Raw genomic sequence first — 142174 nt, 5'->3', positions numbered from 1 at the left:
ACATAAAGCAAAAGAAATACTAACAACAACCGATTAAGAAATATTAATAAATGGTTATCTTTTATTTTTAAACATATTAGATTCATAACTGAATGTTAAATGACACACATCCATCCTTTTATTGAAAAAAACAACTAATCATCTTGTCTCAGAGGCGGGTACACCTCGGATGCGTTGCCAGTGCATTGCTGGGCCCTTTCATATTCTAAACTTTTGTAAAATAAGATGATATTCATGTAACATTTATGTCAACACCAGAGGAAGTGAGAAACGTTTGCAGGAGTGATTTTTTATTTATTATTGACCTCTTTCCTTAAAGCTAGAATTCACAGCAGCTCCTGAGTGACTTCCTGAAATAAATATAAAACAGGTAACAGATTTTTTTTCAGTAACACTTTCTTGAGGGACAGTTGCCGAGCACCTGATGGAGTGTTTCTGCCGGGTCAGACATGATACTTCAGTTACACAAACATGAAATCAGAAGGCTTTAGCAGAACACACAAGATCCACCAGGACAGCAGTCAACATAGACAAAGAGCTCCAAACAGACTCAGAGACGTCTTTGGTTTATAAGCAGGTTGACTTTTGGTGATTGTCGAGGGGTTCTGGTGGGAAAGGTCCAGTTTCCAATCATTGTTTTGTTGTTCCAGTCTTACAAGCTCTTGGTCTTGTCCTTGTTGTTTGTGTATTTCTGGTAAACCACCCCCAGTGTGGTGAAGAAGTTCCCCAAGAAGAGCACCATGTAAGAGCAGCCACACATCGCAACCTAAACCACACACACACACACACGCACACACACGCAATAAACCCATCAGGTGATCTGCAACTCATAGAATTTAAAAAAAAAAGTAAAAATAGAGAACAAACACAAACATAAATGATCTGCATTCACCTTTGTCTCTTGTAGTTTAGAATAAAGGAATGAAAAGATGAAGCCTGATCTCTGATCCTAATGGATTTCTGATCAGAATGGAAATAATTTATTGGAAAGCTAATAAAAAAAAGTGAAAGGCTTTTTTCATTGTCCTTCAACATGAAGGGTAATTATTTTTTATGTCTGTTTTTATTGCTTTAGATTTCATATCTGATTGGTGGAGAGTCAGGCTGTTCAGGCCGGCTCTTCCTGTTTGTGACATGTGGACTAACTTATGACCAGACACACAACGTATCAGTCAGGAGGTGAATCTGTGGCGGTTCCACATTGTGAAAAACAAGCGAAATAAAACTGCATGCACCAACCTGCCACTCTTTACACTCTGGGAGCTGCGACATCTTGAACAAAGTTATGCTGTTGAAGAGCTGCCAGAACTGGAACCAGGAGGAACAAAGTCAATAAATCTTCCGCGGAGGCTTAGGGGGACGTAAGCTAAGAGCTCCGCTAAGTGGGAAACTACTCACTTGACCAAAGAACAGGAAAGGAAGGAGGAAGGTCAGGCCTCTCCACATCCAGGACTGGAAACCCTCTGAGAGGAGGAAGAGGAGGGAGGGGACACGTTAGCTGCTGATGCTCCTCTAGCACAAAGCGCTAGCATTACTGTTGTCACTCACCGACTGTCAGGTCCATGTTGTGTCGTTCTCCCAGCGCTCTGAGGCGGTACAAGCAGCCGCTCTGGTAGTAGTACTGCAGGAACTGGACGCAGCCTGTTCAACCAGGAAACAGTTTGATATGCGTGTTAAAGAAAGACTTTATTTGTGCTGAAGAAGCAGCATCAAGACTTTTAACGCTCAGATTTATACTGCTAGGTTTTTCCTTTTCATGGAGATCAAGAAAATAAATATTCATGCTAAGCTAATAAGCTTTCTCTCAGCTAGCGTTTAAATTATTCTTTCCCACTCTCACCACCAGGATCAGGAGTTCACACCGTCGAAGTTAAGAGTGTGAAACAGAATTTAAACAGGTGACTCACATGAAGATGAACTTTATGTGAGTCATCACCACTAAACCCTGCAGGACTAAACTTGATCCAATACTGATTAACACACAGTATAAATATTCCATTAGTGTTGTCTGCAGCGTGGGACCGGGACACAGCTGGAATCTCTTACTCTGGTAGAGACAGTATGTGAGGAACTGGTCCCTGAACATCTGGTACAGAGCGCCTTCAGGCCTGAGAACAGACATACATCTGATGAGACGCCAGCAGCAACACAATCAGCCAAAGATTCAACACCAACAGGTGACAGCAGGTTTATAATAATATGCATCAGTATAGGAAAGAAGGTCACTCACCATGTTAGCATGACTCCGGAGAGGAAGGTGGACACGTAGTGATGAAAAACCCACCAGCCTTTGATTCTGAAACAACAGGGAGGACGAAACGGGTCACTCAAAAGTGTCGAGGGTTTCTCTTCATGACAGGAAGCGCTTCTACGATTATAAACACACAGGAGACAGAAGCGGACCTGGAGCCGTTGCTGATGAGGATGCTCTCCCTGATGGTGAGGGTGCAGTAGTACCACACCAACAGGAAGTTGAACAGGGCATCCAGGACTCTGAACACAAACACAAGTTTAGAAAGATGTCAAGAACTCATTTTCCACTAAAGCACAGTAAGGACACAAAAGGAGGCGTACCTGTAGCTGAACAGGAAGCGACACGTGAAAGAGAAGATGAAGATGATGACTGTGAGGATCAGCTTGAACTTCTCGTATTCGTCTTTGTAGGCGAATCTGTCCGGTGAACAGAACCCTTGTCATTATTTTGAAGTGACTGTTTCCAACGTAAATGTTAGTCTTTACAGTTAAAACATGGAAATAAAAGAGATTTACTTTGACTGTTTGTTGAGGAGCGTAACGTTGACGTTTCCCAACACGAGATTGAGGTACAACCTAAAAAGGGAGAGGAATCAGACTTTCAGTCTAATATTTCTTCTGCGGTGTGGTAAAAATAGCAACACTACTAAAACACAGAACCAATCAAACGAGGGAAGCGAACCCATTCTTCTTTGGTAGGAAAGCTTCCATCTCAGAGAAGGAAGTTATTCTGTCCTTCACGGACTCCTGGATTTCAGCGATGGTCTCCATCTCCTCTGTACTTAATTTGGGTGTCGGATGATTTTCTTGACATCTGATTACAGAAAAGCAATTATGGCATGTTCAATTTTTACATTATTTACAGCTTGTTTCATACAAAGAACCCATTTTATATAAATCTTTATGACTCTCTTCCAGTTCTTAGTTTTCTCTCTTAACTTAAAAATGAAAACTTGTTTCTGATTGGTGCGGTTGCGGATCAATATATACTCTTTCAGCGCAACAGTGAGGTCCTTCAGCTTCTTCCTCTGACGGGAGATAGCACCGGAGCAGCCGTTCTGCAGTTTGGTCACCTCCTCAAGCTTCTGTTTGTAGAGACGATGGGTGTCCTGGAGGTGAAAGAAGGAGCTTTAAATTTTGATTCAACTACAGGTAGAGAGCAGCGCCTGTGATGATGGGTCACATGATCACACCAGTGCTGTACCGTTACCTGTGATGTAACAGTGGTTCTGTTTCGCCATCCGCAATTAGTCATGTGATGATGGTTTGAATCACAATTCAACTATCTGACTGGCTGTTCGTGTCCCAGCATGCAATTCAGGGAAAACCGATTTGTTTTCTAGTACATGTTTATTGTACAAATACCACAAACATAAAGATTTAACACACAAAGCAAACAGGAAGGTATAAACTGTAAAATATCATTTAAATGACATTAACTTGAGGTTGGACAATACGTTTTATGATCATGCATTGATGTCATGTAATTAGTAATAATGTTATGATGTGAAATAATATTTATACTGGTCAAACAATGTAAAAATACATCAAATAAAAGTTGAAGTACCCCCAGCTGCCATAATATAGGTTTTTAGTCATTTAGTAGTTAAAAACTCTCGGGAAGAAGAAGAGGAAGAAGAAGATTGATACAACAGAAATTAGGATTATATGTCGGATTAGACAAGATGGTTTTCAAAACTTTTCTATACAGTCAGCCAAACCGACACACCGGTTGGCTCCACGGTGCGTCCTCAATCGGTGCCGTGCTGCAACATTGTGACAACAGTTCCGCTGATATTTATCTACATTAAAATCATAAATCCTTTATTCATGCTTTTAGTTTGGCACATCAGACTTATTTTTAGCGGCCGACGGCGGCTGACCGTGAGTTAGTGTACTCATCCACGCCTACAGTGTTAGCTTTCCGGGTGGAACTCACGTCCATGGGGTAACATGTAGTCGAGGAGGGGCGTTCCGTTTGACTTACCAGAATTTGTTGGTGGTTCTTCTCTAAATCATCCCATTCGCGTAAACATTCAGTTAAACCAGTTGGACTGAACAACATTTTCTACTAAATTATGAAGGTACCGTTCAGGAACTGAGGACAACCACGTCAAACCCCACCGTGTTGTCAAAAGAAGTGATAATCCGACAAGCAATACTTCCGGTTTAGCCTTCAAAATATATTTCAAAATAAAATCACTTCCTACGCTCCTGAATGAAGAATCTACAGCTTGACAAACTTTATTGTAATTCGTAGACGTTGATTATATATTAGAGATGCTCAAATTTAATACAAGTAGTATTTATGAATTTATCTTTTCTTTGCTGTAAGTCCAAAGTGATACTGGAATGTAGAATTTTTTTTGTCTTGTATGGCTGGGAGATGTGAAGCTAGAAATTACTAGAAAATGTAATCACATTTGTTCCTCCAAGCACCGAATTATGTCACATGGATGTTTATTTTTAAACGTTTCAAGGGCAAGGCAAGCGCTTTTATTGCGAAACATCAAATGTAGCATTTCGAAAACATCCGGTTACGTATGCTAGCGATCTGTCTCCGTGTGCTAATTTGCTGAGAGTTGGTTCAATCGAAGATCGCCTTACGTTCAGCCAATCAGCACCAGGACCTATAAGCGACTCATTAATATGCAAATTTAACCCTGAGTTTTGTCTTTCAAGTACAGTAACATTTTATTGAAGTTCCACAGTTTACTTAACTAACTTTTAATATTACCTCATTCTTTCTACCTTTATCTTTCTGTCTGAAATGTGATTATAGCGGCTATTTGGTTGCTCATCTATAAGGACCACGTTTCTGCCTTGCAAATTAACTATCAGGGCATAATTTACCAACGTTTTTTTGGCTTGTGACCTTAAAAATGTTATACAACTTACTGTGCAGGGGAAACTTCTGCATAGTTCCTCTGATAGAGCCATGCATGGATTGAAAATAATGTAATTTATTCATAAATAACATTGTTTACATTGATTCTGAGAGCAGCAGAGTAGCCTTAAAGATTTTTTTTTTTAAAGAAAGATAAAATAACATTGAGTATTGAAAAGATGCTCTGATTTTAAGAAAGCTTAAAGTGATGAAAAATTGATTTTAAAGTTCATAAATTAGGTTAATATGTAAAATATACAACTGTCATAAATCACACAAAACTACCATAAGCAAATACTGTACATAAACAAAGATTGAATTTAATTCATTTGATTGCATTTTTTTTTTACAACAGGAAGTGAATATGACCAATCAGATTCACCATCTTAGTTGTTCATTCCCTTCTTTAAAAAAGACTTTTAGAGATATCTGTGACTTTTGTTCCCTTGGTGTGAAGCTCCCACTCAGACAGCTGCTGCAGGAACCCTGTGTTTGGCCTCATGCTGGGCTTACATTTAAGTGTTTGCCTCCAGGCCTCCTGAAAAAAAGTCAAAACAATCATCTTATCTCAAGTGTCTGTGAAAATCCCCATTGCAAAGATTTTGATGTGTAGATTGATTGAACATGTATCCAAAACAATTTTGTTCCTGAAAATTTCTGAGTGAAATATTCAAACTCACCCTCAAAGCATACCGTTTTTTAAAGTTTGCATTCTCTATTTATTAAAAAAACCATACTGGCTAGTTACAAGTCAAGGACGTAGATGTTGTGCTGATATTTAAATTAAATTCTGCACCTCCTGGGAACAAACTTAATGAGCCCCACTTGCCTCCAGTGTATATTTTAGGTGGTGCATGAGAAAAGCAATGGTTGCAGCGCTGCATCGGCTTGTGCCCTGCTTGGAGACTATCATTACTCGAGAACCAGTGCTGATGTGTGAATCTGAAAATAGAATAAAGAAAAAACTGCTTTTCTTAAACCATTGCCCATAAATTCTGTATTTTTATTCCATGAAATAAAATGTGAGCATGACTTACCAATGAAACTACAAAGCCTGTCAAACCATGAATATAAGTCAGAATCCACTGAGTCAGCCACGGGGATGTTCAGGACAGTCTGGTTCGTCTTTGAGGGTCTAAACAATTTAAAAGAAATTCAGTGGCAGTAAAACATCACATCCAGACTCTTCTCTAACGATGTGATTCCATCTTGCCGTACTCCAGAGCATCGGTCTCTGAGATGCTGATCACAGCACTGATTTTAAGGTCTTTGAGGATCCCAACATCTCCGTATTGTTTCTGGTCACCCATGTACATCAGTCCAGCTAAGACCTCCACCGGATAGGCCTTCAGGTCCTCCAGCTCCTGAGATGATCCAGAAATAGATCCAGAAAACAGCCAACAAAGCGAGTAATCATCAAAGACTTAATCAGGAGTGTATCAGGTGGACTATACTCACTGTGATGGTGTAGAGGATTTTCTCAGTCCTTAAAAAAGTGTAAATTGCAGAGAACCTCTGAAAGCCTCCTCTCACTATGCGGACCGGGTAGAGGCTAGCTTCAGCAAGCATCAGGGCACATCCAAGGGCTCGACCTATGATCACGGCCGATAGTCGAACCAGAGAACGTAAATGAAACTTATGGAACATCATCTTTTTGTCAGCTAAATCATCCTGAGACGCTCACCTTGTTCCTGCAAACAACTTGTGCTGCTGTCATAGACTACAATGTGCTGCATGCTGTCCACCTCCACGGCCTCTGGGGGGAGGAATGTTCCCTCTGCATTCTGGGAGGAGATGCCAAACAGTTCTTATAGTTCACATCCAGAATAATCTCACATGCCGAAGGAACTGCAGTAATAAGATGCACTAATTAAACATTTACAGCAGCAACATTATTTGCACTATAAACGTGTCCCCTCTGTGTGATCACTTGAAATGCATGTAGACCACCTCATCAATAATGCTACTAATGCTTCAACAGGTTTGATATTTTACATAAATCTCCTTACCGTTTTGATATTTTTAGCCGTTATGATGTGATTTATTCTGTAATCTTGAATCTCGCGAGCATCTGGAAAAGAGACATGCAAAAAAACAAGTTAAATTGAGCACAAATGCAACTCTGAGTGGTCAGACATGAGCTGCCAGGATGAACATCTACGACCTAAACCCACCGATCAAACAGAGGTAGTTGACCTCTGCCAGCCTGGACACACAGCAGCGCTGGTTGAGGAGATTATAGAGTTCAAACGGTTCACACAACACAACGCCTGCCATCGCACAGGAAACAGGAAAACACACCAAACAGAAAAGTATGGGTCCTGCTGCTGTTTGCATGGGTTCTGTTGCTAAGCAACTCAGCATCTTCCCTCATTGGTGGTTGGTAATGATGTGGAATCTTAAAGTTACAGCTACCAAGCTGTGCAACAGGTCTTGAAACAATTTTTTTTTTTAATTTATTGCTTTTTTGGTTACTCAGCAGATGAAATATGACTGAATTTGTGCTTCATTTTGGGTTTAAAAGATGTTATTAGGAAATACCCATTTTTAAAAATGCATTCAACACTTTGGTCCAGGTCAAGGTACAGTACTAAATCTGTATGACCATTCATTGTCTCCAGAGTTGATAGAAATCTTCAGAGAGCTGTCATGAACTCTCAAGCTTTTGTTGGATGCTGGAAAAAGAAAAAAACCCCGCAACAACCTGCACATGGACGAAACTAAAGGTAATACTCTCCAACAACATTCATGCTTTACAGAGGATAAACCTTTGTCAAATGACCCCACTGACTTTTCAATAAAGCCTCTCCTGAGGCCAAACCACAAACAAGACAAACGGACATCCAGGCACACACACACACACACACACACACACACACACACACACACACACACACACACACACACACACACACACACACACACACACACACACACACACACACACACACACACACACACACACACACACACACACTTACTTTTGTCCTGAGAACAACACGTACCCAGTCCCCCCAGAGCCTGAATGAGTGACTGTTCTCCGTCCCGTTCAGGGACACAAATCATGCTGCTTCTCTGTGACCAAAACAAAGCTTCAGACCCACGATGAAGGCGGAGAAGAGGGCTCCAGTAAAAATCAAATTCATTATCAAAATTTTATTTCTTGCGTGTTTTGGTTCATTCAATGCAGGTAAGTCAAATTTTCTTCTTGCTGATATGTTGCTGATATGAATGCATGACACAGTAGCATCAGGTTTCATTTGCATGTTTGACAAAAAGTGTCTGCAAATTCATATTTTACTTGCATCACTGCAAAGGATTAACAGATCATTTGTGATGACTTTTGGTGATTTATTTATTGGTTAATAAATACTACAAATTCCTTTAATAATTTCTGCAGTAACCTTTTGCTTCTTAGAAATGCAGCAGCTAAATGAATGAAACCAGGTTCTATTATTGGGAATAAAAACTGCTGTTTTAAATCTATTAGACGGCTGTGTTCCAGTATGAACTGAGTTTGTGAGGGGAACATGAACATAGATGGAGTATCTGCATGGTTTGATCCAATATGAAATTAACCTTTAGGACATTACATGATGCATAAAGTTAGAACATGTTGAAATCAAATTCAGTATCAACACAACACACAGACGTCACACTGTTAGCACTTGTTATCGGGGTTGACATCAGATTGTGTGGGCGCTGTAACATTCCTGTGTCATCCTGTTTTAAAACAATCATGCAATTGTGCCCACAGGTTGCCACCAGCGCTGCCGTACCCACAACCAGTGTTTCCAGCAGTTGATTTATTTACAGCTGCATCCCATTGCCGTTGTTCTGTTATTGTGATGAGCAGCTGAGTCACTGATGCTCTCTCTGTAAAGCTAACCCATGAAAGGAAACATGAGTGAACAATCCCCACTTTTGTTTGTTCATGTTGGCCCATCCCAACAACTGACACCTGTTACCATGGTGATGTGCATTTGCTGTGCAAGCTGGGGCCAGTGTGCAACACGTATGGAGAGATTGAACTGAATTGAATAGTGTCTGGAACTGTAGCCAACATGGTTCCAGTGGCAGGATTTGATGCACGATTCATCAGATTTAGCTGAAAAAAAGAATGGATGCATTTTGCACATCTAACTTTGTGCATCTCCTTCCAGGAGGAGTGCTGGCGGTGAACATAACAGTCCCCAAAAGCCTCATCAGAGGGACGGTAGGGGGGGAGGCCGTCCTCTCTGTCCTCTACAGCAGCTTCAGCCTCGACCTGCCGGTCATCAAGTGGCAGCTGGAGAAGGAGAAATCTGTCACCGTCGTCCAGTCGATCGGAACCGACATCATCGGGACCCTGAGGCCGGAGTATCGGGATCGCATCCTGGTGTTTGAGAACGGGACTCTGCTTCTTCACAACCTCAGACTGTCCGATGATGGAATTTATGAGGTGGAGATTTCCATTACAGATGATACCTTTACAGGAGAGGGCAGCATCACGCTCACTGTGGATGGTAGGACGTCACTGAAAGCACAGATCCGGAACATTTAACTCCCAGATTCTAGTGTCCTGGGTTTAAAAATGATTATAAAAGTGTTTTAATTAACATATTTTGTAATATATTAAATTATTATACAATGATTAGTTTGGAAATCAAATTTGAATTTAAATTTTAAATATTAAGAATTAATTCATTTTTATCATAGCTACAGTTGTTTAACTAAATCTGCACAGTAATTCTGAAATAAAGCTGTAAATCATTGCGGTAAAGACAAAAATAGTCTAAAAACTGGAAGGAAATGGAAAATAAATTAATAGTTATATAATGTATAAGTTTATAAGGTACTTTGGATATACTCGAAAGTACTCACACAAGGTTAAAGGTCATGTGCTTCTCTTAGTTCAAGGGGAAGTAATTGAACATTTGTCTAATTTGTGATGTCATGTTTTCTGAAAACAACAAGGCTTAAGGCGGAGTCTTGTGGTGCGCCGCATAACACGTGAACTATTCTTTATATCCAGAGTCCATATCCAGGCCTTACATCCACACGGCAGCGTTGTCCGTCCTGGAGCTCAGCGAAAACATCACCCTGAACTGTTCCCATGACAACGGCACCAGGACCTCATACAAGTGGTTCAAAGGCGGAAAGCCGCTGGCTAACGTGACGAGATTCTTGATGTCACCTGACCAGAAGGTTCTGACCATCACGCGGGTGTTGATGGCAGACGATGACGTCTACAGCTGCGAGGTGGAGAACCCAGTAAGCGTCATGACGAGCCTCCCCATCAGGCTGACTGTCTACAGTAAGTAAAGCAGCTCAACTGTTCAGAGTTCATGTTCTAGTGCTGCTCTGTTCAGTATAAACACAAACTGAACCCACCAGGGAGGAGTTCCCTCTACATCATCCTTTCCACCGGAGGCATCTTCCTCCTCATCACCTTGGTAACCGTATGCGCCTGCTGGACACCATCCAAAAAGTAAGAGTTGTGGATTAACTAGTATAACAGTAATTACAAATTACTCCCATTTTATTTTCTTTTTCAGGACCAAGCATCCATCTAGAAAGCCTCTGTCCAGGGTTTCTTGCCACTCACCAAGCAGTCACACAGGTCTGGTATCATTTACTGCATGATGACTCCACTGTGTCGACTGACTGTTCACACACCATCTGATGCTTTGCTGCAGGTGATGAGCTTCCAAAGAGGACAAAACACAAGGGGATCAATGCAGTGACTTCACTTTACGTTCTGCAGAAAAAGGTATCCAGGAAACACTGAAATAAAAACACTAATGAATAACTTTATTGATAACAGTGAATGGGTTTTGTTGGGCAGGACCCCTCCAGGGATGACTCATCCATGAACAGCGGTGGATCACCTTCAGAACTCGACAGCATGCTATGCTTTACAAACTCCCCCAAAAAGCCCACTTCCTGGTCCACCCACAGGTATATCTGAACGCTGTCAGCAGGTGGGAGGACAGACCGACTTATTCCTGCCTGCAGCTTCCTGTTTGGAAAGATCGTAACACTCTTTTCTTGGCCTTTACAGCGATGTCTGTTGACCTTTTCTATTACATGAAACTGAATATGAGTTGCTGTTCAAGTTGGCGTGACGTCAGATGTGCTTTCTAGAGTGTATCTGGATTTAAATGGTGACTGAAGCTGGAGTGTTATCAGGTCAAAATCCATCAAAAAATAAATAGTTTGTTAATGTTTGTTTGATAAATCATGTTTTCTGTGGTGAAATGAAATGCAGCAGTTATTGTGCAATGTTAGTGTAATTATAGAGGATTTTAGATGTATACAAAATGACATTTGATTAAAAATCTATTCCAAAAAAAAAGATGACAGATCATAATGACAGAATAAAGATTACAAATCATAAACCTCTTCTGTTTTAACGTCATTTTGGATGAATGGAGAACAAAGGAAAGGTTTCCAAATGAGCTGCCGTAAGAAAGAAATAACCACTGAAACGTGAATTAGAATAAGCTTCTTTATTGAAGTTTCAAACTAAAATGCTAAAAGATTTCAAAGTATTGCACGCATGGATCCCTCACTGGGTTTTACACATGTCCTCTTCGGTTGGAAACTGAGGCCAATCGTCCTTAGTGTGCAACCCCCCAGCAGCGTCTGCAACACAAGAGATGGTTGGAAGAAAATTGTTCAGGGTAAGAACCGTGACTGGTCTCCGACCAGGTGAATTTGGAAACCGACCCCGTGTGCATCACAAATCACATCCACGATTGATCCTCAGTGGGTGTCGAAAAGAAACAGGAGAGGCTGTCAACAAGTGTGTTTACCTTCAGTAAACATGTCTATTAATAAAATTTATAAAGTAAATGAAGTCATTAAAAGACTCAGCAGCGATTTAACCTGCTGTCGTATCACACATTCAATGAATGAGCCAGAGAATTATTTCACTTTTAACTGATCAGAGCCTTTCATGTTCTTTTTTCTTTTACATCCCAAATGTTGTTTCCAGTTTGGTGAGAAATATAAATCCTGATCAGGTTATAATGACAAATAATCCTTATATTAAATGAGGAAAAGAGCCTCGGTCCTCGTTAGTTGAATCTGGTGGAATCACTGCACCTCATGCCTGTTAGTGAACCCTCAGTGACCCAAACATATAGCGATGTTACAGCAGTTACCTGTCTCTTCTTCTGGTGTTTCAGGAACCTGGGAAACCTCTGGTAAAACAAACATCTCAGGTCTTTATGGTGGTAAAGAACCAGACCCTTAACCGTACAGTGAGGGGAACTTTGTAGCGTGTCTTACCTGGAATGGTTCCAAGACTGGAGTTGTCAAAGAACTGCTTGGGGCAGGTTCTGGACAGGACCTCTGAGCTCCCGTCCACGTCAAAAAATCTGCTTTTTGGGGAGTTGAGCTGAGATACATTTGGTGAGTCCAGGACCTTCCTTGGAGAGTCCAGGACCTTCCTTGGAGAGTCCAGGACCTTCCCCGGAGTAATGAGAAACTTCTTAGGCGAGCTGAAGAAGTTTGAGGAGTCTGAGGTCAAGGGAGGACCCCTCTTGTTGGGGGTGCTGGGTGGCGAAGGCTTGTCCAGCTCGGTCTTGTTTTTCACCTTCAGCTTGATGGCTCTGCTCTTCCATTTGCTGATCTCAGCCTGCTGACTCATCACCAAGCTGTTACGACAGGAGGACAGATCTCGGATCAGGACTGAAGGATTAACTGCATCGCTCTCCATCGGGTTCATCTTACCTTTCCAACGATGTTATTTTCAGTTTAAGCTGCTGGACTTCCTCTTCCAGTTTGGTCTTCTCCAGCCCGATGGTGCTCTTGATCATCAAACCTTTGGGATTAGTAAGTCGGGCGTGAAGGTCCTCCCCCTGCAGGACTGGATTCAACACAACCATGTCAGTGTTGGCGTCCTATCTAAACTGCTAACAAAGATAATTCCCCCTTTAAAGCTTGACTCATGCTAGCAGCCTCACATGACTCCTCTCCTTGTTGCTGGGACGTCCTCAGAGTCTCCTTCAGCTTCCTTAGAGAATCTTCCTTCACGCTCAGCAGCGTTTTCATCCTCTGGACCCTGGGAAGTACAGTCAGAAAGTAACGCAGTGAGTTTACCAGCCCACGGCGTGAAGGGGGTGAGGAGGACATGACAGCCCAAACAAAAGGTTGACGTTCATCCTTACTCTTGTTGGTGTCGATCGGATGCTGAATTCATCTCCACCTCCATTTTGAAAAGTTTATTTTTCAGTTTTTCCAGCTCCACAGCACTGGGCGGGGTTTTTTCCTAAACCAGAAGAGGAGAACGGAAAAACAAAAAGCAACTTCCATGTGAAACATGAGGGCGGTTTTAATTTACAACAGGCAGGTAACTGGGATCACCAGACAAACCTCCGACTCTCGCAGTTTGGTCCTGAGGGTTCGGATCACGTTTTCCTTCTCCTCCACCTCTGCTCGGCTGTCTTGCAGCTCCGTCTGCAGGAGCTGGGTGGCCTCTTTATGGTTGGATACCCTGTCGCTGGCCGTGATATGAGCCTCCTCCAGCTGACCGTTTTGGATCCTGAGAGCCTGAAAAGAAAAAAGAAAAAGACTTCCTGTTAGCGCGTGTGGAAACGCATCAAAATGGGAATGAAGAATATGTTCCAGTGCAATGTGGAACAGAAGGTAGTGAGTGAAAACCCACTCCATGATACTTATGGAGTTCTAACAAAACATGAAACACACGGCAGACATACTTTGACTTCTTGTTGAGTTTGCTGGAGCTTGAGGACGAGTTGCTGATTGTCATTTAGCAGGGAGAGCTCTGTCTTTAGGGCGCCCCCCTCCAGCGCCTGCAGCAGAGTAGAAGTCTTGCTTCTCTCCTCTTCGAGTTGATCGTATGTCTGACCCTCCAGGAGCTTCAGCTCCTCACACGGACCTTTGTGGGAACCGGTAATGTCCTGCAGGAGTCAAGTGGATGTCATGACGTTAGAACGATGAGAAAACATCCACTAAAAAAAAAAAACAACAACAACAACAACAGGACAACTGATTCACACCACCTGTAGAGTCGTCTTCATTCTCTGGACCACCGCAGCTCTGTGTTCTAGCTCACAGGTCAGGATGCTGTCCAGCCCGGCGATGTTGACTGGCTGGGTGCTTAAGGAGGCCTGCAGCTGCTCCTTGAACCTTTCACTCTCTCTGATCACAGCGGACAGCTCGCCGGGTAAATACGACATGTTGGACCAGAGCTTCTCTAAAATGTTGGGCATTTTCTACAGAAGTAAAATTGTGGAAAAAGTTCCAGTCAAACTGGGAGAAAAGCTAAAGTACAGCATTTATTCCTAAACATATCCTGTAACTTTGCAGTGGTTGAAAACCCACGGTGAACAGATGAGGGGCTCCAGACGTTTGGAGAGCTCACCTGCAAGTACAGCTGCCTCTTGTCCAGCAGCTCCTTCAACCTCTGTTCCCACAATCTGCTGAAGTCCTCGTCCTTCACAGAGTACGGCGGCGCCTGCGCTCTGCACAGCAGGACGTCCTGCAGACGCCTCTCCTCAAACACGGCTAAATCTTTCTTCACTAGCTCCTCCAACAGTTTCATGTAGATACGTGCCTGCACCTCTAGGTACTCCTAAAGGAAGCAGGGCAGGGTTGTCAGCTGGCCAGAAGTAAGAACCTTCATGATGTTTGAGGGAGATGAAATGTGGATATTTACCATAATGTATCCCAGGGTTATAACGGCCTGATCTCCCAGATGACGGATGGCGCCGTAGGATTTCAAGCTGGATAGAGACGTCACATTGGTCGGTCTCTCCACGCTCATCGCCTTGTCCATTACTGACCAATCATACTTGGAACAAGTGTCTTTAAAGTGCTGGAATTTTCTGAGCATCTCCTGCAATCACACATTTATACTGAACTCTTAGCTCTGGACATCTTTATTCTGTAGCAGCGGATGACTAAAGGTTGACAGCTGGACGAACCTGAAGCTGTGCAGCAGAGTCTTGCAGCTGTGAGGATGCGGTCTCCTTGACGACGCTGGCGCTCTGATTCAAACTGCTCAGCTGCTCTCTCAGAGCAGAGATGGTTTCATTCGCGTCGCTGAGCAACTGAAAGAAAAACACAAACAGAAAACATTGAAACCTTTTGACGAGGAGGACGTCATGCTCTAAATACACTCCACCGAATCCACACCTCAACATTTTAGACCAGTCATGTGGACGAAGCAGTAAATGAACCACATTGTGAGCTTCAGAGATGCACTGAGCTAACCAAATCAACTGCAGCTTCATCTTCACAAGACATCCTCCATCCTATTTCCCTACCGTAGTAATAAAGCTGAGCTATTTCTATTAATAATATGGGAATAAATGATGAGGTCCTACTTGTTTCTGCAGCTTGGCCTCTTGTTCTCTGCTCTCAGCCTGTTGTATGTTCAACATCTGCTCGCTCAACTTCTCCTGCATGGTTGACATCTGCAGATAAAAATCAGATCTTGACGTGGTCTGCTATGTGTCTTCATCAAGCATCCATTTGACCTCTGTTAGTGACTATTATTTCATAAATATACCATCTCCATCCTGTCCTCCATCTCCTTGTGGAGCTGCTGTTTCTCTTGTCTCAGGCCCTCCAGCATCTCCTGCAGCTGATCTCTCTCCTCACTGAGAGACTTCACTCTACCCAGCAGTTCCTCCACCTCCCCTGTGGAGGTCTGATGGCTGGCCTCCTTCTCAGAGAGCAGAAGATCTCTCTCTGCTTTAATGATCTCCAGCTTCTCACTCTGATCCCACATCTAAGCAGAAAGAACAGTTTAAAAGAATAATGTCAATGGCTCGTAAAAGTGATCTCGATATCCCATTAATGTTGGCCCTATGAGCTCAGCTCTATAATGGTTTTCACATTGAAGAAAGGTGTGACACGAACCTCAGTCTGCAGAGTCTCCATCCTGTCCTCCAGCTCCTTTTGGAGCTGCAGTTTCTCTTGTCTCAAGCCCTCCAGCATCTCCTGTAGCTGATCTCTCTCCTCACTGAGAGACTTCACTCTACCCAGCAGCTCCTCCACCTCCTCTGTGGAGGTCTGATGGCTGGCCTCCTTCTCAGACAGCAGAAGATCTCTCTCTGCTCTGATAATCTCCAGCTTCTCACTTAGATCCCATGTCTAAACAAAAGGCAGAGGTTAAAAAATGCCAGTGGTTCCTGAACTCCAGCTGTACATTAGTTAGTGATCCAAATATCCCCTTCATGTTGGCCCCGTGAGCTCAGCTCTATAATGGATCTCACTTTGTTGAATAAAGGTGTAAAACAAACCTCAGTCTGTAGGGTCTCCATCCTGTCCTCCATCTCCTTGTGGAGCTGCTGCTTCTCCTGTCTCAGGCCCTCCAGCATCTCCTGCAGCTGATCTCTCTCCTCACTGAGAGACTTCACTCTACCCAGCAGCTCCTCCGCCTCCTCTGTGGAGGTCTGATGGCTGGACTCCTTCTCAGAGAGCAGAAGATCTCTCTCTGCTTTAATGATCTCCAGCTTCTCACTTAGATCCCATGTCTAAACAGAAGGCAGCGGTTAAAAGAATAATGTCAATAACTCTTTAACTCCAGTTGGACATTAGTTCGTGTTCTAAATACAGTAATCCCTCGCTTATTCGAGCTTCAAGATAAGTGGCTTCACTACGTCGCGGATTTTTAAACTTATATATTTATTAAACATCGTTCTCTATGAGATGTAAGTTTCATCTCATCGAGAACAAGGAAGAGAGCAAGAGGCGAGGAGCAAGTGTCTCCTACGAGCTGTAGTCACATGAGACTGTACGCGCATGCTATTGGCTGACAGCATCCGTGTGTGTGCTGCATTCTGAGAGTCACAGTTCATAAATGTTTAAATTATTATACGTAAATAAAACAATAAATATTTGGTCGTTATATTGCGGATTTTCGTTTATCAGGGGTGGTCCTGGAAAAACATGAACCGCAAGTAATGAGGGATTACTGTATCTAATTCTGGTTGCTCCTAGGAGCTCAGTTCTTTCATGGATTTCACTTTGTAGGAGAAAGGTGTGACACAAACCTCAGTCTGTAGGGTCTCCATCCTGTCCCCCATCTCCTTGTGGAGCTGCTGCTTCTCTTGTCTGAGTCCTTCCAGCATCTCCTCCAGCTGATCTCTCTCCTCACTGAGAGACTTCACTCTACCCAGCAGCTCCTCCACCTCCTCTGTGGAGGTCTGATGGCTGGACTCCTTCTCAGAGAGCAGAAGATCTCTCTCTGCTTTAATGATCTCCAGCTTCTCACTTAGATCCCATGTCTAAACAGAAGGCAGAAGTTAATAGAATAATGTCAATGGCTTTTTAACTCTAGTTTGTGATCTAAATATCTCATTCATGTTGCTCCTATGAGCTCAGCTCTATAACGGATATCACTTTGTTGAAGAAAGGTGTGGCACAAACCTCAGTCTGCAGAGTCTCCATCCTGTCCTCCATCTCCTTGTGGAGCTGCTGCTTCTCCTGTCTGAGTCCCTCCAGCATCTCCTGCAGCTGATCTCTCTCCTCACTGAGAGACTTTACTCTACCCAGCAGCCCCTCCACCTCCCCTGTGGAGGTCTGATGGCTGGTCTTCTCAAGCAGCAGGATGTCCCTCTCTGTTTGAGCGCTCTGCAGCTGCTCTGTTAAACTGTTTGTCTGTGAAATGAGAACAATTCACAGTTGGCTGTCAGAACACAGACGACACAGAATCAGTGTCTAGAATCAGGTCAGCCATTAATATTGGAACTCACTTGTTGCTGCAGATCACGTTCTTTCTGCTCACATAATATCATTTGATCAGAGTTCTTTTGTTTCTGCTCTTGGAGCTCCTCTTGAAGAGAACGTAGAAGAGTCTGGTTCTCTGCAAACTAACGTCAGAACAAACCTTGTAATTCATCATCAAAGAGACATAGCTACCTTCATAAACATACAGCTTTAGTGAAATGAGTCTCAAACCTGTTGCTCCAGCTCAGTCTGCCTCTCTTGGTTTAGTCTTTCCATTTCGTTGTTTCTTTGATTCTGATCCTGGAGCTGCTGTTGAAGTGAGTCTAACTGGGTTTGAGCCTCTGAAGCCTTCAAACAAGAAAACAGTTTGAAACAAGTGAGTCATCACAATCAGAAGAGGGACATGGGATTTAAAGTGACTGGTAGTGATTTTCCACAACACTTAAGATATCAGTCTGACTAAAACCATCGTCCTCTCACCATATCCATGTTACACTGCAGATCTTTTTCCAGTTGGCTCTTCTGCTCACTGACAGCCAGGAGAGAAGCCTGGAGCTCCTCAATCTGGAGGGAAAATGTCTCATTCTTTAATTCAGCTTTTAAACAAGGACTAAAATAATGAAGGACAGGGCTGCTGCAACCTGTACTTTTGTCAATGTCATCAAATCCCAAGAGACCAAAACACATGTTTCATTTAATATATTTGCAGCAGATTAACATACTGTAACGTAAAATAGTCAAGGTTTCGGAGATTTACAGCAACAGGAAGATTATCTGGTGTGATTGAGTGTCCACTGTGATGGAAGAATATATTACCCACTGCAAATAATATATATCAAAATTGTAATCTGCCTCGTGTTGTTGTGTGGTCTTTTTGTGTTGTTACCTCCTGCTGAAGTTTGAAGGTTGCTGTCTCATCGTGGGTTAGTAGTTCTGAAGGTAGCTGGTTGAACCCGCTGTGGGCCATCGCAACCTGCAGCGTAAAAGTACAAAGGGTGTTGCAGACAGACAGATTCACTGGACATGATACACTCATACGCAACATAACACAACATACCATCTCCATCCTGTCCTCCATCTCCTCTCTGAGCTGCTGTTTCTCCTGTGTCAGGCCCTCCAGCATCTCCTGCAGCTGATCTCTCTCCTCACTGAGAGACTTCACTCTACCCAGCAGTTCCTCCACCTCCTCTGTGGAGGTCTGATGGCTGGCCTCCTTCTCAGAGAGCAGAAGATCTCTCTCTGCTTTAATGATCTCCAGGTCCTCAGTCAGAGCCTTCATCTGTTTAATTATTATTATTATCATCATTAAAACAGCAGGGCTTCATCCGTTCACGTGGAAGGTTTTAGATCAAATAGCACTGATTCATCAAGACGCTCTCACCTGTGTGTGCAGCTCCTCCAGCTGTGCTCTTGTTTCAACGGGAAGCTCGTCCTGTATCGACGTCTGTCCTGTCTGCAGCTCTTTGATCAGCTCTTTCTGTTTGCGAATCTTCTCCAGGGACGTTCTCAGCTCCTCCTGATTCTCAATCGCCTGTTTGGTAAAAACAGATTTCCTTTGATAGGCAGAAGCAAAAGAAAATGTGGAGGCCCTGGATAGAAGCGAGTTTGTGACAGTCTTTATGCAAACCCACCATCTCCACGTTTTCCTGCAGGTCCATTTTGAGCTGGTCTCTCTCTTCGGTCAGAGATGCCACAGCAGAGAGGAGCTTCTCCATCTCCTCTGTTGAGCTTTGAGCGCTGTCCAGCAAGAGGGACTCCTTCTCATCCTGCAGGCACTGAAGCTGCTGCGAGAGACTCCGTATCTGTCGAGAGGATCCAAAACCATCAGTCAGAATGCAGACAGCGGAGCGCAAAGCTAAAGACCTGCTTCTTAACACTCCACTCACATCAGAGTTCTTCTGCTCAAAGGAGTCCATCAAATCACAGTTCTTCTGCCTCTGTTCCAGGAGGTCGTCTTGAAGAGATTGGAGAAGGACTTGTGTCTCTGCAGCCTAAAAGAAAAAAAAAAAGTGAATATATGTTTAATAGAAATTTAAAAAATCACAAGGGCTCATGTAAAGAACAGGAGATCTAATTAGCTGGCTCTGCTTAAAACAGAAAGATGTTATGAGAACAGAATCAGACCCTAAACAGAAACGCAGTCATTCACCATCTCCAGGTGTTCCTGCAGTTCTCCTCTGAGCTGGTCTCTCTCTGTGGCAGCCAGGTTCTCCTCCTCCAACCTCTGTTCACCAGCATTCTGCTCCTTCTCAGCTTGTGCCTCCTGAAGCTCCTCAGTCAGCTGATCGAGCTACAATTTTCCCAATAAAAAAACCTGTTACATCTACGGCATTGCTACCGAAAACGAGATCTGATCGGAGAAAGGTTCCAACACAGCAAAAGGTTTTGATGAGGAATGTCACGTCTAATCCAGCGTCAAACCTTTTCTTGAAGCTCCTTGCTGATCTCCTCCTCCGTGACTCTCGCCGTTTCACTGTCAGAGAGCTTCTCCTCCAAATCCTTCATCATTTGTTGCATCTCAGTCACGTTTTCCTCCAGTGATGCTGTGTGTTGTTCAAGCTTGTCAAGCTAAAATTAAAACATTAAAGTGACGTCCTTATGAGTTTTTTCTTTTTGTCTGTGTGCATGCTCCTTCTTATATTCCACAGCTTACCTTCAGGCGTGTATTTCCAGCTGTGGCCATCAGCTGACTCTTCTCAGCCTCGGAGCTCTCCAGGTCTGAGCGAAGTGAATCCAGCTGCTGTGACGAGTCAGCACACTGCTGACTCAGCTCCTTCTCCCTCAGAGCAGCAGAGCTCAGTTCTGCTCGGACGGTCAGAATCTCCTCCTCTGACGTTTGCAGAGAGTCTCTGAGTCGCTGAGCGTCCTCCTGCTGCTGAGCGGTGGTTGATAGGAGGACGTCTCTTTGAGTTTCAGCGGCGTGCAGCTGCTCGGTCACCTCACACACCTGGGAAGATAGACAAAGATCACACGATCGTGTCTGACTCCTGGGAATGTGTTCCCCATCTCAGTCTGGATCCACAGACGACGTTTGGAGGACTGACCTGCTTCCTCAAATCGTCCACCGTATCAGGAAGACCCTTGAGCGAGTTCAGTTCATCCAACTGAGCTCTGAGCTCCGCCTCTGCTCCACAGGATGCTGTCAGCGCTTTCTTTAGGTCGGCCACCGTTCTCTCAAGTTCAACACTGTCGACCAGATCTGGAGGCAGAACAGGTCAAAGGTTTTACATGATTTAACAGAACATAACAGTGCTTCATAGTGACACCTTGACTTTCACCTACTTTTTGGAACTTTTCCATCCAGCAAACTGGTGAGCTTTGTGTTCTCATCAAAGGCCACATTCAGCTCTTTTTGGAGGTCGCTCTGCATCTTTTTGTAGCGCGTCTTCTCCGTCTCCAGTTGGAAACGCAGGCTGTTCACTTCGGCATCCATCTTCTCATGGCTGGCAGTGAGATTCGCCTGAAGAAGAGATCACAAGAAGTGCTAAGAAGGGCAGGAATTAAGCACAAACCATTTTGACAGATCACTGGATGGTGTTTGTTCCACTCACCACTGTCTCTTCCAGAGAGATCTTTTGGCTGCGTAGGACGGCCCATTCCTTCTTTGTGTCTCGGCTCAGCCCCTCGGCATCATCCAGAGAGCGACGCAGCTTCGCCACTTCCTGAACCAGGTCCTTACCATTCTGTGAAGAACAGACAATGAGACCCTCGCCACAGATGTTACACGCCATCCCTGAGGAACTCCAGCTAACGGCAGCAGCATCTACCGATCACTGATAAAAGGAGTCGTCTAATAGATCGATTTCGTACCTGGTTATGATTTTATGAGTGAAAAGAAAATGAAAACGCTGGTGTACCATATTCTGAAGCTCGTCTGCGAAGTCACTTTTCTGCTTCAGCTGCGTCGACAGTCTTTCTATTTTTTCCTTGAAAAAACAACAACAAGAGAATGTTGAAGGACACGCGACAGTTTCATGACCAGGTTTGTAAAGAATTTGTGAATTTTATAGTTTAAAAGTTCAGAATTTACCCCTTTTCCAATATCTTAACAGTCTGTCATTCAGATGCGCTCTTTTGCTGAGTATATCAGAGGAGGGACACGCTGTCTTACCTGCAGCTCCAGTCGCTGAAGGTCAGAGGATTCCATCAACTTCTTTAGGTTAGACATTTCATTTTGTTTTTCTATCTGCAGAATCACACAAACAAATAAATAAATACCATACAAATCACTGCACAACTATAAAAAGCCAAGTGACACACCTGCCTCTACTGCTCATATAACTATTATATCTATACATGAAAAACAGTTTTACCTCCTGCTCCTTCCTGATCTCCTCCTCCAGGGACTTGAACTCATCCAGTTCTTTCTTCTCCTTCAGCTCCCTGGAGAGAGCAACACTCTCCTTCTCCAGACCTGCGATCTGCTCCATGTACGTGTTCAGCTCCTGCTTCAGATATCGCTGCTCGTTCAGCACCATCTCCTATAAACACACGCCTTCTTCAATTCACGCAGTGGCACGCATTTTCACTCTAGCAAAGCTACGCTAATGTTTTTGTTTCTTAGGTAAAATGTGTCCCTTTCCTGGATCGCTGGTAACTTGAACTTTAACCTCTGGAATCCATCAACATAAATAGATTAAGGAGGACAGATTATAAAGCTGTCATTGGTGTGTACCAAGAAGAATATGATCATTCCTCCAGTGAATGACTTCAGATTAAAGTACAGTGTGTTGATGGTGTGTTTTATTCCTCTTTCCATGTCTGTAAGATGTTCTAGCCATCAGTACTGACCTTCTCTGAAGCTAGCGTTTCACACAGCTGGACGGCTTCGGCAAATTCTCTTCTCATCTGGAAAACAAAGTGTGAACATCAGCACTAAAACGTTTACCTTTGTTTTCAGGTGTATAAGTTTTCAACGTCAGCATCTTAAAACACACCTGTTCATCAGTTTCACCCTTAGCTTGGCTCTGTTCTGCCAACTGTGCCTCCAGGTCTGCCACTCTGAACTCAAACATCTCCACCTTTTCTGACACCTCCTGTTTCTCCTGGACCTTCGTCTGCAGCTGCAGCTCCAGTTCTGCTACCCGTTGTTCTGCTGTCTGTATTTTCTCCCAGGCTTCCTGTTTCCGCTGGACCTCCGTCTGCAGCTGGACCTCCAACTTTGCCACCTGGTCATCCAATTCTTCTGCCTTTGCTGTGGCCTGCTCCTTCTGTTGACTCTCCATGTCCAGCTGCAGTTCAAGGTTGGACACTTTCCCTGACAGCTCACGCACGCGTTCTTCATACATGTAGTCTTTGGGACTGGAAAAAAAGAAATAATAAATTGGTAATGTTCTCAATCAAAGCAAACTAGGGAAAAACCCACATTAGACATTCACCTATCCTGAAAGCTCCGAACAGTCACTGTGCTCTGACTCATCTCCATGTCATCCAATGGCTCATCAGGAATCTCCCAGTGAGAGTCAAACTCTTCATCGTCTGTTAAAATATCCCACAAATGCATTCAGCTTCTCTATAGATTTTGGTTTGTAGCGAACATAAACTAGACTCAAAGCATCCTCACCGTCACCCAGCTCCATCAGACAGGACCGATCAGCTTTCCTCTTCCGAGAGAAAGGCTCTGCAAAGCTGAGGTCAGATGATCCACAGCCGAAGGCTGAGGGACGGGCCAGTTTGAGCATCTTTCCTCCCCATGTGACCCGACGTTTTGGCATCTAAAGACAGGATGTGAGTCTCATTGAGAATCAAAAAGTGGTTTTCTAAGCACAGATTTATTTCCTGTCTTATTTACCTTGTGAACAGAAACAAGATTGGAGCTGGTGACCAGAAGTTTGGTTAAGTTCTTTATCCTGTCCTGCTGCTCTCTCTGGAGCTGATCCTTCTCCAGGAGAAGCTGGGAGAGAACCTCCTTCTCCATGGCTGTGGTTTGTGTGCTTGAAGAAACCTGTTATGAGGTCATCAGATATCAGTGGAGAGAAAAGGCCACCGCCATGAAACTTCAAGACAACACAGAACATGACTAAGGAAGAAAGAAAGTGACGAGACTTGCCTCATGAAGTCGTCGCTTGAGGTCCACAATTTCATTCCTGTACCTTTTGAGCAGAGCGCCGTCATCAGAAACCTCCGTTACATGAGGGTCGTTCTTCATTTTTTTTGCAGTACTGGCAAACTAAAGATAAAAATTTATATCAAGAAACTCATCTCTACCATTAAGTTTGAATATTGACTTGTTAATGAGACATTAAGCAGATATTAGATGGTGTGCAGGACGGTTCTGCAGAGTTCGCCAACCTGCAGCGTGCTGAGGGTCTCGTCTAAAGTAACAGGGGTCACAGTGCAGATAATGACTGTTTTGGCGTTCCCACCCAAGGAGTTCTGCAGGATGCGGGTCAGCTTACTGTCCCTGTAGTTGGTGAAACCCCTGAAGAGAGGAGGGCATTTAGCAAAATCAATCTTCAATGCAAATAAAGAGGTTTGGGCTGCAAATAAGCAAAGTTCAAAAACAGCAAACAAGATTTTAAAACTACTGTATACAAATCAAAAGGTAAATTAACAAAAATTAAATAACTTATAGTCCAAATTTAAGCCTCTTGGCAAGGACTAGAGACATGAGGACTCACACTGCCTGATAAGCTGGGATATATTCACTGCACTCTACATACACGTGTATTACATGTCTTATTTTTGTAATTCAAAGAAGAAACTAAAAATAATGTTGCAAACTTAAAGCAAGCGAGCTGAAAACGCTTTGTCTACTCACTTCTGGCTCTCGTCAGTAAGTTTCTTCATCACTTGGCCAAGTGTGAACAGGCTGCGATTGATGTTGCAGCCCTCTTTGAAACGAGCACCTTAAATACAGAAACAAATGGATTATTTCTAATGCAACATACATTTTAGTGTATTGTCAGGTTTTGGAATGATATCATGCCGCTGCAATCAATAATCTATCAGAGATCTTTCATTTAAACGTACCTTCTGCTCCGGTTTGACTTGCTCTCTCAGATCCCGCTAGATCAACTAAATTCTGGAATGTCAAGGAAAAACACTTGTGACCACTTCAAAGCAAAAACGCAGAGGAGCAGGAGAGAAAGTGAAGTTCACAGAAAGACAAAACACTATAATGAAAAAATTTTTACCAAATGAGACACAATAATTGCCGAATCAGCATTTTCGCCAGACGCTGGGTCACTCCGTTCTCTGCTTTCCAGGATCTAAAAGACAATAAATCACATGAAATTTACATGTCCCCAGAGCCCTCACATGATGCGTGTTCTATTTCTTACCATTCGGAAGATGGTGTGTGACCGGCTGCTCCGCTGGTTCATTTTAGTCTTTCCGTAGTGACGATTCTCTACAGAGGCACATGGTTGCACAATAATCAGTCAAATAAAATCTGCAGTGCAATCCAGTGTAGAAATATTCCTCATGTTCAGTAACAACGTCAGATCTTACTTTCTCCTTTACGAATCCAAGCCAGGGCTTGTGCAGGAGATGTCACAAGCTCCTCAGTCAAGTCAGCCACATAAACGTTTTTCTGCAAACAGACATGATCAAAAGAAATAAGTACTGTACGAGTCTTTTCACATATAGTTGTTCCTTCAGTTGCAGATATAAGTTCATATAAGTGCATGATGTTTGGCTCAGAACCTGTTGAATGCCGTCTCTGCACTTTACAACCGACGTGCATGATAAAACAATTTCAGAAGACTGTGTGTGTATCAGTTGTATTTGTTGGATTTGGTTATAATACTACACCTGTTATCAAATGTGTCAGATACATTTAATAATACTTAATATCCAATGGAGAATATTTCATCTACGGGATATAAAACCTAATAAAAAGGCGTAGAGGTTTAGTCAAAGGCCATTGAACCCACAAATAGCCCACTTACATTGAGTGCCTCTCGGACTTCTAGGGGCTTTCTCTTCCAGCTGTCAACAAGCAGGTCTGTCACAGTCTCGTTGTAGATTTCCATGTAAGACACTCTGAGAAGGAACTCCTTCTTTGGACACTTTGGGAAAAAGAATAATCACAATTTAGAATCAACGCTTATCGCTGGACACCAACAAACACTTGGGTGTTGGGATTAGTGCCAATAATTTAAGCTGTCTTTAATCACATTTAAGGGATCAGGAAAACATGAAGAACTGATTGGTAAAAATGTTGACCTAAATGACTTCTGTATAACTAAACACTATGAAACAAAGGGCTCTTTTTCTAGTATGCTAAATGGAATAAATACAAAAAACAAGTTTTGATCACTGACTGACGCTGACATATCTGTGCTAGCCATTATTATCAACAGGTAAAATATCTGGTATCTATCAGACTTTGGTAATTACACAGCTGACTGTGGCATTATTCAACTAAATAGCACAAACTGCTATAAATATATTTCTTTATCTTACATTTTTAATGGTATGGAAGACATCTTCCACAGCCAGAGGTATCACTCCTGGATTATGGTTACTCCCCATCATGGTGAAAGTCTTTCCAGAGGATGTCTGCCCATAAGCAAATATGGTTCCTGTTGAATAAACAGATATAACAAATACATAAAAAGAATAAACACTGTGCAATATGTTAGTTCAAGTAAGTACAAGTGTATAGAACCACATTTTAAAAGCATTACAAACCATTGTATCCTTCAACAGAGGAAACAACCAAGGGCTTTGCTATATCCTGGTACAGCTGACTTGTTGTTTCATCAGCGGTGAATACTCGATCTGTGAATTATACCAATGATGATACCAATCAATATACAAAATATCAATGAAATCATTAAGTCAACTCAAGAGTAATTAATGAAGCTGAAAAACATACCAAAACTAAAGCTTTTAGTGGAATTTCCATCATCAATAAGATTAATTGATTTCTTGTCAGCTTTCCAAAAGACTTGGACAGGTGGTGCATTCTCTGAGTCGGCAGTTTCTTCTCTGTAACACGAACACACAATCAGCATGAGGGGAAACATGATCCGGCTTTCAAAAGACACAAACTTCAGAAAATTCTAATTCAGAAATGCGTAACCATCATCTGTCCAGCAGCTGGACTAGTATATAGTTACACAAAGCTATATGCAAGAAAGGGCAAGAATATAAACACACGTACAGACTTATATACGCATTTAAAACGAAATTATTCTTTAAACGGAGAAATCCTATAAAAGTTTAATTACAGTACGATGCTAGCTTCCTTTTTTAGCATGTGCGCTAGCATTTAGATAACCACTAAAACAGTTGCTAGCTGTTGTCTTAACTTACCTCTCGATGAAGGGACGGACACGAACACAGACTTTAACAGCTGACTCTTCCGTCATTTTTATTACTTAAAGTCATCCAAATGACAAACATAAATTGGAACGCAAATTAATATTCCTTTAAAATGGTAACAGTACACCTAAAAACAGCGAGCCACCTTGAAGGGAACCCTCTCGTTTGTTTGAATTTCATACACTTTTATTTGATTGGTCAACGTCATCGGAAGAACTGTCCAACCAGCACGACCCAAAAATTTGTCAAGTTTCGTTTTATTTAGTGTTTGCTTTTATAAATTAATTTTCCCAATCATTTGTATGTCACACATTAAAAAATAAACCATAAATTACTGTATTAACAGTTAAAAAAATGAGGCAAAAGTGTCACTGCGCCCAACTACTGAATTTCAAAAAGGTGACGTTTCGTGACGTCATCAATACGCGCCTGTTACAGTATGGAAACACACGAGAAAGTAGTGGTCCTGGTATTTGAGTCGAAGTTAAGTGTTTGAAGTACTTCAGAACTGTCATTTACGAATGTAGACGAGCTTAACTGATATTTATAGTTATTAGCATCCAAAGGCGGGATAGTTGGAAAGTCTAAAAAAAACTTAGACCGTTAAAATGTCTCTATTTCATGTGGACAGGTAAGTTTTCTTCACTACTTCACATTATTAATATTTTTTTTATTGTCAAGCTGTCTCACAGATAAGTTACATTTACATTTCTAAATGTAGTTAATTTAAATGTTTTGACAACTAGCTATATTTGGATGATACTTGGATCAATAATATGGCGACATTTTCGTGTCATTATTATTATTATTTTTTTAGTAATCACAGTAATTTAGACAAGTTAATATTAAAAGCAGTAGCATTTATAATGTGCAGCTGTGCTTTTAAGGAACAAGTGGACTGAAGAATCTGTTATGTGGTTGACAGATATCTTGGAGAGGAAGAACAGGAAGATGGGTCTGTCTCAAAGGAGTCTCGGTCTCAGCTGTTGCTGGCTAGGCTGCAGCAGAAGGCAAAAGAGAAGCAGAAACAGAGTTTGTCAGAGCAGATGAAACAGTCACCTGAAAAACAGACAGAAAAGGAGCTTCTCAAAAAGAGAAAAGGAGATGACAATGACTGTAGTCGAGAGCCTCCACAACGGAAAAAGAGGAACTCAGAAATGGAGTCTGCATTACTTTCTGACAATGATAACCACAATGAACCCGTTAAAAAGAAGAAGAAAAAAACAGGTGCAGATGAGAAAGAGAGGAAAAAGAAGGCTAAGTCAAGTATGTGTTTACTTTTTAGACACTTATACTTTAACACCAGAATTGTGTTATGTAATTCATATGATGAGTATAACAACATAATAAACCACTGCCAGTTACTGGCTTTTTACTTTTGTATAGATCCACTGTACTGTATATGGAATTATTTTATCTATTATCACATTAAATGAATATGGTTTTGTACAGTACTTAGAATGAGCCTTAATTCTGTACATTTGCAGTTTTTAACTTCACCACTCAACAGCATCTTTTCAGTATAATGCAATTCATGTATTCCAGATGTTACGAATCCTAATCTCTGTGATGTAACTTCTGGGACACCCTTACTATTTGCATAACAAAACGGTACCTGAGATGATGAGATTGTCTTTCTTTGGACTTCAGGCAGTTTAGGTAAAAGTCTTGCAGATGGTTGTGAGACAGGAGAAGATGGGCAGGAGGATGCAGGAAGAGAAGAGGAAGCAAAGACAGAAGATGAAAAACCAAAAGAAACTGCAGAGAAAACTTCAGCTCCAATTGGATTCAAGGTTCTGGGAGGGTTTGAGAACAAACCAGTCCAAAAGGTACAATGATTTCATAACAATACTAAAGAGTCAGAGGTCACCAATACTACAAATATTTATCTACAATGTGTGTTCTTCTGATCACAGGTCCACAGGGTCCTGCCTCAGTGGCTCGCTCAGCCTGATGTGATTCACAGAGACATTAAAAGCAACCTGGTTTCCGTCTCAGATGTCCCAGAACTTTCTGCTCAACTTGTGAAAAAACTACATACTAATGGAATTCACCACCTTTTTCCAGGTAATAACAATAACACAGGAGTGATTTGAAAAGTTTTCAAACTAGGACGTGGAGGATCCTTTGACCTTTTTTACAGTACAAAAGGAGGTCATTCCAGCCATCTTGGAGAGTGCTCAGCAGGGGCTGCTGATTGGGCGGGGCGGGTACAAACCCAGAGATATTTGTGTGTCTGCACCAACAGGCAGCGGCAAAACTCTTGCATTTGTCCTACCTGTCATACAGGTGAGCCATCCACCATCACTGAAATATTCGTAGATAGATAGATATATACTTTAATAATTCCGAAGGAACCAGTGTATTTATACAGTGTAGTGTATTTATATATTCATAGTGTATTTATAACCACTGATTTATGTCTGAGAATGAAGAAGAATGAATGCATCGTCAGTTGAAACAGTAATGGTCTCTGCTATAAGGTGCTGATGAAGAGAGTGATCTGTGAGGTCCGGGCTTTGGCCGTGTTGCCTACTAAAGAGCTCGCCCAGCAGGTCAGAATTTTAAAAAAACCATCATTATGGATTGATCCAGTCAAGTTTACTCCGTGTTCTGAAAAGGCTCACCCAAAACATTTTCCTGTGTAGGTTTGCAAGGTGTTCACATCATACTCTGAGGGAACGACACTGAAGGTAGTAATGCTGGCTGGTCAGAAGACCTTTGCTGCAGAGCAGGCTTCACTTTCAGAACACAGGTAAGTTCTGACAGGGAGCCTTCAACATCTGTCCCAGCAGGCATTAATGCTTTTATAATGGGTTTTAAGGTCCATATGTTGAATGTAATTCTGACTTTAGTTCACAGATTTTTTGTTGCAACACGTTTTTTTTACACTCTTCATTGTGCTCTTCTCGGTGCCTACACCAGGGGCGCTAAATGTTATTTAGAAATTTCGTCTATTTTTAAAAAGGAGCTTTAATTTAACACTTATTTTAAGAGAAATAAAAATATCTGATCTGATACTTAATTTTTTTCCAGAGGAGGAATGAGACGCAGTTTGGCAGATATTGTTGTCGCCACTCCAGGTCGACTGGTTGATCACATCAACAAGAATTCAGGCTTTTGTCTGGAACACCTCAGGTTTCTTGTGAGTTAATAAGTTAATTAAACCAATATTACAAAGCACAGCAGATACGATTTACATTGAAATCTGCCAATTTGTGTACTTTAATATATTTTCTGTCTTAGATTATTGATGAGGCTGACAGAATGATTGACAGCATGCACCAGTCGTGGCTCACTCAGGTGGTGAAGGCGGTTTATAGATCAGGAAGTGGACCAGAAGCCCTGTCCATATTTAGGCGGACTGAACCAGCCTATGTGACAGCAGCCAGGTGAGACTGTGTTCATCTATTACCACGTGACTCAGTGCAGCTGTAGCACAGAAACTAGAGGGAGCTTTTAAATGACTCTCTTTGTTCTTTTAGTCTATCTCCGCCTCAGATGCCGCTGCAGAAGTTGTTGTTTTCTGCCACGCTTACACAGAACCCAGAGAAGCTGCAGCTGCTGGGCCTCCACCAGCCGAGGCTCTTCAGCTCCATCCACAGTCAGACTAACGCCACCAGCAACACCAACCAGAAACAAGACCGCTTCGACTTCCCCGAAGGTCTGACGGTAAGAGATAACCTTTAACCTTCGAGAAGCTGAGGCATATATAGATGTGCTGAAACATGCAGGTTCAGTAATGACTGTAAATGTTTTTCATGAGTGTATGTTTGCTTTAGGAGTTTTATGTGCCATGTACATTAAGCAAAAAGCCTCTCCTCATCTTCCACTTCATTCTGCGGATGAAGCTGAGCCCCATCCTTTGCTTCACCAATTCCAGGGAGACTGCACACAGGTCAGAGAACACAGCAGCTATGAGACAGATTTTTTTTACATGTAGAAAGTGCAAACTTGATAGAAATGTTTTCTACTCCTCAGACTTTATCTCCTGGTGCAGCTTTTTGGTGGAATCCAGGCCGCTGAGTTCTCCTCTCGTCTCTCACCTGGTGAGAGAAAGAAAACCCTCAAGGAATTTGAACAAGGGAAGATCCAGCTGTGAGTTCTTTGCATTATTCTACACCTGATTGCAGGCGGTTGCGTTGGAGAATAAATGATTTTTTAAACAAATAGCTGCTTCACCTGTCAACATCTATCGTGTTCAACAGTCATGGGTATGAATTAAACTGAAATGTCTCTGAAGGTTGATCAGCACGGATGCAGCTGCCAGAGGCATCGACATCAACGGAGTCAAGTGTGTACTGAATTATGATGCACCTCAGTACATCAGGACCTACATTCACAGGTAAGTCGTCCGTCAAACTAACTCCAGTCTGGTGTTCATCCGTCGCTACAAATTGTGCTTTTATCAAACATCCAGAGGAGCCAGTCCTCCACAGTGACGCCAATATTTTTACTCAGGATTGGAAGAACAGCACGAGCGGGGAAAGCAGGCCTGGCGTTTACATTTCTGCTGGGAGTGCAGGTGAAACACACAACACACTGTATATAAAGTAAAAATATAATGGCGCGTGTGAGAAATGAAAGAAGACACTGCATGACAAATGACATTTTTCTTCCTGCACAGGAGAAAAACTTCCTCCAGATGGTGGTGGAAGCAGGAAGCCCCGGGATTCAGAAGCAGATCGTCAAACCTGAGAACCTGAAGGGCATGGAAGCCCGATATGAACAAACACTGCAGGAGCTGGCGGATGTCATCAAGGTACTGTCTCCGTGTTTGTTATGCAATGGAATGCAAATCTTGAGTTTATAAGATTGCTTCCCTTTTTTAATAATAAACTCAAAGGATAACAATGACTGCCAATTTCAAAATGCAGTACGTCTTCAGCAGGAATGAATATATCACTATTTTTATAAGCTCAGGCTGAAAGACATTTCACCTTTTCTGTAGAACAACCACTACAATTTTATTTTATTTTTTTTCTCTACAGGATGAGAAAGCCAAATAATGGACCAACATCTGTGCTGCATGAAGATCTCATTTCATTTGTACATGTTTTTTGGGAATGACTGTATATTGTTCAATAAAACACTGTTGTCTGTCTGTGAACATGTTTTCATCTTCAACATTTGGTAAAAAATTTCATGTCAGATGCACCTTCAGAAATATATTTATTGAGAAAAATACTGACGTGTTCAATACTTACTGTACCTGCTGTATGTCTATATGTGTGTGTGAAAAAAGAGTGAAACAAAGGTGAAGAAAACATTGAAGGATTATTCAATCTTTTCTGTAATAACACTTGATCAATTCATAAATAAACAAGTAATATCACTATTAATTGGCCAATATATTAATTATAAAACATTGCTAAAAATTTTACGATGCATTCACTGCCACAGATACACATGTGGCACATGCAGGAAGGAGACACAATGGGAGTGCCAGACTTGTGATTTGTGATTTGACTGCTGAAATGTACTCACTCACTGCCACTCAAACACAACACACATGTACAAAGACACACTGTATCTTGATAATGCAATTTTTTAAAATTGTAAATGTTTATTGTACCCTTTTTTTGCTATTGTTGTCAAAAATCCTCGATTCAGGTTGTTTGCTAAAAGCCTTCCAGCCCATCTCTGCCCTGTGAATTTTAGAGGTAGAAAAGTCAAATGGCTGTTCTGTGTCAGGCTGGCATAAACTGACACCACAGAACAACTATTCATGCATATCTGTGTATGCCATGAGAAAAGAATTGATCTCCCCAATGAGAAGAACAAAATTTATTTGAGGAACAGCATCGCAATTTTTTTTTCAACAATGTAGAAAGTTTAGAAATTCTTCTGAAGCCATTGCTATCAGCGTGTTTTGCAACAAAAATTTGCAAAGGTCTTGCTTCATCTTTTCAATACTTGCTCCTTGCATAATTCCACTCTTTAAACATGAAACCCTATTTTTACACAATTTTATTAAAAATATTTAAAAAAATTTTATTTTAATGAAACCATGATTTAAAAAAGGCCAAGTAAGAAACATTTGAAAGAATCAGAAACCAAATATTTAAGATAATTTAGCCCTGGATATCAGTATTTTTTCTCAACTAATACATGCTAAAGATTCAGGACACGACACATGTATTCTAAAAGATTCAGGTTTATTTAGATCGAAACCATTCAAGAAAAATCATAGGAATCGTAACTAAAGTCTGTTGAAGGTGCCATCAAAACATTGTTAAATATCTGAACTTTGTACACAACATGCAATTTATGATTATATAAAAGAAAAGCATCATATTCCTTACACCATTTTATTTATAGCTTGATTTAGAGTGAAACTGCTTTTTGTATCAACAGATATGAGAACCTGTCAAAATTTTAATTTAAATTCACTTTGTTCTTGAACACACACACACACACACAAAATCAGTCCCATTTGGAAGTTTTCCTCCTTGTGTATTTCTCTCCTTCACTGTCGATGGCCTCATACAGCTGCTGGTCATTTTCTTTCATTGCATGCATGTAGCCCAGGTAGCCCACACACAAGGTGATGGCCAGCAGTCCAAACGCCATCACCGGTTTGTTCTGCAGGATCACAGCATTTAAACATCTCATTGTATATAATGCATGAAAGAGACACGTCTGGATTGACTTTATCTGTAACTGGACATTATAGGAAGAAATATGAGGCAATGATAACACGTCAATTCAAAAGCAATTGCACCGATTAAAAGGTACTTTTAGAAGGATTTATGGCTTGTTATAATAGCTACGAGAAGCCTTACTGCTATGCTAGTTTTACCAACAGACACAATGTTATGAAACTTACGGGTTTTATGAAAAGTTCAGGGTTGACAGCACGGAACAGAGAGGTTGTCTGTATGCTGCTCAGCCCGGGCGTCCTGAAACCTTTCTTCTCGGGAATTTCCTTCCCTTTCCCGACTTCTTTATTCGTCATATCCAGCCAAACCTACGTACAACCACTTTCGTAAAAATACATAACAAGACGTCCGACAAACAGGTGCTACGCTATCAGCAGGGCGCAGCCATGTTTCACCTCCGATAGAGAAGCGAAGAAGAACGAGAGGATTATAGCTGTCGTGCAACAGCGCCCCTGGTGGCCATTAGTGGGACACGCCACTGTTTGTGGGAGCGTGTAGCGTAATGCGGGGGCCGCTGGTGATGGTGAGTCGCCCCGCCCCCTATAAGCTGATTGGTTTAGCTGTCATGTCATTGCCCCATTTCGCTCCCTCACTGACCAATAGGAACAGAGCCCTTTCTGTACCCTCTCTACTGTACTTAGATACGTGCCTTTGTGCACCATTATACCACGGTCGCAATGGCCTCTCAACAACAGTAGAATTTAGTGCTTGTATGAGAACAGGGCCGCCCTGTTCACTCACAGCTCGTCCCCTAATGCGTCCGATATTGACGGTCAAAGCGGTGGAGATGCTGAGCAGTGCAACTCGCAGGGCCGCGACGAGGTTCGGCAGCCTCTCGGTGGCCCCCATCACCTCAACACCACCGCCGATATCAGGCACAGCGAGCAACAGATTTCGGTCCACCTCCTCGATGCAAGGATTTTCAGAGTTGGCCAGGGAACGGTCGAAAACTGTCACGTCATTTTACAACCAGTCCGCCATTGACGTTTCAGCCGAGAAGGTAAGAATTTGACGCTTGGTCGACGTGCCAATTCTGAAACCGTGGTCCTACGACTGCTGCTGCAAGGATGTAAGCTAGCAGTAGCTCGGTGGTAATGCTAGCGTTAGCGAGGCTGCTGTTGAGTTCAATGACATTGAGAAGGTAGTAAATGCGAACCCCCCCTCCCGACGACCGTTTCACCGTAGTGGTTAAAGCCAGCTGGCCGAATAAAGTTTCTTCTTTGGGTTATTAGACAACATAACTTAACTTCTGTCTCGATCTTGGAAAAGCTATTATCAATAAATACATACATATGGTCAAAGCTAACCAAGAGATTTTCCTTAAACCCACAAAGGAAACGTACAACATACGTCAAGTTAACATTCATAAATGTAAGCGTAAACCTTTTCATACGTTTTTTTTTGGTGCCATTTCCATATGTATTACGTTCACAATGTGTACCGTTGCTAATTTATAATAAGCCAAATGCATCAATCCGGCTGCGTTGATTTTGTTTACCACCGTTTTGCTCTGGCCGTGAACGCAACATTTCGGTAAAATCTGAGATCATTATTTTGCTCGATGATTTCAAACCAATTCATATCTGAAGATTTACCATCAGAAGATTTGTTTGTTGCTAAAAAATGGTTGTTTAATCTGCCCATTGTGACCGACTGAAGAAACATGTTCTTGTATTTTTAATACATAAATTGATTATTCATTTTAGGTATTAAAATGAATAATCATAATGCATTATGTATCTAAGTCAGTGTGGCTTTGATAACCTTGTTTAGTTGTAAGTCTTATAAATGTTCAGGAATTAGTAAGTGGGGTTAATCAGCAGCTCCAGTACTTTAATTTGCTGTCAAACATGGGTAGCTCTGTAAACTTCTTCTAAATTCTGCGTCACATTTTTCCTGTAATGTTTTACATCTGCTTACCATCTGCCTGTGACACATGTTGATGAGCTGACTCAGAGAGACGCAACCCAGTGTATTTCTTCATAGTGAAATAGGGACGGAATTTTTGCAGCTCCACGTCATCTTCAAATATTGAAATAAAACACCTCCCTGCTGTAAAACTGTCCTTCAAACGACTAGTGGGGAGTTCCAGAACTTTTAACTTAGTTGGACTCGTCCAGGTCGTTCGGTTCAGGCTTTACCGCTGAGCTGATGGCCCCCGCCTGAGGGAGGATGGAGTCACCTGAAAGTCAGATGATGGTTGAGTTGTTTGGTCCCCACATTTGTGCAAAGAGTATCTGAGTTTGAGACGGCTTCCTCCTCCGTCAGGGGTGGACCAGTCCAGTTTGATCGTAATGGATTTAACCCCTCTGTCAAAGAGAGTTGTAAACATGTTCATCAAAGATCAATCTTCTACAGATAAGCTGTCGACACGTGTTTGAATCCCATCATGCCGCTGATGACATCAGATTGTTGACAGATGTGGTTTTTATCTTGTGTCGATTCATCAGCAGTCCTGCAAGGAAAACATGCCGGAACATTTCGAAGCATCGCGCTGAATTCGCCGGATAGAAAGTCAAACAATCGCTAATGGAAAACTGCAAGAAGAATGAAAGTGATGCAAAACATTCAATAAAACAAATAATGAGCATTATTGTCTGTCAAGAATGATTGATATAGATTCATATAGTCAGGGAGAACAGCTTGGAAGATCTCTGACACTATTGACATTCTATGTCAATCCGGCTCCATTGATGAGGTGCAAACATGAAAATCAGGTTGAAATGTATTTGTGAACTCATTGTTCATTAAAATGAAGGAACGAGTGACAAAATTACACTTGAATGCCGTTAATGACACGAGTGTTTGCCGCATCGACGTCACATTCGTCACGTCAAGCAGAATCAACAATCCTGAACAGTTGGTCGTGTAGACGGAGTGCTGACGTCTGGGGAATTAAAACTTTATGCAGAGAATTTTTTTTTTCTGATTGCGTTGTGTCAGTGGGAACCGGCCCCGGGCGCCGCTTTGAAAGTGAGCCAGCAGATGTTCTTTGAATCAAGTGTTTCGGAGAAGGATCGCGAGATCCTGACTGTGACTCTGATCGTACGCGTTCATGTCTCCACAGGCCTCCATGCGACTGACGCTCGCAACCCTGCTGTATTCTGGGAAGTCGCCAGATGGACATCACATCCTGGTAAATATCTCAGCCACATTTAAGCAGCTGCCGAGTCTGTGTGTCATGATTTGTTTACGCGTTACCTGCTGCCTCTCTCTGTGTAACACCTCAGAGCAGCGCCAAGTATCTCCACAAGGAGCTGCCCGTACGGATCGCCCATCGCATCAAGGGCTTCCGTAGTTTGCCGTTCATCATCGGTTGCAATCCAACCATTCTACAAGTGGTAAGAACACGAACCTGACACGCAGCACATTTTATTATAAGAAAGACCCGACTGGGCGACAACACAGCAGGACGATATGTGAACTTTGGGTTAAAGGAAGGAAACGCTCCTTTGTTCCCAGCGTAAGGAATCCCGGGGGGTTCAGGAAGCAGTTTGACAGCAACGCATTGAAAAGACAGAACATGACATCGTGTGAAAAAATGGGCTCGGATTACTCGTTCATTCAGTGGGAAACGAACCGCTGAGATCCACGTTCAACACGTCTTTGCTCAGAGTTCCGACGTGAACCTGAACGCCCCCGTTTTGTTTTAATAGCACAAACTAACGTGGCTGCCGGCAGACGTAACCTTCAGTATGTGGGTCAATGTGACACAGTTCTTGACTGATAAGGCAAGATTTTAATGAAACAAGAGCGGGAAATGTCAGGGGGAATTTCTCACACTTCACTGGACAAAAATCTGTTGTCTGTTGGTCGTTTGTTTTCAGGATTGTCTGGGAAATGGAAGTTGGTGGAAAGTGATCAGATCTGTAAACTCAGACCCAGAAGTTGTTTTCTCAGTGAGAGGAAGGCGTTCCCCATTTCCCGTAATTAGAAACACATGTCGGACCGTTAGGATTCCACTGAGCTTGTTTGTTTGTTTGTTGGTTTGTTTCTTATTGTGTTTGCACAATAAGAAATCCAATGAAGCCGCGTAACAAGTTGAGCAAGGGAAGACGTGGTTTTGTGAAGTTTGGATAGAGGAATCTGTATCCACCCACTCAATGCACGAACACACAGAACCAGACCTATTCTGATTCCCTATAAATAGATTTTTCTCCGCTGTAACAACATTCCTGAGTGTCCTTGTGCGGAATGGAAACAACGATCTTTGGTTTTCAGCTGATTCTCCACTTCAAACTCTTCCATTGAGTGGACGACTCGGGCTTCTTCCTGGAATCACACATGGCTTCCAGTTTCTCTGAAACGTCCCCCGTGCACTGATGCCTGAAAACCTCAGCTACTGGCTGTTAGCTGTTAGCACACACCGCTAGCAGGAGCAGGACTTTAACATCAGCTGAAAGATTCTGGCCTCACTCTGGGTTCTGGATGAAGGAAGAGACGTTTTTCTCTCTCTCTCGCTGTTTCTCTCTCTTACTCCGTCTCTCCGTCTGTCCGTCTGTCCGTCTCTCGCTCTGTGTTGATGAACTTTCACCTAGATTCCTTGTTTCTTTCTCTGCTGATTACATAAGAGCAGTTCCTTTTGTGTGTGTGTGTGTGTGTGTGTGTGTGTGTGTGTGTGTGTGTGTGGAGAACACAACTGGAGGAGATTTTCGTCCAAGTCATGCGTCCTAATTTTGTGCAGATAATTGTTTTGCGGTGAGGAGACGGAGGAGAGAGAGTTCATTACTGAATGTAACACACATGTGAACCTGTGGCTCCGGGGCCCCACTGGGGGCCGGCGGGGCGCGGCGCGGCGCGGCGCTCCGTTCTCTGTGGCTGGATAGACCGTCTGGCTAACGCTAGTTTCTGTCCCTCCTTACAGCATGAACTGTACATCAGAGCCTATCACATGGTCAGTGACTTTCCCCCGGTGAGTCACACACACACACACACACACACACACACACACACACACACACACACACACACACACACACACACACACACACACACACACACACACACACACACACACACACACACACACACATCTTTATATTTTCCTAAATCTGGAGAAAATGAAACAGGAATGAAATAATAAACAGGAATGATGACATAGATTCCACATCAACAGTGTCAACAGTTCCAGTTAGCGTGTTTGGAACGGTTTGCGTGACGTCTGTCCCTCAGATCAACGATCAGGAGGCGGATGCTCGTTTCTGTAAGCTGGTGCAGCAGCTGCTGGACGACCATAAGGACGTGGTGACCCGGCTGGCCCAGGGCTTCAAGGAGTGTCGCAGACACCTCCAGGTAATGGAGGGATTCTGGATCCAACCCGCTTTAAATCCTTTGTCTCTATTTGATGGGTTTCTCTGTATTTTTGTACTGATGTTGTAACTTTTACGAGTTCGATAGAAACAGACGTTTCCTGTCACTGCAGGATGAAACAATCCTTCGGAACTTCCTGGACACGACGCTCTGCTCCCGCCTGGGAATCCGAATGTTGGCCACGCACCATCTGGCCCTCCATGAGGAGAACGTACGTACGACTGTGCCTGGCAGTCAGATGACCTCTGACCTTTGCCTTCACGTGTGCTGGGGTCATTGTCACACATCTGAGGAGATGAGATAAGATAAACCTTGAAGGTTGATTGGTTTATTTGCCTATCAGTCACGTTTCTGATGACATCATGAAGTCACCAAAGGTCGTCTTGAGGAGAGCTGAGGAGAAATATTTTTCCAATGTCTTGCAGCCTTAAATGACTTTGTTTGCTTTTTGTCAGATTAAATAGTGTTTTAATGCATCACAGAAAAATTAATTTAGCATATTTAAAGGGGAGATAGAAATAACGTGAGATAGAGATGTTCTCTTCATGATGTACTTGTGTTTTTATTCCAGCCGGATTTCGTCGGGATCATCTGCAGACGTCTCTCTCCCAAAAAAATCATCGAGAAGTGGGTGGACTTCGCCAGGTGAGCGTTATATTTATTCACGGCCGTCAGATGACTTTCTGACTCCGGATAGAGATTACAGAGGCGAGGGGTTAGCAGGAACAAACATGTTAGAGCCTTCGGAGCTGTGAATGAGTTACGATTCATCTCACCTGTTTATTTTTGGTAATCTTATCGAATGACCTTTTATGAAGGCGGCAAATCTGACCGAGTTCAGGGGAAAGTTCAAACTGTTTGGAGATGATAATATGTAAATAATCTGTTGGAGGTGAGCCTCTGTGGGAGGGTAGATCAGAAAAGTCCTCTGATTCCTCTTGTTTTGCATGATTTCTTTAGCTGTATTAGGCCTAGCCTAGCCTAGCCTAGCAGCTGTAAACATCTCCTGGTGTGTTCCTCAGGCGTCTGTGTGAGCATCAGTACGGGAACGCTCCCAGAGTGCGAATCAACGGACACGTTGCGGCACGCTTCCCCTTCATCCCTCTGCCTTTGGACTACATCCTGCCTGAGCTCCTCAAGAACGCCATGAGGTAGCGCTCCATGTGTTCACACTGATCCGCGGATGTTTGTTCATTCCCAGGAATCTCCATCAATCAGAAACAGATGACGTTTGGCTGGAGACGGTGCGGTCGGTACGAAGGAAGACGAAGCACAGACGTCTCATTTCTACACTTTAAAACATGCAAAGCTGTTCAAATTGTTAACTTCTTCCTTCTTGCTCAATCAGCTGGTCGAACCCCTCAGATCACAGAAAAATCTCCATTTCAAATGTAATCAATAAATAAATAAATCATCTGTTGACACAGTAAACATATTTCTGGAGCCAAATGAATATTTTCATTAAAATCTGTTTTCTAATTCACAATTTTTTGCTCTTCAAATTTTGTTTGAGCTTCACTGATCCCATCTTATTTTGTCCCCTCAGGGCCACCATGGAAAGCCATCTGGACACCCCGTACAACGTGCCCGACGTGGTCGTCACCATTGCCAATAACGACATTGATTTTGTTATCAGGTGAGCGGATCAATCGGACGCTTTATCGCTGAACAGACCGGACCGGTTCCTCCTGAGGGAACCTGGATGAGTTCCTGAAGAATTTGTTGCTCACCGCTTCCATTGACAAAAACATATTTTCTTCTCCTCTTTCAGGATTTCCGACCGCGGCGGCGGCATTCCTCACAACATCATCGACAAAGTGACGGATTACCACTTCAGCACGGCGGAGGAGAGCGCTCAGGACCCCCGCATGAGCAACATCTTCAACACCATCACCAACAGTGGGAACCACTCCAACCCCATGCACGGGTAGGAACGTCCTTCCTTCATCTGGATTCCAAACGTTCATCATTTAAAATAAAAACCGGCTGTAACATGTCATTCTATATTTTCTGTGCGTGCTGCAGGTTTGGCTTCGGTCTGCCTACATCCAGGGCCTACGCCGAGTACCTGGGCGGCTCTCTGTCCATACAGTCTATGCAGGGCATCGGCACCGATGTCTACCTGCGTCTGCGCCACATCGACGGCAAAGGAGAGAGCTTCAGGGTGTAGAGCGCTCCGCCGGTAGATTCCAAGCTAGGAATCGGGCCGTGTAAGTACCGAAGGATTCCCACGAGGAAGGCTGGACTACAGGATGAAGAGAAGACCGACGCCGTCTGTTGTCAGAAAGTCACACCCCACTACTCGTTTCTTTCCTGTCGATCCATAGACTGATTATAAGCTATGTTAGCTCTCACGCTGATGATCTCAGATGCTCTCCTCTGTGTTTTGTATCCTGTGGTGTGTCATCTTGACTTTTTAAGGGGTGTATGAACTCTTGAATATTTACGTTCAGTCCACGATTACTGAGATTGATGTTACTTTGGAAGGAAGGAAGGAAGGAAAGGAAGGAGAAAACGGAGCTTCAGTTTTAAAGAAGTTCACATCATCAAGCCTCAATGAAGAAACGGACGTTTGATTGGTAGAATTTTCAGATGAAACTTCAGACACACTCCAGCAATCCTGTCATAACTCCTCCTGGTTCTCACAGCTGCGTGTTGCATACATCCAGTATTGATCAGCTGTTTGTTCTAAACCCCCGTTAGCTCTTAGCATTTCATAAAAAAATGCCTTTTTCTCAATCGGGCTGTGGCTGATTCGAGCAGCACCAACTGCCAAAACCTCATCAAACCTCATGCGTTCTTCTTGTTCCGCTGTGAGAACGCGCCGTATTTTTTTAAATTTTTTTTTGGTGGGGAGGGAAGCTGAAGGATGTTCAGTGGCCTTACTTTTGTTGCCTTCACGGGTTCAAACAGAGGCTCAACACGTCGGCTGGTTCCACTGTCGACACGGTAAACAGATCGTCTCCAGACTCCACCGATCAGTCATAGCAGCTTTCTAATACCGTCGAAGTATTGTCTCCTTTTTTTTTGTTTTTTTTCTCTTATGTCTGTAAAAGAGAACATTTCATGTTGACTCAGTGGTTTCTACCCCGGAACTGCAGCTCTGTTTATTTCAACTGATCCATTTCCACTGTTGACATTGCTTTCGCCTGCAGGACTCAAAGCGATCTCACGTTTTTCCTCCTGACAGCTCGAGGTCTCTGGCGTTGCGCGAATTGTCCCGCAGTGTCAAAACGCAAAAGTGCCGACGCCTATTTCAGATGGCTGCACCCAAACCTGTGGGGTGGAGTGTTAGGGTTGGGGTTCCTCTGCGCTTCACGGTCTAAATCTGTTTATTTTAGTCATTCCTCTTGACCTGAAGCCAAACAGCACCATAAATAGCCTGCAGTTAAGCTAATGACGCTGTGAGACGGTCACAAATGTTTCCAGTTCGTTGTCAGGAATTGAAGCGTCCCTCTGAGCCGTCACCTGAAGCACTCCTCTCGGTTACACATTTCCCGCTGGTTATTAGTCAAGCAGGACCTGAATATTTCCGTTACTTCCGTCAGGCCTCGTATTTCATTAGATAACATCTTTGTTTCAGTGAAAGACCTGGAGAATCAACGGAAGTCGTTTTCCTTTCACTCAACTAGCTGTCTACTAGTTACTCATTTTAAAACACTGATAGTTCTGTCTGTCACATAAAAAAAAACTTTATTTAAAATTCAAGAGATTATGAAGTGTTTTGTAACTTAAACTCACAGATTCGATTTGATTTGCACTTACAAAGTTACTGGTGTTAAAATGAGATTTTGTTTTCCTAAAACCGTATTTGAATCTGATCCCCATCCAGAGGCCGTTTGTGTTCATCTTTGTGTATATAGTGGCTTGAGAGGTCTGGAGGATGTAGTATATGTGTACCTTATGCATGTCGAGTTGGGGGGGTGGGAGGGGTCAGCGACACATGGCCGCCAGATGCTGCTTTAAAGCCCACGTCCGTCCGGAGACGCGGCAGCATCACAGGTTTTCTCTACTATTCCAAAAATGTTGAAGGCGGTTTTTGACGCCTGGATTCGGCAGCTTGGCTTTTATGAAACATGGAAGAAGCGCTTTTGGCCCCCCCCCCCCCGGCCTGAAAGCAAACATGAAGCAGACTTAAATGTATTTAACCCATTGGTGGTTACAGTTTCTGAAGGGGAGGAGAAACATTTGAGATTCTGAATTTTTGATTTTCCGGGTTTCTGATTTTGTCACTTTTGCAAATACAAATAAGGATCAAGCAAAGATAATATTTATTTCGCCATCATCGCCAGTGCAAAGCCAAACACGTTACTGATTAAATGTGCTGCCAGTGAGTGTTCTGTCTCAACTGAAATTTCTCGTTTGTTTTTTTTTTTTTGTGTGTGTGTTCAGGAATCTGTCAACATTAAATTTTACTTGACTGGACAAACAAATCCTGACTACATTTTTTCCATTCATGGCTGTTAACTGTTTTCACACATTTATTAAAAATGATATCTGGATATTTAAAGACTGCAGTCAATCGTTAATACTTTTCACACCCGGTTGATAACGTGGCAGATACAGATTCGGGTAAATACGGCAAATTAATCAAACAACAGATTTAATCTACAGTATTTGTGTCTGAATCTATTCTCTCAGTTGCAGTGAAGCGGCAGCGCCCTCTGCTGGCTCCTCTGTGTTACTGCAGCGACCCAAGTGAATAAACTTAATACCCGTGGATAAATTATTTTCAGTTTTATATAATACAGTGACTTAATTAAAATAGGTTTGTTTTTTTTCTGTTACCATTTTTCTGGCTGCAAGGGTACCAAACTTCACACCCTTTTTCATTTCTAGCAAATTTACCTATTTCTCTAAATTTTATTCCCGCTTCAATTTTGGTTGAAATTTAAATCCATTTTCAGTTGCACCAACAATTCACAAGATTATACAAAGGTCTTCCAGTTGCTCTATTATCAATGAAAGCTTCCATGAATGTGAAGATATCTAAATTTGTTTATGAACATCCTTTTAACATGAGATATCTTATTGTACCTGCTTGTAGACCCACAGGACACAAGAGAAACTTTAATATTTGCTTTTATTGTGAAAATCTGTTGCAGGATGTGAATTCCATCTTCTCACACAGGTTTTATGGCCTCTGATACCAAAACCCACACAAACCAAACAAAGCACGCGACCAACATCTCCTCTAACTGATCAACACTTTGATCGGTCCTGTTATTTTTGGAATGTGACAACAGGTTGGTGAATTTTCCGTTTTCAAGACAGTGGCGCACTTTGAACCCATTGAACGTCACACGGACTTAATGACCAGCAAACATCTGCTTGTGTTGTATAACAAGGGTTCATAAAAGGCCATGTAAATTCTCTTAAGACAAATAAAACATTAAGAACTTTGAGTAGCATCGACCTGAGGGCTGACGGCGTCCACACAGGCTCCACGGTCTTTGTAAAAGACAATAAACGTGACATGAAGAAAGAAAATGGCAAAATATTCAAAGTTTGTCCCAGATTCAGTAAAAAAAACAACAACCCAGTGACTTTATAAGATGTAACATCATTTAAGATCCTCAAATAGAACCTTAAACACGTAACAGAAACACCATCAGTCGGCATGGAGAGTGAAAACGACGCAGCTAAATGCAGCATTTGAAGCTTTATGCCCTAAACAACCTGATCAATAGTCTCATCAAATCTGACGACTCTTTCCGATCCCTTATTGAATCCGTTTGACTTTAAACGTCTGCAGAAAACCTGTAAATATTAACAGAAGCAGCTTAAAGCTTCTTTCTCTGTAAACAATCTGCACAGAAACCATCAAACAACTTTCTGGATACACTTAGCGTTACAACAATTTATGTACGGCGTTAAAAGTGTCATTATTTAGCTTAAAATCCCAGCAGGCTTTGCTTTTCCCTCTGATGAAAGTCACAGCCTCACTTTCCTACCAAAATAAATCCATGATTCCTTCTCTTCTGAGGGAATCCGGGGACTTTAAACCTGCGACCGTTGACCTGAACATAAAAAAAGACAACATTTCAAGGCAACAGCCATCCTGTAAACCTTTTGACATCAACCCCGACGGACGAAACAGATCTAAAACACACACGACTTTGCCGCACAAACGCGGCCGTCGGTGCTGCGGAGCGTCGGTCTTTAAGCTCGCTGCTCAGGCGTGACCGAAACAAACGCCAGAGAACGGATAAATAAGATGATAAATACATGACAGGAAGTCCGTACAAAGCCGCCGTGGCGTCGTCACACGTTGTGGAGGCCTCTCTCGTGGCCGTCCAGCTGCACCTTAATCTTGTGCAGTTCCTCTATCTCCTGGTGGTGGCGCTCCGTCTTGTGGCGGACCAGAGAGCGATAGAAGTGAACGGTGAACACCAGGAAAATCACCCCCACCGGGACCATGATGATGGTGGAGGCCAGCGCCGCCTGCCAGCCGCTGTCCTGCGGCGTGGGCGTGGCGGGCTGGATGGCGTTGGTGGCGTTGGTGTCGGCGCAGCAGATCGGCGCCTTTTTGACCCCGCTGGAGTCGACGGGCAGGAACTTGATCCAGCACAGGAGCACCACCTCGGCCAGGAAGAGCAGGATGCCCAGCGCCGTGGAGAAGCCCCACGCCAGCTCGATGTAGTGGTGCATGCGCTCGTGCGGCGACTCGCTGACAGAGTTGAGGTTGTGGATGTTGCTGACGGCCTCCACGTTGGGCAGGATGCAGGTGCTGATCAGCAGGGCGAAGAGGTGCACCGCCACCAGCACCGTGGTGCAGATGCTGAAGGCGATGAGGAGAACGCGGGGGTAACTGTACTGCATCTCCAGCTCCACCTCCACCATGGCCACCTGTGACACGGACCGAAAGGTTAGCGTACGTGACGTCACGATGACATCACACAGACAACACTTCCTCAGTTCTGTAGTGTTTCTAATCAATAAACTCTTACAAAGATGCTGTTTCTGGACTGATGTTGTCATGAATCAATGATTTTATGTAAAAACTTTTATAGTTGCCGTTTGGCAGGAAACTCCTACGTCTTCAAATCACAAACAGGAAGTTGAAACCAGTTCCTGTCAACAACTGCACTTCCCCATATCAAACACGCCGCTTGATCGGGCTAATCTGGGTCAAGCTGCTGGAACCATGAGCTGTCTGGAGACGTCAGGAGCAACACTTTGTTGCCATGACGCCGGTTCTGACCATGGCAAACCCAGAGAGCAGCGCCGAGGTCCGGCTGGAGGCCTTCAGCTTGGCCCGGCTCAGGTACAGCTTCCTCCAGGACAGGGCCTGCACCGAGTGGTGGTTGGAGCTGACCAGCTCCAGGTAGCTGCGCCGCACCCAGTCCCTGTAGTCCATCCCCCCGCCGTCAGGGGCCCGCTCGGCGACCCCTGGGGCCGGAGAGCCCATGGGCACATTCAGCTCGCTGCTCATGGCGCCTGGAGGCTCCTAAAGGAAAGGAAGAGGAGAAAATAGGTGAAATAATCCTGCACTCAAGGGTAAGAGATAAAATACCTGCAGATGCAGCCCTTGTGGGGGCGAGAGAACAACAGCGCCCCCTCCTGGGAAAACGGTGAAAAGTTTTTCTCAGGCCTTTATTTTGTTTATCTTCTCTTTGTCAGAATAAACTATCTTGCTTTCTAATCTATCCTATTAATCCCACCCTCACAGTGAACTTCAGAAACCATAAACAGTTTAATCTCCACAGTTTCAGGAAAGGCTGTGGGAAGCTGTCAAAACGGACACCAAAAATACCCTCCCACCCCCCTTTGGGACAGCTTGTCATTTATCTACCATAATAATATTCAACTGATGCAATTTGTGGGCAAAGAACCAAACTCAGAAATCCCAAGAGCGGCTCATAACAGACAGCCAAGAAAGAAAGTTCTTATCTGAATTTATTTATCATGCTTTGCTCCGTCTGCATGTTCTGACTTCCATAATTAGCTTCTCTTTTGGATGGACGGTCTATCAACAGCCTAAACTGGGAAGTAGTGCCCAGTCTGTGTGAGAGAATTCCAAATACAAATGGTTTATGATTGTTGTTGTTTTTTTTAAAGTGATTTATGAATTCGGTGAAAAGGGGATTAAAAAAGTATTTTAAATTCAACGAAATGAACATAACTACATTTCAATCTAGGTTAGGCTCATTCTGGGATTTTCCAGTTCTAATGCGCCCATATTTAACTCTGGCACATAAAGCAACCGACTAACCCACATACACAGACTCGAAACTCATCCGACACACTTTGGGACAAACTGGAAAACAATCTCATTACTGACTGTTTGAGTCGGAGGAAATTCCTGCAGCCGGGCTCCGAAAGGAAAAAAAAAATGGTGGAGTTCGTTACGGCAGTGATCCAGTTCATCAGAACCCAAAGAGGAAGCATGAAGAGCAAACACATCCATTCTGTATCATCATCATCATCATCATCATCATCTGCCAAGGAGGCTGTTTCTACAGACGTCCGTTTGTTTGTTTACAACATTACACCAAAACCACCTACAGAATTTCCCGTAACTTGATGGCAGACGTGTGAATATTCTTATTTATCTAACATATATAAAGATATACTTGTTTCTTTTTATTATTTGCAAGTATTGTGCAAAATTCAGAAGATCTGACCCAAATTTTAGGGGTTCAAGTTTTTAAATCATGGGACTGTTGCATTCGGGTCTCACTAAATAATAGGAAAACTGAACTGTCAAATAATTACCACAGGAGAAATAGTTTTTTTTTTTTTTTGTGTGTGTGTCCACATACTTCTGGCCACGTGTCTGGCAGGTGTGTGTGAAGTTGTGACGTGTCAGCGAAGCCCCGCCCCTCCAGCTCACGAGCCTCTGTCCAAACAAACGACAGGTTTTTCACGTTCTCTTCAAACACACTCCTGCTTCACCTGCACAGGTAACAATGTCAGCCAGACAAATAATAATAATAATAATAATAATAATAATAAAAAAAACAAACCTAAATATATATTTTTATACATTTATTCATCAGGAGAAATCTTAAAAGTCTTCCAAAACCCACAAAGCTATAAAGTAAATATTATTCTCTAGTGATGCATCTGCGCGTTAATAATATGATATAACTAAACAGTTTAGCTTGGCTCGGAGTCCTCCTGTCAGCGTTTTTATGCCTCTATATATATTTAGAACACTGGATCCGTTTACCGACTGAAGCTAACAGACAGCTAGTGGAACACACTTCTGCTGCTACTTTAACCTGCGTGTGTGTGGAGATGCTAACATTAACCTGAAACGGGACTCATGTTGACGCTTCACGTCAGCTTTGAGTCCGACTTGTGCTTCTTAACGCGCAGTGACATCTAAAGTCCTGTTGCTAGCTAAACTTTAACGAGCTAACGCGAACGAAGAGCAACCTGTCGGAGCTCGTCTGCCCGGCTGTCAGTCTTCTTCCTACCTGTCTGGAGAAGAGCCTTCTGAGCAAACTCCCGAGCTTTTCTCCCCAAACTGCTCGGAACGATAAATGAACAGCCGCCCGGGAGCCGTCCGGCTGTTCCGGTGGAATAACTTCCGCTGTTCGGCTGCGACTGTCAAACCCACCGGGTCAGAACCAGCAGGACACCCGGAGTCTAAACGCACTATTCAACCGCATATTTTGCATTCCAGAATGATGAGTTTCCTCCTCACTGCGTGGCGAATTCACGCAGATCGGTCTGTGCGGCGTCTTCGGGCGATTTAAACCGCGGACCTGAGGAAGGTGCGGGAAATAGTTGTGGAGCAACGACTTCCGGTTGGGTGTGTGCCCTTCAAAATAAAAGCACTAAATATTGAGCCCGAACAAGCACGGGTGTTCTCAGACATAGAGCCGTACTGTGGCACAATAAATCAGATCATTACGCAGTAATATTTTTTTGTGTGACAAATTTGTGGTTGCATTCAACCGGTATTCTGCTTAATTATCATCGTGTCACTCTTTTTAACCGCAGTTTTTTTCTGGTTAACCGGGCGGAGGGACTGGCTGCTCTGGCTCCCCCTGCTGGGGGATGGGTGTATCATCTGTGTCATCTTCTGTATTTGATCATCTAATTGATGGTCATCTGTTTTACTTATTCCAGGGTGACATTATTGGGTGAGGAAGGTTTGAGGAAGGGGATCAGTTTGTTTATCCTCCTCATCGTTCCATGTGGAAATGTATCGTTATTAAAAGTGTTATTTAAACTGTTTGTGTGGTGTGTTAATTCATGTCTAGTAGTCCAGTTGGATTCATGGAAAGACGGTCACTGTTCTCAGAGGGGGAGAATTGTGGTAGCTGGGTGTGTATCAAAGGTGAAAATTTGTTTTTGAGGGTTGTTTACATTTTGTTGTCACCATGGAACTCGAGAATTTCCTGGGAACTGCTTTATTTCAAGATTAAAATAAAGTCCCTGCTGACAGACACTCCACCGCAAAAGAAAGAATGATGTTATTATTTTGAACCGCAGAGCCAGAGAATACCATATAAAGAGAGGAGGGGGGAGAAAAATTGAGTCAAGATAAACTTAAAGAGAGGTCAGACTGGAGGATGGACACAATTTATAGTTATACAGTATGTCCACATGCAGTGGTATGAAAAAGTTTGGACACCCCTCATAATTTCCCAGATTTTTATAAATCACTGGTTGTTCGCATCAGCAATTTATCATATAGCAGATGAACACGGTGATATTTGAAAAGTGAAATTAAGTTTATAAGATTTTCAAATAGTGTGCAAAAATTATTTATACAAAAGTAGGCGGGTGCATAAATTTGGGTGCCTCAACACAAATTACATCACTATTTAGTAGATCCTCATTTTTCAGGAATAATAGCCTCTAAATGTTTCCAAATGGGGATCTGGATTTTGGTTGAAAAGTGTAATTTTTTCTTTACAAATCATCTCCAGTTCAGTTGGTCTGATGGTTTCTGAACATGGGACAGCCAGATTTAAATCACAACCACAGATTTTCAATGATATTCAGGTCTGGGGACTGAGATGATTGTTCCAGAACATTGTACTTGCTCCTCTGCATGAATGCCTTAGTAAAATTTGATCAGTTTGGGGTCCATGCGACAGGATTCCCAGTAATGGTCAAAAAGCTCTAAACATGATGCAACCACCACCAGTCACCATGCACAACCACCCCTTATGTTCAAATAACTCATTTTCAGTTTCATCAGTCCACAGCGCCTTAAATGAAGCTGGCTTGTCTAAAGGTGCTTTAGCATTCTGTTTGAGACATGTGCGAAGAAAAGCCCCGGTGTAACTTCAACATTACTTTCCAATACAGAAACCCCTTGTGCAAAGTGTGCTGAATCTCTAGGCCTTCACTGGAACTATGTCTGTGGTTTTCATTTCCTCACTGTGCCCCCCCACAGTGGAAAGTGACAGCTGAAATCTGTGATAGCTTTTCATATCCTCCCCCTAAACCATGATGTTAAACAATCTTTGCTTTCAGGTTATTTGATAGTTGTTTTGAGTCTCCCATGTTATCCCCGTTCAGAGAAGAGGCAACAAGAGAACACCTTCCAACTGGCCACCTTAAATACTCCTTTTCATGATTGGTTTCACCTGTATGTAGTTGGAGGCTCAACAAGCTTACCAAACAAATTTTGTGTTCCAATAATTACTGCTACAGGTGTTCAAATCAATAAAACAGGAAATATGCCTACGTTTGTTTAAATTATTATGGCACACTTTCTGTAAATTCAATAAATTTCATTTCACTTCTTTAAAAATAAAATTGGAAGTTTCCCCACTGTGGGACTTAAAGGAAAAGGAATATCTTATCTTAAATATGAATGTATTCGTCTGCTTTAATAACAAATTTAACTGAAACTGCTGATCCGAACAACCAGTGATTTATCAACGAAAATCTTGAAAACTATCACTGTAGATCAGTGAGGTGAGGTTTATGGCTGGTGAGGCACAGACTTCATCATAATCAAATGAAGGTGTTTGCAAACATATGAACCTACAGTGTAGCTTAATATTCACCATTTAATAGGCAACAGTAAGTGGGTTATTCTTAAAAGTCTCATAGTATAATTATTTACACACAAAAGCATATTTGATTAAAAAAAATTTGATCCCCTCTTGTGGGCATTTTATCATGTGGTTTGTAAATAGCATTTTATTATACTCTCCATAACTAGAGTGCTATTCATCTTATAATGCTAAAACCTAGCCTTAGTTTTTTAAAGTTTTCCTGTTTTTTTTTTTTTTTGTTTTCTTTCGGGTTTAAAAAAAAAAAATCATCCAGGTGTCCTACGAGCATTATTTTAGAAATCTGTGAATCCACTGGTTGGTTGAATCGTTAGTTGATCTCAATCATTTACTTTTCTTATTTTTATGTTAAAGACATAAAGGCATCCATTCTAGAATCACCCATGTTCATTCGCTAAACGCATGTTGTTTATTTGATTTAAGACACAGATGTGGGTATTGAAGATCAATGAATGAATGAATGAATGAATGAATGAATGAATGAATGAATGAATTTTCACCTTTGTAAGGAGGTCAAGATATTGACTAAATGGATGCATCTCGGATTAAAACCATAAATTTAAAGTTACACAAGGGCAAAAAAACTCTTTACATGCATCTTTGTTAAAAAATGACTCAATGAATTCCAATTTGAAATTTCCTTTACTTAAAAAAGATAAAATAAAGATGTACACCTGAACCAAAATAAGACGCCATGTTACACTTCAGCTCTTAATGACAGACGGCGGGACAAAAACAAAGCAGCATCCCATCCCAGCTACATCATGTGTTGAGGGACCGGGTCAGAACTCGGAACAAACAAAAACACTCAGCAACCAGTTGGCTGATGTTGCTGAAGATGTGGCGTCTTGTATTGCAGATTGTCCAGTAGAAACAAGGACGCCTGGTTTTGGCGGCTACAGAGCATCTCCAGCCTCCTCGAAGGATCCACAGTGCCTTTTAAGGACGAGGGGGGGGGGGTCCAACAGTTTAAAAGTGGCTTCATCTGCTCGGGTTCGACATCTCAACAGACATACACACTTCCAATAACGACAAATGGTTTTCTTTTTTTTTTCTTTTTTTTTCAAATTCCCATCTTTATCTGGACTCTGGACAAACACATTGGTCTAAAAGCTCTACCTAGATAACATTTTATTGTCCACGTTTAAAACCGGGAGACAGACAGCGTTTTATTTCTCAGTACAAAAAAAATGTCATCCAAAAATGAAAAAAAAAATAAAATAAAAAAAATTCTATTCCGAATGCAGAAACTTGATTCGTAACGCTCTACATACGAGCAACCGTCTGCATCTACGTCAGCACAGTGAGGGGTGTGGCTTAAGGATTGGGGGCGGAGCTACGTCACATTCATTGTGAATATATTCATGAGTTTGTATGCAACAGGTATCAGAATATCTGGGCAGTTGATACCCGTTAACATTTCGAGCTTAGTTTGAATGTTCCTATATAACACCTAACAAGCTTCAACAGCGCCTCCTACAGGCGGCATCGTCTTTTTTCTTTATTGCAATGATTAAAATCTTTAAAGATGATTTAGAAAATTAAATAATAGAACCGTCTGTCTGTTCACCACAGTATCTGCTATGTACATCTGTTTAAAAAGCAAGCATGTTACACAGTCGTCCCTATGTACATCTCAATTCTTCAATTTGATTTAAACGGAATATACATATTTACTTATTTTCACAGTTTGCTATGTTTGCTCGTATATTCAGCATCAATAGATTCCATTTTTCTTACTATGTATACAAATAGTTCTCATCGTATCTTCATGGCACTGAGCTGCAACCCTCCTGGAGTACCTTGATATCTAAAGAGATCATCGTCTGTCCAGAGCTGCAGCAAATGCTGTCCGTTGAAAACAATCTTGATTGCGTCTTTTACGCTAATTTCACAGCAGTCCAAAAAATACACAGTTTTAAGTTTACAGTTTTCTGGTCTTCGTGGTTATCATATGTCATATTACTTGTCTGCTCTCCCATCGCTCCATCGCCGGAGCGTCAAAGGTGGAACACTTCCGCCGGGTTCCCGCGATCCCTTTTGATACCAATCACGCCTCTGGAAAAAATAATCAAGATTGTTCTGCCTCTGGTTTCCACAGATCTCTGAGAGAAGTCACTGATCTGCAGCGAGCCGCAACTCGCAGCGGGACTTATTGTTCGCGCCTCAGTCGGCCCCGTCTCGCCCACCGGAGGCGACCTGTCGGGTGTGTGAATCCTGCCTCTCTGCCGTTAGGTTCTGGTCGTATCGTGGGCGGTGTGATGTTGGGGTTTCTTGTGATTGGATTAAGGCACTTGAAGGGTTTTTGGTTTTCACGGGAGCTCGGAGGAGACCAGGGCGAGGCCGGAGCTCTGACGGAGGGGGGGTCCAGCGTGGACGGCCTTGGGACAGTCGGGCGTCAGCACCCGTCCGTTCTCCCCGACGCTGCCCGTGATGGACAGACGGGCCTTGTTCCTCATGGCTTCTGTAAATGTGAGCTGAGAAGACAAGCAGAGACACAGGTTCACGGGGGGAGCAGGTGGAAGGAGACAGAATGATGGGGGTGCAGGTTGGAGCTACATGATGTGTCCGGATTTGGTTTGGGAGTGACGCCCGCCACAAGGTTCTCCTATAGGTCCATAAAATTAGGATATAGAAAGGTCCCAAATCTGGATTAAGAATGTTCCAACCTATAACAGTTATGGATCATTTATGACTATTAAGATTAACTTGATGAGGAATCATTTTTAAGCATCTTAAAGTTTTGGACCCTGAAGAAAATCACTTTTTTCTAAAAAATCTTTTTTTATACAAGCGTCAAAGTAGTCACGGGAATGCTATTTCAAAATTGTCAGTTTTAAAAATCAGTGTTAAATTTTCCTGCGTGTTCACAAAAAGCCAATTTAGAGGTGCGGGTGAGTGGAAACCTAAACCCCAAATCAGCTGTAACATTATTTGTCGAACAGTCTCACAACAGCGGCGCAATTAAATACACAGCTAATGTGGCAGAAGACACCGGTGCAGTTTAAAACCAGCCCCATTCTACATGTAAACCCATTAGTGACAGCATTTATTACACAGTAAGTGATAGCTGCAGGTCGTGTGACAGGGAAGCTGACTTAGCAACAGACAAGCTAATGAAGAGTCTGTAGTGCTGATGGGGGACACATCACCATGGTGGACAGAAACACACAGAGCACAAAAAGATGTCTTAAAGCCGACCGATGGTGGACCTGAGGGAAATATCCCGAGGAAACGGATCACGTTGATACAGCCTTTAAATTTGAATTCCCAGGCACTCAGGGAGGGTATTTGTTCATTGCAGCATCCCTGTAGCTGCATCCTGTCCTAGTCGGGTTTAAGCGCACACATGTGGTCTCACAAAGATCCTAAAGAGCGTAATCCACTCGGATGACACGTCAGCTTAGACATTGGTCCTCATTTAGCATTCCTCTCCTACATCTCAACGTACGCATCAACACTCAGATCCTGTCGGGTAACGGGATAAGCAGAGGTAAATGGACCCCTGAGGAGCGCGCCTTTGGCGGAGCACGAGTCTGTTGGAATATGAAGTTAAATTGAAGGTGTTGCATTAATTCCTGCTCAAAAAAAAAAGAAAAAAGATTTTGAAAGTGTGATCAGTCATTCTTGAATTCTAATAAACGTCACATTTTCGTTTAATTGCGTTCACGTCGGGGGGGAGGGGGGTGCATTTCGGATTTTCACCACGCTAAATGAGGGCTAAGCCTCTGCAGCCACACAAATTACAAAATAATGCACAGCAGGACGTCACATGACCACATAGTGAGCAGGTAACACAGAGACGTGGGAAGCGTTGGGCCACCGGTCACGACAGCATGGTGAAGCTAGCATAGCGCGGACACAGGGGTTCACTTACAGTCTGTGCCGGGATGGAAAACTACAACTACATCTGATCAGCTTCCCCGTGGCTGCCATACTCATTGAAACCCTCGCTAAACTCGGCTAATATGGGGACGCTGGTGCCGGCCCCCGGCCCCTGGCTGGGCTCAAGGCTACGGCAGGGGCTGTCTGTCTGGCAAGGGTAGCAGTGAGGGTGGTGGGAAAGGGACTGGGGTCGGGACGGGTCCTCCACCTTCATTCTCTTGGCCTCGTTGCGCGACTTGTAGCAGAATTCAATGAGGGCCACCAGCATGGCGAGGCCCAGGCCCCCCACCAGGATGTAGAAGACCCCCGCCACATTGCTCAGGCTGAGGGCCTGAGACGACTTGTCCTGTCGCCGGCAGAGAGAGGAAGAAACATTTAAGTTAGCGCTGGTTTGAGTGGAAGTGTAGTAACTAAGTGCATACAAACACTAATAACACACACGTCTACTATACTTCATGCACACACACAGACACAGACACACACACACACACACACACACACACACACACACAAATCAGTGGTCACATTCCTGCCACAGGTTTCATTTATCTCTACCCTGACTCGAACCATGTTAGCAATATGAGCTCTCTGCATTAAAGTTCAACCAAAAACAGTCTCCTGCTAATTTCTCCGTCTACATAATTCCGGTTTTATTTGCCCAGGATTTAAAATGTGAAGTTCATGGAAGTCAAAGTTGTCTTATTTAAAGCTGAGGCGACTCAAATCCACCGGAAACATTTCTGTCCAGGAACAATGTCCACCCGAGTCGGGATAATCCTCCGGAGAGGATTCTATTTGACACTTTATGAAATTGTTTTTTTTTTGTTCTTTTAATTTTCAATTCACCTGCTCGCATGAAGAAACTGACAGAATTACAAAAATGAAACGTTGAATCATCTAAAGGAAAGAAAAAGCAACCTTTTCCTTTATATTTGTAAGGAAAAATTATTAATTAAAGCATAATAAACCCTGGAAACATGTATTGAGTGAAAATGCAAAAATAAAAATCTATATCATACATTAAATTTAGCAAATTCATATCTGGGGATTTCACTGTTAATTTTATCTCTATAAAAACTCCATCCAGGCTTCTATAATATATATGACAAGGAACTTAATAATAAATAATACTATAAAGTGATGCATCCCTAAAAAAAGTCATATAAAATACCTTTCTACCTTTATTTTTCGACATTCTATCAGTAGGTGGCTTCGATTGTTCCCGAATGAAACATTCCTGTCACCAAAAAAATGGCCTTACGATCATCTGTGCTGCTTTTTTTTTCCCCAATCTGGATAAACGAAGCCTTCAACTCCCCTCCATTCTCTGACAGGCTGTCCCGCCGTTCACCTCTGACCCCTTTTATTCAAATGTATGCATCTCCTCCCTCTGAGCTGTGACTCCTGCTCCTTCCTGCCACTTCTCTCACTCTGATAAATCACCTGCATCCTTTAGCGCAAAACCTCCACACAGAAAGACCGCCTGTCATGCATCGCCTCATTTGCAGGTGTGTGTGTGTGTGTGTGTGTCCTGCACTTAAAGACCTAATTGAGTAAAGAGGTGGAGGATGCATGCTGCTGTATTAACGTCTCCATGCTACGGTGAATCAGGTGATCGGACTGGGGGTGTGCGACTACAGCTGAGGCTCACAGTGGTTCTGACATCTAGGTGCGGCATTCAGTAACGTCTGAACATGCCCCTGCCCCCCTGGCCCGGAGACCAGCTGAGGTGACAACCGACGTGAGAGGGATCCTTCATCTGCAGTTGCAACACACGGATAAGCTGCTGTCCGCCTGGAAGCGCCGCGACATGCCTTGTTTCTCTCATGCAGTATCCCTCAGGCTACGCCTCAAGTCTCTACCTGCACGTCTGTCGCTCGCTGTTTCTCAGTGTTATGTGTGTGCGCCGCGTCAGCCAGCCTGCTGCAATAACACAACAGTCCTGCCAGCGTTATAACAAGTGTGCACAGAGACAAAGACGGGGAGGGGAAGCTCCCCGGGGGCCGCTGGAGACTGACCTTACTTCCCGAGTCCTTGGGTCCACACTCCCCTTTATCGTACCACCATTTGTTTTTCAGTTTGTCTAAGACTCCTGCTTCACTCAGTTTCAATACGGCAAGGTTTACAGGCGTTCTTCAATTCACATGGGGGTGGGTGGGGTAGGGAGGGGTTGGGGAAATAACATAAATAACATCATAGGACATGTTATTTTATGTTATTCAATCAGAAGACGCCCAGTAAGGGCCAAGCTCAGTACTCTTGTCAAAGTGACAAAGCCGGGGAGGAACCCAACGTTCGCTACATGTCTCTTTGCTCATTGGTGAGATATGACTTTAAAGGGTGGGGTTTAATGGGTCTAGGGGGCGGAGCTAACAGACATATAAAGATAGGGGCCCCCCCCCTGGCTGCATCGCTTTTCTTGAACGGGCGCATGCTGCCGAGACATTTTCAGAACAAACACAGAGGTTCATACTGTCGACCCAAAACTATTGGCTCCAGGAACGCTCAGTGACTTAGAATATGAGGCTGTTGTCATGGGCTACGATTCCTACTTCAAGCTAAGTGCTAACAGGAACCCTCTCTGAGACGCTTTGGATTGGGCGAATATTTCTGCTTCGACAGTACTCGCGCTCTCCTCTCAGTTTCCTGGTCGGTTGGGTAACCGATGGCGATCGACCCGGCAGATGCTCCCGTTACACACAAAACACATTTCTCTTTTACCCGCATCAAGGTCACATGGGCACAGCGACATAGCGGCTAACCTTCTCGCCACCGCCTCCGCTGCCACACTCTCCTTTGTCGTACCACCACTTGTTTTTCAATTTGTCCAACAGGCCTTGCTCATTGAGTTTTAACACGGCCAGGTTAACTGAACTTCTTGAAAACGATAAGAAATATTTGGTTAGAGGGGGGGTGAGTATGCTGTCCAATTTGGGAGGGGGAGGAAGAGGAGGGGAGGGAAAGGGAGGAGTAGCAGTAAAAGAGGGACAAGGGTGGAAAAGTGCATTAATGCTCTCAACGGTTTTCATCCCGGGACCCAAACGCAAACCGAGCACCAAACTCTCCCTTTAATGTGTTAATAGAAGATTAACATGTTTTATTAAAGGGGCGGTTCAGCTCAGATTGGCTTGCCCCCCCGCGCGCCGGGGGAGGACTGAGGTGAACATTTTATGACCTTGTAAATTTTACAAGAAGTCAAAAGTCCATGTGAATAAAGTTAGAATATTAAAAACAATCATTTTAGGATAGTATGCTGAAGATTGTGCCAAAATGAAGTGTGTGTAGCGGACACCTCTGAAACATCAATCTTTCAGGAGATTCAGCGGATATAGAAAAAAATCTGTTTATACAAGTGTGTGTGTTAATTTCCTGACATTAGAGCAGGTAGAGATCCGTCTCGGCGTGCGTTTAGATCCCTCCCACTCAATTGCGTCACTGCCATGACATGAAAACGGATGCAGACGCATCAGAATCACAAAGCGACACAGCTGATATCTCAACGCTAGTTGGCGGTGTTTGAGGAGCCACGTGAAACCACAGGTCTGCCTGCTACCGGACGTCGCTGGTGTGTTTCCTCGCTGATATCTGGAGGAATGACTGACAGAAGATGATAATCCCCAAAAATACCAACATGGACAACCCGGTTGAGGACTAACTGATCTGTCAGGGACTCCTCCTGGTCAAAGTGGCGGCTGAAAACTGGCACCAGCTTCGCTGCCAAACAAACCAGCCACTGCATAGGCGTCACAGGAAGAGCAATTTACAGAAAATAATGAACGGGGTGTGAGGAGTCGGATGATTTGGAACAAATTACCTTAGATCCTGCTATTGCTTTTAAAGTACTCTCTAATGGCCAAGCTCTCATATAAATACAGTAGAGCTGCTTAGAGCGTTTAGAAGAACTACTTTCTAACATGCATTATGCAAGCTTTAAAGCTGCACCTTTAATATATTTATCCATCCCCATCAGCGAGACCATGCCGGAGGGTTTTGATCGATGAGTGTGTGGATTGAAAGTGTGACTCCCCACTGTAATGACTCCGTATTCTATGGCAGGTCTGTAAATTCCTTTATGTGTGGGAAGCAGTGACAGAGTCTGGCAGAGTTACCCAAGGCTGAGCCTTCAGATGGCTCCCAAAACACTCTTTCAGTCACTTAGTTGAAAAAGAAAGAGCCAGTCAACCGTGAAGGAAAGCTGAAGCAGCACTTTTGGAGCAATATCTCAACTAATTTATGAAAAAAAAAAAGCAAATGCTTTTTAAAAGAGCATTTTCTAAATCAGACATTATCAGATGATTTCGCTGCAGCCTGGAGCATGCTAGTCTCAACATCCCAAAGATTTTTACCTGATATGGAGAGCTGTAAAGAAAGAAAAGAGGAAAGAGCCCCCACTGCATCATCACCATCACCCTCACATGCATGCAACAAACACAGATGGCGCTACTTCTGCCCTACGATGCACACAGAATGCCCCCACCGACCCACATCAAGCAGTAGTGATACAAAAGGCGGCACGCCAGGGAAGGTGGAATACCATAACAACACGTAGAACATATTGTTACACTATTCCACCCACCTTAACTGTGAACCCTTGGGTGTGGCTACTCCGTAGCCTTTGGAGTCCAGGTTGCCCCCCACTTTCATTGTGTCGCACGGCTTTCGCTGCTCCGTGTATTCGTTCATCGTGGACTCCAGCAGGAAGGCGTATTTCCCTTTGGACTTCCGGACCCGCGCCACGCCTTCCGCCGTGGTCTTGGTGAAGACTGTGGGCTCGGCAGACTTCATGTATCCCCACATCTTCTCGTAGACGGCGATTTTGGACCGCTGTGGGGATTTTGAGGGGAGATTGGATATTCAGAGGTAGAGGTGGTGTAAGAGAGGAGGGGGGAGGATGGAGAAAGCACATCTTCATACAACACTGTGACCTTTGTACAAGGCTATGTACAGGAGAGTGGTTCGAAATGAGACAGACTTAGACCTGCCCAAAGTCAAGCTACTGTATGTAGACACTCTTTACAGAACAAATTTGGAACCACATAGTTGCAGCTTCCAGGACAAAGTTCTCTGCAGATGTGTGGACCAACCTCAGGAACTTTAACTCACTCTGAAGAACTCTTTGGTCGAGCCGGAGTCCAAAGTGCCGTAGGCGATGTCTGTCTGCTTGGCCAGATCCTCTGCGCTCTCGATGGGGGACACCATCCTCTCCACCGTGAGGAAGGCAGCCAGGTTCGCCGTGTAGGACGAGATGATGATGAGGGTGAAGAACCACCACACTCCACCCACGATTCGACCAGATAATGATCTTTGGGGAGCGAAAGGAAGGCGGTGTAAGAAAGAGAAGGGATATTGTGGGAATGGTTTGGAAGAGTTGGGTTGAGGTGATTGTGGAGGATGGACAGGATTAAAAATGAGAAAGAAAGGGATAAAGCGGAGGCAGGGAATGATTATTGGGGAGGTGTTGGAGGTAAATTAGGAGAGGGAGGAGAGGAGGAGGAGGAGGAGGAGGGATCAGTGTGATAAGATAAAAAGACAGAGAAAATCCAATCAGTGTTGGAAGAACAATGAGAACCTCGATGATCAAAGGGAATGGAGTATGAGTGTGTCGTCACACCACCAGGGGGAGCTCTGACAACGCTCAAACCTCCTGCAGATGGATTTGCCCCCTCATTAGAGCAGATCGCCTTGGAGGCGGGAAAAATGCATATGTTGACCACCTCCGATAAACAAATGGTTGACCACCGCTGGCCTCCCGCCCCTCCCCACCTCCCACTCTTTTTTTTCATCGGCGGGTTGAAGAGTTGCGGGTCCTTTTGGGCGGCATGGCGGCGGCTGTACTGTTCTTTTCTTGTTTGTTTGCTCAGAGGAGACAGATAGCCCGTTGCTCAGAAGCAGCACAAGGTCGTGAGGAGACTCTTAAAGCATAAATGCTGCATTGAGGAGAACAAACAAGATCTCCCCTTGGTGCAAATCAAACAGCGGAGGAGACAAAACCCTCAGGCCTCCTTGTCAGATGGAGAGCGAGGAAGAGACAGGGATAAGAGAAGGGGAGGCATCTGCAACAGTCAGTGTTTTCTTGGCTGGTATTTCCACTCTGTCTCATTCCAATCTGGCCGTATTCCACTGTACCCACTACACACACTTGGCATACTATTATCTCCAAGCATGTGCACCATTTCCAGAATCCTCCTTTCAACGGATTCTGCAGGGCCCAATGTTCCAATACCTGAAAAACCTTGACGAGCAGCTTTGCTTCCGTTTGAAGGACCGTATTTAAACAAACTCTATCTGCCAAAGATGCTCTGACCAAAGAATCGGCGAGGAAACTTAAGGTTTCTATTTCTGGGCTGATGTGGCGGCTAAGGAGGCTTCTGATGGAGCAGCAGCTCGTGCCCACTTCCACCATAAGAAGGCGGTTTTTACCCATGAAATAGACTTAATGTATTAGCTGTGGACATGAATACAAATGATTCCCCTGTCTTTTTCTCCCCACTCTCCATTTTCCTCCTCCTTGAGATGAGTAATTCTGAAACTTTTGAGTGCAGATGATTTAACTGTAAAATAATGACTAATGGGAGGACGGCGCTTGTGAAAAGACGCACAGATGAGTTGCATCCTCTCTTTTCTGCTCTATTGCCACTCATCTCAACTATTAAATTCCCCTCATCTCCTCACCAGACCATCTCCATCTTTTGTTTCTTTTTTTTTCTTTTTTTTTTTGCTCTGCCGGCAGAAGCAGAAGATTGTGGGAGTGTAATAGCGGGACCGGAGGAGGAGGAGGAGGAGGAGGAGGAGGAGCGTCTCCGTCATCCCTCCAACCCTCTGTGCTGCGTTTGCTGGCTGATACCACTGACTTTCATCCACAGTGACACACTGCTGTGTCTTCATGGGCCTGCAGAACACAGAGGTTGGGTTTAGTGGGCGAGAGAAGCTTATCGCTGCATGGGAGTTTGGGTAATTTTCAGGCCACGTTGGGTTCTGCTGATGTACGCCGCTAAAGACGCTTTGACATGTAGATTAAGATGATAAGACTCATGGATATGCAGATGATGAAACTGTAATGTAACGCCTTCATTGTATCTGTTTAGAGGTCATGAAAACAGCTGCTTCACACACTTTTAAATTGTGGGTATTAAATGTGAGGACATGGCAGCGAAAACTACGTGTCTGTTGTTTATCGTTCTGTATTTCTCACATCCAAAGAGCAACAGACACCAAACTGACCAGAAATGAGAAACGCCAGGACGACCAGGTGAAAGGTGGCACTTGAACACATCACATTACACAGAATAGCCTCCATACCAGCAGGTGGTGCTAGTCTCTTGAAGAGACACCAAATTTTCTTTCTTCACTTGTGTTTCCGAATTTAAATTGTTGTCCTCCCACCTCAGCAGCGACCTCTTCAACTCACAGTCCAACTTGTCATTTGGAACAATGCTTCATTGATGGATTCTCCCGGAAAAATATGGGATATAAACTATAAACTGAGAATAGATAGTCCCTCATGGGTGTGAAATATTACAGATTACAGTATAATTATTATAAATCTACAATTGCCTGGATCATCCCAAACTAACTGCTATATATTTAATCTGAAACCATCGACTTCTGAGAATCTGAAGTCATCTAAAACCTTTGGTTGGTCCGGCTTTATGTGTGAAACCAGCAGCTTTTTAAGCATCACAAAGCAAAAAGCCAAAAAAATATGATGAAGGAGATATGTTTGTAAAAGCAGGAGATTTTAAAGTCAGAGAATGTTTTCATCTCTGAGTTTCTGTTCACTAGAAAACTCTAAAAACTCTTTGACTGCAGTTGGATCTTGTAAACGTTGGGGAGAACTTGACTGTAATGATGTATGTGCTCAGCTTTCCCACGAGTGGAGGAAACAAGAAAACCAGACGGGGAAGTAATAAAAGAAATAAAGTGGAAACAAAACAGAAATTGGCTTCAGTGGAAGGGGAATTGGATTCTTCGCAGCAGTCCAGGGAGCCTTAGGGTAAAAAAAAAAAGGCCAAAAAAATTATAATTTCAGCAGTTACACAGCAATTAGTCAGCGCTTTCCCCTAATGGGGAGCTGGCTTAAGTTAAATCAATTTGTATTCATTAAATTCTGGCTAGGTGGTCCGCGCTCATCTGCAGCTATTTATGTCTTTATGTCAGTGATCGCCTTGGAATACGTAAGAAGTCTTCACACTGAAACATCGGCCAAATGTAATCCTCAAGCATTTGGTCTGCTGACGTTCCTCACGAAGCAACAAAGCGACGCACGACAGCCAACGGTTCAAATTCTGATTGTGTTATTACCTGTAAAGATGGAGGCAAACATCGAAGAAACACTGAATCAAGTCTTCTGTCTCTGCTCTACATCAAACGTTTTAACCCTCAATTTGAATAAACATTTAATTTCTTAACATCAGAAACAATCACGTATCTTTCCTGTATTTGTGACAGGAAACAGGTAATTATGACTTATCTGACTCAGTTGAACAGAATGATTGAAAACAATTAAGTCCCCATCAACGGTGCGACTGCTGGCCTGTGGGTAACAACATAAACTTACCATCATAAGTTATTTGTCTAAATTATTTCAGTGAAACGTGATAAAATGATGTGTGTGCTTCACATCTACACACACTGCTGTTGTATTGTGACATACTTTTAAACTTTAATGGCCCACTTCTCTCTTCGGTTTCCTTTGAAGTGCGAGAACAAGCGGAATAATGAGATGCTGTCTCAGATAATTCTATGCAGAGGATGTGTAGGTTTTCCTTGGGATTTAAAGCATGTTTGTGGGGCGGAGGGAAAGAAACGGGGACGGAGGAGAAGAGAGTGGAAGATATGGAGAGAGAGAGTAGAGTTCTGACCTTGGGCTGAGTCTACATAAATGAGAAGGTGCTGTTTTGCCCCCAGGGTGACACCTGGGGCACATCCACACCATCTGACTTATTCATAGCAGACAAACCATCATCACTCCATGAACCATTTTCTGCTTCCTCCTCAACTTCATGCTCTCGATTTCTGTCTCCACCTCAACCACAGCCTGATATTGAATTTTAAATCCTCTGCGTTGCTGTAAATTCTTAAATAAATAAAGCAGGGACTGGATATCGATTGGCTACAAGGCAAACTTTGGGGTGGAATTATCTTTGCTCTGTCATCACATGATCGTTCAAGAGAAATGTACATTCCAGCTGTTCCAAAAACAATAGAAAGGTGCAACATTTCTCGTGCTTTTTAAAGCTCCTCAGCTGATTCTTCTTTCGCTTTCTGATTTTTCACAAAAAAAGCCTGGCAGAAATTTGTTGGCCTAAGCCCTTAAAAACAGCTGGAAAGAGAACACATTGTATGAAATACAGGAAGCGGTCAGCTTCATGGACGGTTGCAATGATAATGACAAAACCTGCAAATGCAGATTAGAAGCAAATGAAAGGGGAGGGGTGAATCTGATTGAGCAGAAATCAGTCTCTTGTGTTGAATTCACATTTTAAGCATCAGTGTGTTACCTTAATTTACCCAGTCTGCTAATTGGATGGGAAAATGCAAAGCAAAGAAACAACAAGGACTGCTGGACATGTAATTTGTAATGCATAATAAGTATAATAATAATAATAATAATAATAATAATAATAATAATAATAATAATAATAATAATAATAATAATAATAATAATAATAATAATAATAATAATGCATAAGTCTGACTTTTTAAAAATCTCATATTACTGTTTGGTGCTTTTTTTTACATGACTTAAAAAATGACATTTGCTGAAATTTGGATTAAAAAAATGGTACCCATGATTCCATTATTAAACATTTTCAATGGGTTAGAAATATTTAACACATCATTTCAAAACCAAAAAGATATATTGTTCAGTTTGACCTCTAAAATCGGATGACACAAAGCACGACTTAGCTGAAAACTCACAGACATGGACTGATATTAAGATTTCCAACAGTTGAACCGAGGCCAAACAACATGCTGCTGCTCGTCGACAGCGTCCGACCTCACATTGCCGGCACAAGATCGAAGCAGGAAACTGAAATGGATGTTGACTTAGTAGCTGGAGGCTGCTGCTGTGCATACAGATGCCTCAAGTAACACCCATAATTTTAAAGAATAGTGCAGCAAATCAATTGAGCGTAACGAAGGACAAGCGCTGCTGACACAAGCACTGAGCAGTGCAGCAGAACTCCTGCGTCGGCCGGATAACAAAGCTAATTGGCATTGAATTAATAATCTTCCAGATTGACCACTTCAAAGTCATTTCTCCTGCTCAAACACAGCCATTGTTGTCCTCAAATCTAAAATGGAAAGTTACGCTTCATCTGTCGCCATCAGGAAATTCATCATCAGTCTGCACGCGCCGCGAGCTAATCAGGACTAATCAAGCCAATCGCTGCATTCTCATTAGCTCCATGTGAGACGCGGCAAACGCAACCCAGCGGTGGAGACAAAGATAATCTGTCCGAAGCAATCGAAGGGAAGCGACTGACGGCACCTGGAACAGCCATGACCAATTTCCCCATAATGGAGTGGCAGATGGCGGCCTCGATATCTGGGATGATATTTTCAGACTTCGGGTTCGGCAAGGTGACGACCTGGAGTCTCAGGAGAAAAGAGCAGAGGAGCTGGAACCATTCCCACCTGGGATTTGCAGTCAATTAAAAAGACTATCATGCCACCTTTTCATTCAAGCTCCCCCCTTGATTCACAGAGACTTTCACCGACGGGACCAAGACGTTAATCACTGAATTAATTATGGTGGGTTACCTCTAGGGAGCAGACGGGAGTGTTAACCCTTCAGAGAGAGAAGGAATTCAATGCTACTGTCTCCTCTGCCTCTCCTTGTGGCGTCCCACCAGAAATGGATTTATTATGGAAACTTCAATTTTTTTTCAAGAACAGTTTTCCACAAAATACCTCAAAAGTATTAAAAATTTTGTTCTTAAATCATCCCAAATGGTTCAAACGATATCAAGAATCATCGCGCTACGTTTCTCGCAGTTCGCCTGTTCTCCTATCTGCTGTGAGAGCTTTACAGCACGGGTGAAGGAAGTCGTAGAATATGACAGAACATACAAAAGAAACTGTCGCCTCCTCCGTATTTCCTGCTCGCGACTGTAACGGATGATTGATTGCCGCTTCCTTCGCCCCAAATTCGTCCCATTCACCTCTGGCCTTGTCGCTCCCTCTGCGAGGTCTAATCTCCCCCAGTGTTATGGGATTCGCGTGTTGCCCTGTCAAACTAAACTGGAGTGGAAGTGCTCCTGAGCTGTGGGGCCCGGTGCTGATGGACCGGGAGGGGCCCGTGGGATTAGCAGTGACAGGTGGAATGCAGCCAGAGAGGGTTGAAATGTAGACTCCTAATTTTGTTGCCGACATTGTTGTCCAGCAACTTAAGTCCTTATCTGGAGCTCGCAGGCGGAGATGTGGTGGGCTGGGGGGTGGTTATGGTTGGTGAGCGTGGGGTCGCCTACAGACATGTGAACAAAGCGAGGTGTGCTCCTTAAATGAAAGGCCTTAATCACAGTCACAGGTCCACTATAGTCTCCTCTAAAGGTTGCTTACGTGAGGCCGGGCTATAATTTACTTCGGGATCCTCCATCTTGTGTTTCCATCTGGCGAGGAGGGGGGGGGGTTGGCTGAAAGATACAGGTTGGTTTGGTCCTCTTTTCATCTCCCACATTATTACCAACTCTATTACAGTATAAGATCCATAAGGGCTTAAAGGAGATAAAAGAAAGCTATGCAAACACCTTAAAACAACTATAGGAGCAGAATGTAGAACTTAAAGCTTGACAACGCCATTCATCCAGTGGAGAAACAGTTCAGAGATGAGAAACTTAAGAATTGCAGGCTTTGCCAGAGTGTGATGACAGACAAGAAGCCTGATCTTTGAACAACAACAACCCAAAAAAATAAAAAAAATACACACACAATGAGCACTTGCAGACCGGAGAGGAACAATCCCCACTTTCTCCACCCTCCTGTCAAAAGCAGGTCATGCTGACTGGACACCGGTTTGCAAAGATTGCTCCGTTTGTGTCTCATTATTTGGACAAAGAGAAGAGAGAATTGACAGACAAGGCGAACACAAGGAGACCTTCGCGGTGTGATCTCACACTGCGGAGCGTCCAGCGGCTCGAGTGTGAAGCCACAACTGCCAAAGCTGACAGACAACCTAATTCCCGTACAGGCAGACAGTGAATAGCGATGCGGCTTGGAGTAGCAGACACATGAGACGAGTGTAGCCGACAACACAGAGAGCTGTTCTGACCAAATGTCTCCACATTTACAGCAACAGTTTCATGCAGATAAGAACTGCTGCTGAAGTGTTTGTCTTCATCTTATAGAGGACTACATGTAGTTAGCATCTTAGAAGCACATGCATACCTGGTTTCTTCAAGGAAGTGAGATGAGTTTGTTAGCACACTAGCATGTAACCTGCTAAATTCTTGTCATAGCGGTGAAAATAATTCCTGCTACACCTTTAGCATTGTCATTATTGGTATGTCAACAGATGCAGAAGTCACAGTAACCGATGCTAACAGCGTTCAGGTATAAAACATAAATCTAATGATATTGAGCTTTTTATCCTCCCCTTCACAAAACAAACCAACAGGTTTGTTTGTCTGCTTGTTTATGGTGGTGATGGGAACTCTGGGCTGCCATCCTGAAGAGAACTAAATAACCTCATTTAATTAAATGAGATTTTTACGTGATTGAAGCGATTGTAAAATGTAATTAAACAATACAGTCACTCTGTAAATTCAACTTTTATGTGTTTGCAGCTGAAACCCGTGGTATATAAAGGAGAATTCTACTTCAGGTCAGCTGCTGATCGCCAAGAATCAGTCGGCTCTCTGCCATCAATGGGCAGGAAATGGAGGAGTTTTGAATTACTGCCATGGGTTATGATAGAGGATGCAGATTAAATGTGACTCAAACTATGGACACACTACACAGCTGTCAGAAGGGGGGGTCGGGGAGGTTGGGGTTGGGGTGGGGGGGACTTTAAATATAACACTCAAAGTCACTTTCAAACAGTTTTCTCTACCTCCTGTGGCACAGATGAGAGGAATCTGAAAACTAGTGACTTCAATAATCATTTCTCAGCCATTTTCAGTTTGTCTTTCCTGAACATTGGTGGGTGTGAGATTTTAACACTTTTCCAGATTAACGCAATCCAGTTGGATGTGAAGACAAACAGTCATTCTGCCCGGTTTAAAGTCAAGTAACTTGTCCTGAGCCGGAGGACATAAAGTAATAACACACCAGAGACTCAGCAGCAAATGTTCACCAACTGTAATCTTCTGAGATGAAAACCTGTGACAGTCTAATAAAAGCGTGTCTTACCTGGGGGAGATGTCACAGCCCTGCTGCATGAAGGCGCCCAGGGAGAACCAGAGGGAGTTGAAGATGCCGAACTCATTGGGGGGCTGGTCGCTTGGCGGACCGTCGGTGCCCTCTTCGGGCTCCTCGGTGTGCCATTCGTACGGGCTGAAGCGGCTGACCAGGAAGAGCACCACGCTCACGCCGATATAGGCAAACACGATGCACATCCAGATCTCGTAGGCCAATGGGTCCAGGAAGGAGAACACCCCAGGTTTAGATTTCTGGGGCTTCTTGATCATGATGGAAATGCCCAGCGACATGAAGGGCTTAGAGAAGTCGATCACCTCCTCCCGGACTAATGTGATAGTCAAAGGGGCCACAGCGATTTCCGCTTTCTGTGGATGGAGAGGAATCTGATTAGCAGTCCGAACGAGCCTCTATGAGAGCAACTCTGAATCCAAATGATGACGGATAAACAAAATGCAAATGATGGATCATCTCTCGGAGCTGGGCCCTGCAGCCATCAAACATCACTTAGTCGTAGATATTACAAAGTTAAGGCCAGCAGCCGGCCGGCCATCAGTAAACAAAACCACAACAACCAGCCAGTTTTCTCTCGCCACAGCTCGTGTTATTTTATCTGAATTTCTCCCTTGGCTGAGCAAATCTCAATGTGATCGAGTTCAGACCTGGGCTGAATACATCTAAGAGAGATCAAGTCGAGTCTGAGAATGAAAGGAAATTGAAAAAGACATTCTGAGGCCCTCTCCAAAGCTGAGAGGCTTAGATGAAAGTCTGAGAGAATCAGCAGGGAGAGTAAAATAACGTGTCAGGCAAAAACGCTGCTACCGCAGGACAGCATAGGATGGGATGCAGAGGTCTACAGCTGTAGAGAAGTGCAAACTGGCTCGCTGGAAATCCGCATCCCAGATTATGGCTAGCGACTTAGCTACACTCGTCTGACCTTGTCCGCCTGGCTTTGGAGGGAGGCAAAAGGACTTAATATCAGCACTAAAGTGGAACTTTCATTACGACCATCTGAAACTAAAGAGGGATGAGGGATAAGGAAGGATGGAATCCAAGTTCTTTCATCAGAAACAAACCGCAATGAGACAAAAGCCTCAGGCCATTCTGTGGGCACTAAAATATGTGGCAGGTTAATGAGAGGAATGGCTTTTGTGGTGGCAGGGGGGGCTTTTCTGGGCAGGAAATGAATGGGCTATGACAGGAAAGTGCTGACAACTGTCAGCTAGCTCCCATTTTCCCAGTCACACACACTCTGATATTATCAAACACACACCCACGCATATTACTTATTACGTATTACTACAAGATCCTCTTACTGGATCGGTTCCAGCCTTCTGGTCCTCATAGATTCTGAGTCACGAGGTTTGGTGATTTTGCATTTACATTATTTCGTCACTCTATCCTGAACACATCTGGAGAAATCGTTCCATAAATCATTCTAAAATTGCATCACAAAGAACACAGTCGCACATTTTTCTTCATGCGTTGTCGACCACCACTTGTTCGTTTTTTGCACCAGGAGTGCATTGTAATGCTTGATCAGTCCTGACACATCCCGAACCGAGCCTCCCTCCGTCGCTGCCGTTGACTTTTGGTGAGTCACCGCAACACTGAAGAGGCGCGAGTGAGAAAAATGTCACTTTTTGTGAAAATGCCACTTAGCTCATCACAAAAGAAGGGACAGTTATAACAAGTTATTACAGCCATTTGTTGGAGATGTAAATATGAAATGCTTCTTTTGGGGAGAACTTACACTTGAATTTGCTTTATTCATTGTTGTTACTGTTGAATCAGAAGCAAACCTCTAACAAGAACCAATGCAGTCAGAGACTGCAACACCCTTGAATTCAAAATTTTACCCTGACCTACTTGCATAGGTCAAAGATCAAAGCTACTGCTCTGACCTAATTTCATAGATCAAAGCACTAGCTTTGATCTACGGTCTAACTCGCACTGGCCTTCTCACTTGTCTTTCTATCTTATGTGGTTCCTGAGTGTACAAAAGTTACAATTTGACCTTGACGTAGTTTTCTCAAGGTCAAGATCATCATCTCATTTTCATCCCCTTTGCTGCCTGAGTAATGTGCTTTTTGTTTCATCTTTCTCTCTGCAACGGTTGCAAAGATATTTGGTGGACTAACAGACAGACGGAAGCGACTAACACTGACCATTACGATACATCACCGCTTTGAAGCGGAATGTAAAAATCAACATCAAATTACACTTTCATGTAGCTGAAAAAGTCTTAACTTGTAAAGATAGTCTTTATCTTTCCAGCCATGCAAGGATGTCTTCGACCTTGAAAACATTCAGGATGAAGAACACTCCTCTTGTTCCTCACTTCTTTGTAAGCCATTAATTCCCTTCATCATCCCACACCCCAAGCTTCCATCCACTGTGATCCCACAGCAAGGTCAGCTGCACAAAGACGACTCAACCCTGAATCAAATCGCCACCTCAGAGGTTCTCTAACTAGCTCTGCACACACTCACTTTCCCAAACCACCGCCTCCAAAAGATCAGTGGTAAGGCTCTGCTAATTCCTTTCTCCTGCTAGCATTAACACCACCAGAGCCCAGCAGACCATTTACATCTTCACTCCAGATGGAATTAATTACCTACACCGCAAACAATGCACCAGAGTGGCCATTCAGTCAGAAACGATGTTTGCACGGTAGAATGTTTGTTCAAAACACAACAGTCACTCCAGGTCTCGCTCACAGTTATGTTACTGTTGACATTTAAAAACTTCCTGCACAGACAGTCAACAATAAGAAGTCTTTTAGCAGCTTAAACTTGTTAATCATCGTTCTTTGTAATTGACTTTTATTTTGAAACAGTACAACTTTAATTTGAGAACATTTCAAATATCAGAACTTGAAAATGACATTTTAATGAAGACAAATATATAAGGTCTACATCAATGTGACTTTACTGTGAATATCACAAGGCTATCAGGCTAGAACTGAAGAACAAATTCTTCAATTTCATCTATCTGGCTTTTATGGACTGTCTACAGTTTGAATGAATTGATGACTAATTTCCAGCTTTAAGAAACCCAAAAACTAATTTTTCTGTCACCAGCCAAGCCGCTGTATAAATCTGTTCAAAGTATAGATTAGAAAAAGACAGAGTGTTGTCTCTAATTACCATCATGAATCTTACTGACAGCCTAGAATTAAACTTTGAATGAGATGAGTCAGCATCAGAAAAAGCTCATGCAGTTCTTTGGGATGTGGGAGATGAACCATTTCCTGTCATCCAAAGAGACAAAACAAAAGTTCTTACCCCGTACACCAGCTCCCCGACCATGCCGTTCCAGATCTTCGTCTCCGGGTCCCTGGCGCCGTATTTGCCGTCGGGAACAATGGAGATTTTGTACTTGATGCCAATGTGTTTGGCGATCTCAGAGGCGAGGTCCACACAGTAGCCCTCGTACTGGTCGTTGCCTTCGTACATCTCCCAGTTCTTCTTAAGCATCACATAGGGACCCTCCTACACAAAGGACCATAACCAGTGAACCAAACCATCAGACAGACAGACATGCAAACACGAGGGCTGGCACAATGATTCATTAACAAACCAACAGACAACAGAATGACAAACAAGAGCCTAAACTCACTAACACCAACCCGGGTTCATGTTACAGTGTTCCACCACTAGGAGTGCTATGGAGCAATGCTCTTAGCAATGGAGTCGGGACTTCCTGAAAGTCATGCACATACATGCAGATGAAGAAATGATGGGTTCATGCAATTTGGTTGATAGACATTTGATGACATCCGTAGATGTTGGAACAAAGTAGTAGGAAATTGTTAGCTAACAAACATTAACAAAAAACCCCCCCTGCTTGAAACAGTTTTTGGCAAATCAGTGTGATTTTTTTGTCAACCTCAAAGACGCAAATGATTGATAAAATGATTGTTCTACAAGAAAACCCCATGAAGAACTTTCAGATTCGGATAAAAATTTAGCAACAAACATGAAATAATTGGTGAACAAGGCTAAAATCTTCTAAGAATTATAGTTAGACAGACTCAATCTTGTGATCCTCTCATCAACTCAAGATGCGAATGCTTTAGAGCAGCATAGATGGGAGTTTAGGCAGGAGCAGAAAGAAATCAGTGTTAATCTGAATGGTGACACACAGAACATCAAACCAAAGGTGGAAAGGTGGACACTGAACATTAATTTCTCTGAAGGACATCAAACCACCACACACTTACAGGAATGAGAGTAAGGGTGACCAGTGGAAAGTTCTACATCGATGGACTGGGCAGGGCGGGATTTCATATTTCCAGACAAAATTTTTTTTTAATGTGCATATGCAATTTATTCTCAAGATGTGTTTCCTGGCCCCGGGACGAAACCAGGCACCCAAAGACAGCTCAGTGGAGTGGGAGTGCAAATAGTGAGCCGAGCCCGAAGCAGCACATTAAACACAATGATGACACAATCTAGCAGCTTCATGCCAACATTGCTAATGAGAAATGCACGTTCTGGACCGCTCTTGTGGGAGAATGTCAATTTGATAAGTGCGATCTAAGTGCGTTATTAAAACTCGCAGGTTTTACACATGCCAAATATTCCCTGCTGCTTGAAGACCATCCTGGTGCTTCAGGAATGAATAAAGAAGCAATGAAATGAGAATCGAAAGCAGATAAAACGGCTACAAAGGCCTTGCAGCAGCATCGAGCTGTGTGACCGTTTACACATCACAATAAATGTGGTTGTTTTCCTTAAAACCTCATCTTGGAGTAATAATGTCCTTCTGTATGTTTGCTGTGTGAAATCTGTAATAAATGGATTGAAGTGAGTTCATCCAGGAATGTAAACACAAACATACTTAAAAGTATATTTTAACGTTTTCACATATTCTTGTGAGACACTATTGCTTCTGTCGCTGAACCAGAGCTGAATTTAGTTTTCCCCAATGCAGTTCCTGGTATTCTAGCATTCAGCAATCAGAACATGGGGTGACTTTTAGATGCAACCCATCACACACAAAAAAAATTGAATTAAAATATGTCTGCAAAATGGGAAAAGTTTAATTCCTGCAGGGCAATGAGACTGGAGAGAAGGAGAATGCAGTCTGATCTGTTAGAGAAGGTAACAACTTCCTCTACGTCTTGTTTTTGTGGCATCGGACGAAGTAAAGCTGTGATTTCATGAACCCCCAGATTATCACAGGTCTGAATGGTCTGTATGAGATCCTCTGGTCTAAGGGGAATTTCCTAATCATCTTCCAGCTCTTCCTGTTCTTAACCTTGTGCCGAAGCAGCACGGCTGTAGCTTAGCAACACAGACAACTGGATGAGGTGAGAAACAGTTGTACTATAAGTAGTAGTAATGGTAGTAGTAGTAGTAAAGTTATTTACCACTTTTGTAGTAGTGGAAGCATTAGATATAGTAATAATCCAAACACCATCTTGACTCCTTGATTAGAGCCTCTGAAATGGGATGGAACCCATTATGATCAAGACTGAAATCAGAAGTTTTTGCTCAAATCTGGTGGTCAAAATTGAAACAGAACTGTTAGATGAACTTTTACCACAAACGAGTCAGTCTGGACATCTTGAAAATAACTAACTAAAATAACTAAAAAAAGAAATCTACAAATTTTCTTCTGCTGAAGATTTAGCCTACAAAAACGAAACCCATGATCCGCTTTTAACAAATCTCTATTAAATGAATGATGACATACAGTAGACTGCAGTCACGAGTGGATATTTGTGGATGTTTTGGCTGTAAATCAGAGTGAAATAACTGCTAATCCGTCTGATTTGTGATTGCAGGCCGTCTGACAGCGCTGGCAGCCGTGGTGCTGGGGGAGGGGCAGCGATGAAGGATGCTGGCGTGAGAAGAGAGCAGAGGTCTTCACAGCAAAGGCCAGCTCCACTGACAGATGGGTCAATAATCCCAAGCATGTTGCTTCACTAGAAGCCTAATGAGACTAATTACCATGCCATTAAATGCATACATACACACAAACACACATACACACACACACACACACACACACACACACACACACACACACACACACACACACACACACACACACACACACACACACATGCATACACATCAGAGTTATCAGACAGCCTGAGATCTGGCTGCTTGTTGCATATTTTGTGTAGATAAACAACAAACAACACTGTGAATACGAGCGATAACAAGCGGCGAACAATGGCTCATTTTCTACGATGAGAAAAATATTTGATGAAGCACAAACAGAAACGCTTCTCAGTTAAGTGAGTCATTGTTGGGTCTCAGTCATCAGCAGCCACTTAAGGTAATAATGACATTTTTATTTGATATAATGAAACTGTACATTAAAAAGAGGGCGGCACACATAAAGCACAAATGGAACAGAACAACTTATTTTCATATGTGCAAAAAAGAAAAAAGTACAACTGGCTGAGCTCAACCTCAGATGCAACCTGTTACTTCATATGTGGAATAACAAAGGGTGCACAAAAACTAAGTTAGTCAAACTTGTTTATTAGTTGCTACTAATAGCCTGTAGTCTTTTTAACTAAGATCAGAGCAAGTGCAAAGTCATTTGCATTGAGTTACCTTTACCAAGAAAATTAAGTTTATGTAACTATGCAGTATCCCTAGTTTTAGTTAACTCAACTTGATTTTGTTTGGTTTGTGATAAGTAATGTTAAAGAGTTCATTCTACTTAAAAAACTTGATTTTGAAGTTGATTTAACTCAAAAAGTGCTATGTAACCGAGTTACTTATTGACAATAAGTTGTCATTTTTTACAGTGTACAAAGAACTGTTGTGTTTTTTGTTTATGCAATAGAATCTTTTAAGTACACATGCGCGCGCGCACACACACACACACACACACACACACACACACACACACACACACACACGCACACGCACACACAGACCTGCATCACACTGTAAAAGCTGTATTTGTCACTCTTCATTAATTTGCTGTAATTTGGTCCTGGTCTCTATGATATCCAACTTAATTCAGTTTTAGCTCTGGACTGTATTTGTAAATAAACCATAAACATTTTTTATGCTTGAAAATAACTACGCTGTCTGAAATAATGTGCATGTGCTACTACTGCTATAAATTCTGCCCAAACAGCGGATTTCTGCTTTGCAGTTGCGTTGCCAGGAGAGATTTTGATATTAAAACAGTCTTTATCCACAATGTCCGGACATGTTCCCACAGAATTCCTTCAAGAGGAGCTAAACAAAAACATAATTACGGCAGGATCTTTACGACATTCCCTCTGGCAGATTTAGATAGTGCTAGGCTTTGAGTGCAGTGGAGGAGTTCAGAGCCGAGACACACTTCATAAAAGCTTTTGGCCTCATCTCGTCAATAAGTTGACCGTCAAACATTGTCCTTGACTATCGGAGTGTCTCTCTTAATGCATCGTGTTCCAAGCAGCTGCAGCCTGAGACGTCCCAGAGGACCGCTGACATCCTCAGACAAAGACGACAAATAATTACATAAACCATCAATTGAATTGAATCACCTAATATAATAAAAAGGTACAGATTTATTATCAGCCGCGGCCAAAACCTGTTGCCGCTGCTATCTACGTCAGATTCTCATGGCACTAAGAAGCAGTTTTCTGATTACCTCCTTCGTAGATGTTTGCGATGGATTTGATTGTCTTTCATAGCTTTTAAGGTCATCTTTTTGTGCCAGAATACATATTTGAACTGCTTTCCCAACCAACAAGTAAGAACCCAACACAAACCTGAAGACTAAACTGTAATCATCATAAAACATCTGCCTTGAACTACAAATATACTAAGGAACCACCTGCATGAGAAACCATTTGCCTGAAGAACCACCTACTGGACAACAGTTATTTGGAGATCACTTGCATGAGGAACCATTTACATGAGGAACGCTCTGCTTGAACATCTCCTACTTTGTGACTGATATCTTCATTGGATGTCAGTTGTAAAGCTGTGTTTCTACTGAAAATTATTCAGTAGAATATTTTGTTTACATGTTTTGCTTTATTTTTAATCTTAAACTTTAAGTTACACCTTTTTGATAGTTGAACTCTAGTATGAGTTTTAAGTTATTCTTTATTTTCATTATTTATCCTTGATGTTTTATTTGTGATCTTAATCAACCACCGTTTTATCTCATATGACTACTTTTCTTCTTCTTTTGCTGGTTGTGTTTTTCATCTCTATATTAACATGTTTGCTGTAAAGCTCTCTGTAACGCCAACCTCCATCAGTGAGAGTCAGTTTTTATCATTTTTATCATTATTATTGTGCATTGCTCTCTCTCTCTCACTGTGTCAGTCTATTATCAGTCAGATTTGTCCTTCTTTTTTATCTGTGATGAAAATATTCCAAACTTTGAAGATTATTTTAAAGAAGAAATAAGAAAAATACAACAGGCTGTGGCTCAGGGTTTTGAGCCTTAAACTTTCCTGAATTTTCTTCTGGAGACATAAAATAATAAAAATAAAAATATCAGCCCCACATAATGTTTTTGAAGCCTAGTGTGGATTTTATTCTACTAATTCCACTGCTGGATAGGCAGGACCAGAACCAGGACCAGGACATGTCTATACACTGAAACAGGAGAGCAACTAAAACCTACAAACACTTTTACAACATCTAATTCTAATGTTGTAGGACCTTCATGTAATAAAACACATCATTACGCTTAAGCGAACCAAACATTAGTCTCCACAACATGAAAAAAATACATAAATCCAATGCAGCCATCACAACGGAACTATAATATCATGCTTCATAAAAGGATGATGGATATGAACTGGGATGATTATGAGGGCATTAGTCTCTCTAAGCTGTTTTAAAGCTTACAGGAGTGTGTAATGTTCTCCACGCTAGAGCAGGTATGCAGACAAAGTGACAGATTTGGAGCAGGTAATAATTTGGTTAGACATGACGTATTCACATTCTGCTAGCGACTCGCTTCCCATAGCTCACTTTAAACCTGGATGGGATTCAAGCTGTGACTGTGCGACACACACAGGACGATGCATGGGTCTAACACACACAGACAGGTGTAGTGGAAGCTTGTTTGTGCTAGCAGACAGACGCTGTACTGTTAGGAGCTGGAAACCCATTTGGGGTGTCCATCAGTGGGTATCTGTCCACAAGCACGTCCTTATAAGAGGCTGTGTCTTTTTCCCTCCATTTGCATTCATTTTCCTGACGAGGGGCTCCATTACGGCTCTGAGTGGCTCCATTTCTTGTTCAGTTTTGTGTACAGGGTGTCCATTAACATAGCGGTCGTCTCTCTCTCTCTCTCTCTCTCTCTCTTCTTGCCTACTGTCTTTAGGGCTTCATTTGGGCTCATGTTGTCTCCATCACTCTCCCTTTAAGGGGCTTTCATATCCTGCTTGCGTCCAACTGGGGCTCAGTTTCTTAAAATGGGGTTCCTCATCAGGGGCTGAAAAGAGGGAGGATTGTGCTGAGCTGTGACATTCCCACCTCCTTCCTTCCTCCATTCAGCCGCTACACGAACACTCAACATGTGGCTGCTGCCTTATTCTAGTCAGGCACTTCAGAGTCACTCCCGTCTCACACGCCATGCAACGGCCATTCATTTGAATTTTAAGTAAATGTACACATGATGCTTGGACTGACGCTGTAGACGCATGGAGCACTTCACTGACGTCTGCAGTGCGAGCAGAAATCTCACTAAAGCAGCTGGCGGAGACATTAGCCTGCTTTTGATGTGTGTGTGGGTCCTATGAAGGAAGGTCTAAAGCGACGTTCCTGCATTGACCACTGCACTCTGGGATACTTTCACAATAAATCCAATAATAAAATGATTTCTTCGCCTACATCAAGTGGACGTCTGAGTCCAGATCATTTATCCATGTCCTGGTCTACGGAGGCTGAGTAGTCGCAATTTGTACTGATGTGACTTCAAGGCTTCTGCGTGTCCCTCCTGGCGTTACAAAAAATGACTGCATGCCTGACCGTGTGAGTGTGTGTGTGTGTTTGTGTTAGGAAGGGCATGCCGGTCTCTTACCATGATGGTTGTGACAACAACAGTCCGGTTCTCCATCCCAGTGGTGTCGTTCGGGAGTAACGGTGAGTCCTGGATCAGCACAAGTTTGTCTGCGTCGTTCCAGTAGCCAATCTGAGAGGAAAACCAGACATGAGTTTGTGTACATGTAAACACAAAGCTACATGCTACGCTAGCTGCTGCTGACAATGCTTTCTGTTGGATTCCATTGAGGCTGACGTTCACAGATGAGGGTGGGAATGGAGATCAAACGCTGAACAGAGAGCTGATTTACCACGTTTGCTCGAGTCAGACGTTTGAACGAAGTCAAGGGAAATTAAAAGGGTTCATGTTGAAGTTGTTGGAGGTGCGGCTGCTGGGGAGTCGAGTTTCAAACGATGTCAGAAAATCATTACAACTTCAAAACACATTCTAATGAATCTACAGTTTCCACTTTTTTTTCTACGATTTAAACAAGATTATTTTACTCTCAAATTTGCTATTAACTGTTATTCCCAAACGCCATTAACCCAGACTCACAGGTTTTTTTTTTTTTCAATCACATCACGCTGTGAATCCACTTTGAGGAAATAACATTAAATTATCGCGCAGACGAAACTGAAACGCCATCTTATAAGATCCAATTTTCCAGATCCCTGCTGTGCGGCTTCTATTTGTCAGGAGCTGTTTTATGTTCAGCTGACGTTTCCCATCATCTCCCAGAGTTCCTTCAGGGTCAAACTGACCGACTGGAACTGACAGACGTGATACTCTGTGGTCACAATATTAACATCCTCTGCTCAAGGAATGGTGATGGGACACACGGCGCCGCCTGGCTGGTGTGTGATTTCACACGAAAAGCTCCAAATATTCTGTCAAACTCAAGTATTGATCGCGTAATAGACAAAAACATTTGACAGCGACCACAACCGGTGACCGATCAGCCGGGCTGAAGATGCTGCCAGCCGGCTGCTAGGTGGCCAGAGGGAACGGAGAGCTGTGATTGGCTGATGCCTTCCTCCGTGCTGCGGCATCAGGATGATTGAGCAACATGGAGAACGTAGGAGAGGGGGCAGTAACACACACACACACACACACACACACACACACACACACACACACACACACACACACACACACACACACACACACACACACACACACACACACACACACACACACACACACACACACACACACACACACACACACACACACACACACACACACACACACACACACACACACACAGTGTCCTGACAGGACCCTCGCTGTGCTGCAGGAAGTCGGGCCAAAGCAGCTTTTGATTGATGGGAACTCTTCCTTCTCCCTGACACCCCCCCCCTCCCCTCCCCTCCACCCTGATTGCTCTCTATTTCACTTCATCCTCTCGACATCACTCTTGCAACCGCTCTCTCTCCCTCCTTTTCCCATTTTCCCTGATTTTTCTCAGCACACATCCATCCTTTGGCAGCAGCGGCGGAGCCGGCAAAGCTTTTTTTTGTTGTTTTTACAATAATAGAAAACACCACACAGCAAAGCGTGTCATCGCAGGCCTCAGATGATTCACATGACAGGAGTGTGCACTCACTAAATTGAAAAAGGTAACATATATACAGTTGGACTGACAAATATTCAAATATTCATCTGTTCTGCAAGTGAACGCGGAGTGTTGTGATGTTTTACCCGTCTGGGTCCATTATTCTTCAGCTCAAACACGTCCATTGTGTAGTTGACCCTGCGGCCGTAGTGATCAAACTGGACATTACCTGTTAATCCCTGCAACCGGACCTGCACACAGAAGACATGCAAACAGTTGAGTAACAGCAAATACTTGAAGGTGGGAGAAAAATCTTTCACATATCAAAGTCCATTTGGGTCAGTTGTCAACAGAATCAGCTTTTTATGAGCCGTTGGAGACAAAAGGGTGGCGTGAGGACAACCAGGAGGTTTAAAAAAGCAGCTAGTAGCAGTTAGCGGCTGTCAAAGAAGAAGGTAATCAAAGGAAATTCCGCAAATTGGGGAGTCGATTGAAGGTCTGGGAGGTCCTTACCCTCCAAACAAGATGACAAGAATTATCCTCATTGTTATTTCTTCCTCTTTTTTTTTCACGCCTCATTCGCCTGCTAGAATCATGCATCAGAGGAGTGTCCTTCACCTGTTTGAGGGTGCGCTCCATGTCGATGCCCTGGTTCCACGGGGCAGCCGGGTTGGCAAGACAGTCGCCCGCGTTCCCTCGCCTGGAAATGTCCACCTTCTGTCTGCGCAGGTTCCTGAAGGCCTCGGCCATCACCATCACCCCGTCATACGTCAGCGCCGAGGTGTACTGGGAACGCAGGAAGTAGAACAATCAAAAGAAAAGAAAAGATCACACATCAGGTGTGTGTTTGTCTGTGTGTGTGTGTGTGTGTGTGTGTGTGTGTGCGGCGCTAGTGGACACACACTTGAAAAATGTACGCTAATTAAAAGCAGATTTATTTGGACGGACTGTTCGCGGTGTTTGCCAGTCAGATCTGCTTAGAAACAATCTGCTGCCGGCAGCCTGTGAGGTGAAGCAGTTCGTCCGGAGGCCTTCCTGTTAGCCATTCTGTTCTGCTCATTATTTTCTGCGAATAGAAAGGAGGAGGAGGCAGAGGTGAGACAAAGGGAGAACATATTCCCCACAAAGAAAGCCTCCTTGCTTCCCCAAATCTATGGTTGACCTGAATAGTCCGTGTTGGCTCTGATTATTTGTGTTTTCAGAAATCACTCTGTGCATTTCCCGAATGCTCACCTCTGGCATGAAAGAAATCTAATTGCGTGAATGACAAAAAAGGCGGTGAGATGGAGAGCGAGCAGAGGCCAATTTTTTTTGTCCAGCCGGGTAGCAGTATGGCGTTAATTATCCTAGCTAGCAGGAGTTCATTAGCTAGGCCTCCAGCTCAGGGCGGTTCATATTCATTAGCCCACTGCTCGTTGTGACATTACGACTCTACGACGACCGCGGCGCTCCATCCTCCCGTTACTCTCCGACGAGCCGCCGAAAGAAGCACAAACACGCAACCTATCAGAGGTTTGAGATCAACCTGCGAGCAGCTGGGGGCATCTTCACAGCCGAGGGGTGAAGGCGGGAGCTGTGCTGGAATAATTAGTTCCAAAGAGAATTGTTTTTTTCCCCCGCTACTAACAGAAAATATTTTGAAGAACATTGACGTCTCTTCCCTCAGTTGACTGAAGGTTGAAGATAAACAGGAGTTGCTGAACCCGTTCGCACTGCTACTGTGGCTTTCTGAGAAATAGAACCGTTTTGTCCGCTCTCAGCTAGTGATACCAGTTTAAATCCAACTTGTTAGACTTTAAATGTTTCTATTTCATTTCCTATTTGGTTTGACATTCAGATGCTGAAAATGACATTTGAATTCAGTTAAAAACGACTTTAAAGAACGGATAAAGAATAAATATACTGCAGCTGTTCTGTGGTGGCGCTCTCATCCATAACTACACATATGTATAAAGAGCTGAATAGCATAGCATAGCATTGCATAAAGTAGCATCATCACTGAGTGGGTGATGATAATTCAGCAAGATATGGATTCAGTTTGCGTTCTTCTTCTATAATTGGACACCACGGTCATGAAGCCGGTTTCAGAGCTACTGGTGATGACACGTTTGATCCGGCGGGGTAAAATGAGGTGATTAATCTGGAATTAGGTGGCCATACCTGTGCATATGTGATCATAACAAGACCAACAAGGAGATTCTAACACTACATGTAAAGGATCAACAAAAGGATCCTTGAGCGAGTGTCACCGGGGTCGAGCGTCTCATCCACGCTCTCAGGACTCTTTCATTAGTTCACTGGCTGCAGATTCCGGGAAACTTCAGTGTTAATATATGAAAGGAAAGAAACTCAGTGTGACTCAGGCTGTGGGTGAACTTAATGGGCAACAGCCAAGTCGATTTGATCGAGAAACAGAGTGAGGATCACACACAAACACTGTCATGTGACCGGTTTTAATTTATACTAGTCCAATTCATCACACACACACACAAACACACACACACACACACACACACAAACACACACACACACACACACACACACACACACACACACACACACACACACACACACACACACACACACACACACACACACACACACACACACACACACACACACACACACACACACACACACACACACTTTTCTGAACTCACACTGTTTCCACTCCACTAGGTCTAGTTTTTAAAATAGAAATCTTGGATAAAGATTTGCTCCGGGGGACGGGGCGCTGACCACCGTGGCGTGATGCCAGAGACATTTACAATCTATGAGACCGAAGAGAAAGTGAACTGGGTCAGTTTGTCACACGGGGGGTGGGGTGGGGTGGGGGTGGGGGGTACAAGTGGACCAAGCAGCAGATGTCTCCCGCTGACGATGACGATGGTTGTACATGATCACGAATGTTTCTCATGCCTCTCTATCACGGCTGCTGCGGCTCACATCGCCTTCCTGAATCTCTGTAGGAACGTGCCCTCGCATGTTTTGTTGACTGCAGCAGATAATTCACACAATCAGCCAGTTTTTTATTAATCACCAGGGAGGCAGACGTTGGATTCAGTTTATTTCATGACAATTTGAAAATCAAATTGCCGAGATTTTTAAATTGTTTCAACACACGTGAGTTTTGGATTTCATTTTGTGGCACAGCTTGCCAGCATTTCTAGATTACTAATAATATTAATATTACTACAGAATAATAATGGAATAATACTGAGTATGAAAAACAATACGAAAGCTATGCACAGCTAAACAGTGCTGGAAAATAATCAAATATCCTGAAATGTTGCTACACTTTCCTATTTGACTTGCGAGGTGGATAAGGGGCCTTAGAGGAGACGATTGCGATCATCTTGTGTTCAAATCACGAGATTAAATAAAGTCCAGCTGCATTGTCGATCTGGTTTTGACAGGACGTACCTTGGGCGGGGCGTCCGAGCCCGGGTACTCCCTCTGGTCCAGTTTGTTCCAGCGCTGCATGAGTTTGATGACCATGGTGTTACTGAAGTCCACCAGCTGGAAGCCTGTAACGTTGGCTCCGCCATGCATGAAACGCTCCAGGTTGATGTCCTTAAAACCCTTCAGGGGCAGAAATGAGTTCATCTCACTCGATCGTCAAAGAGGTGAGAGCAGGAGAGAAATGCATGATGGTCCGGGACCAAAGACAAATACACTTGTCTGTGTCAGACTGTAATCGTTTTCATATTTTTGAAGTCAAGAATCTGATCCTGATACAATTTTCTTGTACCATTTAAAAAAAAATTAAGTTGCAAATCCTCTCAATTCAATCATATTTTTAACACATATTCCAGGAATGTTATCGACACTGGCCCTCAAGAATCTGAATTTATAAAAAGTCATTGAGACAAAGATTAAATGAAGCTTCATTGATCCGGTTTGACAAATAAAACATGCTGTTTTCAAAAGATTACACTCATTTCCACAATGACGTCGCCTCATTTAAATTAGCAAAAAACTAGCTAACAAACATACGCGGCGGCTATCAGAAACAAAGGTGATGGTGTGAAAATGATGTGATGAGAAAGCAGCAAAGACACAAATAAGGAACCCATCTAAAATGATCTTCCCTCACCAGGTTGGCCATGATGTAATGGTAGCCTTTGACGTGCTTCCCCACGCTGACAATCTGCAGGGAGGAGGAGACCTTAAGGTTAATACAACTGGATTTCAGCGTAGCGTACAATAATTACTCTAAATGATGCGTGTGACAAGCAAGTGTGTGCGTCATGACACATTGGGACCGTCAAGTTTAATCCATAGAAGACGGGACGTCCAACCAAATAAACAGGCCGTCATCTTACAGAGGAAGTAAACACTTCATGCCTCCAATGGCATGACAATGCTTCTCGACACGACACACACACACATACACACACACACACAACACAGAGCTGCATGTTGGTGATAAAAATAGATTTTGAAAGCTGACATCTGCTGGGAAATCCCAGTGGACATCCAGTTAATGAGGGTGTAAATTAAACTGAATAAATGCTTTGAAGCATTGAGAGAAGGGTAGAAGGGTGGGTTACTATCAGTTCAGGTTTACTGCTGTCCGGACCTGGGCAGCAGGTGGGGGAACAGCTGCAGTAGATTAAAATACGATGCACATTTTATTTTTCAATTTGAATCACAATATGTAGCTGTGTCCAATCAACTCTGCTTAACCTGTGCATAATTAATTAGATATAAATTACAAAAACAATGATAAAGTATGAAAAGAAACGTACATGTCACATGAACACACTCAGTGAATGAGAACGAGATCCGGTCTCAGCTGATGTTGTATCCATCCGTAAACTAAAGGTGATGTCCGAAAGGACTGCTCATGTCTCGGATTTTCACTCATATGTCAAACAAAAATATAAACAGAGCGATGGCTCGTATCTCAAAACACTCGTATGTCAAGCAGCTTGTATCTCAAAGCACTACTGTACTTATTTATTTTGACAAAAACATTTACTCAGCACAACCAATAAAATTAGTTTGACCTTCAGCATATCTTCATTTTGGACCCGTGGCATTAATATTATTTGATTCGAGAAATGAAAAGAAAGAATTGATTTTCGGACATTATAAATTTTCAATATTTGGATTTAGAGAAAAGTGAAAAAGTCTTTTCAGTAGCTTCATCCGTGTGTCACATCGATGGCCTTTTGTCATTCACACGCCAGCATCTGCACAGTAATTATTCATAATGGCCTCATTCAGACACGACAGGACCACTACAGACAGAGCCACGACATCCTCCATCTGGTGCGAGAGGGAACACAGTCTCTGCTGGAGGACGACGGCGAGCCGGAAACCAATCATCTGAGAGCAGGAGACGGTTTTCTGCTCTCAAGCTGCGGCGCTGATGACTTTAAAGTTCAGTTTGACTTTAAAACCTTAAACGTTGACCATCGTGGATGCACAGCCCTCTCAGTGAATCACTCATTCCTCAGCTACATTTTCCTGTATTTAACCTAGCTCCACTGGAGCTTTTTTTTTTTTTTTTTAATTCAATGACGATATGAGAACACAAAGACAGACTGCAGATGCGTTTGAAAGCACCTGTTGGTACATATTCAATAAACCTTTATGTCTTTTCATACTTTTGATTCAAAGTAACATCTGGTCGCTTATGAGCCTTGTTAATGAGCAGATAATGAATGTTTGAATTCTTGTCCTCGATCAGGACGACTTGGCAACATGGAACTATAACAAAATGACAGTAACACAGGATTAAATAGATTTTTAGATCTTAAACACTTCTCCTCGCTGCGAGATTTTCTGTGAATGCCTGGACCAGGATGTCGAGACACACATCTGCAAAGAAAATGTTGGAGCTGTGACAGATGTCACAGCGGAGATTTCCTGAATAATTGAACAATTACCGAGACGCCAGTTTCCCCAGGGAAGATGGAGGGATGAAGACATTAAAAAGAAGGAAAGCACACATCATATTCTGAGTGTGCGGATGCCAAGTAAGACCACCTGAGATAAGAACAGACTGTTTTCAAGTTCAAAATGTTCTAATTAGCACAGATATGGTCCAAAAACAGTGAAAAAAATCCCCCATTGCCTTTGCAGAAACTTAATTTCTGGCATCCTGTAATCGCATTTCAGAAACTGGAAATAAATCCAGCAATTAAGGTGATTATTTTTTATTTAACGGCACTAATAAAAAGATGTTTTTCCTCTCACTGATTATCCTCTTTCCATCATTATTGCCCAGAAAGCCACTGTTGAAACATTGTTGAGTGATAATTCAACACCAGGTGAGACATTTTAGAAAGACTTTTCAGTGCACACCCTGCAGAAATAAGCAGGTGGCATTTTCGACTCCAATATCCACATCTTGTAACGCAATGATGGGAAAATAATGGATGTTTACAGTTTGGGTTTTGTCTGCCACTCGCCTGCCTTTTCCTCTCCGGATAAATTTGTTATTTCCGACCTGTCGGATCATCTGATTCTCGCCTTTTCTTGCACGTTGGCTTGAAACCAGTCTCCATCTCAGGGGTGTCAGGATTTCCCTCAGAACCTCCTCCAGACACAGACGGTATCCTGGCGTGACAATCTTTTCCTGAACCATAGAGGTAGGTTTGTGCCTAGAGCGTCGTTTCACTTTGAGGACATGTCAGAGGGGCTTCGCTGCAGGACGGGTTGGAACATGTTGGCGTGATTGAAAAAAAACTATACTCTGATTGTATAATAATCTGTAGTATTACTTGAACACTATGTCAAGGTAGCGTCACCTGCTCCAGCATGTTCTGAAGTCTCTCTGCCTCCAGGTCGATGACGAACTTCTTCTCCTGCCTGCGGTCCAGATCTTCCAGCAGTCGTCTGTAATTGGCATCGTTGAAGTTCTCCACGCAGATGGCGCTCACCTGCCAGTTGTTCTGTCCCGCCTTCTCCATGATGGCCTGCAGGATGGCGTATCCTGACAAAGACAGACACACAAGGCAAGACTCATGAAAGCTATGGAGACACAGGGAACGGTGAAGGTGGTTCGGTTGAGACTTTGATGATAAGCTAAGAAGAAATAAATTTTTTTTATCCTATTGTTTATAGCTTTCCTTTTGGTAATAAGTTTTCTGTCTCTGTCCTATTTATCATTGAACATAGACACTTGACTCATTATTGGTGTTGTAAGTATAATGTGATTCATAGGAGACGGTTCGATAACAACATGGACTCATTAACTGTTTCTAGACTTGAATTGTTTTCTCATGGAAAAGCAATAACCCTCATTAATGTGTTAAGAGGAGCTAGAGGCTATCCATTACGCTATCCCTGCTACAGCTCTATCCACCATGCTATCACTGCGATAGCAGTGCTAGCCACCATGCTATCAGCTTTTTCTCAAGAAAATGTTGACTCATTTTCATCAGTCATCATTTGCTGGTAAACTAAAGCTTTCAAATGCTCCTTCTTAGTTTATCAGCTCCCACATTGGGAATGATGAAAATGAAGCTGATTACTTCCTGGCTGAAATATGGCACCAGACCACACGAGATTAGAAAACCTGTTGATCATAGTTATATCCCAAATTGGCTTTCGCTGACACGACATCACATACAAACAAACAAAAAAAAAAACCCCACTCTTCTCCATCTGAAAGAAATTGCACTGATGAAAACTCCTCTGAAGCTTTATCTCTGGGCCTGGTTCCAAACAGATCCTGGCTTCTGGTCCACTTGGGAAAACCAAGTTTGGATATAACACTTGGCCGTCAGGTTTGTGTATACAGAAGATGAGTGTCACAGAGGAAACAGGGGAGCTGTGAGGGCGGCTGCTCTCCAGCAGGAACAGATGTCCCTCTTAAACGGCCCCTCCTGGTGGCCATCACAATCTGGCAACCCATCTCCCTTTGCTCCCAATTAGTGGATTAACCTGTGCTCTGGCAACCCGGATCCCTCTCCACCTTCTCCATCGCCTCCCCCGCCCCTTGCTCCCCATTAGAGGGATAGCGACGCTAGAAGGGACTGCTGGTTGACACACATCATCGGAAAACACACAAATGTGCACAATTCATTTTTCAAGTTACAACAGAGGAAAAATTGGAACGGCCATTGGAAATACTTGAAACTGTGCTTGGATGAAGTTTTTAGACATTTATATTTATCATCAGCTGACATTAGAGGCATGAGAGGTGAGGAATGATGAATTATGGTCCTAAAATGAACCTAAAATGTTTACAGTCAACAGAAAGAGGGCACCAAATCCCTAAAGCCAGTATTTGATCAGATTTATAGTTTATTAAAGTCACAGTTACTGCATTTGTAGTTGAAATGAAATCTGAGTGACATGTAAACCCCTCATACAGCTTATAGATTGGTCGTGGTGACGGCTGATGACCCTGCTGAAACAGTCCAAAGCAACTGGAGAAGTAGGTGCATGCTGCAAAATATAGATAAGCAAATATAACCCTTAAATGATTCATAGGTGGAACATTTATGTAAGTTTGAGATATTTTTTTGACAATAAATAACCTAATAATTTAAATAAGGACATTGAAGGGGCCCTGCTTTGGCCTCATCCTGTGCTTAACATCATCCTAGCTTAGCGTGACGGCATGGTGACACATGGTGTAGAGCCGAGACTGACGGCGTTGATTCTGATGATCGTATTTTTTTCTTACTCTTATTTCAGTTACTCTTCATCTTTACACACTTCATCCACATTATGTGTTATTTCCCTGTTTGCCATTTTTAAACAAGCGGCGCCGTCCATCTGTGTGTTGGATTTTAGGTGCGAAGGCGTTAGTTGATTAGTCAATCAACCGAGCGCGTGTTCACAGCCAGAAGAGGACAACACTAAACAGAAAAATTACCACGGGTGTTTTCAAGACATTCGTAGTGTTCAGCTCCTTGAGTCTGAACACGTTATTTCCTTATCTTGACGTTCACTCTGCAGCGTTTGTATCTCCATTCCCAGGGCCTGCAGAGGGATGGAAGCTGGGAGCCAAATCTGACAGCTTTTCTTATTATAGTTCAAATTGTCCCTATGAAAAAGCACAACTGAGTGCAGACTCTAAAGTCACATATTAACAGGTTACCAACGGCTCCCCCAGGAGCTGGAGCTACTTTGCTGATATCGGCTGCATTGACTGAAGCTGCTTCAGACAATCGAGCAGCTGTTGCGACTCATGGCGGCGAGGAACCGCCGTTTATCTCATTAAAGAGCGTTTCGACACGACAGCTCTTTGGTTTGCTCGTTCTGTAGAAGTCAGTATGTGATGAGGCAGCAGGGCTGCTCAAGGTAACCACGGTTACGAGATGACCACCATAGGGGTGTGTTAATTTTCAAGTTTCTCTTTAGTTATTTTCCTGCACTATGAATTTAACACCAGAGTTTCATCCATTCAGGATCTGATTGGTTAACAGACTCCAGACCTGATACTTGAAGACTCACGTGTTTTCCTTGTTAAACACATGAAGCTAACATGCTAACAGTTACAACACTGTTTATTCCTGTGGATGGAGCAAATCCATGCCATAATACCCCTCTGTGTCCCACACTGTAGATACAGTTAGGATGTTGTTGAACCTCAGACTGCAGAGGAACAGCTGGTTACGAGGAAGTTCTACGGTGCCAAACATTTTAATTGGCTCTTCCAACATATTTTATGTCTTTTATGCTGCAGTCAATCATCATTCGGCCTCGCCTCGGTCTGTGCTGCAGTGTGTGGAGCCCATTGTCTCCCCCAAAGGTGCATAGAAACACAAACCTAGTGGCAAGGATCACCAGAAACTACCAAACCACTGTGGATTTAGTTGTGAATTCGACTACAACCAGCAGATTTTGTCATCTTTGAGTGCCTCTGGCTTCTTGATGATGGTTATCAAAATCTGACATCACGTTGCGGTTCAGATAAATATCCCAGGTCAGGTCTCTCAAACAAACACTAACAGATGGTTTTATGTAACTACATGACATCCCTTCATGTGATCTACGTGGTACACGTGGAGAGGGAAGAGCAGAGGTGGCATTGGAGGCCAGTAAAGCATGCAAAGGGCCAGCTGATTACCAGCTGATAAACGTGTCGCCCTGCGGCTGCATGTGGAGCAGCAGCCAGCCGCGATCAGCGTCAGCGTCAAAGTCACAGCCGCGGGCGGGCGTGCAGACCGCCGTTGCAGCGGGTCGGGTTGTACCGGAGCCCAGCTGGACGCTAGATGGAAGCAGCTGCAGCGCGTGGAGACGAGGCCGAATGCACATATGGGTGAACCCAGCCTCGTCTTCATCTTCCCTCCCCGTCGTCCCGTCTTCAGATGCTGTGATGCAAACTGTCAGTATTTATCTTCCGCGCCGCCACCCGTCCCCCCATCGAGTCAAGTCATTTTGTTCTCGCCTCTGTTTCTTAAAAGGAGGCATTCAGCCTCCACCAGTTCATCAGCTGGAGAAAGATTGCCTCTCCTCCGCTGCTCCGTTATTTCCTCTCTGGTTCAATCCGCCTTTGTTTCTGTTCTCTCTTTCTCTTCTCCTTTCATGCACTCTCTCCTAGTCTTCACTTCAGCTCTCTGTTGTCTCCCTTCTCCTCCATTTCCATCTCCACATGTCTTCTCATCATTTACTTCTTTTTCACTTGATTATTGTCTTTTGTCACCTCATCTTTCCTTTGCTTTTCCTGTCCTAAACTCCTATCCCCCCTCACCTCCTCTTTGTTTCATTTAATCTTTAGTTTCCTACTGTTTCCTCTCCTCTCCGACTGGCGCCCACTGACCATTGACTATGTGTGAGCTGATTCTACATCGGTCAATTGTGGATGAATTTAAAAATAAATCATCCAGCCGCCTCCTGCAAACAAAGCCCTGACATGGATGTTCAGAATGTGCACTTAAGTCATATACAGTGAAGCTACGCTAACAGGCGCTCAATCACCTGACTCACCCTTAAAACAAAGACAGAGGAGCTCATGACATATCTGAGACACATCTATCTCTACGGAACAGCAGCACCTCTTCATCTTCATCACGCAGAGTGTGCAGGAAATACAAAAAAGAAACATGAATCCAAAGGACGGTACCAGAGATTGTGTGTTAGCTTTTCTAAAACACCTCGTGACTTTCCGGCCTGGGAAAATGCTTGTGCAGGAAGTCTCTTTGATGGGCTCCCAGGCGGCAAAATAGATTTCAAGAGATCAGCTAAAGCTGGCAGGCAAGACAAATGAGTGACGGACACCAAAGGAAGTCAGCAGTAGTCGTCAGTACTGATAAGTCCAATGTGACAAAAACACATTTCAATGACCGCAGCTAGCATAGCATCCATCATCAGATATCAGGTTATCCAACCGGGAGGGTGCGTTGGATGAGGATTGAGGAGAATGAGGCCGATCATGTGAAACAACTGTGTATTAGTCGTTAGCCTGAACTAGCTGGCTAGCAGATGAAATGCTACCAAACCTAAAGCAGCCCTTGCAGCAATAGGAACACAATGCAGATGCTAGATGCTAGACTATTCAGAACATCTGGCGGTGCTTCTGATCATTAAAGACTTTAATCATCACACCACGGGATCATATATACTCTATCCCGTCATGGACAAATGATCTTGAACCAGTTGCGTTGTCAGGATGAGGTATCTGTTAACCTAAAATTCAGGTTGTGCGTCCTCTACCTGTCTCCAGGGTGGCAAAGTCTCACGGCGAGGAACCTTTGTTGTGTTTTTTGGAGAGCACTTGATCAGATATGAGTCGGTTTTGTGGAGAGGAGGGAAGGCTTTTTGCCCAGTCAAGCGTGGACACATTGAGATAAGAGAAAAAGAGGCAGGGAATGAGTTGCTCTGAAGGGAGGTTGTCTTGATTCGGTCCTCACTCTGTTGCCCCCATACAAGCAATCTGCTCATTTACTGCAGTCCCTGCAGCAGCACACACAGAGAGAGAATGAAAACCCCTGACTACCTCCTGGAAAATGTATGAAAGGGAGATACGATCCAGCCAGTAGCCCATATCCATTCTGTCTTGTAATGGAAATGTGACATGGGGGGCTGAGCACGTACGAACCTATTGACTGTCTGGGTGTGTCTGTGTGTGTGTGTGTGAGTGTGTTTGTGTGTGTGTGGTGAGACAGAGAGATGGGGGGGACAGCAAAAATAAAAAGGGAAAGAAAAATTCAAAAAGAGAGAAAAACATCAGGGATGAGATAAACGTATGTTCTCTTCCTCGGGTGGGGGTGAGGGGGGGTGTCGAGCCAAGTAAACAAATAGAGAGGGAGGTCCAGCGCTGCCCACAAGACTTCTAACAGCAGCTGCACTGAGATATCGATCACCCGGTCGCCCCGGGACATGTGACCAAAAAACAGCCATTATTGTCCCGGCTAATCCATCCACACATGTGTGTCATGCAGGGGGCAAAGAAACACCAGCGGCAGGTATATCTGGTTTCTCTCAATGAATTTAATATATATACAGTATATATCGTCTTTTATATTCCCATGATGCTCCACTGTTTATGGTTCAACCTACAGTACATCCCTGTAAATAACAGCATGCTCTTAAATGTGCTGTAATCCCATATGATTTCTTCCACATTGCTCTGCAGTGTAAATCTGTATTACTGTATTACAAGGACTCTGCAGAATAGCGTTTAGATTTTTACCAAAAGGACACGCTGGAATAAAAATAATCAGAGAAGCAAACTAATGAACACCAATCAGGCTTTTCAGGTGGTTGTCTTCACCAGGTTTGATCCATATGTGTGTTTAGTGGTCACAAAATGCTGGTGCTGCTTCAGTCTGTCTCTCACCTCGGTCAGTGTCGTACAAGAAGACGAACTTTTTCCAGTCGTAGTGGTCGAGAAGCGACAGCAGAGCCCCCCGGATGGAAGGTCGCAGCTGCAGGGTGAACTGGCTCTCGCCCTCCGTGGGGAAGCTGGGCGTGATGAGGGAGATGTGGAGGGCGCTGCAGAAGGACGTCAACGTGTGGACCGAGCGCTTGTCGTACAGGCCGAAGATGGCAAAGACACCGCGGGAGTACTGGGAACAAACTGGAAAAGAAAACAAGGGGAAACCATGATTAAAACCAGACAAGGACGGAAAGTGATTTATGTTCATTTGGATGTGAGGAGTTAAACGAAGCCTTAAAGTAGGGTGGGAGGAACATACGTCCAATCAAGATGTCCTTTTATTTCTTTATAATCATTTAAAATTCTTTCTCTGCCTAATCCCAAGATTTTAGTTATAATTTGGATTTTCATTTAAATCTTTCACCTCAATTTATCATAACTTCCCCTCCTGATGAACACAAATCATTCCCTGTCCTTGGGTGACTTCAGACGTTATCAGCCCTCGCAAGTCTAACATCTAACATAACATTGGAGGCTTGTTTTGTAGATGCACTTGTGCCTAATATCTCACACACACATCACCTTTTCACCACACACTTCATCTGCACACAAAACAAAGCATGTAAAAGGTCACGGACTTGACAACTCCCACCACAAAGATCATGTTTTTTGACCTCCTTTCTGTCTCTGTCTGTAACGTTGCGTGATGGATTTTTCTTCACCTGGGCTACGAGTTTGATTTCAGATACAGCTTCATCGAATTTAAGGGGTGTGTTGTTCTTCAGCGGAGGAGTGCCCTGGACCGAACGCCATCGCCGGTACTAATCGTCCTGTCTCTGAAGGGCGTTTTAATGCTGTGTGAAGTCACTAAACACTGGTGAGACACAATAAACCTCTCTGGTCATTCTCCAAAACTTTGTCATTGACGTGTTATTTCATGTAAGGTTCAAAGGCCAAACAGTAGATGGTGGAGATATGGCTGCACAGATCAGCCACCAACCAGAAGACAAACTCTTGTCTTATTGTAAATGATAGCGTTACAAAGAAAGAGAAAATGGGTTGAGTTATTTTATTTTTCCAAACTTTGGATCCCAGGGAATCAGTTTATGCTCAAACAACACATTTCTTCCCGTGAAAATTTCCATCTATGGGACACAAATCTTGGTGTGACGCCTGTAAACTAATGGCGACACACACTAAGTGATTTTCCAGTTCTCTCAGGATGAAGAGAAAAAGATGTGGGTGCCTAACATGAGCATTAATAGACATCACACTCCAGAAACACCTGAACAGACGATGAAGACAAAAGGCGGCTCAGTGTTTTGAATGACAGCTGATCGTTGGGAACCGCGGTGTAGAAATCACCTCGGCGATAAATCCTCGGCAGCGTGACTGGAGACGAAACAACAAACCATTATCCCCCCTGATTACCACTTTAAATCCTTTCTGGAGAAGCGCTGAATGCGGCAAACAGAGATCAAAAAGCAAACGGATTCGCATCCGCTGACGCTTTCTTCTCCAAAGCTGCACTGTTCCCTCATTTAAACAGCAACGGCAGTACAAACATCTCCGAGCGCCGCGTCCAATCGCTGCCCTCGTTGTTGTGTAGATATATTCTAGAGGACATATACCCATTAATGAAACACGATGCATTCACGCTGCACCCGCTTCACGCCATCGACACGGCGCACACTCAACCTGCATTTACTGCTTTTTATTGGTTGGACTTTTGAATTAAAATGGAAACGTTGCATTTTTCAGAGTCGACTTGAGCTGCTCGGCGCTCACATCCACGGCGTGTGCTGCTCAGGGAGGCCTCCTCATTATGGAAAGGTTTGGCTGTCGACAACCGCCGTGCTGTAATTGCCCAGTTTTTACACACAACAAGTGAAAGAGAAGATAATGAGCATCCTCTGCCGGTTTCCGGGTATGAGGAGAATCAGAGCGAGCAGCAAATTGAAGGAGGAACTCGAGATGTTCCTCTTGTTAGAGTAAAATACCGGGTGGGGAAGCAAACAAGAGGGCTGCTGTATCGACAAACCCATTGTTTCCATGCAGAGTGCACATTTTACTGTACAGACAGAGAAACAGAATGTTCTGATCCGCCTGCAGCCTCCCCTCCACCCCCCCCGAAACAAACCAGACGACAGTCAGAGAGAAGGAGAAGCCACACTTCTGCTTTTACACACAATTAAGTTCTATAGAGGTGCCAGAAACTATCAGGGAAAACAGTCGAGCCTGAGCTGCTGTTGGTTTTATCGTAATATGACAGCTAACATTTGCTCTTCCCCTCATTGTGACTTATTTAAAGCGTTGGTAGAGGAGATGTTGCAGCAAATATTTTAAATTAAGGACTTGTACATTATCTATATTAAGGGGAATTGCCCTCATTTGCTCAAACATGATGATTTCACAAGTGTTTTGGAAGCGAGTTTCGGTCCAACATGGAGCTTAAACGGGTGTCATGCAGATATGTGAAGCCTCTTAGGCCTTCATATGTCTTATTTAAGAGCCCAGAGCCCACAAGGCCTGCTGATGTGCGTGTGTGTGTGTGTGTGTGTGTGTGTGTGTGTGTGTGTGTGTGTGTGTGTGTGTGTGTGGTGAAGGCTCACAGGATTTGTGGTAGAGAGAGTATTCACTCAACCAAGAAAGGAGTCCAGAGGTGGAAAATCCACACATCCCACTGATGTTACCCAAAGGGACGGGATGACATGCAAGCACACACACATGCACACACACACACACACACACACACACACACACACACACACACACACACACACACACACACACACACACACACACACACACACACACACACACACACACACACACACACACATGTACACCCTCTCTTATCAACACATTTCTGTTATGCAGAAATATCCGTTTGAAAATAAAGATGCGAGGAGGAAACCTTCCAGCTGAGACCGAAACCTCAAACTTTGTCTCCCCCTGCTGTGTTTCGCTCCACCAGGCTTTAACTCATCAGCTCATTTTCAGCTGAATCTTTAAGTACATCAAACGCTCCTGTAAAAGGAACCACTACAACCAATAAAAACACATTATAGCTGCTACTCAAATAGCTTTCATGATGCAGCTTCTGAAACTGGAGTATCCTGTAAAGATTTCCTTCTGGATTCAGTCCAGAAGATGGGACACCTTCAAGGTCACGTTTCCATCCAGGAGCTGCCAGTGAGGAGATTCATCAGCATGGACAGGACATCACCTGGATGCTGATGTTTTCATCATATCATCTGATGCAGAATAATTTCTGCGCGTGGAACTTATCTCTATATATTTACAATTATTTTAACAAGAGTGTTTAAAATACTGATTTTATGTAGTGTTTTTCTGGTGGTTGGTTCACTCTAAATGAGAGTAAATACACATTTTTCTTCAGCGGTGCTTTTCTCCATGGTTTGGTAACTTCACACACTTCCTGGTTAGACTTCCTCTTTCTAAACATGTGTGTCTGTATTAACCAATCACAAGCCAGAATGACATTGACTGAGGCAAATGTGTGTAACTGCGGTTCACAATGCAGCTGTAACTATTTGATAATATAAATATGTAAAGAAAAATTGTGAACATCCATTTCAAAATCTTATATCATATCAATGTCAATAGATTCATTAGTACATATTAAACATTTCAAGGATTTACGTGATTGTTTCAGTCAATTTTTGAATTCTTTGTCAGAACTACTTGTTTTTCTTTTATTTGTCCCTCCTCCAACAACTTCCTGTCATTCGTGTGAAGCCCGTTTTCAAACTGGCATCATTTTTAGTTTGATAGTTATTCAAGAAAAACAACATTTCAGCAAACAAGTTTTTATGCACCCGAGAAAATTCAATTTCATAAAACTGTAGAATCGACTTTTACTCATCGAGTGACGTGACGCCTGTTTTTTTTTAAGACATAAAACTTCACAGAGAACCCAGATGAGAATCGCTTCTGTGCAAAGTGGCAGCGGAGGCCAATCGCAGCAATCCATCAGAGTCAAACCGTATCAAGCAGACGCTGCTCTGTGTGACCTGGTGGTGATGTGACAGCAGTAGTACTGACAGCGAGTGGGCGTCGGCCTCCTGGACTGGTCCATTTAGTCCCACACCAGCAGTGACCCTGAAACAGCATCCGCCGGCCTCACACTCCACTGCACAAACAGGTCAGAGCGCGCACACACACCCGGCGCGGCTCGCTGATCAATGGGCCAGACGTTCTGCGTGTGACACACTAAACAGCATCGCAGCAGAAGCTCTGCTGTCGTTTTACATCACCGCCATCTGAAAACAACCAATCAGCTCCTGGGAGTCCATCCGGTTGAAGTCCATCAGCCCGAATCATCTAAAACTCCACAAACTCCCCAAGTTAAGTTGAGGTATGCTACGCTAAGCTATGTTATGCTAATGTGAGTGTTCCCAGTCTGGGCCTGCTGATGAGGAAGACTTCTGCTTCGTCATTGGTGCTGAATCAGTGGACGGTCGGATGCGGTCTAGTGCCTTTGACACACTTTCCCCGCCGTCCCTCAGGTGCCAGGCCCCACCGATGACACGGGGGCAGTTTGATGATGACTGCCCCCAACCTCTGTCCCATCCATATATTGATCTCAGCTACACAGAACAAACCTCCATTATTTACCACTTGTTTTAGAGCAAAAAAAACACAACAGGCTTCCTGATGGAGGAGTGATGCATTCAGTTGCATAAACCTGCTGGACCTTCAACAGCTGCTCATATGAAACTTGTATCCATTAAAATGTTTTTTTCTGTAGTAAGAATGCTAATTAATCCCTAAAGTGCAACAGAAAACCTCAAAATGATATTCTTAATTTTCAGACTGGATTCAGTGAACAAAGGCGTCACAGTTTTATTTTTTAAATCGTTGATGGAAGGTTCAAAGACAAACAAGCATTCGTCTGTCTCTCTGGACTCCCCATACACAACCTTCTAGTTCCTGCCTAAGGTGAAGAACAGGGGTACTCAACTAAAACTAAGACCCTACCTCACTTTAATTCATTCAATTTATTTTGTGCAGCCTGCTTAAGTCAACAACTGGCTTATGTAACAGCTATAACAGCTTTTTTCTCAACTGCCTTTTAACCTTATTTTTCGCTAGTATTTTCACATATTTTTTGTTTTTCATCTCACTGATTAGATTATTCTAGACAAGTAGATTAATGTATTATTATATTATTATCATCGGACACCATGATGCTATGAATTATAGCACTTTACAGCAACAGTGCAACTTTTATCATTTCATGATCCACTGAGCCATAAGGCTAAAATTCAAGTTGGCCACAGTTCTGTGAGTAGGAAACTTTTCAAGTGAGATCTGGTGAGTGATATTATCCTAAAAATCCATTCGTGATGGTATTTTCCTTTGTAATGGAAAGACGTTTTCATCGACTCATGGAGACGGAAGCTTCTCAGCTAAACATCTTTTATGGGGGGGGAGAAACGGAATAAAGCCAAATTGTGTCTGTAATGGTTTGAACGAGGTTAAAAATCAATGCAGATGTCTGTCTTAGCATCCCAAATGAAAAGAAGCTACCGCTATTTCAGCGGTCGTACGCCGCGCTCGCACCGGGCCGACAGCCATTTTGAATAGAATCACGGCGGCGAGCGATCGCTCTATTCTCAATCCAAAAACGTCGACCAGCACGATGACTGTCAGGCACGATGCGGCTGCTTCACCCTACGGCGCCTTTTCTTACAGATTCATTACTTGGTTGAACTGGTTCCCACTGTGTCAACTGAACAACAGGCGCGCCAAAGCAGAGCATCATCATCATCATCATCATCATCATCGTCGTCATCAAACAGTAAAAGCCTCCACTTTAAACTGTCCGTGTTCCAGAGCGAACACTCAAAGACTGGCTGACTTCACCCGCTAAACTGGTTTATGACCAATTACGTACAGAAACTAATTACATTGCCATCATCCTCAACGCTGTTTAGCTAACGCTAATTTGCAAATTATATCTGATAGCAGATTAGCCGTTCACGGGAGCTGAAAATGTAAATCCTTCACAGTTCAAATACATTTATGAGAAGCACCTTAAGAAGCAGGAGAGATTTGAAGCTGTAAATGTTAAAAACCCGTTCACGCCGCACATTGTTTTACGTTCCACGTTTGTGAATTAAGACGACAGCTACGGTAAACATTATCTGTTCAGCAGCATTCTGTGTTTTCATTACACCAATTATGCATCTGTTCACATCCCTTCTATGACTAACGGTATCATCAATCCCTGCAGCCTATGGCCAATCGTCCATTTGAAATGGCATCCAGGAAGCAGGAAAAAAAAACAAAAACCCAGCATGAGGCAGAAAAATCCAATAAGTTTCTCATTTTGATCAGCGAAAAGGATTTGTCTTAATTTGCCTCTGTATCAAATCACACACAATAGCAAAAAAAAAAAAAAAAAAATCATCAAATATATTTTGTAATGTTCAGAAATCCCGTTAAAAAGAACTGGATCAAAACAACAAAATAGACTCGATATTATTTCTCGGTCAATTACGTGACTTTCTCTCCAGATATGCTGTTTACAACAAACAAACAAGCAAACATCACCTCCGCTGCACAGACAGAAACTGGAACAGCTTTTATTAAGTGGCTCGAGGCTAAATCAGCTCCCTGTTACATTTACAGGAGCGCAGGAACAGATAAAATGGTATGAAACCTTTATGAAAGTACAAACAACACATTGTGTTTGTCTCTAACCTCTGCTGCTGATCGGTTTTTCCTTCGTCAAATATTATCATTAAAAAAAAAAAAAAGCCAGAACTGTGGCAAACATTAAATGGAAGAGTGAAATATTTATACCTTTGCTTCAGGATTTCAAAAACTAGAATAACAAAAGAAGATTTACTAAAAGACAAAATTATTTGGAGACATTTGTGCCACATTTTCTTTAATTTCATGACTTTTATTTCCCGCAACGCTCTTATTGTGGCGGTCACAAATATCAGTGAAGGTGATCTGGTGATGAGGAAGGTGGGAAGACGTCAGTATGATGAAGCATGACAAAAGGAGATGCTGTTGACAACACGTGTGCGTATGACTTTTCCTTTGGCATCACACACTGCAGAATGCCACCGATACACACACACACACACACATGGACACACACACACAAACACTGAGCAGCTTCCTGTTCTGCTTGACATTGTCTTCCACGATGCCCTGGGTTAAAGAGAGACGCCATGGAGGAAAGATGGAGCTCCTCCCCTCCAACCCTGACCTGACTTGTGTTTCTATACAAACACACAATGAGATAAAGCAACACAACTACGACACAAGCTTTAGACACTCTGTCTGTATATAATATGACACCAAAGCGACTTTATTTGGTAGAATCAGGGAGGATAAGTCTCCCATGTTCCTATAAACTACAGACCTGCAGCGTTCACAGCTGAATCTATTCAGAAAGCCTTCATTTCAAACCTGCGGTGAATAAATCATACAAACCGCATTGAATCCATCATATCAGAGCCTGGCAGCGTGAGATATTGGCAAAATGTTCAGAAACTTAAAGTAGAGCTGCACAATTCCACTAAGTGTTTTCTGCAGTCGGTGGACTCCCGCTGCCGTTGCTCTTGTGGGGAGAAAAGATGATGACAGATGGGAAAAATACCGCCGTGATCGGGTTCCAGCGCCGGCGCTGCGTCAGGCTCACGGCCCGCTTGGATATGTTGATGGAAAGAAGGGAGTAAAACACACATTACATTTCTAAGCCTGCAGAAACATACAGAGCAACGATAAATAGAACGGCTAATAATGCTCCTCAGATGGGCCGTCCTGAGGCGGAAAACACTCCAAAACGTCTTAAGTGCAGCCAGGAGGCGATGGAAGAACTAAATCCTTTTCCACGTAGCATCCATAAAACAGGAGCTAAAGAGACGGAGTTAATGGCTGATAAGACTCACTGAGCTTCCTTCAAAGATTTTTTCTCCAATAGAGGAAAATAGAGGTAAAACAATAAAATAAATGAAAATACATTTTTCAAACCCTTTAAGAAAAAAGATCATTTGAGGATTGCACTTCTTTCAGGAGACAATTGGCACCAGATTCACAGACTTTCTCATGTGAAGCTAATAATTTACAAAACCAGCCTTGTTTTGTATTAGAATGTATTTTTAAATTTCCCTCACGTTTTAAAATTCGCTTGAATGTTTTTCATTTGCTTGCTACGCGAGGACAGGTGGAAATTAGCCTGTAGCTAAATCTGGCGCAAAAGTTATTTTCTCTTCTTCAGTGCAAACACATTTGTAAGTGTGTGATGATATAAGTAAAGTTAATAAACCAAATGAGTCCATTCAGAGCTGCTAACATGGATTTAGCTTGGACATTAGTTTTAGAAACCTTAAACACATTGAAACAAGTTGATCATTTTATTAATTAATTAAAACATACTCTATTATTTTAACAGTGGGATCTTACTTTTGACATTTGTTCCCCGTGTGGTGTCGCAATAACGTTAGAAGCATTAGACAATAAGCTCGTCCGTTACTTAAGGACATTATTTATTGTTTCACGCAGCAGAATGAAGCTTTTCTTTTTTTGCCAACCTGAGGGAATTTCTGTTATCTTGATTTATACATTTCATTAGTTCACTTGTTCCTTTCTCATAACCTCCGACACCGTAGAGCTCAAAGTGTAGAATTAAAATGAGGGGAAGAAGCTCGGATCTGATTTACAGCCTGGTCATTCTTCTTCTTGAGCATCGGAGAAGGCAGACGCGGCAATGTCGTGACGTGAAATATGATGCTTTATCAGCTTAAATGGACCCAATCCTTAGATCATGTTGGGAGGCACACGCTCTCGCACACGTAGAGAACGAGATGCATAATTACCCACATGTGAGCATGTCGGCGACAAAACCAATAAGCTTCCATGTGACGCCCTGGACGATAACCACCGCTGCTGCTTTATATCTGCACGGCCTGATTTACAGCAGCTGCAGGACATTTCTCTGCTCTGCAGGCGACTCTTGCAATATAGTCACGGTCCATCCAATATAGACGTCACCAGAGAGACAACAGGTGCTGCTCAGCCTGCCATATATGGACAAACAGGAAGCTAAATCCTTTCATCTGTTAGATTCCACACGAAACATGAACAAAAATCACCGCTCACATTTCAATTATTGGCCCAGATGTGAGAAATTAGCATCAAAAGGAGGAGCACACATTCAAGACCTGCACAAGTCCAATATTAGCATAAGGCTTATGCTATAATGAGTGCAAAGATTGTTTTTATAGCATGCTAATGCATTTAGGACAAAAAAAATACCTGCAGAAACTTGTAGCATAGAATAACGTTCCAAACGTAGGAATCTCCTAAGTTAATTTACTTTGCAGTACTGGAGGATGGGGCTCCGTTAGCATGTTAGCTAACAGTTTACGACTCACCGTATGGTCAGAAAGCACAGCTTGGGCCTTGAGGCAGAGCTGCAACACGAGGCCTCCACCTGCTCAGCTCAGTCAGGTGGCTGCATGGGTCTGCTGTCTGCTCTGGGGCCCAGCTCGGAGCTGCATCACGGGGCCATGACCGGCTCCACACAGAGGAACATCAATGCTAATAGGATCTGTTTTAGGTCATACAACTGCACACGTGAGCAGACGCACACGCCAAGACGTCATGGGACAGGGAATTCAGGCAGAGGAAGAACACTGGTTGAAGAAACACCCTGCTTCACTGATTTTTGAGACGGCGTATCCATCCATGCACACAAGCACACACACACGCACGCACACACACACACATACACACACACACACACGCACGCATGCATGCACGCACACACACACACACACACACTGCTTGCAGTTATATTCATGGAAAGTTCTTGGTCTGAAAACAACAGTTCTGTTTCGGCTGATGCTGTCAGACACACACAGCATCACAAATGCATGGAAGAGAAAGTAGGTACACACACATACACATGATGTATATTTCATATATACACAATAACAAATACAGTTTAAAAAGATAAATGCACACAAAATGCAATTTTATTTAAACTGCAGTGTTAAAATGTTTAAATTCTTCCTCTAACTTGTACACTTGGTTTCCTAAAACTGCTTGAAAAGTCATAGAAAAAGCAGTGAAAGGATAAGAAGGCAGATGAATATAACTGCAAGCAGTGTGTGTGTGTGTGTGTGTGTGTGTGTGTGTGTGTGTGTGTGTGTGTGTGTGTGTGTGTGTGTGTGTGTGTGTGTGTGTGTGCGCATTTGGGCTGATGGGAGGTAAATCAAAGCCATGAGTCAGGAAAAGTAGGGAGGGGTGGGGGTGCAGAGGTTCAGGGAGGACAGGACACGCAGGACACGCCGCGATAATCCAGCAGCAATGACACGCCAAAGAGACTTTTTCCTTCCCTCTGCAGCTTCTCCTCCCGACAGAATTCAGTCACCGTCTTGTTTCCATTGCGTCACAGTTTAAACTTCCATTCTCGATGCTATTAGTCACGTTACCCCACCCTGGCGGCTGTATTTATAAAAGACATGATGAAGGCTTCACAGCCCCCATCATCCGTTTATAGAATTGTAAAAATATTTTATACCATTTTCTTACCCCATTCAGGTGTATTTTTTCAGTTACTACACATTTATAGACAAGACCTTGACTAATGCCAGGCTCCTCAATAGACGTCTGTGTTGTTCATCTCTGAGAGGCAGACATGACTCGTTTGTCTGTCTGAATGGCTTGAATAGATTGTCATGGTCTCCAGAGGATGACTCAAGAACGTAACGATTCCTTGATGGTCAACGTCTCCATTTGGTGAAAGTTTCTGATTTTTTTCTCTCTTTTGCTTAGAGTTCATTTATTTTTTTTGTTCAACTCTAAATTGAACCCCCCCCCCCCTCCGGGAACATTGTGTGTCTGCAGCTTCTTCATTTTCTGGTTATGTGGAGATTTTTTTCCACACTGGTTTTGAAGCAGTGAGGGGAGAGATATGATCATTTAATAAACATATAACTGAGTATTAAGTGTGAAAGATTGACTTTAATAAATGAAGGCGATAGCACTGACATTAACAGGCCTAAATTCAGCCTGTTGAATTTGGTGTTATCTGCAGTCTAGTGAAGGTTTTCTGCAGAACAGCTGCACTAACCTTTCTAAGTAGCATGAATAACATTACTAAAAGTAGAAATTTTCCTTACAGATCCAAAACAATGTCACACAACAATGCGTTTCATCTTTATTCCTGGGAATGTCGTCCAGACCCACCGCTGTTTCCACACGGCTGACATGTTCTGTCCTGCCGCTACCTTGCACTAACCACTGTAGAGATATTTGTCCTATTTTTAGAAAGTGCTGAAAGCAGCTCAGACAAGCAGAAAATATCAAAAAGCACACAATATATTTGCAGTTACCCAGCAAAGGCCGGGAGAGGGAGGGCAAAAGGGGGCAGGCGCTTATTCGGAACTTAAAGAGCTTCAGCAGCTCTGCTGACTTTTATCCAAATGAGAGGAAGATGCTGTAAATGCAAACAGGGATGACAGCTGGATGCATACTTGAGTCAAGAAATCCCATCTACATAGAGGGAGTAAAGAAAGAAATAATGAGATATGTGGTAATATTAACAAGAAAAACCATGTCGACCACCCCGAGAGAAATTTATTCAAAAGAGTGAATGTGAACAAAATGCCATTAATTCAGTAATGAGATGCTTTCACCCCTGGGTGCTGAACACAGAAGGTCATGGGGTGGATGACAAAGATGTTGACCAACAATGACCTTCAGGCGGTGCTGCTCACACACAAACATAGTAATGAATGCATGTTATAAGTGTAATATCCACAGAAAAGTCACAGAGTGGCTGGAGAGGCTGTTGGGGAGGCAGAGGGTCAGACGCTAATCAGAATGTCGGGGGTTTAATCCGGACTCCAGCTGCTTGTTGAGGTCGTCGCCCACAAGATGCTGAAGTCCGTCTGATGGGAAGCTCAAAATGATAATGCTAAACTAATATCATCCTAGCTTTGCATGCTAAACTTTGCTAATTAGCTTTAAAGATAAAAATGAACTTCTTTGGTTGTCTCTAATAAGGGTGAAAAATGGCGGAAAAATAATGTTAAAATTTTAATTTCTGACAGGATAACGATATCAAATTAACAGTCAGCAAACTAACAATTCATCCAGAGCTGGATGTGATTTCTGGAACCAAATTTATCCGAAATCAAGTTGGATGGGCAACAAGCAGACACCCTTAGAGTTTTTTATGCTGCAGACTCTAAAAATGTTAAGAGCTTTAATTCAAATACAGCATTAAAAATATGACATTCATTGTATTGGATCCAATAAAAATACAGTAACCACAATATTATGAAGTTAAGAAAAAGCAGGGGAGGAGACCGGGAAGACAAAAGACAGGAGAGATTGGACCAGAACCAGAATGGATAAGAAGTGGAGACAGGAAGAGGAGAGGAAGTAGTGATTGAATGATGGCGCTCGGAAAGCATGCCTCCGTTTAAACGCAGCCGCGGCTTGTAGCCAGATGGGAGGGTTAATGAGAAGAGAGCCATGGCTGAACACGACGCCACGGCGTTGGGTTGCACCCACAGAGAGCCCTGAAAGATCCTACAGGGAGTGTGTAGGGTGTGTGTGCGTGGATTGCACGATGTATGCGATGAAAGATTGATGCTAAAAACTACAATGCTGGTAAACACCATCTGGGTGTTCAGAGGAGCAGAGACAACCAATCTTTTTCACACTCATAGACACACTCAGAGACGATCAACTGGTCATAACGACCACTTTTACGTTTCCCCAGTTTTCCCAGTCCCTTCGGACGCTCCAACTGTCAATCTCCAAACACTCACGCACAGTTCCATTTCACTTACATAGCTGTTCATTTGAAATGTGCTGAGGTTGCAAGATTAGATGACGTGCATTATTTAAAACGAAAACGATGAGTAATCCAGACACGCTGCATTCACGCGCCTCATTGCACGGCTTGAACTGTCTTCACAATTGCAGCACGAAAATGTTTCACCTTGACCAAGACAGACATGACTTATTTGAGCTAGCTATGTTCGCTGCTATTTTAAAATGCTAAAACACAAGCACCTGCAGACAAGACTGAAAATCTGGAGGTCAACAGAGTTGTCGCTATAGTAACAACACGCTGTCCAACATAGTTGCATCAAATAAAGTGGCAGATTTCAACACTGCAAACTGGCTCACGTTAGCCTTAGCTGTGATGCTAAACACATCACATGCATTTTTCATTTCATCTGACAAATGGCGACGTGTTCGCTAGCGGCGGCTCCCGTTTGCGCCATAAAACACAAAGGCAAGTTGTCAATCTATAAATGACAGTTATTAAATCACGTGTGCATCGAGAACGACGGGGTGTAAATAATCCTTGAAGGGAAACATGAGCGTTAAGGTTGAGGGAAACTTTCAGTAGAGTCTCCCTGACATTTTGTCAACTCCTCCCAAATGTAATGTGATTCCTGGTGAAATATGGCACACAAGTGTTTCTTCCCTGAACGGTTTGTAAGAGCAAATCTCTCTCTGGGAATCTTCTAAATCTTCCTTTTTACATCATTATTTGTGCTTTGGAAGAGAAATCCTGTTTATCTGCTGCAGAGTTTTTGCTGGCAGGATGACTACACTGCTTCCGACTGTGTAGTCTAACAGAATACTTTATTTTGTACCTGTGGAGTTGGCACCTGGTAAGCTGTCACCTCCATTCCTTGTGGGAATATTCAGCTTGGCTTCAAATGAGATACTGTACCTCCAAACTCCATCTGTTCTCCCCTGTGTTTTGTGAACTTTGTCTTTCTCTGTGTCTGCAGCTTTCCGTCCTCCCTCATGACTGGTCGTGTGTCTTTCCAGCAGCCCTTTCCTTTCCTTCCTTTGCTGCATTTGCTCATCTTTGTCATTGGCGGGGAAGTGCTAACGTGGCGGGGGGTAGCGCTCTGTCTCCTCCTCCTTCTGCTACCGTTACACTCCACTAAACCTCAGCGCTGTGGAGCAGTTCAGCCTGTGTGTTTAATTGCTCTACACTTCCAAGATGCCTCCCTGCTGGCTGAGGAAGAAGAAATCATACCTCAGGTGATTGGGGTGAGACTCGTAACGTGCCACTCCAGTATTTAATTCAGGATGAGTTTCTCCACTTCACTTTTTGCAAAAATAATCCACTTCCACAAAATTGCATGATGCCCATCTATGGCTTGATGACCCCGCATTGACACCCATTAACCAAAGAGTAAGCACTTAATGCCTGTCCAAAAATGACTGTAATTATAGAGGATCATAACCCACCGAGTGTCAATATGGGAGAGCAAAGATTAATCTGCACACCAAGAGGAGCAAAACGGATAAAAATGCTGAAATAAGTGGAGTTTCTGTTAACTACGGATTTCAGCTGTGATAAAAACACAAACACACATCCAGAGTGAGAGCTATCACACAGCTAGTCAGTACATGAAGGGCTCAAACACTATCAATGACTGCTGGTCAGGAACGGGCAGCGATCTGAATCGTTCTCAGCGTGGAAGCAGTTTGGAGTTAGACGGCCAAATGTCAAAAATATTTTGTGCTGACTGAAAGGAAGTCATGTTTCTCTGCAGAAACATCCTGGATGTCTATCGAACCCCCCGTGAGGCCACCTGTGTTCCCCACCATATCAGTAAGGCTCCACCCTTCGCCCTCCCAGATGCTCAAGCAGATCTATCTTTATTGGTATGTGCAGAGGAAGACCGCTGGACCTCTTCATTTCTTTATAAATCTCCATCAGAGGCAGACGGGGGTGACTCTGACCTCATTACAGTGGGTAACAACTGTTATCAGCATCATTTGGGTTCAGGATTTATCTTCCCTTTCCCTTGTGGCTCCCATGTTTTTTTTCCTAGTAGCCAGAATGGCGGCGTTTGTTTTTTTTTTCCTCCCCGTGATGTTCAGATCAGGGTAAATGAAAGCTTATCTTCATGGAAACTATGTTTGACAATAAGGAATGCTCGTTTCATTATAGTTCACATCTAGAAAGCTGGAAAAGAAGTGGATAACTGCCAAATGGATATATCTGCAGCTCTGCATTTGACCTCAGGGTTGCTCTGCTGCATTATTATGTCACCACTTATAACTTGATTTTATCTAAACATGGAGTTTTCCAATTGAAATAAAAAGGGTTAAAATGTTCCATTAGCTCTGGTGAGCAACCCATTAATTAGAGCCAAACAAGAGCTCCTTGCACTAACAGCTTTTTTATGACTTGTTCAAAACGTCTGGTTTTTTGTCAGCACATGAATTGTTAGGCTATGCAGGTTGACATTAATGGTAATGCCACTGGATGAATGTACAAATTAAGTGATACTTTTTTAAGGATATATTTCTTGTGCTCGACATTAACAACCATTTGCAAAAGGTTCTTCGAATCCAAATCAAGACTGTGTGTAGTTTGGTGAAAACCCTCTAGGTTTCCTTCATTACAGAAACGCAGGGTGAAAAAACACAGAAGATATGATTATGGATCTTTTTTTTTTTTTTCCTTTTGTGTCGTAAAAGTGTGTCCGATGTGCTATCTCATCTCTGGAAATGTTTCCACCAATAAAACGACGGCGGTTCAGGTGAATTTCAGCCTTTAGAAGCCAGACGCAGCCACAGAAATGCATTTTGGATGAGATTGTTGTCAGGGTGGACATCAATAATTAAAGCATCTGTTCTGCCGGATTGTTTCGAGGTTTATCCGAGCGCCTTTCTGACACAACAAACACTGGGCTTGGGAATGCATTGGGATTTTATGGCAGCAGACTCAAAATGCCGTTGCTGGAGTTTGATCCACTCCCTCTGTTCTTGTGTTTGTCCAAGACGTCACCACAAACAGATGAAGAACATCCAACAATCAGGTTTCACTCTAAGTCTGTAAGACGGGCCGGATACATCATCCCAGGAAGGCTCATCGTCTTTTCTGAGATACGATGAATGTGAGGAAGGAATGAGAAATACCGGATGCTGGTCCAGATCTCCGGCTCGGCCTGAAGTGTCTCAAAAATCACTGAATGGATTAACACTGAATACTGACCAAACTTAACCAGAAGGTGATTTTGTCGGTCGTCACTGTCCTTTTTAGGTCTGAGATACATGACTCAACTGCTACTGGATGTGATGTCATGACAACGTGTGAAAACCTTCCTGACTTCTGACGCCTCTTCCTTACATGAAATGAGACTTTTGTGACGATTTGGCGTAAAAAGGACTTTGTGAGATCCGGGAGGAGATCTGTGTCACGTGGCTTCAAACTCTAACATCTGTACAAAATAATTTCTTTAAGATCAGAACTGGCTGAAGTGAAAGCTGTCATATTGAGTATTCATAAAGGCACTTTACCATCATGAAGCAGAGATTTGGAGAACATATGGACCTCAACAACCGTCATCTGGGCCTGGAGCCCAGAACATATCTCAGACACTTGTTTCTGAGCCTGACTGAGAACAATCCCTGTAGCTGCTGGAGCTAACAGTAGCGTTGCCAAACCACTTAATGGTCAACTTACCGACTGATTTAGTCGCCTAATCCATGAGCACACAAAGGGTAAAATCTAATGCTTCAATCTGAAGCTGTGTAAAAGTCAACATTTGAAAGGATTTTCGTATTTCATAAACATATTGATGTCTTTTATCATAAACATACAAATAAAAAAACTTTTAAGTTGATCAATAACCAATATAGATGGATACCCAAGTAATACTGACCCCTGTTAAATACAGGAAGCTTATTGGTCAATTACACACATTTCTAAATGGTTTAAATTAACTATTAAACTTGAAAACACACACACACACACACATACTCTCACACAACACCAAACAGATTTGATCGTATGTTTTTATGTTAGCGGTCTTGCATAACACGTGTTTAAGACAGTTTGGAAGTTCTTCAGCAGGAGGGGCATCATCTGCCCCTTCTGCCTCATTACACCCCCCTCCCCCTCCCCGCAGCTCTATAGAGCCAGGAAATAACATGGCGAGGAGGCCTGGATCCATGTAGCGGTAGGCATTGTGTGTGTGTGTGTGTGTGTGTGTGTGTGTGTGTGTGTGTGTGTGATCTGTGTGTTTGAGGGACAGAGAGGAAAATTGGTGCAGGAAAACTGACAGTAATGACTTAAAGAGGTGAGAGCAACAACAACAACAAAAAAAAAACAACCGAAGAAAACCAACAAATACTACGAGGTGTGATTCTGAATTATGATCATCATTGAATAAAAAATACCGTTATGTAACCCTCCGAGTCGTCATCCAGAGCGAATCACACCATCCATTCACGCTGAAATCTCGTCTTGATTTCTAAAGACAGAGTGAAACGATTTCTGCAGCGAAGACGAACTGACGAGACGAAGCTGCCTTAAAAATCGTACCTGCGTATCTTACACCTACGTGTAAGGTTATTATGTTAACGAAAGACCGACACGAGTTGGTTGATGGACTCATCTTTTGTACATGACAAGTTGCTGCGTTGCCTACTGATGAGCAGGGGTGCAGCAGGAACCTTGTCCTCCTACATGGAACTCCTCCTCCTGACTCTTGTAAGCCTTGGAGGCTGAGATCACTCGCCTCTGTTCTTAAACGCTCCTCTCTCCTTCTGTTTCCATCTGCAGCCGTTTTTTCGCTGATAAAATGAAATCAAAGTCAAACACTTTCGCTTTTCCCTCTCCCTCCTCTCCTCCTCCATCTCCGGCTTTGTTTCTCCTACATAATTGGTCCCAGTCACACAGCAGAGAGGGAGGAAGGACTTTTTTTTTTCCTCCCCTCTCGGATCCATTAATGTGCATCATCATGCAGTCTGTTCCCGCAGGATCGGGCGAGTCAGCAGATTTACTCAAAGAGGAAAGAAGGCGGTTTGAGATCCCTCATCAGAGGTCACAGATAATTCATTATACATTTTTTATAAAGGTGACATGTTGGTCTGTCTCTGAGACGGGAGTAGGACATGATATCCTGGAGGCTTTCAAGGTGGCTAGGAGTGGTTAGCAGCTAATTCAACACAGAAAATTAACCCCACATGTCTCCAGAACAAACGTGGGAGCTTCTGACCCTTGGAGCAGAAGGAAGACGATAATTATCCTTTTAAAAGAGATTAAAAAAAAGGATGAATGAGGAGAAAAAATGCTCTGGACTGTGAGTGAAAAGTGCTGAAATTATTTATAATAAGCAATCGTGGGAAAAAGTGAAACTGTAATGTGACCTCTTCTGACAGGCGGCTTCTAAAAATCATTGTGCACGTCGGTTACAGACCGTGTCTCCTCCAAAAGGTGTTTCTGCACCTCTTCTGTTTGATTTGGAGGAAAGGTGCAGGAGGTGTGACATCCTAAAACGGAGGTGAGGTCAACGGAGTGGAGGCAGGAAGGAACGAGACCGGCAATACAGTAAAAGGCTGTTAAAACCAGCCTTTAACAAAGTGGAATCGCTGCAAACAAGCCGCCTTTCACGTGGTGTTATTGTGAGTCTAAACCAGCGCAAACCTATCCCAAACAAAACAAATCTCAGTAGTCGGTAAACAGCCTTTAAATGAGGAACTAGCGTCCTTTGATTTACTGCTGAGTCGGATAATCGTCACCAGCGAGGAAGATCGCTCTCCATCCACAGACGGCGACGTTTCTGTGTCGTCGGTCGGCTTTAAAAATCTGTTCCTAAAGAGCTGTTGGTACATGGAAGTAATTAAGTGAGTAAAGTTAATTATGTTCAGCGCTTTCGACAGAACAAGGTCGAGTCATGAATAGACTGAGCGCTAAGGCTTCAGCTAGCAGGAGCGGAAGAGAAAAGACAGTGACGAGCTCACCGGCCTCTAGATTTTAGAACATCAGTTTAGTGACGTTTCATTTTGTGTTACAACCAGATTTTTATTTTATCCCTGTCAGAAAAGACATGTTAGATTTTAATATTTCCTCTAAAATAATGTTTTTTTATTGTGACAATCGTTGGTCGCCGTCGCCAACGCGCTCATTTGAGCGATGAAGTTTTTAAACCACCTTCCACAAGGGCAAAAGTAATCCTTCCATTCGTCCTCTGTCCACCGACCAGCGAGCGTATCCGTGGCGATTAACGTGCCATAATTCACCAATCATGCCGCAATCAGGGAATCTTCTTCGGCGGCCGGCTGGAGCCAAAACACCGTCCAGCACACACACACACACACACACACACACACACACAAACGGATAGACACACACATGGAGGGCGGGCAGCTTGCAGATAGCTGATAGCTAATGATTGTTCTAATAATAGGCTCATCAGTAGATGGAGTGCTGGGGTGAAAGGTCGTCACGTTTGTGGGTGGGGAGGGTGTGGGCGGGGTTTTGCGTGCTGTTGTTCACTAAGATCGTGTGTTGTATCGCGTTCATGGACAACCATAATAACACAGGTCGAATTGAAATGGAGCCTTTGGTTTTCCTTCATGGAGAAGAGGTCAAAGGTCAGCAGGTTGTCACAACTCTAGGTCAGGGAAGGTTGGGTCAGGATCTCGTCCCTCCTCCTGAGGCCCCCTCTCTGGGAGTTTGACCGTTTGACCTCTGAATAATCAAGACGGGGGCTGATGAGCCTCAAACATCTGAATTCACACCAGAATGAGCTTCAAACCAGAACAGCTGATTATTAGGAAGCATCTATTCCTGAGAGGGTGGGGGTGTGGGTGTGGGGGGCAGGGGTGAAGCTGGAGGGGAGGGGGGTCCATCTACATGGCTCTGTTTGGTTCATTTCTCTACCAGAACATCTTAATTTAAGTTAGAAAAGTCATTTAGGGCTTGTGGTGCTGGATGACCTCATTAGCGTCGCACTGCGCTGAGTCATCATTTCACTATAGATTTCCATAACGTATTAAATCTCCTTTAATGAAGCGCTGCACACAGTTCATGTCGGAAAAAAAGGAGAATAATGATGTCTTCACCTCCATCTGAGTGAAGACGCTCGCAGTACGGATGCTGCTGATGCGTTCTACACGGGACAAGCAGAACTCCTGGTGTGAAAAAAATATATGCAGAGAAAAATGCAAGAAAATGTTTTTTCTTTAGAGTTTAGATGAATTCAGTGGAGTCACAAAAAAAAAACAACTTGAAGGCATTTTTACACTTTTTTCTTTGCTCGAATGAAACCTTTGAGCAGTTTTTAAACTGTGGATGAACTGTGGAGTACTGGTTGCTATGGCAACAGTTGTTTACCAGGTACATACGGTCAATTTAGAGTCTGGTCAGTATTATCTTAGCGATGACCTTTTTTGTTGACAGATTTCTTGCAGGGCAGACTGGTCTCGGGTCAGAATAAATCACGTTAAACTACAGGGCCCAGATATTATTTCTGACTTTCTAAATCCCTCTCAGATTGAAAGAATACATTTCTTTCCCTCTCTTTGAATTCATGTATTCGTCTTGATTTCACCCTCCTTCTAATCCTTTTACCGAGATGATTCTTCTTCCAAACGTCCTTCAAACCGGATCCAAGCGCTGAGGAATCTCTCGCAGCTCGGAGGGACAGCGGCGTCGCGTTTCTCTCCTTTAGCTTCCAGAATGCTAGGGTGACTCATGCGTCCACTGGTGTGTGTGTGTGTGTGTGAGCTGTAGCAGCGTCCTCCAGTGTGTGTGAGAACAACTCCCCTGGCCAGAGTGTGTTCCTGTTAAAACCCATCTGTGAATTCACAACGACTCAATGACTATGATCCGAGAGCAGACCTGCTGCTACTTCCCTCCCACTCCCCACTCCGTCTCCCTCAGCCTCTTCAAATATTCCCAGCATCTCCGTCTCGCCGAAGCAATTCGCTTCAATCCGTTCGGCTTTGATTAGCGTTAATGTTGCATGAACAATGTTGATATTAGCAGCCGACGGATGCGGATGGTTGAAGGTCGACGGCAGCCGGGTGAAGTTTTGGGTGTCGTATGTGGCTTTGAAATGTTTATAGGTTAATTCAGGAGAGTGTTGAGGAAATACTTCCAATCACGTACTTAAATGCTCATGTGTAACATCACGTGGAGCCTCAAATCCAAACTTATTACAGGCAGATGTAAATCAAGCACTTTACAGATTTAATCTTTTATAGTAGTACCTTGAGATACAAGCTGCTCGACATACGAGTTGTTTGAGATACGAGTCGACACTCGCTCCATATTTTTGTTGGACATGCGAGCAAAAATCCTTACTTTATCATTGTTTACGTCACTTATAAATATAATTAATTATACACAGGTGGAGTCTGTCTGTCAGTTGATAAAAATATATGATTTTGTGATAATTTAGGGGGTTGTGACTTATTTTTACAAGGCTGGAATGGATTAAAATGATTTATTTCAAATGGGGAAAGTTTGTTTGACTTACGAGTTGTTCTACGATCTACGAGCTCAGTCATGGGGCAAATTAAACTTGTATCTCAAGGTAACACTGTATTGTGTTATTTTCTCATCAAAAAGATCTATTTCCCCAGAGGATAGACACCTGTGATTATCATCACCTCCCTATTCGTATAGAACATCAGGACAAAACCCACAAGAACAAAGGTGCTCTAAAACACAGCTGGCATTAATGTAATTGCGCGTATCTCAAGAGCATCAACCCTCCCTACGCACTCACCAGTCCTCATGACTTCCCCCTGCTTGTCCTTGGTTGAGTAGCTTTGGAAAACTCTCCACACTTTCTGACAAACATTCCCTGAGCGATCAGCCAGCCGTGCAGCGACAAGAACTGAATCTTCACTCCAAGCTCCGTTTCCTCTTTGAGTGAAATCGCCTCCACAACAGCAGGTCTGCACGAGCTGAACGCTGCAGCGATAACAGAAGGGCATCAATGAAGCGAGAGCAAGAGAACAAGCGTGGACGCCTCCATACGTGTCAAACTATATGAATGGCTTCCAGGAGATGTGCTGAAAAATGTGCATCCTAATCCTCATATTTAAACCACATCCTGTCGCCATGACGGGTGGCTTTTCACTCCGCCTTCCCGGGAGGCTGTTCAGAAAAACCATTAAGTTAACAAATACTGCATAAACACCTTTAATCTCCAAAATGGTTTCACAGAGCGCTGTAAAAAATTTTAAGATACAACCCAGTCGTACCTCAAGCTGACAGACGCCACACGCTGGAACAAATATGGACGTCAGCTGTGGTGTTTTATCCCGTTTGGTTGTCATCGTAGCGACGTCCAGATAGAGAAACAAGCCTTTTTTCCTTTCTCTTACGAAGTTTGACAAATTCCACAGTGTGTTCCATGACATTAACCAATGGGAGCGCATCTGTAGACATGATAAATCAAAGAGGGACAATGTTGTCGGAACTGAGAGGTGTTTGAAGTTTGAAATGGAAAACGGTTCTTTCGTTTCGAGGGTTTTCCGAACACAAGTCACCCGATCAACTCGGAGCAACGATAAAGTGAGTTTCACACAGGAAACACAGATTCAAGTAAAACCAGCGCTTTAATAAAAAAACCTTGTGTCTTCTCCAGAGATCTACAAACTAAATGTACTTCCTGTTTCTGATTCCAACTCATTTTAATCCCAATCTGACTCCCTGAAAAGGCTGGCATAAATGTTTTTTATCTCGACTTGAAGCTACACATGGACATGTGCCGAAAAATAAAACAACACAACCCTGTGTTTCCTGTAACTCCTGGGAATCCGCAATTCTGACGTAAAGATCTCCTGAACATATCGAGTACCTTCCAGGTGGACTCATCCAATTGCTAAGCAGATCAGTGGTGACCTACTGCTGCAGGACGTGACGTGTCAATTGCTGCTATTTTTAAGCAATCCTCACTTTTTTTTTAAAGCATTCGTATAGAATGTCCTGTGGATGTTTCCCAGCCTACCACAGGAAATAGGCTCACGTTCCAGGAACCAGGAGCCACCGGAAACAAAATCTGCTCTCATCGGCGATCGATCGATAGGTGCCGACTGCTCCATGGTGATTTATGCATCTGAATTTCCACAATAAACAATTATTGATATCATTTATGATATATAATGGATTGAAATCACTTTATTTTGGCGGGGTGGAACCTGCCATCCAAACGGATTAGGGCCAGACAATTTCTCTGAAAGCTGAAATTAACTATTTAACTGTGCGTCCTCACATTTTGTCCAATGAAGCGGGGGGGACGACAATGTGCTGATTCAATCCTACCAGGCATGACGAAAGTCGCACACTCCCACTTTTCAGGGACAGGTGATAAATGCTAATGCAGCCCAATGAGGATAATTCATCTCTTACTTTGTAAAGACGTGAAAATAGCTCAGACTCTGATCTACATGAGCCGGGTTACTCACATTATCATACTTACATTCTACCTTTCACTCGGCTAATGAATCCTTTCTTGTAAAAATCCTTTTTTCCCATCACCTCCCCTCCGCCTCCTCCTCGCCCTGCCATCCTCCATCTTCCTCCCTGCTTTGCCACATTAATCTCTCATTAGAAGCCCCCTCCCCCTCTTCCTCCTCATTTTTTTCTCTCTCCTAACATCAGCACAGATTGCCAAAAGGCCTTTATGTTTTCACAGGGGCTTCAGAAGAATTCTGAAAGGGACGGGGGCCGCGGTCGGCCACTTAAAGGGCAGAAGAGCCCCACTGTACGGCGCCCGTGGATTGTGAGTTAATAGACTGAAAGAGAGCTAACATGCTGCAAAGACAGATTATTAGCGTGCATGCCAGCAGTCTCACACACACACACACACACACACATGCACACACACACACACACACACACACACACACACACACACACACACACAAAGGAGTGCATAAAACACAAATGGCAAAGCCTTTTCAACTCAAGGACAGGCGACTGAGGCGCGCGAGTGGCGGCGTTGCTAAACGTCCCCACGCTGCACGAGTGCACACGCAGGAGGAGCTCAGCCCAATCGCTATCTGCATCTGGAGCGAGTCAGAGCGCCGTGCTGAATATAAATGAGTCAATGCAGATTAAAATGTCACTGTTTCAACCACAGCGGAGGCAGAGGAAGCATGTAGGAGGTCAAGTCAACCCCATTCCCGCCCCCTGCGTGTCTTTTAAGGCCTTTGTGTGGCGGCGTGGTGAAGCACGAAACGCATCACGAGGATCAGCCGGATGGATGAAGGAAAAGGCCGCCACTCATACAGGTATTGATTAGACTTCTGTTTTGTTTTCTACATAATGTTTGTTAGACTCAGCCTTAAACTCACCTTCGCCCACACTGCGTCATGACAGCCACGTTCCGTCCATCTTTCGTCCATGAATGAGCCTCATCAAGAATAAAACCACAGTCACCTCAATGCAAAAACTGAAATATCTCAATAATGTAACTACCTTCTGTTTTCTTTTGGCCTTTATTTATGAGCGTTTTAAAGCCCACGATGCATTCACTGATCATACGTGTGCGGTGCAATACAAACACACAACAGCGGTCGCACTCACATCCCAGGTTAGAGGCCATGAAAACAATCTTAAAACGTTTTAGTGCTGACGTTCGGAGACGTCCTTCTGCCCTGGATGACTTTCCGACAGAATTCTCACTGGGATTGTTGGACACGCAACTCAAGGACTTTCTCACCGTCACCCCGAACTTAACCCCCCCCGCCCCTCCACAATGGGACCTTGACAGCATGAAATGCTCATCCTGCTGACTCAGTGCTTCATAATAAACCAGCACATTTAAGACGCACGGAAGCCTTGATCTTGACTTTGAGACTTTGGACACTGGAACGTGACAGAAGAGATGCTTTGTGCAGCCAGGTCACCGTTTTGACCCGACATGCTGATGATGAACATCTGGAACACCGTGCAGGAAAATCCATTCAATAAAGCATCATCGAATGGACGGAGGGAGAGCGATTACTCTTCATTCCTCATTAAGACTTGAACTGAAACTATGTCAATCAGTCCTGAGAGGAAGGTTTTATCTTCCTCGTCTCGCGTTATGAAGGTCTTTGTTTATTAATCTCGTGGATCAGAACGTCTGTTTGCTCCTGTTTACTCGGAAGATGAAAAACCAAACTGTACTTTATAGGAAACTTGCCTTCCTAGTCTGGTAGAACTTTGGGACTGTGTTCGGATGAAACATTTTGAGTCATCTCATGGGTTTGAATCCAGGTGTAGTCGCGGAGGCAAGGAAAGAAGTTTAACGCCACTCATCCACTCACTCTACTCATGTCTTCATGACACACCACTGGTTAAAACCCCAGTATGATACCTGGAATCCGTCTGTGAACGACACGGAGACAATTCAGTGAATCAAACAAATGAGGCAGAATTCATCCAAGCGTCTGGATCCGCTGAATTATCATCAGTGACAATGGCGCCATACAACAACATCGGTCTCCGTCCTCTCACCAATTATCCCCATCAGCCTTCCTGACAGCAGCAAGCCGCGCTGCTGAATGGACTAATCTCTCTTCACAAATTAGCTCCGTCCCTCAACCTCCCCTTTCCCACATGTACGCAGTGCCCTTAAACATCACACGGCGACGCCGTCCTATTCATAACCGTTATCTACGGGAGCTCGGCGACGGTGAGAAGTGACGGCCGAGGAGGAAAAAGATGGGGATAAAGAATGCAGAACAGGGGGGGGTGAAAACAGGCAATGCGGTTCGATCTCAGATTCCCCGCTGGCCCTGAACTATCAGAGCCATTGACTGGCTCATGTAATTCTGCTCTGATTTGGCTCGGCCAATCAATGCACTGCAGACTCACTTCCTGTGACTGTACAGCCATTAGACTGGTGGTGAAAAATCATCTATTCCTGGAAATACACAGTTTACACCCAGTAATGCCTCCACTGCAGGACATCTGCTCTCCTCTTACTGCATCTGTCACTGAGAGCTCCTCAAACTGCCACTTCCTGTCTCGCTGCGTTTATTCTGAGTATGCATTGACCGACAGAAACACAAAACGCCTGTTTGTGAGAATAACGTCGCTTCAAAAAAATGCAAAGAAAGTGAAATATTCTGCAGCTTAGGAAGGTCGTTTGTGGCTCATTATGTATGCATTTTTATAGCGGAATAAAATGTATTCTATATAGTAGTATTTTAAACTAAGGCCACATTATTATTTATGCTGTTTAAAACATGCAGCACCTGCCAGTCATATACTGACGTATGCCTTTGAGCATTATACAGAATACGTCCGTCTTACAGGCTGCTCCAATGCCCATGACGTTTTGTTTTTCCCTGCTTCATTATGTCCACCTCTCAGAGAGGGATGCAGACTTATCCTGGTTATTCCTATTTAGAAATCATCAACCTGCAGACACAGTGGCTTTAATGATGAAGACAAACGGAACGCTGAAGTCAGTAAGGTGTCAAGGTTTCCTGAGAGTGGAATCAGAGAGAATTCATTGGATTCATGGATTCATTCACTCATTTCTGAGAATAGTTCATCCTGTGTCGGGTCTGGAGGGGGTGGAGCCTATCACAAGGGGTGGAGCCTATCCTATCAGCTGACTCAAATCACTCACACTCGTCTGATCACGTACTACACCTCTGAAATCTGTCTCTGGTCATCACACACACACACACACACACACACACACACACACACACACACACACACACACACACACACACACACACACACACACACACACACACACAAAGGGAAAGAAATATGACATTCCTCTTGGGATCCTTGCTTTAAAAAAAAGTTTTTTTTTTAAAAATCACCACCAACCACTGTTAGAGATCTAACTGTGGCGGAGTGTGTGATTGCTGTTTGTGTGTGTGCCGTCCCCTTCAGCATGTGCGGCTTTGCTCCGATCAGATGTGAACCAGCAAACGCACACAGACACGTTAGCACAGCCACGTCATCACACACACAGACACACACTGAGCCGCTTCAGTGGGAGGAAGGAAACACAAAACCTAAATATGTGACATCCGTCTCATTTGCAGCATCTTTTCCTTCAGCGGTGATGCTGACGGTAAGGAAGCAGGAGTGGAGACTGATCATGGATCTACTAATCAAGTGTCTGTGTGTGTGTAACAAATATATTTTGTATTTCCTGGTTATCGGACTCATATCTCCGTAGCTCTGCACACAACCTGGAGGAAACTGCAAACATAGCGCTGTTCAAACTACCTAAAAACATCCAGGGGCACAAACCCAACAGGAAGCGCCGCGGTCGACTTACAGGCATTGGTGACGGCGAAGCTGTTGGCCGTCTCGATGTTGTCCACGTGAGGCACCAGGTTGAACGGTGCTTCCGAGGCGTTGGGGCTGGTGTTGTGCAAGAAGATGGCCAATCGAAAGGCGGTGTACTCCTGATCAGTGTTTCTGATGAACAGCCCGCCTGAACAGAACAGAGGAGCAGAAACAGAGTTACAGGTTTGTCGTTTTGATAGATTCATTCATCAAGTAACAAAATACAGCTTCGATTTGTGTATTGTTTCTGCGGTTAAACTCTCATGTTGCTTAATGTAATCTAACTTTAACAATCGAGGGGTAAAATATCACTACTTTCATCAAACTTTATAACTCATGATGTGTAATCAAATCTCAAAAATAAGAGCGACGTGGGCAACAAATCTGGTTCATGGCGTTAGCTGAGTGGCCCGGAGCTCTCCCACTCCACGGAGATGCATCCTGTGAGGACCATCAACATCAGCACCAAATGTCAAAGCAGTCACTCCAATTGCTGATGAGACATTTTCATCCAAGTCAACATGCATTACAGGAACTGTCAAGGGAAACTAGTTCATCAGTTCATCCTCTGAATATGATAAATGTCAGATTAGAGCTCAGGAAATATCACAGGATACATCAGAGTACTGGAAATCTGGGAACCATGAATGTCCCGAGATATTACTTGAACCCCGCTGTTAGCATTAGCCAAGAATTAGCTTGTGGTCATGGTAACGCACAGAAGTTTAGAAAGAAAGAACTTATGATGATGAAGACTGATTCTCGTTCAGAAAGTTGCATTTGAACGCTACGGCTAGCCGGCGCATACACTTAACGCTCACATGAGGAAATACCCCTCCGTCCCAGTAGGTGGCAGCAGACCGCAGATGCGCAAACACTTCTTAGGACATGACAGAACTATTCCTTTTAGTTTTACAGGTTGCCTTCGTGGTTTTTCTCTGTGAACCCCCTTGCAAATGAGCTGTTGTTCCTTCTCATTCACTGATTTGCTTTTAGCGAAACATATAGATTGATCTCTGAGGAGCCATCCGACGCGAACTACGTGGGACACGCCGCAAAAAACTAGGGCGACAGACGCTCACTAACAGACTGAGTGTGGAGGTCATGAGGAGAATACATTGTGTTAAATGGTGATTTAAAGAGACATGAACAAATAAGAACTGCTGGCTAATATAGGAGTTTAAACTTGTGAGTACAACCAAATATGGGGCGCTAAAAGCTTTTAATAACATTAACCAGGTCTTTTAGCATCTGTTATAGAAGAAAAAAAGGTTAATGTCAGTCCATCAGCGTTAACACACCTCTGTTTCACTTTAATGTGAGCAAAATCATCTGTGATTTGGCTAATGTCTAGAATCAGAATACAAAGATCCAAACTGCGCCGTTTACGTTTGTGTAAATGTCATCTGTGTTTTAGGTTGGGAGCAGTTTGTTTCACTTTTAAATCTGACTTAAGGCTGTATTTCTAAGGATTAAATGCTATAAATGTCATTTGATGCAAAATGCCAGTGTTGACCTTGTTTAAAGATAAAATTCATAATATTTTAGTCCCACTCGTGTAAATCCATCCATCCCTTTGAATAGTAATCATCACAACAAGCTCTGCAGCGGGTTTTTTTATTTCTATAGTGTGACTGTTTGGCTGATTTTCCAATCACACGCTACATATATGAAAACTTACCTTCACTGTTAATTAAAAAGAGGATAGAAATCAAGCGCTGACCCACTTATTCAGCGACGGCTTCTCCTTCTGCTTGTTGCTACACAAAACCGGAGGCGCTACGACGGTGCACACTGAATACTTTGAAGTTTCATAAATGCCATATGGTTTGCCAAAAACAAGACTCCTGTGGCCCCTGGGTTTGGTTCTGACCCCATTTCCGCCCCAGTATACATTATCAGGATGGCAGCATCTGGTTAGCAGGCTTTTGAATTTGCAGCTGTTACGATTGGGGTTCTAGTCCCTCGACTTTTGATAGTCTGCAGGAGGCAGGTAGCTCTTAAAATCTGTTGATCACATGACCAGAGGTAGAGCATCCAAACCATCACAGGCTCACATTCATACCTATTCCACACCGAAGACCCACCTCCATGGAGCCTCAGCTTAATCATTCAAGTCAAGGTTTTAAATGTTTGCTTCAACTCAAACTGAAATCAGTTCAGATCTCATCAACTTTCTCTGCTAAGTTCCTCTTCAGATTAATTCCAGGTTTCCCCGATGTAACTGGTGCCAATGAAAGTGCAATGACATCCCAGGATTAACACCTACAGCAGTTTCTCATCCGTCCACACAGATGATGTGAGGACCTTCTCCAGTGATGACCTCAGGAACCTCAGAGGAGAAACTGTAAATCGGTCCAGAACTCTAAAAGCAAAAACGCTGCTTGGAAAATTAGTAAAGAACAAAAAAAGAGGATGTGGAAATGTAATGAATGAGATCATTTTTCTGATTCTTTTTTTTTTTTAAGGATGTGATGGATTGACCTGTGCTGAAGGACGTTTCTTCTCCTCCAGATGATGTGACATAAAAGAACAACAACAGAGTAGACGGTGGAGGAAGTCGGGTCTCTATTTCTCACCCGTCAGGATGTGTCTGCTGCAGCATTTCCCGCCATGACTGTATTTGTACACTTGTTTCCGTGTTGCACGCGTGTGTACACATCAACTTCTCACTGCTAATCAGTGTTGATTTTTCAGTGGCAGCTATTTGAATCTGATGAGTGTTGATTGGAGGGAAGTTTGCCTTCCCTGGAAACTGATGGGGATTTGTGGTGGCTGCTGAAAACCATGAAGTGTTACATGAAGTCTGAGCTGTGGGGACACGCTGGTGCATTGTGGATTTTTACACTCTGGGATGAGGAACAACGCTGCAAGCAAAAAAAGGAGAAATCTCAGAAACAGGAAGTAGAGTTCAAGGATTTCACTTAAATTAGCTGCAAATGCTATATTTTTCTCTTTAGCATGACAGTTCAGATGCAGGTCCAAACCACCCGCCCTGCTCTAGAAGTACTGTTCCGTAACAGACCCTGACCTCTGACATCCCTGGAGGGGGGTGGGGGGGTCACTATCATGTTGATATAAAAGGACAAGGAGAATCATTTGCACAGCGTGTCATTTTTCATCAGTCTGACTGGATCTGATGTGCCTGGACTCCTCCACAAGCAGGAGAATGGTGGACCATCAAAAACACCCAAAAGGTCCAGCAGAGCAAACGCAGACAGAAGATTTTAACCTCTCGTTTGAGATGTGCAGGATTTTCACCCGGGGAAAAAAAAAAAGCACCAGTGACTGCTTTTCTGATTGATTTTAGGGAGGGTGTTTGGTCACAGACTGGAGGTCATAGTTTGCCCTTCTTTTCATCCCCTGCTTTTTAATCAACCGAGTCAATCCGTCCCGTAAATGGAAACCCATGAATCTGTCATCTTCATTTCCTCCCGTGATGGAAAACTGAGAGTTTTTGCATACAAACAGCAAAATGTGCAAAAAAAAAATAAATGTGAATGTGAAAAGAGGAAAGAGGTGGAGGCCTTTGGGACCTGGGTGAAGCTTTATTACAGCTCCAGGACCGGGGTTTGCCAGAGTGTTAACAGCAGTCAATGCACAGGCAGGCTGCATAGGGACTGCACACACACACACACACACACACACACACACACACACACACACACACACACACACACACACACACACACACACACACACACACACACACACACACACACACACACACACACTTTGCCGCTCTGATCTGCTGCAGTGGTGAAGTGCACGCGGATACACACTCTGGCTTGAAGACACAAAGCGTATTATGTGTTCAACATGCGCGGCATGAAGGGAAGAAGAGCCCCGTGACGCGTGGAGAAGAAATAAAAGACTCCAGAGGAATTAACAATTTCCACTTTAAGTAGTGCTGAGGTGTTAAATGGCGGGGCAGAGTCAGCAGCCAGGACGTCCACAGATTCATTCACATGATTTATCCTGTGGTTAGAATTAACATCAGGGCTTCTTATACTCACCGATCTGAACGCTGCTCGGGAAAGCTCCCATTGCCAGTCCCCAAAACCCAGAGAGCATCAACATAAACCAGTCTCCAGAAGAAATCCTCATTTTGTTACGGTTACAAACTGATGCGAGACATCGAGCAGGTTTTAATTAACACCCCCGGGGCAAAAGCAACATCACAGAGCAAAAAAAAAAAACAAAAAACAAAAAAAAAACCAAAGACAAAAAAATGATCAAATTCTTCTTAAATATCCATGTTTTTGTTTGGATGGCGCTTTTTTTTTTCTTCTTCTTCTCGGATATCCTCCCGCGGAGCCGCTCGTTCGTACCGTCAAACTGCGTCCGTCCGTCCAGCGCTGGAGATTTTGCGCACAACACCACCAAGATGAGGGGGAGAGCAGGAGGGGAGGGGAGGATGGATGGGTGGAGTGGAGTGTGTGTGTGTGTGTGTGTGGGGGGGGGGGTTCAGCCAGCGGCGGCCAGTGCGTTTGGATGCGGCTCAACTCGCATCGCACCAATAACATGCGCCTTTTTCACCCCCCCACCCCCCACCCCCACTCGACCGGGCAGGAGGGGCGGCAGAAAAAAATCGGAAAAAATCCACCGCAGTTTATTTAACACCAAAACTTCCAGAGCGGAACTAGAGCCGGTGATTGATGACTGACGGGGGGTTCTGTTTCATCTGCATCAGAGGAAACTTGTTCTCAACTCCGACACAACCCCCCCGTCGCCCCTGCGTCTGTACGCTCCCGTGATTCAGCGCGCAGCCCCCCTTTTTAAAATGCATTAATTGGCCAAATTAATGGGATTATAAAGAACAAACGCTAATGTGCGTCAGCTGACTGTGAATATCTTTCCTGTCTGTGTCAGGATTAAAACGGCTTCACACCGAGTTATTTAGTCTCATTTCTCACTGCAGCAGCGGGTCGCCTTTGATTATAGGCTTCAGAGTATGTGCAGAGAAATACCAATAAATGCATGAACGGATAAATGGAACCACAGTTTCTGCTCATAAATTCCCACAATCGCACGTGGAGATTATTTGTAATCTACTAGATATAACAGAAAAATGTTTTTTTACGCAGCAAAACCTCGGAGCTCCCCTGCGCCCGGACTCAACGGACCCTCCATGGAGGAGCTGTCCAGGGTGCTGGAGGTCCTCCAGCCGGACCTCCAGCTCCTTTAAGCATCATCCCTCCTCCTGGGCTGAAACTACATCAAGATTCTGTAAGCCGTTTCTTTTCACTGCTGGAAACACCGGCCTGACATTTTTCTTGTTTTGGTTACATTCCACTGAGAAGCAATGCAAAGCACAGGGGGGCAATAGGCGCCAGTGATACCTGTGACATTTCCCAGGAATTGACTCGTCTATCATTGAAGGAATATGTACAACAAATGGAAAGAGCCTCCAGGCAGCAACGGATTGCACAAAATATTTGTGTTTCCCTGCACTCCCCTGGAATAAAGAATCATTTCAGTGCAAATTAGACAGAAATGTAGGAAGTTGTGTCTCAGATCTGCTGAAAAAGCTTCTGGGACTGGAATGATGAAGAGAACGTCCACCAACGATGATGATTAAAAAAAAAGGAGTATGGGGTACTTGTTTGAGTTGAAGTGGACACTTTGTTGTCGAATGGATCAAACATGCCAAATCTAAAAGAAATAAAATTATGCCGATTGGATTTGGATAATAAATGTGTCTGTAGATGGATAAACATTAACACAACAAACCCGGGTCTTATGGATGCGATGGCGTGATGTGTGTGTCAGGCGCTTGCATCACTCACCGGTTCAGTCTTTTAAACGCAGTCATCCTTTTTGTTCCATGATGGGGCGTCAGCGTGACACGTCAAGAGACGTTTAATGAAGGTTCACACCTCAGTGGTGGGGCAACTGTTCACTCAAATGAAGTGGAGCTACTCTACAGAGGGTCTGGTTGAATTCAGCTTCACATCCAGCCCAGATTCCATCCAGCATAGAAGACTTTGAGTTGATGTGGACAGATGAAAACCACATTTGGGAAATCAAGACGAACAGATGAGGGCCATAAAAGATAATGGAGCAAATGTAAACCTGCGACAAAGATCAGGATGTGAAATGAAATGCAAAAGTCAATTTAGGACGGATTAAAGATGATTTATAAGGAGCTTGAATTTTTTTAACCACCTTTCATCGTATTTCATTATATTTCAAAGGGAGATATTTTATGCAAAAACGCTTGGAGTTGTGAATTTCAGCCGTGACAGGAGCATCCTCCAGATTAAGAGTAACGCTGTTCGCCTGTGGTGGAACATCCTCCCTCAGTCGTAGCACCAGCTGTGAGATTCTCTCCATCACTTCATTCATCATTAAGTTCCAGCTGTTGTTATTCCAGTCTCACATTTTGTCAGAAGTGTCATCGTATTATCATCCAGATCTGTCAGAATTTAAGATCATTCTTTGGTTGGTAGCAAAAATGGTGGATTTTTGAGAGAAGGTTTCAGGTCCAAATTGGTCGTAGATCTTCGATTAAATCAGCATTCAGTTGACTTTCTTCTAACAGTTCATTTGGGCTCCTGAGCGCCCTCCAGATGAATTACAGCTAATTTGTTGACTGACTCACTACCGCCACCTGAGGCCAGTAGCGGTACTACAGGACAGGACGGGTCAGGATTGGATGGCCGGGATTCTAACGTCAGGAACTTCATGAAAAACAGTTCATAGATGTTTTTGACCCACATCCTGTTTGAGGTGGAGCTGCTAAGGATGTTTAAATGTGTGCAAACCACAAGCAGGAGATTTAAAGAGCAGCTAGCATCAGTTTGCACAAAGAAAATTAAACAAAAATGACCTGTAATGCTTTAACTTGGGGAGAAGACTTCTATTTTTTTTCATATACTGTATATTTTAAAAATTGTGTTTGAGGAGTTGGAGAAAAGCTGAAGGAGCAGAGCAAAGATTCAATGTTAAAAGCAGACTTCAGAGGAGCTCCTCTTACACCGGTGCTACTTCCCTTCACACTCTGCTCCCAGTGGACGCTGACCGACTTTATGAATGAGGTGTGTGTGAGTGTGTCTGTGTGTGTCTGTGTCTGTGTGTGTGTGTGTAATGGATCCCTGCTATACCCGAAGAGTCAAGCAGATGGAAAGCATGCAGTAGCTTTTCCTGCTCACATCGGGGGTGGCTGTGAATGTTGTTCAACCACTGTTGGGGAATCCCGTACGCCGGGGCGTGAGCTCAACGGGGTCCAGACACACTTCACACACCAGACTGGAAAATTCAATTTCCTGTGTTGACACCCAGTTTTGTTTTTAACTGGTTTGAAAAGTTGTTAAAAAAGCAGGAGAAATAAAAGAAAATATGTCCAATAAACCATCCCAGTTGCTCTCATTAGTCTTCTGTCTTTCTTTTTTTGTTCCCTATTTCTTTTCCATTTTGGAACCTTTTTTCCTAGTTTCTTTTGTCTGCAGCAAACACCGACCTCCATAATAATGCAGGCTTTGAGCAAGCCCACCAGTGACTTCAGAGAATGAATTGTTGAAAGCACTCCGATGAGCATCAGTTAGTGTCACATCTGCATGACAAGTGGCTCTAACCAACATTCACATATTTTAGGAGGAGCAGCCGAGATTGGACCCTCAAAAAGTCACTTATAGTTAATTTAATAAGGCTGGAGGGTTTCTAGACACCGCGTGAAATCCACATTTACATGTTTCTAGTAGCAAACTGGTCGAAATGATAATTTTCAAACGAAACAGTGAATAATAAATAAATAATCGAATCACCTCCAGGAAGAAGTTTATGCCTCATCCATCCTCTACTTCATGCTACTAGCTAATGAACACGCCAAACGAACATCTAAAAAACAAACTTAATGTAAAGGAGTAAAAAAGAGGAAACTAAATTATTCATCTAGTTGGTTGTTTGGATAAACGAAAAGCAGACAAAAATGAATGTCCTGTCCTCCGTATATCGTCTGGGCTCAGCCCCAGAGACGGAACCCAGTGGGGTATTGGGGGCATCTGGTGAGCATGGCGCCTCCCTGTGGATGTTTCCTGTGCACGTCCGACTGGGAGGAGTGGAAACATAATTCGCTGGAGGAGTTTGTGTCCTCTCCACCCTGGGATTGCTTTGAGATTCCCCAGAAGGGAGGATGGAGGTTTGGATGGTTGGATGGATGGATGGATGGATGAACGGACAGACTGAAGGTTCCAAATTGTAAACATGTGCCTCCTTCAAGGCAGGACATTCTACAGGTGTCTACGTCGCCTCATAATGATATTTACATATAATCTGCCTGTTTTTAAAAACTGTAGCGGTCAAGGATTTAAAACCAACAAATCCGTTCGATTAAACCTCACAATAAATCATTTGTCCGCTCTGTCCCGCTAACGGGCGATGCGTCCCGGCTTATGGAAAGATAGAGTTTGGGAGGAAATTGGTGTCTGCAGAGATGTGTTTCCCGTCAGTCACAAAAAATCACCCCATCCAAGTTATCTTTTAGTTAAAGCTCGCAGCTTCCCCCCAAAACTGGACCCCATTTCCTGCTATTTCTCAACAAAGACACTACAGGGGAAGGTCTTTTTATTTTCAGATACAGATTAAACGTCTGTCTGTGTGGATATGAAGATTCACAGCCCCGGACAATCAGTGTGACACCAGCGTGACCCGATCTGATTCATCCAGTTTGAAAAATGAGGTGGCGACTTAATTTTATCAGACAGAGACGCTGCGACCGCATGAGGCCTCATCTGCATTGCCAATTGCTCTGCGTCGCTGGCGCATGTGACAAGTCATGCAAGATATTACTCATGCAACCTGAAATGGGGATCTGGACCACTTAACTCAGTGGTGTCACCGATCGTTGCAAATGGGGTGCTGTGGGCGAAACACCACGGCGCATCAAGGAAGCTTACATAAGCCATAAGACAGTTTTACCTCCAGAGCGAGGAGGGGGACAAAGAGGAAGAATTCATTTGTGTGTCTTCGCATAAATAACCAACGAGCCGATTCGAAATGTCAAATTAAACGGCTCAGGTCTGGCGAAGGCGTGTTATTGATTTCCACAGCCAGGCAGTAAAATAAGAAAAGAATTAAGGACAGAGGCCCATTGGACTGCGCTAGTCTTCGACAATGAGCAGCCGTGGGGTGAGCAAGGGGGGGGGGGGGGGAGAAGAGTGAAGGAAATAGAAAGTGACAAGAAAAGACAGAGGGGATACGAGGCCCTGCAGCAACCCCTGGGAAAAGCTCACTGAAGCAAGGTCTGACTCACAGGATGCTTCACGGGAGAGCAGCGATTTGTGCTTCCACGTCAGAGCCGGCAGACAGTCAGCGCCTCGGCTTTCATCTGGTCCGTCCCGGAAAACCGAGATCCGAGCTGTAATAAGTCGACTAGTTCCACATCCGAGGGAGAAGAGAGCGCATGAAAGCGCCGATCGACCCACAAGATGGGAAATAACACAGGAATTACAGTCCGTTTAATGTTCCAGGTTATAGATGGAGGCCGGAGGTACCCCGATGAGTTGAATTTACTCTGATTTATCTTCACTTCTGAGGTCACAGAACACAGAACACGGCATTCCAACTACAGAAATCCGAGTTGTTGATTTATTCAGTAACACCTTACAATTTAGTTTGCAAGTTGAAGTTTCCTTTGAAAGCCTTATGAACCGGTGGCAGAGAACAGTTGTCCTGTTTCATTAACCAACAGAGCATCTGAGATAGACCGCCACAATGTAAATCCAAGGCCACCATCCCGTTGGGCCCCTCGATGCTCGCAGAGGACATCCCGACAGTAAGTCTGTCACCTGGACAGCTTCTAACAATCTAAAGATGGATTCAAGGTCTCGCCTCAAACCATTAACTCACTCAGGCAGTCCTTCCCATAATGTGAATGCAGCATTATTCTCATTTAACATTGTCATTTACGACGACCTCAGATTCACAGCAGCTTGCCGCCCCGGTGCTCAACTCAGATAACAAATTCTTCTCTCAACAAGACAGCTGGAAAAAGTTTTTTGTGTGCATGTGTGTGTGTCTGTATGTGAGGATGCTTTGCTTATTCCATTTAAGAATTCCCACAATGCAAGTTGAAGATGTTGGCAATAAAGGCTAATGAATGAAGCTCTCCCTAAGGGAGTTTTAGCAAGGACATAACTTCAGAAAACAGCCCTCGTGCTTTCACAGAGACGGTACCTTCATAAAATCAGATCATGTCACTGAAGTATTTAGTTTTTTATTGTTGTGAATCGTTGGCTTTAAGTAAAGCGTTACGGGGAAACATCATCTCATTTTTTTTTTGTCTTTATGTTTTGCAAATGAAAGGTTTTTGGATGAAAGTAAAACTGAATTCCAGAGAGAGGTGCGCACAAGATACAATTTCTACCACACACTCAGTAATAAAAGTCAAACATCATTTTAGAGTCTAACCAATAATTAAAATCAAACATAAATGTGCTCAACGAATTTTACTACCATCTGCTTAATTGATTATGAAATAATCTTGTAAGGAGATGAGGGTGGGGATATGGTACAGGTCCTCACCAGACTGCCTGAATGAATTCATGGTGTTTACATTTTAATATTTCTGGAGTACAAATGAACATTTCAGACTGAGAGCGCTTCCATTAACACCAGAGGCCAGACTACAAACACTTTGGCGTGGATTTACAACTAAAGCACGACATGTACATGTGCACACGATTAATAGAGCTGTGCATATGCTCACTTCTGTTGCATTAATTTGTTGTATTAATTTAAATCATCGAGGAAACGGCGCACAGCCACATGTTTAATTCACACTCCCACCATTAAAATGCATCTGGGGATGATCGATCGATTGTTTGTGCAGCAGATGTGTTGATCAGTCTGTTAGAAAGTCTTCGGGGAAATTATGATCTTGTAGAAGCGATTTAAATTCATCATTGGAGTTCAGGTGCTGGTGGCGGCGGCGGTGGCTGATGATACTGCTGAGACCATTGGATGGCTTTTGTGACTCTGGTAAAACATTTGTATTTACGATGTCGTGTATTCATTTTCAAATTGTTTTTTCATTTGTTCTATTTTTTATTTTTCGGTCCCTGTTTCAGTTTTGAAAACTCTGGAGGAAGTCAGGAAGTTGACCTTGGATTATTATTTTTATTATTGTCATGAGAGAAGCGTTGTGCGAACAGATAGTCCATCTGGCAGCTATGAAAAACGAAGAGAGCTTTCCCCTTTAGCTTAGCTAAAACACAGTCAATCAGCACGGCGCTTATCGGCAGTGTGTTTATTTGATTTGGGACCTCATTAACGGAGCTGCAGCTGAACTTTAACACATCCGCTGCAGTACAGGTGCATTTTGCTTGTCAAGCAGAACAGAAATAAGCAGCATAAAAAGCCCAAATACCATTACGGTCTCAGAAAAAGATAAATAAGCACGATGTGTTTAATCTTTCATAAGTGTCCTTGGATTTCACAGGGGGAATGGCTTCAGAGGCGCACATTTAACATTTTTAATGAAGACAATTTTTGTGGTATGTGGTTCTCACTCTACATGCATCACTTTAACCCATTTTCATGGACATGGAAGACGCAGGAATCCTTCAGGACGGTGAGTAATAAAGTAATCCTAGCTTTTAAAAACGTCCTTAGATACTAATCCTCACATTGATCTGGGCCTTTTCTAAAGCAACCACCGGCGCTCTGATCTCAAAAGACCAAACCCGGTTTTGCCTGCTGGCCACGCAGCAAGAAATGAATTCAATTAGTGCTCCACAGAGAGAATACTTTATAGTTACACTGCGGCGGGAACAGAGGCTTAGCTACAGCTGCATGTTCATTCAGTGTCAGCTTCCTGCAGCCACCAGCGCCGTGCAAACCGAGTGAAACCCGCTGCAATAAGCCTCCGCCTCCATGCCCCCGGGATGGTGAATACATGTACAGTTGGTGCGAGTGCACGGGTGCTGGTGTGCATGCACACGAGTGAATGCATATGCCAATGCTTGTGTCTGCGCTGGGTGTTATTTGTTATCCCGGTGGCTGCAGGCAGGATTTCTCTGTGTTGTAAAGAAGAAAGCAATTGTTGTGTTTTTTTTATGATAAATACCTTGTTCTTCCCACCGCACACACACAAACACACACACACACACACACACACACACATATACATGCACACACATCATGTATTTAGCTCTCAGCCAGGTTGGCCTCCTCACTGATCCAACACACATGGCATTTTCCGCAGTGAACTTCATTTGTTTTCCACGGAGCTGCAGCCTGTGTTCTCATCACCACACTCATGCTTCTATACTAAAGGCTCAAGGGCAAAAAACTGTGAGGTTCACCTTCCAAAGCTACGCTTATTAAACTTCAGTGCATACATTCTGCTCCTGCGTGAACAGCCAAATCCATCTACATTATTTTGCAGAGTTTAAATCATAAAAACTGGAGCTGAATAAAAAGACAAAGCTTTTCTTACGCCACTCAGAACATGACAACAAGAACAGTGTTGCCACATATCATGACCGGGTCACTCGAGATAATCCGTTGACCTTTTCCTGCCCAGTTTCATATCAGAAATATGTTCTTTCTTCTGAACTACAAAATCTCATCGGGGAGAAGTAAACGTGCATTGACTCACGGATGACAGCAGGATGGCTGAGTCTGTGTGGCTGAGCTGTAAAGCAACATAGCTAAATTAGCTTTGTGTGTTAATTTCTCGTCCATGAATAAATGCAGGCTTCCTGCTACATGGTAAAACAAAACTAAAACAGTCACCATGTAAAACTATGCCTCTAAGGATTGTGGATTATTTAGATCATCTTGCATTTTCTTTATTCCTTTTGGTACTCTGAGTGGCACAAACGGAGCAGCATGTGGTTTCCTCCTATTCCAGAGAAAGCTGACGTCTCTACAGCTCACATATGCAGATGGATAGCAGGTATATAAATATATAAAAAAACGGAAGCTGTGTTTTCTGGTGTCAGTTTGCGTACCAGCGAGCCGAGGAAACGCGATGTGAAAAGGCCAAATTGAACAAGAGACTCCAGAGTTTGGGAGGAAGGAAGGATGCTCCGTGTCCAGTGATGTTATGATCAAATGATGATCAGCAGATAAGAGTGGGAAAACAGCAGCTGTGTGGTTTCACACAGATTGAATAAAGATAAAATCTGGAAGAACAAAAATAAACCAAAACCCCCCAAACTTATGGGAAAAAAACATTATTTCAGCTTAAATGTGTAACTTGTGCTGCAAGAAGAACTTAAACACATGGGATCAGATCAAGTGTTGGCACGTCATCAATTCCGCAGCCATTCTTTCACATACAATGAAAACTGGGTCTATCTGACAAAAAGCTGTGGGAACGGATTCTCATGCAGCAACGAGGTCCTTTCAAAATAAAATGCATAAAAAAAATTGACCCCCCAGACTTTCGTGTGAGCTACTCGAGCTGTCTCGTATGAGACATGTAATGAAAGTAAAACAGGACCACAAAGAGATCTTTTTTTTTAAGCTACACCTCCATCTGTATGATCCTCCTCAGATCCCCGCCCAGAGGCTGAAAGCTCCTCTTTCTACAGAAACTGGGGGTTCCTCGCAGAAGGAGTCTCTTGCTTAGTTTGCTTTTCTGTCTTCTACTGATCTCATGAATATAAAATGTGGAGTCCCTGCAATGCGTACGGTGGCAGCCTCTGCAGAAGGTCTGAACCATTACTGGGAATAATCCAGAGCTGTGAACTCCTGAGCTCTGCCCTCCTCCGTAAGCTCCTTTCTGCTCCGACAGGCAGGGGTGGAATGGAGAGAATGAAAGGAACCATTATCAGCTGTTTGGCCGTGTATGACTCAGAGCGTGAGTCATTATGCTGGGGAGAATATGACCTATAAAAACTAGTGACTTTTGCAACTAGTAAAACCAATCGTCGCTCTCTAGAGCCCGAAACTCTTAAAGCTCTCGTCTTAATATTATATATCTAGTACCAACAACAACTCAAAGTTTCCACTTGTCCAAAGAAATATCTAAACATCTGGAGAAACTGAGACATTTTTAAAGCTATTCTGGTGCAGACGGTCATCGCAGACTGAATAGTTGAAGCTCCGGCTGCTCCTCATTCGTCATCTGGTCCATGTGTTTGATCCTACAATGCAAAGCACAGCTCAACTTCCATCACTAGCATTCCACCCACAGTTATTTTCACACCCAGTGCCCTTGTTGTGTACGTAACAAACGGCACATATTTCTGTGAGTGGCGTTAATAAAATATACTGTAATACACTGTCGTTTGAGGCAGCAGAAAAAAACCTGGTCTAAAATCATTGGTAAGAATTTTTCAGATGGTTATGACTCTAACCTTAATCAAACAAACACACGGTGTGTCTGCAGCTTTCACAGAGTGTGGATGACTGTAACTGTGCCAAGAAGTGGCAAACAAGGAGTAAAGGATGGGGACTGAGGTTAAGAAGAGAGACGGGACTATTCCTGCCTCAGTTTATCCACCAGGACAATGAGACAAGTCCTCCCAGATTTTCATCCCGATCTTCGTTGAGGTCGAAGATCGTTCAGAGAACACATTAACAGTCCTCCCTGCAGAGGCAGCGATGCTCATATCTGCCTCTTTCTGAATTCCCCTCGATGCTCTCGTCTCTCTTTTGCTGATGAAACAAAAGCTTGCACTCTAGTGATTAAAGCTGCTGTCACCGGGTTTTCATCAGAGGCGTCTCTCCCTCTCTGTCCGCTGGGGTTCTCGCTGCTCGTGTTTAATTTCTAAGCTCCATCGCGCCGCTACTTCACCGGAAGTTTGACGGTGCTCCAGGAGAGCGTGGAGAACCTGAAGGGGAAAGGTAATGGGTAAGAGGAGCGATGTGAGCTGAAGGAAGAGAAGTTTATGAAAAGAGTAGATACTGATCCAAGTTTGGCTTATTTTAAAGAAAGTTTTGTAAGTCATGGAGGAAAGGTCAGGAAGAAGATATGGCAAGATGTACACAAATAAACTACTAATATATTATTTTCAGAGGCAGTGACGCAATAACTCAAGGATGACAACAAATATAAACATACTCAATGAAGACGACATTTCTTTTAGCACTGACTCCACTTTAGCAGATTGTATTACCACTGTGAAGCATACATAGACGTGTGTTTTACATCATTTGATGTAAAATATCCTAAATGTATTTTGTACGTTTAAAACAGCCTTATGAATGATTGTTTTCTTAAACGCTGCGTCTAAATTGAAATAAGTGAGCAAAGATCATCAACTTCTTTGCTTTTCCTTTGTAACTATGGCTTGCCTGTGTAATTGGTCGCACAAGGAATCTGACATAAATGCATTTGGCAGCCCAAACAAACAGTTTAGTGCGCATCACTGTTTCACAGCAGATGGAGCAGCAGGTATGGCTGTTCTCACAGGGACTGCAGCATGTTTCCCTAAAAGAACGAGATGAGACGCTGCTGCGGTCAATAGGCTGCGTCTACGACAGGCTGGCTGGAATTCATGATGAATTGTTTCTCATTACATCCCAGTTTAGGTTTATCGGACTTGTTAGTCTCATTACACCGAGCCGGGCTGCCGGCCGCCGAGCAGCAAACGACCGCACAGAGTCGAAATGAAGAGGAAAATAATGTTGCTTATATATAATTATTCAAATGTGTTTTCGACTATTTGTGTTTATCTGTTGGACTTAAATCGACCCGTGACACTGCAGGACACAGACGAAAACAACAACAGTGTTTGACTGCAGTCTGCTTCCCAGTGGGTTTCCAGTGCTACTGGGCCTGAGTGGGGGTCAGAGTTCACTGAGGGGGGTGAAGAGAAAATAGGCAGCGATAAAATCCTTTATTTCCATCAGAAACATGCAGATCTGGACTCTCAGGAAAAGAGGAAGAATCTACCACAACTACAGCAACACGACACTGCTCACACTTCCTGAATAAGAAAGAGGAAAGGGAAGTGGACCAATGAAGATGACCGTTATGTTTCAGCGTCCGATGAGGAATGTCTGAGTGTTGTGTAACCGGATCAGACGGGTTTCATTCTGTTTGACCCACTGAGATGTGAAAACATGCATTTCGCTGAAAACACAATTTCCGCCTGGTGCTGGCTCATAAACCCCACCATACAGATTGGCCAGCCCGGGCTCAATCCCATCTTTCCTGACTTTGTCACGCTCTGGTTTTGACACAACTCCAATGGGAAACACATCTGAGTCAAAGCGATGCAATACGAGCAAAACAAAGTGGAGGAGGCGGGCCTCGCTGCGGCGTTCATCACGTCAAGAAGGTTTCTTAATATTCAAAGACAAGTCACAGAACTTCTGGCACTTTCTCAGAGGACAAAGTGTGAAAAGAACAAATCTACAACACCTGGAAATGGGCTGTGACCCAAAGGTTGTGCATCACTTCTTCATCTCCAGAGGGAAACGCTCGACTGATCTACTGTTATTTTCTAAATTGTTGCGCTGCGAGCGAAAGGAGAGGGAGATCGCAAGGGCTGCCAACACACCATCCACTCCTCAGGCAGCGCCGCTACTCTCTCTGTGAAACAACAGCTTCAAGACGCCCTTCAGATCTGATCGGTTTGTCCTTCCCACATCGACTCGCAGCGGAGTCATACATCAATCTGACATTGCAGATTAAGGAACTGGACGGACGCTTTTCTGCAAATTCCGAGCGAGAAGCCTCTCGTCCACAGCCTCCCCTGGAGAAAAGGAAGTGACCATGTGCTTTGTCTCAGATTGTTTCGGCCTCTTCATCTTCATACAGCCTTCACTGGATTCAATTCACAGCAGCAGCAAAGAAAAGTACCAAGGACTTAAATCCAGATGTGTCCCGATTACATAGATGGTCATGAAGTTTCTGCTGAAAGCAAAACTGCAAAGATTCTCCACGACTTCCTATTTATGCCAGATAACTAAACCTCACATCCTAGCTTTATTTAACAAATTTGACGTTTATTAACATTTATTTAAGGAATTCAATCGCCATTATCTCAGCAAGACGCTTTAAAGCACGACTTCATCTTTACTGCACGCAGTATGCAAAATGCTGCTAATTAGCTTGGCCTCAACAAATGCACGATAATTTAGGATTTAGATTTTCACAACGATTTCACTGAAGATGTCCCTCAGCCAGATTGAGTGCATTAAGTGAACAAACATACATATACCTTCAAGTCTAAATCAACATGGATAATTAGAAAAAAATCTATGAGGAATGCCTAACAGACTCATTATTGCTATATGATGCACAAAGACACAATTAATTATTAATGAGCATTTATTAAGTGCTTGTTTATTACGTCCGGTATAGGCAGCAGCATAAATTTTTAAACAGGACTAGGACAGTATCCAGAGGATATCTCTAGCTGTCTCTGCAGTATTTGCAGAGCATAGGTGGAGCAGAAAAAATAAAGGAGATCATCTTCATTCCCGTTAAAGGCACCTTTTCCTCACCTTTGTTATTTGCTGTTATTTCCCTCTGGAAAACTTTACCAAGTTGTGACAATCAAATTTACTTGACTCACAGTAAATGATTAAAAGTAGCCGCAGCCTCTGTTACAGAAAATATAAGACATCTGCTTGTGACTGTTTATATGACGTCCATTTAATCACATATAGACATAAAACTGGATCTGGAATCCGTCATAACTTTTACTTTTGACTTCCTAACTCGATAATGCTAAATTAAATGAATTTCCCTTGGGTCGATCGCAATGTTTAAGATTAAAAAAATAAAATCATTGCTCCTCTTTTTTTCAACCCCAAGGTCAGCTGGATTCTTCCTCCAACAGCTGTGAATTTCAGCGTAAATTCTCACTACTATTTGCAGAAAACGGGTATATTATCATTATTAAGCTTCATACGAGCAGCAGCAATAAAAGCCAAATGTGTTTTCTTTAAGAGCAGCTCCATGTGATTTAAATGGAGCTTTAAATCTTATCTTTCACACTTAGTGTCTTTTTTAAGCGCAGCAAACTGAAGACTGGAGCCAGTTTGGATCTAACCGACAGGAAAACTGAGCATCACTTCTGAACTCAACTGCAAATATGTGACTATTAATAGGAAATGGGCAACATGCCATTCCTGTCAAAACTGCTCCATGTGTCTCTGTCATCTGCAGCCTCCTCCGCAGCCCCCACCCCCCTCCTGTGTGCACAGCTGGAGCACAATTGGTCCATTTGCACCTAGAGCCGCCACGATTGGCGGATGGGACGCCGGGCCCGGATGATCTCTGTGGCATCTGCATTTCGCTCGAGATGACAGGCAAAGACACGAACGCAGCGTGGTTCCCATTAATACTCCACACCGTCAGTGGTTTCCTGATTCCCTGTCAGAGCGCTAAAAATAGTTTGGGGATTCTGACAAGAAAACAAAGTCAGTTTGATCCAGTTTGATTTGAAAATTAGTCTCCATTCCCTTTGTGATGCCGAATTATTGATGTTGCAGAGGAAAAATATCTGCAGCTCTCTTACGGATTTTCTTTCAAAAGCAGGACCAAGTAGTGGATGCCTGCAGGACGCCGAGCTCGAGTTTATGCAATTCATGCCATAAATAGAAACATGCCACCCCCTGTAGGCTAAAATTCATCCCCACCCCTTTAAAAATCAAGGCTGGCCTAATCCCTGAGCTGAGCAGAGTTTCACAGCCCTGAAATCTCACTAGAAGAGAGTGCAAAGGCAAATGCTGCAATCCACCATGACAATACTAGACAGAGCCTGTGAAGTGTGGCGTTTGGCCCTCGCCTCCCGCCCCCTGAACGCCGTCCACGGGGCTGAGTTTGTCGCATTCATCCCTGTATTTCTGTGCATGTGTGAGCTCCAGCTGTTTGTGTGTCCTCCAGTGTGTGTCCTGTGAAAGGATAGGTAATGTGTGTGTGTACGTGTATGTGTGAGAACACACACACGGACCGTTTCATCGGCCACCGTCACATTTATGCTGCCAAAAATCAGATTGAAGGAAAACTGGCTCAAAGTGGACACAAATCAACTGAATTCATTTTGAAACCTTATTTACATTTATTCTGCGGCATTTATTCTCCTCCTCCTGCAACAGTTCAACGTGGTCACGTGATCAAGTATGTTCTTTTGTCGTGTTCTGCCCAAGGAGAGCCTTCAAACTTCATTTGAAGTCAAATGGACTCAGCTTAATGAGATCAGCTCTCCCATTGGCCTATTAATGGCTCATCTGGCCGCTATTTGAACTAAAACGTTGATTCGGGTTTGGACCGTCCACACCATATGCACCGTTCCATTTAAATGCATCCTGATATCAACAGAGGAGTCATTAAAGATTCATTTTAAACCTTTAAAGGCTGTAGATAATGTGAAGGATGCAGGTTCTGATGATGCTCGGAAGAAACACCACCACCAGGAGGTGATTGATGTTTGGGTCAGGGAAGAACTGTTTCCCTCAATTATTCCCTTTCATGGTTGCATCCAGAATAAAGGAACTAAATATTGCTTCTTTGCAGTTTTTCTCATCTTTGAAAAGATTTTTTTTTTAAAAAGATTACCTTTCAAATACTGAGCCTCTTCCACACAGGAATGATGCATATTTATGTTAAACGCGCAACACTGCATGAAAAGCATTTTCATGTTACAAGGAAACGTGAGCGTGGTTGGTTAATTTCTGAAACTCAACTCAAACTACATTCACATTTCTGCTCAGAAAACCGTTAAAAACTGAATGGAATCCCATTTTATCACGTGATCACAGCTCCAAATGTGCTCTTTGGAAGTCCTCTGCCTCCTCCTCGGTGATTGCAGCCACTGCGGTGTGACAGCAGCCGAGGCCTCAATTACACCAGCAAGGTGAGGGAAAGAGGAACGCTCATCCATCACCGCCCGGAGGCGAGGCGGGTCCAACTGGCAGCTGTCTCCTCCGGCGCTCCCCGACGCACGGGAGGCTCGTCTGAAATTACAATGCAAAGCCGGCCTCACCGCCAAATTTTCAACAATCTGCTGCGAGCGTTTGCACAGAGGTCTTTGAACACAACCTCTGACAAGCTAACAAAGCTACAAAAACAACCCGTGTCCCATCTTGAGGTGTAGCATCAGCAGCGTTTTCTTCCATGTTTGCTTATGTTTTCTTTCCTGCTCTTTAACTTCTGCTCTTTTCTTGGATTTGGACCTAATAATAATTAGGCAGAAGAGTTAAAGCTCTTGAATAAAAACATCCTGAGTGAAAACTTTATGTCTTAAACTTTAATTAATTTGGGTGAAGACGCACAGAGTCACGCAGGAACAATTAGAATTCTCTTTCAGCATATGAAATGAACAATAATTCTGTGTAATTGTTGTTTTTAATTGTCGTTTCTCCAGATATGAGATTAATGCTGACATTCACAGCTTATGGGTGTCTTAATAACCAGACCAAGTTTAATATCAACGTGGTTTGCAGTGAGAACTGGTTCCAATTTACGGTCTGAGCAAATAATGTCACAATAATAATATTAATAATACATGATAAAGTTAATTAATATATAATCACATTTGAAATATGAAGTATAAATCAAATGGGCCTGATAGAGGAATAAACAAGGACCGAAAATATCAAAATGTCAAAGCCTTCGATGTAGAGTCATGAAATAAACAGGGAGCAAGAATAAGACATTAAAAAGAGCAGCGTAAGAAATATACAGTAAACAAATGCAGTGTAGCCCATTTAAAATAGTCAAATAGAACAAAAACAAAAGCTTTAAGTCTTTAAAAGTGATTTAAAAGCCGGATATCCTCAGGCAGTTTATTATCGGGACAGAAGTTGCGATTATTTTCAGAAGCCATGAAGGAATAATAAGCAAACCTTGGAATAAATTTTGGAGGGCATTAAAATGGAAGTAACACATTCTCTAGCTTTCTGTTAGAAGTTGCATTTTATCCTGTCTGAAATCTGTTGCTTGATATCAGATTTGAACCTGTTAAATCGCCATGACGACAGCCCAACCAAGAAGAGCTGACACTTGAAATATAATCCTGTGTAAGTCATGTAAACGTTACGTAGAGATAGTGATAATTGGAGATACCTCCGGTGTTAATAAAGATATAAAATCACATTAAACTTTGTGCCATCAGTCAGCCGATGCTAAGCTGTGGCGCGCAGGTAATTCAACGCACCGTAACCGACACAAGAACTAAATGTCGTGTTCAGAGGAAGCCCGTCTCTACCCTCGGTGCTTTATAAGTTCCTCGACTCAGGCACAAAGAGCCCCTTCTGCAGCCATTAGAGAGAAAATTTGAAAAATATTTCATGTGATGAAAGGTATTTTGCTCCGACAGATGTCCCGTGTCTGCCCAGAGAGATAAAATGCTCGCCCTGGGCAGAAAAACGTTTAAATATTGCAGCGGACTTAAAGTACATCGCAGTGAAGAAGTGGAGCAGAGCAGGCTGGGGAAAAATTGGATTTACACATCAGCTTTGCCCAAAGCAAAGATTTCATCATCGCGGGCAGATAACAGACATCTGTGAGGTCTGAAAGCAACTCAAAAAACCAACAGGTAAAAATACGGTTTGTGCCACAGACGAAACTTGAGCGGCTCAGCAACAGGTGGCATGATGAGGTCAGGACGTGTCCAGGGTTGAGCACGCCTATTTGATCTTATTCATTCAGCATGGATTGTTATTTATTTGTGTACTTTTGTGACAATTTCAAGTCTCTTCACTTGAAAAATTCTCGTACATTCGCCCAAACGACGGAGATAGAGAGGACTCCATGCACCATATGGCTTTGTTTAGAAAATGCCTTCTTTATTTGGAATGGCCAGACGGAGGGATGCAACCCGGAAAACAGTGCCAAGTCCTGCGAGGCAAAGCGAATGTGGGTCAACTCCAAAAAAAAAAAAAGTCAGTGGGCCCGGATGTCCCCTCCTGATGCTTTTTCATGCATCTTTTTTCATTTCCACTCCTGTGGTACTTGATGTTGGGTGTTTGTTGTTTGTCTGGGTAAAGGGGTGGCATCAAGAATGCTCCAAAATATGTCTGTTTTCATTTTTTCCCATCATTTACACAAAAACCACTCAAACAATTCCGTTTGACACCTTCGAACATCTGAATGAAGGAATTTGGGGAAGTTTGTGATTGTTTATGTATAAAACACCCAACGGATTGTCATGAAACTGTCAACGAATAAACAAAGAAGGAACCAAATGTTGGGGTGGATCTGGGAAAAAAGAAGCGGATCCTTTCTTCTTTTTATTTTCTTACTTTGAGCTGAAATATAAAAGCACACCTGGTCAATGGGTCCAACCTTTCCAGGACACCCAGGAGAGTTGATCTTTTGACGTTTTTATTGCAATTCTCTGATGACAACCCACCTCCGCCATCCATCATCCCATCCTGTCAGGGACTCAGCCTCAAACTGAGTCATTCAAAGATCATCCAACTTAAACCCTACATGAATCAGGACGTGTATCGATTCCAAGCCAGGAGTGTCACATACTGATGTGTTGTCACAAAATGCAAACCAGCGCACAACGCCTCAAACTCCAAATCAGTCTTTT

General features: G+C 43.3%; 9 protein-coding genes across 12 annotated transcripts; 3 read left to right on the top strand and 6 right to left on the bottom strand.

Moving 5' to 3' along the window:
• Positions 1-97: 97 nt before the first annotated feature.
• Positions 98-4388, bottom strand: tmem120aa (transmembrane protein 120Aa). The gene is made up of 12 exons (XM_068331180.1): positions 4241-4388; positions 3244-3362; positions 2936-3067; positions 2770-2829; positions 2575-2670; positions 2404-2493; positions 2231-2296; positions 2047-2108; positions 1549-1641; positions 1399-1463; positions 1240-1308; positions 98-766 (listed from the first exon to the last, which is right to left on the bottom strand). The coding sequence occupies exons 1-12, from the start codon at positions 4316-4318 to the stop codon at positions 653-655; spliced, it is 1044 nt and encodes a 347-aa protein (XP_068187281.1). The 5' UTR covers positions 4319-4388; the 3' UTR covers positions 98-652.
• Positions 4389-5382: 994 nt separating this feature from the next.
• styxl1 (serine/threonine/tyrosine interacting-like 1) lies at positions 5383-7417 on the bottom strand. Its single transcript, XM_068332035.1, has 8 exons — positions 7315-7417; positions 7150-7211; positions 6825-6924; positions 6599-6732; positions 6359-6504; positions 6178-6275; positions 5970-6082; positions 5383-5678 (listed from the first exon to the last, which is right to left on the bottom strand). Exons 1-8 carry the CDS (start codon positions 7415-7417, stop codon positions 5547-5549), a joined length of 888 nt encoding a protein of 295 aa, XP_068188136.1. The 3' UTR covers positions 5383-5546.
• Positions 7418-8165: 748 nt separating this feature from the next.
• Positions 8166-11506, top strand: LOC137606266 (hepatic and glial cell adhesion molecule-like). Of its 2 annotated transcripts, none has more exons than XM_068331444.1 (7): positions 8166-8330; positions 9304-9645; positions 10155-10436; positions 10517-10610; positions 10678-10742; positions 10819-10892; positions 10968-11506. In XM_068331444.1, the coding sequence occupies exons 1-7, from the start codon at positions 8246-8248 to the stop codon at positions 11088-11090; spliced, it is 1065 nt and encodes a 354-aa protein (XP_068187545.1). In that variant the 5' UTR covers positions 8166-8245; the 3' UTR covers positions 11091-11506. The 2 variants fall into 2 exon arrangements, with proteins under 2 accessions (XP_068187545.1, XP_068187546.1); XM_068331445.1 differs by having other exon boundaries at positions 8195-8330; positions 8898-9645.
• A 169-nt stretch (positions 11507-11675) lies between these two features.
• On the bottom strand, positions 11676-27213 carry cenpe (centromere protein E). Its single transcript, XM_068331349.1, has 52 exons — positions 27092-27213; positions 26652-26764; positions 26465-26554; positions 26237-26355; positions 25720-25839; positions 25280-25361; positions 25111-25178; positions 24964-25038; positions 24800-24851; positions 24588-24675; positions 24119-24248; positions 23877-23996; positions 23619-23771; positions 23391-23541; positions 23206-23305; positions 22765-23128; positions 22619-22675; positions 22141-22308; positions 21939-22013; positions 21685-21753; positions 21379-21510; positions 21110-21287; positions 20872-21026; positions 20481-20774; positions 20249-20395; positions 19977-20117; positions 19714-19818; positions 19459-19629; positions 19209-19358; positions 18885-19106; positions 18714-18800; positions 18308-18391; positions 18059-18175; positions 17854-17970; positions 17528-17758; positions 17152-17385; positions 16399-16632; positions 16016-16249; positions 15663-15884; positions 15478-15567; positions 15076-15201; positions 14808-14987; positions 14514-14723; positions 14152-14364; positions 13846-14049; positions 13502-13678; positions 13297-13397; positions 13093-13190; positions 12860-12995; positions 12416-12783; positions 12289-12327; positions 11676-11767 (listed from the first exon to the last, which is right to left on the bottom strand). The coding sequence occupies exons 1-52, from the start codon at positions 27145-27147 to the stop codon at positions 11691-11693; spliced, it is 7524 nt and encodes a 2507-aa protein (XP_068187450.1). The 5' UTR covers positions 27148-27213; the 3' UTR covers positions 11676-11690.
• Positions 27214-27537: 324 nt separating this feature from the next.
• Positions 27538-32394, top strand: ddx51 (DEAD (Asp-Glu-Ala-Asp) box polypeptide 51). The gene is made up of 16 exons (XM_068331510.1): positions 27538-27731; positions 28026-28366; positions 28751-28929; positions 29017-29167; positions 29244-29389; positions 29584-29655; positions 29749-29855; positions 30137-30245; positions 30347-30492; positions 30586-30772; positions 30883-30998; positions 31082-31198; positions 31344-31445; positions 31562-31625; positions 31728-31862; positions 32092-32394. Exons 1-16 carry the CDS (start codon positions 27709-27711, stop codon positions 32107-32109), a joined length of 2013 nt encoding a protein of 670 aa, XP_068187611.1. The 5' UTR covers positions 27538-27708; the 3' UTR covers positions 32110-32394.
• An 847-nt stretch (positions 32395-33241) lies between these two features.
• Positions 33242-34186, bottom strand: smim8 (small integral membrane protein 8). Its single transcript, XM_068330672.1, has 2 exons — positions 33930-34186; positions 33242-33685 (listed from the first exon to the last, which is right to left on the bottom strand). The coding sequence occupies exons 1-2, from the start codon at positions 34056-34058 to the stop codon at positions 33527-33529; spliced, it is 288 nt and encodes a 95-aa protein (XP_068186773.1). The 5' UTR covers positions 34059-34186; the 3' UTR covers positions 33242-33526.
• A 78-nt stretch (positions 34187-34264) lies between these two features.
• bckdk (branched chain ketoacid dehydrogenase kinase) lies at positions 34265-43505 on the top strand. The gene is made up of 11 exons (XM_068330669.1): positions 34265-34762; positions 36830-36898; positions 36993-37103; positions 38627-38674; positions 38935-39054; positions 39185-39283; positions 39644-39717; positions 40095-40223; positions 40619-40708; positions 40844-40999; positions 41098-43505. Exons 1-11 carry the CDS (start codon positions 34265-34267, stop codon positions 41240-41242), a joined length of 1539 nt encoding a protein of 512 aa, XP_068186770.1. The 3' UTR covers positions 41243-43505.
• A 632-nt stretch (positions 43506-44137) lies between these two features.
• On the bottom strand, positions 44138-48954 carry orai2 (ORAI calcium release-activated calcium modulator 2). 2 transcript variants are annotated; one of them, XM_068330671.1, is made up of 4 exons: positions 48498-48954; positions 47838-47970; positions 46277-46522; positions 44138-45921 (listed from the first exon to the last, which is right to left on the bottom strand). In XM_068330671.1, the coding sequence occupies exons 3-4, from the start codon at positions 46505-46507 to the stop codon at positions 45337-45339; spliced, it is 816 nt and encodes a 271-aa protein (XP_068186772.1). In that variant the 5' UTR covers positions 46508-46522; positions 47838-47970; positions 48498-48954; the 3' UTR covers positions 44138-45336. The 2 variants fall into 2 exon arrangements, with proteins under 2 accessions (XP_068186772.1, XP_068186771.1); XM_068330670.1 differs by having other exon boundaries at positions 47838-47914.
• A 2771-nt stretch (positions 48955-51725) lies between these two features.
• Positions 51726-124062, bottom strand: gria4b (glutamate receptor, ionotropic, AMPA 4b). 2 transcript variants are annotated; one of them, XM_068331009.1, is made up of 16 exons: positions 123740-124062; positions 119713-119871; positions 92585-92824; positions 86598-86782; positions 83933-83986; positions 83260-83418; positions 80455-80622; positions 79983-80087; positions 78321-78431; positions 71594-71800; positions 68301-68674; positions 60051-60249; positions 59524-59771; positions 57710-57824; positions 55156-55293; positions 51726-53539 (listed from the first exon to the last, which is right to left on the bottom strand). In XM_068331009.1, exons 1-16 carry the CDS (start codon positions 123828-123830, stop codon positions 53375-53377), a joined length of 2718 nt encoding a protein of 905 aa, XP_068187110.1. In that variant the 5' UTR covers positions 123831-124062; the 3' UTR covers positions 51726-53374. The 2 variants fall into 2 exon arrangements, 1 of the variants encoding a protein (XP_068187110.1); XR_011037817.1 differs by lacking the exon at positions 51726-53539 and adding an exon at positions 56966-57080.
• Positions 124063-142174: the final 18112 nt, after the last annotated feature.

Source organism: Antennarius striatus, chromosome 13, assembly GCF_040054535.1.
Source record: "Antennarius striatus isolate MH-2024 chromosome 13, ASM4005453v1, whole genome shotgun sequence".
Classification (NCBI taxonomy): domain Eukaryota; kingdom Metazoa; phylum Chordata; class Actinopteri; order Lophiiformes; family Antennariidae; genus Antennarius; species Antennarius striatus.
The sequence above is the reverse complement of the archived record's forward strand: the minus strand, read 5'-3'. Positions and strand labels throughout refer to the sequence as shown.

Coding starts and splice junctions, on each gene's coding strand:
- tmem120aa (XM_068331180.1), bottom strand. CDS start 4,318: ATGTTGTTCAGTCCAACTGGTTTAACTGAATGTTTACGCGAATGGGAT. Junction 3,363..4,240: donor AGAACCACCAACAAATTCTG/GTAAGTCAAACG, acceptor TTTCACCTCCAG/GACACCCATCGTCTCTACAA. Junction 2,297..2,403: donor CTCATCAGCAACGGCTCCAG/GTCCGCTTCTGT, acceptor CTGTTGTTTCAG/AATCAAAGGCTGGTGGGTTT.
- styxl1 (XM_068332035.1), bottom strand. CDS start 7,417: ATGGCAGGCGTTGTGTTGTGTGAACCGTTTGAACTCTATAATCTCCTC. Junction 6,733..6,824: donor AAGTTGTTTGCAGGAACAAG/GTGAGCGTCTCA, acceptor CCGTGATCATAG/GTCGAGCCCTTGGATGTGCC. Junction 6,276..6,358: donor TCAGAGACCGATGCTCTGGA/GTACGGCAAGAT, acceptor TAAATTGTTTAG/ACCCTCAAAGACGAACCAGA.
- LOC137606266 (XM_068331444.1), top strand. CDS start 8,246: ATGAAGGCGGAGAAGAGGGCTCCAGTAAAAATCAAATTCATTATCAAA. Junction 9,646..10,154: donor CATCACGCTCACTGTGGATG/GTAGGACGTCAC, acceptor CTTTATATCCAG/AGTCCATATCCAGGCCTTAC. Junction 10,611..10,677: donor TGCTGGACACCATCCAAAAA/GTAAGAGTTGTG, acceptor TTTCTTTTTCAG/GACCAAGCATCCATCTAGAA.
- cenpe (XM_068331349.1), bottom strand. CDS start 27,147: ATGACGGAAGAGTCAGCTGTTAAAGTCTGTGTTCGTGTCCGTCCCTTC. Junction 25,840..26,236: donor TCTTCCATACCATTAAAAAT/GTAAGATAAAGA, acceptor TTTTTCCCAAAG/TGTCCAAAGAAGGAGTTCCT. Junction 11,768..12,288: donor AACACCAGAAGAAGAGACAG/GTAACTGCTGTA, acceptor CTTGTGTTGCAG/ACGCTGCTGGGGGGTTGCAC.
- ddx51 (XM_068331510.1), top strand. CDS start 27,709: ATGTCTCTATTTCATGTGGACAG. Junction 27,732..28,025: donor TCTCTATTTCATGTGGACAG/GTAAGTTTTCTT, acceptor TGTGGTTGACAG/ATATCTTGGAGAGGAAGAAC. Junction 30,246..30,346: donor TGGAACACCTCAGGTTTCTT/GTGAGTTAATAA, acceptor TTTCTGTCTTAG/ATTATTGATGAGGCTGACAG.
- smim8 (XM_068330672.1), bottom strand. CDS start 34,058: ATGACGAATAAAGAAGTCGGGAAAGGGAAGGAAATTCCCGAGAAGAAA. Junction 33,686..33,929: donor CTGAACTTTTCATAAAACCC/GTAAGTTTCATA, acceptor GTGATCCTGCAG/AACAAACCGGTGATGGCGTT.
- bckdk (XM_068330669.1), top strand. CDS start 34,265: ATGCGGGGGCCGCTGGTGATGGTGAGTCGCCCCGCCCCCTATAAGCTG. Junction 37,104..38,626: donor ATCCAACCATTCTACAAGTG/GTAAGAACACGA, acceptor CCCTCCTTACAG/CATGAACTGTACATCAGAGC. Junction 39,055..39,184: donor AGTGTCGCAGACACCTCCAG/GTAATGGAGGGA, acceptor CTGTCACTGCAG/GATGAAACAATCCTTCGGAA.
- orai2 (XM_068330671.1), bottom strand. CDS start 46,507: ATGAGCAGCGAGCTGAATGTGCCCATGGGCTCTCCGGCCCCAGGGGTC. Junction 45,922..46,276: donor TGCTCTCTGGGTTTGCCATG/GTCAGAACCGGC, acceptor TCCGTGTCACAG/GTGGCCATGGTGGAGGTGGA.
- gria4b (XM_068331009.1), bottom strand. CDS start 123,830: ATGAGGATTTCTTCTGGAGACTGGTTTATGTTGATGCTCTCTGGGTTT. Junction 86,783..92,584: donor CTTGTACGACACTGACCGAG/GTGAGAGACAGA, acceptor TGTCTTTGTCAG/GATACGCCATCCTGCAGGCC. Junction 83,419..83,932: donor ATTACATCATGGCCAACCTG/GTGAGGGAAGAT, acceptor CTGCCCCTGAAG/GGTTTTAAGGACATCAACCT.